Source organism: Coturnix japonica, chromosome 3 (assembly GCF_054131305.1).
Source record: "Coturnix japonica strain WE chromosome 3, WE-NBRP24, whole genome shotgun sequence".
In the NCBI taxonomy this organism is placed as follows: domain Eukaryota; kingdom Metazoa; phylum Chordata; class Aves; order Galliformes; family Phasianidae; genus Coturnix; species Coturnix japonica.
This window is the reverse complement of record NC_140665.1, coordinates 25407224-25544200: the sequence shown is the minus strand read 5'-3', so window position 1 is coordinate 25544200 and position 136977 is coordinate 25407224. Positions and strand designations below refer to the sequence as shown.

At 36.8% G+C, this 136977-nt stretch overlaps 1 protein-coding gene across 1 annotated transcript; it reads left to right on the top strand.

Annotated features, from left to right (window-relative positions):
* Positions 1-52268: 52268 nt before the first annotated feature.
* LRPPRC (leucine rich pentatricopeptide repeat containing) lies at positions 52269-136677 on the top strand. Its single transcript, XM_015857509.3, has 38 exons — positions 52269-52411; positions 60204-60406; positions 63990-64112; positions 64768-64889; positions 64979-65037; positions 65738-65824; positions 66278-66404; positions 66984-67128; positions 67730-67872; positions 68156-68261; positions 68344-68451; positions 73847-73965; positions 74559-74652; positions 77690-77759; positions 80478-80505; positions 82771-82828; positions 83948-84054; positions 84267-84344; positions 84694-84747; positions 85462-85575; positions 86757-86887; positions 88211-88296; positions 89921-90125; positions 97515-97639; positions 98526-98632; positions 111569-111637; positions 111902-111992; positions 113557-113699; positions 113812-113899; positions 117442-117565; positions 121293-121381; positions 125172-125376; positions 127430-127569; positions 127753-127868; positions 130398-130472; positions 131808-131892; positions 134726-134868; positions 136162-136677. Exons 1-38 carry the CDS (start codon positions 52311-52313, stop codon positions 136216-136218), a joined length of 4125 nt encoding a protein of 1374 aa, XP_015712995.2. The 5' UTR covers positions 52269-52310; the 3' UTR covers positions 136219-136677.
* Positions 136678-136977: the final 300 nt, after the last annotated feature.

Below are 136977 nucleotides of genomic sequence, written 5' to 3'. Positions count from 1 at the left end.
CAATAGGATTCTTAAAATTGGATACCAGCAGGATGCTGGCTATAGATACCGAAAACCTCAGTGTCAGTATATTCAGATAGAGAAAGACCTTTGGATACAGGCTTTGCAGTGGTTTATGTTTATCTAAGATAGGCTGATGTTGTCTGAAACACTATAAACCACTTAACTGCAATGTTAGAATGGGCTTGGGAATTTTCATTCCTTGAAAAAATACACTATTTTTTTCCAGTTATTACTGTATCACTATTGTACTATCACAATGTTTTTTTGCAAAGTGAAAGAAGGAAAGCTAGGGTATTTTCAGTGACATCAAGAAGAGTAGGGGTATTCAGTCTGCAGCAACTATGACTTCCAGGTTTATTTACACTATCTATGGCACACTGGAATAGGCTTTAGTCAAAATAGCTGTCTCTGGTAGTGGTGCTGTCCTGGTTCTTACCACTAGTCATTCCAGAGGCCCTTTCCCAATCCAGAAATATAACAAGGGGAAGATGAGGGCCCCTGGAGAAGGAGGGCTTTTAGAAATGAGCTGCTGTCACAACAATTAATCCAGTAATCACTCTCTCTTCTCCTCAAATGTCTGTGACAACTCTTGGACAAAAAGGAGATGAATGGTGTCTGAACTAGTTGGCAATAGTAACCCGTTCTTAGTTCTTACATTTCAGCAGTGCTCATCTCTTTTGCCAGCAAATGGTTGAGATTAGTCAGTAACTGTGGCACTTCTAGAAAGTTGTTGTGTCCTGCAGCAGAGGATGGACCACATCATATGCAGAGGTTCCTGCCCCTAAGAAAGGTGTGTAGTTTCAAAAGTGGGCACCCCTACTACAGAGTTTCTGACAGAAGTTCAGCAGGGTGGAGGCCTTTATGCCTACCTATCTGATACAAATCATGGTCTTAGATAAAGCGTAGGTTGTGACTGGCAGTGCAATAGCAAGAGAAGGAACACTAAGAGGCAGTACATGTGGGGATTGATGAAGAGCAATTTATTGCAATTTCTATTCAGACCTCGTCATACAACCGTGTAGTTCTTGTATCGTGCTCTACTATATATAGTCTTAGTGGCTGTTTGGGGTTGAAGTAATGAAAAGAAAAGGTTACACCCTATTTTCAAGCACATTTAACTCAAAACACAGAGCTAACAACATCTGAATTCTAGTGACAGAATTACAAGAAAGTCCCATGTGAACAATGATGGAGGCAGGAAGGTGTGACTAAATACATAAAGTCTGGGATTTTTGTTTTCCAAAAGAAAAACAAAGGACTCTATACCCAAAGCAGAAGAAAGTCAGTGGAGCAGAAACCACAAGGGACAAAGCGTCCACTCATCCAGCACTTTCAGATTCAGAGGACAGAGCAATTTAGCAAATCCCAGAGATCAGAAGACAGAATCATAGACAAACACATGCAGATTAGGAATCACGCCTGAGTGACTGCGAGAGCAAGAAAAGCAAAACACGCAGCCCTGAAACACTGTCAAAGCTAGATTTTGAGAAATGACAAATTCCCAGAGAAGAGGGAAAGGACACGAGGCTTGGGAGCATGGACTGTTCTTTCAGAGCATTGCAAAGGTGGAGTAAAGTCCAGAGACCTTGATCATTTTCCCTGAAGCATCTGACCATATTCTTTTAAAGGAAGATTCACTCATCTCATCCTCTGTTGCTCAGATATTCATTAGTCATTTGTCAGAAGAGTTTAAAAAGCAATGCACGCAGTAGCCCAAGCAAAATATTTTTTTTTTCTTAGTCTTTGGGTGGGGAGGAAAGAATCCCAGGGTGAGGATGAGACCATCATAAATCCTGGTTTAACAAATATGTGAGCCTGTATGAAAGAGTCCAAGAAAGCAGAGATGTGTTTATGTCACTACAAGAGAGAATCCCACTGGCATTTGTTTTTTCAGTCCCTGCTGCTTGTATTGTAACAACAACAATTATTTTTCAGGCTGCCACGTGCCATCAGATTTTAATGAGAGTGAGAAAAACAATTGGGCCCATCATGTTTCCAATAAAGTCTGCCAGATTCTTTCTATTTATTTCAGAAAAAGTATATTCAGGCTGAAGATATTTGTAGCAGCATTTAAGGAATTGCTTTTCCACCTAGTTTTAATATCATTTAATTACACTGACTTTGGTAGAGTCGTGTGATTTCTCTGTCTTAAGAATTTAAACAATCAGGTCAGTATCTTCTTATTAATTATTAATTGCCCAAGGGCATAGAGGCTTGTCACAGTTGAGGCCAGCATGCACTGCTGCTAATGCCATAGCAAAAAGGCAGTGGTTGTGTATGTAAGTCATTAGGTCCATAGCATCAGCTAATAATCACTGTTTCTGTATACCTGCAGCGCCATAAGACAAACCTCTGTGTTTGGAAAGTACAGCTGCACTTACCCACATTATTTTAAAACTGATTTCAAAGGGTTCTGCAAAACATAATCTGAACACGTATTTTAAAAGGCATAAATACAGATGAAGGCAACCATTGTAGAAGCGTCTCTGTCTCCGTAGTTAAAGCCTACAAAACTAAATGTGAAAAATTTCTCTCAGACTGGAAATCATATCGCTGTGTGTGGTCACAGAAGAAAGCGCAGTAAGTTCTGGTTTGGTGGATGAGTCAGCATGAGTCATCAACAGAAATACCATCCTATGTTATACGAAGCTGCAAGGTACATTTAGAAACATTTCACAGCGACAAAATAATGCCATCCTCCTGCTTTTTGTCATTAATGATAACATTAATGACAGTCCCAACTTTCCTAAAATACCTTACCTAAGTATCCTTACCTCAACATGTGAGGTGAAAATTTGCTTTAAAATCCCTCTTCATTTTTCTGTTTTTATTAAGCAAAGCCAACACAAATACAAAAAGCCTTTAGGAAAACCTCAGGTGGCAAATAAAGTCATTTACATAGCTGCGATGCACTGACCGACAGCTGAGCAACACCTGCTTTTCAGGCAGATTTCTGATTACTTGATTGAAACATGCAGAGTTTATTTTTCTCTCTTCCAATCTTAATTGTTTCCATCACTCAAAATTTCAAGCAGGTAATAAGATACTATGACAAATGAAGATATTTAGCCGATATCACCAACTGTGTAATAAGCAAAACAGTGCCTATTTTGCTCTTGAAAACATTTTCTTTTTAAATCATGGTGTCTTGTTCAAAGACTTCTGAATACAGCGTAGATGAATATTTGGAAGGTTGAAACTATTCCTGTTTTCTCCTCTTCCACTTTTCTTAATTTCCATGGGAAAAGGTTTGTTTTTCTACTCTTTATATTTCATTTTCCTCCAAAACAAATTTTATTCTGTTCCAGCATGTCCTTCTGTACATAATTTCCCAACATATGTACAGCTACACAGGAAACATGTTTTTTCACTACTTCTCATATTAATTGTAGGAACTCTAATATTTTCTTTAGCTCTGCTCAAGATGAAGAAAATTTTGCGTGTAATATGGCTGTACTAGAAGTCTAGAGTACAGAACAGCAGGGCATTCACACAGAGAGTTATTTGGCCAGCTGGACATCTTGCACTCCAGTCTGGAAACCAAATCCAGTGCTGCAGTTAGTCATCCCTCTGGATCCCACTCATCCCAGTGATGCCACACAAATGCAGCCAGATTCACATCAGCTAATCTAGTTACAAAACAGAGGCCCTGGTCCTATCAGATATGTTAAAATCCATGTAAACAGAAATGGCTGAATCTCTTATTTTAAACCACAAACTTTTTTTTTGCTGCTCTTCCAATAACTTAGCAAATGTGTTCTGAATTTGTCCTCTCATTATCTCAAAGGGAGGATGTTTCCTGGATTTACTCCTAACCACTGTGTTCTGGTTCACTAATCAGTTTCTTTCCTAGCTAAGTTGTCTATGTATCATCTACTTAGCACTGCGGACGGCTAATACTGTGATTCATTCAGTGTTGCTTTGTGTAGCAGTCTTAGCAAAAACTTGTGGGTTCATTATTCTTAAATTACATATTATGTTAACTCATACATTAAGTAAAAGAGGACACAGTTGCTTGTGCTGCTACCACTGGTTGTTTTTTGTTTCTTTTTAAAGCATTCATCATACTTGAAACTCGTCTACCAAATCCTGGCCTTTGAGATGAAGAAAAGCCAATTTTGTGAATCCATTTGAATTCATGAGTGAATTATTGTCAATAGAAGAAGCAGCCATAAGCACACCTTGCAAAAGGGCAGAGACTCTGAAGACTTTACAGGAAGCTCTGAGGCAAAGGATTTTATGTCAGAGGCGCTTTTGTGTCAGGTTTGGGTTTCCTGTCTCTAAGTATGACCACAAAGACAAATTCAAAGATCAACCTAGCTAGTTATCTACTCTGTTTTTTCACTGGGCAATCAGAGGTACCAATTTTGCACGTGCAGACTAATATGTCAGCATTCAACCCAAGTCACTGTCAAGTCAAATCAATGTTTTACTCCAACTGTTGTTGTAGGACATTGCTGTATTTTGGACATTTGCTGCTACAAACAATGGAGACTGGAAAACATTTTCTGCAGACAAACTGATTATTGTAGGTATGTATGTACTGAGTACACACTTATATACACATAGGTACCTTTTTAGGACATAGTCTCAGTAGACAGTCTTTTCACAGAAGGTCCATATTCAATATAGTTTTCTTATTTAAACCTTCTACAAAAAAATGTAAAGCAGGGCCTGTTTTTGTAAAGTCATTTTCAAACGTTACTGGAAGCAGCTCTCAGTCTTCTGACGCATTACTCTTTCTTCAGCATTCCCAACAACTAAACTGGGTCAATGAGCAATAAATTAAGCTATAAAAACTGAGGCAAGTTCCCGATCTCCTTATGCTTTCTACCAGACACCGAATCTCACATTTATGTAATTTTTGAGGATTTTATATCCAAATTTGCTAAAAGTAGGGGAAATTCACTCTGGTAACAGACACAGAACAGAGAATTTGACAAAGATGATGTAATATCTGGCTGAAGTAGATGACAAAATAAACAATAATTCTTCAGATACCTTTGTGGGAGGATTCCTCTTCCATCAGAACCTGGAGGAGATGCATGGAATTTCCTTTTGTTGCTTTTCTTTCACCACCAATTATCCCAGAAGAAACCTCAAAATTGATGTGCACAGACTCACTCCTGTAAACGTCAAGTCAAACCTGTGCAGCTGGAGACAGTATGAGTAATTCAGCGAGTGAGTTTACAAATGGAAAAACCACAGATGTTTCCCTTCTCTCACTTAAATGCTTTCAGGTGCACTTAAGAGCGAATTTCTCTGCCACAAGAAAGAGGCACAGTTCTTGCTCTGTATCTTACCTGCTCTGGAAATGAAAGTTCTAATCTCCCTGTGTGCTCTGAATCACAGAATCACAGAATGACCCGGGTTGGAAGGGACCTCAAGGATCATGTAGTTCCAACCCCCCTGCCTGGCAGGGCCACCAAACATACACCTTTACTAGATCAGGTTGCCCAGGGCCCCGTCCAACCTGGCCTTGAACACCTCCAAGGACGGGGCATCCACAACCTCCCTGGGCAGCCTGTTCCAGGGCCTAACCACCCTCCTAGTGAAGAAGTATGGTATTGTGAAGGAGAGCTGCAGCCAGCCTCCACTCACTCTCTTTCAGGCCATTGGAATGGGTGAGATGGACTTCTGTCCAGTTCTTTGGTATCTTCTGAACTTCCTACTTGGTAGAGCTACACAGATATTGAAAGTGTATCCATAAAAACGTTTAGGTCTGTCAGTGCCGTGAGAATTCTGGCTTGACTCTGAATGAGGCAACTCCAGCCTTTGTGACTGGGTGATGGGATGACACTGCAAGACTTCAGGAAGGTTTAATCCAAAGACAGGGCATTAATCTTAAAACTCTATGTAGTCCCTGTGCTACAGCATGTAGTGCTCATTTTTGTCATTTAAGTCATTCCTTAATTTACTTATTCAGAATGATTACTTGTCATTCTGTCTAAGTAACTGTGGATGAATTTAGCCTGTGTTTCTGTATTCTGTGTCACTGTTAGAAAGGGACTAGTAAAGGCTTTTTCTATTCTAGCACCAGGAGGATTTCCAAGATGAAAATGCTGAGTAATCTTGGTCATTTTCCAGCACGCTGCTTCATTTAATGTAATTTAGAGCATCATTTTCATGCCTGCAGCATTTAGGTAATCACGAGCTAAGAGTTGCTGATTGTATCAAACATTTGGCTCTGCCATACAGACCTACTGCTGCACTTTTTGGCTTTGATAAATTGTATGTCAGAATCAGGTACAAGTGTTTGTTTCTAATCAGAAAAAGAAAGGGAATGAAATGATGGAAGCAAGCTCCAGAGCAACAGATTGGACTAAAGTTCTTCATTAATTAATGCTGTGCAAATCATCTGCTTTAGCACATAATGTCAAATGATCCGTTAGCATCCCTTCTTTTTTTTAATTTTTTTTTAATTTTTTTATTTCTTTCATTAAAAAAAAGAATATCTAGAAGCAAAAATGAGCATTGGCAGAATCAAATTAACTCTGTCACTGACAGAGACCCTTTACTATAACAATATTTAAAATTGTTTTAAGCATTCTTGACCAAATACATGATCATACAAATACAAGTGTAGGGCAGATCTGGCTATTTCACAGGTCAATATTTATATATAACTTATCTGATTGCATGCATATATGCATGTAGGTAATTTTGATGTAAAAAATAAACATAGGATTAATTGAAGATGCCTGATGCTGTCTGAGTTAGTTCACATGGATGATTTCCACCCTTAAGCCTGTGACACCGGCCATAGCTTAGCTCAGGCTGATGCAGCTCCAGGTAAAGAGTGCAGAGGGGCAGATCAGGCAAGTCACTGGAGGCTTGGACATGAGACACTGAGGAGGTAGCAGTAGAATTTGCAGGTTATATATGCCGAGGGAAAGAAACTGCATCAAACATGAGCACATAAGAGCAACCGGATGTCCCGGTGCATAGTGCTGAGCCAACATTGTTCTACTCTCTGAACTGATTGATGAGCAGATTTGACATCCAGAAACTCCAGTTGCATCACACAGTGGCCAGTTTCAGAGGGAATAAAATACATTGGGGAAGGGTAATGGGTACTCAGTATGGTTAGGGTAAGGCTAGTTGTGGCTCAAAGCCACATCTAGAGTCTTTTACTCAGTATGGCACAGAATTGCTCTGTGGTATGAGCACCATCCCTCCCTAGATATTACTGATAGTTCTAACCCATTAATGAAAGACTTGTTTGTGCAGCAATTTTTGTACAGAAATTGCGAGGGCACTGGAGAATGGGATAAAAGGATATCTGTGCTGCTTGTAGGCTGAGACAATGAGGTGTGTGGGATGACAGAACTGCCTGCGGGACTGCCCCGTACAGCACTGTGAGAACTGAGCATCCAGCAGGCTTCCCTGAGACGTGCTGGTGCACATGCTTTCCTGCTGATAGCTTTGTTTCGAGGCCAGGACAGAGTGGGCAGCCACTGAAAGGACCTGGGGACAGGGATGCTTAGCCAGAAGACAGTGCATCAAAAACTGATGCATGTAAATACACTTAATTATACAGTGCTTAATTACATACATTTTATCTTAACATGCAGAGCAATGAGTAGGAGTAGCCTGTATATGTTGTCTGCAAACTAGGAAAAAATATCCCCGGCATCCCTGGTAAGTGAATTTTATCTTATACATTTGCTTTTTCTCTTCCTTTTTTGGAAATCCATACTGCTTCTTTTGCAAATTTTGCGTAGCTGTCAATTTGCTGAGTCTATTTTGCTGAACGAAGCCCTCCCAAAAGACTTAAACCTGTGAGCTTTATTTCTCACATCACTGATTCATCGCTTGCTCTCCTCCCCCAAGATTTACAGTACATCAGGACCTGACCGGAGGAGTTGTCTGTCATACTTCCAGTTAATCAATGACCTACTTTATTATTACATTTAAAGCATGGGCTCACAGAGTGCCATTCTGCATTGAATGAAGATCCGATCAATAACTGGCATGAAGGACACTGCAGGGAACAGTGCTGTGGAGCAGAGAACAGTTTTTACTAAATATTATTTCATGACACCTTCCCTTGGTGGTTCAGTCTATTTTAGGTACAATAGGATATCATAATTCCAGTTACCTTTTCAAATACACATGCACAGATGATAGAAACATACTGAGCATTGAACTGCATGGTACAACTCAGTCAGTCTTAAGAAGTTAAATGGAAGTGTCCTGAAAAACTCTCTCTTCTGGACTAACAGACTAACATAACTCTGCTATGAAAATAATTCAATAAGACTGTTACCATCTTTTGGCTCACAGGTCTGCTGGAAAATGGTGTGTGCTGTATCATAAACACTTTGTTTCATTACAAAATTAATCATTTATTACTTCCACGCAGCTCTGCAAGACTGCAATGAGAAATGAATTGGATTCTCCTCTGTTTCATGCATCACCAAGAGAATTACTACTGTTTTTATTACTTGTGCTACATATAACCTACACACACATATATATATGTATACACACACAGCTATGCTTTTGCAGCTTCATTTAGCCAGTAGCTTCAATGGATTTACATTAGCCTAACCAGAAAAAGAAACCATCCATGCGCAGGTGTAGCAGAAGAATAATTCAACAGAACTTCTGTTGTCACTAATAGCTCAAGAGTTGGAAAGATTGCAGTTTGAGTTTGAAATCCAGGCTGAGTTTAGATGGTTGTTAACTGAGTGGTGTCTTCAGTCTGGGCTTGTCTCATGGAGCTGTAAGCAAATATTTGTCTGGATCAGAAGAGTAAGTAGCTACGTTCACGTCTGCATAGAGTCTGTTGTGAGTGGCAGACTGAATCATTCCACCTCAGATCTGATGCATTTTCTGAAGGTGTCTAACTTTCTCCTTGGGTCAACACAGGAAGCCTAGTGAGACCCTGTTCCTAACCGGACAGCTCTGCATACTTTAGCATTAGCTCTTTTCTGCCAGAGCTTTCAGGCAGTCAAAGAATGGTCCTGACATGGAGGTAGGAAGACTTTCAGTCTGTTGAAGGAAAAAAAAAAAAGAGAAATTCCCTCTGATGTTACGCCACTGATGACTTCCCCAGTGCTCCTGAAATAAAAACTATTGCGCTTGAAACGTGTGGGTTTTCCAACAGAGAAAGTGTTTACGGCTGGAACCAGCTTTCAAATGATAGTAAGCACTGCTCAGGGGAATGGAATCTTGCAGAGCTAGAAGAGGTACATGTTAATGAAACTGGGGTGAAACCCACGTTGCTTTCAGGATTTTTGTTCCTGCCTAAAGGAACCCCTAAAGGGAGCAGTTTCAGCACTTGCAATTGATACTCTGCAAAGCAAAACCTCCTTACACTGTCTACCTGACCTGCTGTACTACAGCTTGAAGTAAAACAGCCATCCAAAAGTGCTACAGAAGACAGACATTTCTTGAAGTCAGAGTTGTCTGGGAACAGGTAAAAAGATGAAAAAGAACTGACAGTACCCAGCATCTCCTGCTCTGCCTTCTGATAACTGTGTTTAGACATGACACTGTGTAACTGTATCACGGGTGACATAAAGACTGAGCTCATGCCTTTAAAACAGGGCTTTAATAAGTGTAAGGTAAGGAGCTGCCCTCTCTGCTGGGCTTCATTATATGCAGAGAAGAGCTTCTGTCAAGGCATCAAAATATTCGGAGATTTTTACATTCAGACAAATGCCAATACCTAAAGCTAAGCAGCTCAGTCAACATCCCTGTTTCAGGTTCCTGTTAGCCATGTGGTCTCGGCCTTTTGCCAAATAGTATTTCAGAAAAATGTCTTAGTATATAGGCATATGAATGTAAAAAGCCTCACTTAAAACTAAGTGGTAACAGGAAAACATGGGAGGACGGTGGAGGAGTGGTTAAAGAGGGTTGCTAGGGTGTTGCAAGGATGACTTTGAGATCGTTCCAAAGAATGTCTCCTCTCAAAACTGTAAACACACAGTTGGGCTGAGGAGTCAAAAACAGACAAATGAGATTCTAGTGACACTGCTCTCTGGTGTGCCAGAAGTGAGTGTATCTTAACTGTGTTAGCTCAGAGGGCTCTGGAGATCAGTAAGGCCACGACTGATGATTAGTATGAAATTTAAATGACAAGATTACGCAGAAAGAAAGTCCATTTATTTAGTTGTAAACTGAATAATTAGATACGGAAATTAGTAGCCACATGTCACACAAAGCTATCATTTTGAGAATAACCTTATAGTAAGAGCTGGTCTAAACAGACAAAAATCAAGGAACAAATGAAGAGATTCTATAAGGCAATAAAATGATACTAAAATGACTGTATTACAGTGAAATGATAATCTGCTCCCACACCCCAACTACGTATTTGTTCACACTCTGATATGTTAAGTCTCCAAGAAGAGCCATTTTCCTTCCACTGTTGCATAGATTCAGACTGATGTTGATAGAGAATGGCTTCCAACAGGCTGTGGTATAAAGCATCTCCAATCTCAACCTTCTTTCTCTGCACGTCTTGCTCTTTAAGTTATTCTCACCTCTGTAAGAAATACAGAGCACATGCGTGGAAGTCTGATAGCAGCAATAGGACTTTCTACTTTTTAAACACTCCTTAAGTAAGTGTTGAGTATCCTGACCACTCACTGGACCACTGGAAATTTAAGCTCCCCTGCATCTACTGCAGCTAGCACTAGTGAGCATCATAGGGAACTGATATATGCACTTCATTGTATGCATGCAGAAAAGTGAGGAATGGAACTGCTTTCTGCATTGCTGATGACTCAGGACAGAATTCCTTAGCTCCCTTAGATTTGTATGGCCTGTCATAGGCAAAGGGCCTCCAGGATCAGTCTCTATTAGGGCTCGTGCAGCCTGTAGTAAAGTTACTTGCATGCAAAGAACAGCAAGAGGTAGCCCTGGAGAAACAGGGATAACATGCAGGCAGAATCAGAACGAGGTATTTTTGTACAACTGTTGGCACACTTAGGCTACTTCACAGCACCAGTGCACATCTGGATTAAGGCATCCAGAATCCCAGACCAGAGATGTGATGAAAGCTGTGTCAGAGCATATCAGAAATTTAGGCAAGACACAATCTCTTGTCAGTGCTTGCATGCATGGTTCTGCAAGAACTAAGGGCTGAACATACACCTCAAGGGTTTATCTCCATTTTCTATAGCAATGTTAATCCAAGCGGTTACTTTGATTTACACAGAACTTCTGATTTTCTCTGTCATAATGTTATACAAAAAGATCCACTGGAGATACACCAATAAAAATTACAACAAAGGCCAATTAGGTTATTATTCCTCTGGTTTTATCAGACAAAGAACATTTTAAAAGGTGAATTGCTGACTGAGGCACCACTCCAGCTGGGATGAGGATAATTTGGGGTTGGTAGCTGTAATAGTTTCTAAGTGAAATTCATTTGCAGCCAGTAGTACAGTTCTAACTGATTTTCATCTGCACTTTTAACAAAGCAATTATAAAGCAACATAGTCTCCAGTAGGTGACAGTGTCCGGGACATAAATTAATAACGTAATAGAGTGAGGTACCTAGGGTCCAGATAAAGTGCCTTGGAATTAGAAATGCTGATGGCTTGCCTTGCTGATAACTGGACTGGTACAACCGTGGGCACAGCTGTGTGCCTCAAAGTCCATACAGTGCTTGAAGTCCCTCCAGAACCAGGAAGCCAGCCCTGCAGCATGTCCAAATCTTCCTTGCACCATGCACCTTTATACTAAATGTGGGAAGTAGGACTGCTGCAGTCATTTAACAGTCATTTATCTCACCAAAAAGGACGATGTTATGGTTATAATGATGGGTATCTTTTATTCCTGCTTTTGAAAGGGTTCGTTGACTCAGGATGAGACCTAACATTTGGGCTGAGACTTTCAGTGTCTCAGAAAGTCTGAAAAGTTTGATTACAGCTGTGGTGAAACAGGGAAGGTTTCAAAAAGCCTTGAATGTCACTGAGTGAGAAACAGATAACATTTGCCAGTGGTTGCCATTATTTGCTATGCTCTTTCTCCACATATTCTAGTCAAGTAATGCGTGTGTAGAAAAGTAGCTAGCATTGCTTAAGACAAATGAGTCATCTTTCTTGCACCTCTCAGTCTGGCCCTTCGACTTTGGCTGTCAGCCAGGCATGTTAGCGCTGCTATCATGTAGGCTACTGTAACTCTTGAATCACTTCACTAAATTTAGATCCTTGTCTCAGAATTGCCTCCAAACATTTAAATGGAAATTACAAACATGACTTTGGGGTTTGCTTCTTAAAAACAGATGCAAGTTTTTCATTTGGTTTTCTTACATCTTCAGTAAAAAGGAGTTATTATTCACAGTTACTCATTCAACAACATTAATTCTATGTAGGTAAGAGGAGCTTTCATAAAGTTACGTACATTCAAAAGGATGTCTGAGGGCCTGGGTACAAGAGAAGCTTGGAGAATGTTTGTTTTTAGTAGAAATGCAGTCCATGACAGCACAGCTCAGCACTGTAAAACCAAAACCTGTGTTTTGTAAAACCAAAAGCTGTGGCAGCATTGCCTTTTCGTGGAGAAGGCTGATATACTTATTTAGCAGAATGAAATTAGACCTAACAGATATCAAAGACCTGTTTGGCTTATTTCACTCAGTTGGAAAGGAAGACCTATGGAACTACAGGCCAGTGAGCCTCACATCTGTGCCTGGGAAGAACATGGAGTGGATCCTCCTGGAATAGACATTTAGGCATATTCAAGATGAGGAGACAATGTGAGACACCACAGCTTCACTAATGGCAGATTCATAGTCTTCTTTGTCTGATTTCACACTTTGCCTTTGAACTGACTTTCTGACTAGTTGATGGTATGATTGTGTTTTGATGAACTCTGTGGGCAGTGTGAAATCTATCAAGTTAGTCACTGTGAACTGATATCTGGCAATTACACACCAATTCATTTGGGGTGAGAATGACCCAGTGTCTGACAGAATGGCACAGTGTCCAACTAGCAGTAGGAGAGCTAGAAGCTTGGAAGGCATTACATACTTTCTGATAAGAAAACTTAAGCTCACAGAAAGTCACACAAACACTGGGAAAAGTCCATGACTTTAGAGCGTTTCTCAGAGAAGTCCCCATTTTCTGAGCTAGGCCATGTGCCATCGCTTTTTTTTTGAAGGGATGTTAAAACAAAGATGAGGATAAGTTCAAGGCTGTTGTTCACTATACATTACACATACAGGTATCTGGTTGCTTGTTTATAGGAACAAGCAACTGTAGATTATAGGAACAATCGCTGCTGTAGATTTCCAGGAGTTGAAAAGAAAAACACTGTGCAGAGATGGATAAATGAATAACTGAACAAGATTTATGAGAATATATATGAAAGATTTGGTTGCAAACATCTCTATGTGGAAACAAAGAACCCCGCAGTTCTCTTAGAGACAAGTATGTGAAGTTCCTCCTGCTGTACTGAAGCAAAGAATAGTTCAGTAGGATGGGCAAAAAGCTTGCTAAGCTTATTCCTCAAACTCCATACATCGCTTAGGGTGCTAACAGCTGATTCCCATGGTTAATATTCACTCAGTAACTGTGTCAGCTACATTTGTTTTAGTCTATGTAATAGCAGAGTTTATTCCAGAAATACATACTGGAGCGTTCTTTACATTTTTCTCTGAAGCATCTGATACTGGCCAGGGTCAGATCTCAGAAATCTTACAAAAACTGAGTTATGATTTTCAGCACTCATGAACAGCAATTCTCTTGTTTCATGCCTCAGCTGAGAGCGTGAGGCACTCCATAGAGCAGAACTCCTAAATGGATGCTGCAGAATGTCTGAGAAGCTCAAATCCACATCCATTGGTGTAGCATCTGAGCTATCTGGCTAGTAAGAAAGTCTCGGTGAAATTTTACATTTATGGAAAGAGATATGAAATGGATAACTCAGGATGGAGCACTGAATTTATCAGTGACCAGAAGCTTCAAGCATTTTGCCTGGAAACAACCTGAACTTCAGAGACAATCACAGTCATTGGCTTGCTCTGTTTAACTCTATTAATTCTTTAACTATATGATTTGTAAGTCTCCTTCCTTTCAAGGAGAGGAGATGGTATGTTCAGCTAATATAAGCCTCACCTTCATCTTGAACATCCACACTTCACTGAATAGAGTCATTCCAACCTGAACCTGAATTTTACTTCTCATCTTCTTCAGCATTTAAAAATGCTCAGACACTTGTAAGGAAGACCTTTAATCCTTGCAGTGTCTACGTGTGGATCTGAAATCAAAGCCATAGCTGACATGAACATATAGACTTCACACAGCTTTATCACACTATTACACTTTCAGGGATCAAGTTTTTCATCTCCTTGTGTTATGTGTGGCCCTGACTGCAACATGGAGTTTTCCACACTCCAGAACTAAATTGTCAGCTTTAATAGTAATTTCACCAGCCAAGTCATTGAACTGGCCAATGTCACACATGGTTACATTCCACCATGACATTTGGATTCTGATTGAATTAGATTAGATAAAATGTATTGCCAAAGCAAAACAAATTGCTTTAATTAATACTGCAAGCTGAATGCCAGCTGAAGCATGGTTTTTATTTTTTCTTTCTGTAAGGCCTGTCTCAGTACCATAAAATCCTTGTAGTGCACTTTGAGGGGATCTACCCCGGCAGAAATCCCTATTAAAATATCCTTTATTCAGTCAGTTTAGGGAGGTATTCTGAATGTAATTCTAATACACTACAAAATATTGGACATTAACCTCATCTTTATGACATGTAAAAGGATGAAAGCATCCAAATGAAGACCTTGAAGTCTTTCTTCCAGATTTGGGAAAGATTCCTGATGAGTATAAACTGGAGATGTTGTTTGACAGCCTTTAACCACGTGGACATTAGAAGTCATAGCATGGTATTGCTGGTGATTGGACACAGGCCTGTTGAGCCAATTAAATTGCATTGCTGGTGGAAGCCCAAAACTGTGAGGGTAGAAAGCTGGAATTCCTGCAGTAAGGTGGAAATCAGGCAAAAAATAAAAATAAAAATCTTTATAATACATTAACCCATTAAAAACAGTTACAGACACTAAAGATAAGAGCAAGAGATTAAAAAAAAAATAATTTAAATATGAGTTAATTTTTAATAAAACATTTTCCCACTGAACCTCATTCTTCATTACTCTTAAGCTGGAAAGTAACATATTCCCTATACAATTTTCTTAGTATCAGTTTCCAGGTAGTGGAACAGGATATAATCTATTATTCCCCTCTGCACTGCCATTTGCTGTCCTTTCTTTGAAGACTAGTCACAACATCTGCCCTATGAGTCTGAATTACCCAAGTTTGGAAGGTACTGCTGTGTATACAGCATGGAGTACATGCATACCCTTTACAGAGCACACTGAGAATAAACAACTATCTCGCTTGTAAAATGTGTTGCACAGGCCAGTTATTGTTGGTGAAGAGATCTCACAGTTTTTCTTTTCAGTGGCAGAGTGTTTTAAGGGAAGATTGAAAGGGATGAATGGTGCTTATGATCTGCAGAGTAGCAGCCTGTTCTAAGTAGAGGTGTGATATGAAAAGAAGTTCAAGTCACAAGTGGGAGAAGATGACAAAAGAAGTAGGCAACATGAAATGCATGGAACAAATCACGGTCGACTCATATGACTTTTCAGTCTGCTTGTTTGTTTGTAGGGTTACAGCAAAATCTCTTTGCCGTGTGGACAATAGACTCCTGCATGTACCCTCCTTTCTGACTTTCTGCCATCCTCTAGGGTATAGAATTCCTTCCTTAAACACAGGTCCAATGAACTAGATGGAAATATGTCAGAATGAGAGAAAATAACAGAATTAAGATGTTTGTTAGTTTCCTGATCTGATGGATTAACCATAATGTCCTTGTGTTCCTTTGTCCTTCAACTATATTGATGCCAGTGTTCTCATCTTTGCAGTATCTTGTTGCTACTGAGTAAGAAATTCTGAAAGGACACAGTACTGGCAGGATCCAAGAAGCAGGAAAATGATGATAGTTGCATTTTATGGCCTTTCAGTGGCCACCACAGTCTGGGAAAACAGACAGCTCAGATGCCTTTAAGATATCACACAGTATCAGCAGTTGGGTACTGTAGAGTAGAGGTAGAGTTAGGGGCTTAAGTAACCAAAAAACAAAAAGAGCTTTCAGGAGAGTGCTTAGACTAAACTTTTTACAGCCTGGAAACTTTGACATCTGCAGAATGTAATGCTTAGTTATTCGGCCTCTGTTTACATCTCCTTCAGATCTAGCCATCTGCTACACTTCAGCTGCTGTGTTTTGATGCCAGCCTTCCTGTAAGCAGGCTTGCATTGGTTAGATTCCATCTAGCAGCGTAGCTTCTTCCCTGTGAAAGCCTAGCTTAGTGGTCCCTCTCATTATCCTGCTTGTACATATGAATATTGCTTTCTTATTGCAATCAAAGTGTTATATCATACATTTAATAGCTGTACATATCAATTCCTCTAAGTCACTGGAAATTCTCACTGTATTACTTCTTGTGCCACTGCTGCACAGTGTGAAAGCAGAGATATCCCATGCATGTATGGATATGACAGACTTAGCAATCAGAAGTTCACTTTCTTGCATCTTTCACTGGCATGTATCGTACTCTAAGCAAAAAGAAACAGTTCAATATGTTAAAAATGTGTCATTTTTACAAGTTATCCTTGTGGACAGAACTAAAGTTGAGTGAGACATAAAGATTTACTTCGACCATTCTTTTCTCTGTCTGGCTGCTTCTTGTTCTCATTAAATCTGGGAATAATTTTTGGTAATATTTCTAAAAGCATGGACACAATTCTGAGGAACCATTCACTAAGCTATTAAATCATAACTATGCAACGAATATAAGGAGTGGAAAGGTAGAAAACTAGAAAAAAGTAGACAGGGATAACAAGAGATCAGCAGGAGCGAAACTTGTTATTCATTCTAGATACTAATAATACTCTCGAAGTCATTTTTCTTGCTGAGGTTCGAGTCTCTTCTTGCATCCCATGAAATTATTACTTATTCACAGAGTCAGAAACACTCTATAAAAATTTCCCTAGCCTGCCAGAGCAAAAGGCACAGCAGGCATTGTAAGACTGGAAACATATCTAGCTTTCTTTTCGTGTTTCATCAGCCTTACTCCCTTACCGCCTATAGCTTGTTTCATACCTTTTCAGGCCATTAGACACTGCAGGAGGACTGGTGCCTTTTAAGGCCAGCAACTACCCCTCTTGCAATAGTCATCTTTGGGTCTCAGTCTGAAAAACACTCCCACAAAGTTGGGAGTCGGAAAGTCCATGTCTGTTAATCTCAGTGTATGCATATATGTGCTTTCAGGATTGAGATCCAGTAAGCAGAAGGGTACTGTTTATTTTAGTTCTGCTCATTACATTCAGGGAGTAGCATGACTGTATGGTTTTTCTTTGCTTTGTTTTTGTCATCACAGCAGCTTCCAAGAGTTCAGGATTCAACCACTGGCTCTGTTGAATAAACTGCAAGCTAATATTGACTTCAGCTGGACCTTTTAATTGCAGTGATTCTTACCACTATCAGACAGAAATACTGAATATTTCTGCACAAGGAAGATGACAAAAGGCTTTCTTCAGGTAACTTTCTCTACTGAAAAAAAGGAAAAACCCACAGGAATTAGAATGTGTATTTTCAACATAGTAATTGAGGTTTGGGGCTTTGTTATAAAATAAATACAGTCTGATCTGCGCTTCTCCCCCAGTCCTAGAGAAGCTAGTTAAATGTATGAATAAAACTTTCTGCTGAACACATGATGAACGATTTCCACATCTTCACATGTATTAGATTCTGAAAATATATAAATTTGTATCACACAGAAGAAGAAAAAAGCTCTTTTCACAGCAATTTGGGTCCTGTGGAAAGGCAGCATTGCTGTGGGGAGGCAACAGTTTTGAGGGAGAGGTGATGCATCTTGTCTCAACAACTCTTTGGGCTAAGCATTGACTGAGCTGCATTGGTGTCACATAGCAGGGAGGCTTCACTCAAGCCTACTCATTTCTTAAGACTGCTTGAGAAAAAAGCCTAATCACCTTTCAAAAAACACATGGGTGTAGAATCCAACTACCCTTAAACCACCGAGGAAATATTTAAAAGGTACAAAATGCATTTCAAGTGGGAACTGTTTCTATGACGTTACCCATCTTTCACCATGAGAAAACACCTCCATAGATGCATGTTGTTCAAGCCATTTAATGGGTACACAGATGAGGTTTTGCTATGATTAATCACATACTCAAGGCATAGCATAGTCTTAGCATAGCAAGGGTCTTCAGTCTAGTAATGGGGATAATTTCATTACATCTCCTACAACACTCCCTGCAGTTCTTATTATTCTGTGACTATAAGGTGATTGTTATTACAAGAGATATTATCTCAGTTTCCTTGAGCAGTTTTCCCAAGTGTTATCCCAAACCATGTAGAAATTCAACATAAAATTACCTATAGAAAAAAAAAATGGATTTTTTACAGCATTATTCAAGAGAACAGAACTCTCAAAGAGCACTATTTGGAGGACAATTGCAGAAAATCATAAAAGGAAAGATGAAAAAAGGCATTTGCTTTCCAAGGCATTTCCTCTACTATTTTCTTTGTAAATAACTCACAATATGGAAAGCTGCATGTTTGTACAAAGGTCAAGAAAGCATGTGGGAAGTTTAGGGTGTATTTCTTGCAAAGCTTGAAATGAGAGGAGATACAATAAACATTGCTCCCAAACTTTCACCTCCAGATACTACACGACCTCTGATTTCTGCTCAGTGTTTCTGTGTCAGGTAGCTGTAGTAGGATGGTGCAAAGGCAAGAACTTCCTACTTGAGCTGCACGCAGGGGCTCTTTCTCCCTCTCTCTTCACAGATAACAGAAAATTCTTCCTGTTCTGCCCATGATTTGTATCATTCTTTCAAATTTATATGTTGCACGTCCAGTTCAGTGCAGATCTGGAGTTTCAGCCAGAATGAAAAGAGGCCTGTAAGTATGACACCCATAAATCCGCATAGCAGATTTCAGAGGGATTCATAGTTTCTAAGACAAACTGGAAAGTATAACCCTGCCTATTTTTTAACAAGTGTTCTTTAACTACAAGACTCCATTGGCAGAGCCTGCACAAAAATATTGCCTTTACATGTCTGTGCTGAGACATAAAGAAGGCATTTTGCCAAAATGAAACTGAAAATCATTGGTCAAATTTGCATCGTGTGATCTTAGCTTTAAAATGACCCTGATGCTGTATAAACAAGATTACATAAGGGTTCAGAGGTATGTGAAGCAGTTCAGTAGTGCCATCTTGAGGGAAGCTCCTGGATGTTACATGCAATTCCAGATTTCAGATCATCAGCATTCTCCCATGTTTTGTTAGCTAGAAATAAGTCAGTGAACTACCCAAGAAGAACACAGTGTGGTAGATTCAGAAACACCTTAAAATGTGCCCTTATTTAGCAGAACAGAAGTCAAAGCCAGCATTGACACCCTTCTACTGCTGCAGAAAATTATAGTCTGGGAAATAGAATTGTAATGTTTTGCACTCATGGCTGTTTATCACAAAATCATTTAGCAGTATGGATTAAGCCTTACAAAACATTAACGCTAATTTAGACCATAAATATCTGTGTCACAGGGGAACCAGCAGAGATAAAGAGACGATTCCAGAGTCTCACATAATTCTGTTTATCTCCTGTAATCTTTATCATCATCTGGGATGCAGACTGGGATCCATTTGGGCTAGTTCAATTTTCAGTATAATAGTAACCACACACCAGAAATCAGATTGATTAATTTATGAGGTAGCAAATGGTTAGAATTACAGAAAAGGATGCTTACATTTCCGTTGTGCTCTGCTTTCCATCCATTCCCATCTTCCCTATCACTTGGTCTGGAAGTGTCGTGCGCCATCTGGTAGACTATGATCAGTAAATGTCAGAAGTGGTTTTCATATTTCAGATCTGTCTGCTGGTGACAGCTGGGGGGGGTTAGAGACCATGCAGATTTTTTTTATCTTCACTTTAGTACCAGGAACGGCTCTCTATTCCATAAGCATTTCCTGACCAGAGGCAGAGATGACAACAAGTGATGGTTTCTATATTGAGTTTCTTGGTTTCTACTCTTCTCTTTTTGTGGTGAGAACAGATTTACAGCCCTTCAACCAACAACAACAACAAAAAGCACAATCTTTAATGGCTTAGATGTTGATAACTTGTTACTTGGCATGCATAACCACCAGTGCTGATGCATGATGTATTGATTACCTACGAAAGGACAGACAGCTGTGAACTTCAGTGCTTCTGTAAATATCAACATCACAGTAGTGAAAATGCATGTGGTGTGTGATCCTACAGTCACTCACAATTCCTCTGGGCCCTGTAGCTGCAACTAAACATATGAACTCATGTCACCTATTTACAAGATCCAAATACAGCCACTCCTTGCTGAATATAGCAGGATCAGTGCGTTTTGCTTCTCTAGGAAACTGTCAAGTAGCGCAACTGCCTTTGGAAGCAAAAAGAAACAGAAATTTATAAGGAAGGAAGACATCTTTCATTTCAAGGAAGAAATGATGAGAAGGGGAGAAACAAACCTCCCCTTGGATTTAATTGCAGAGAGCCTCAGAGCACTTGCAGACTGAGATCCTGATACACTAGTGTGATATTCATTTCACAAAAGTGGGTCATTGAATAAAGTAAGTGGCATCTTACTGTAGTAGTAAGATACTTTGCTCAGTCTTATTTTTACTATGACATTTCTCAGAGTTTGCAGAGGTGTCAGTCCAAGTATGACACAGTGAGCAGTTATGTTCTACCCACAATCTGACATTAATGATGAATATTCATGAAAAAAAAAACCTCAAAAAAACAGAAAGCAGTGGTTTACAAGCTTCCTTGAATCAGTCTCTGAATAAGTTCTGAAGAAGAGCACTTCTGCATACATCTTTTTGAAATATAATTTGTTTGATGGATGTATACAAAATGTTTTTGATTAAATGGAAACTGTACACCAACTATGCTCAGGGATCGGTATGTACCTTCCTTTATTTGGAACTCTTCTCCTGTCTCACATCCTTTCCACTCTTCAACCTGAGCTGGATTCTTGGGAATAAACATCATTGGTAGCCACTGAACTGTAGCCACTAATGAAGGCGAAGGTTTGCCCTCTGTTATCGTTATACCTTACTATTAATCATTCCAGTATTTGAGTTAAATTTTCAAATTGATAATACAATAACAGCATGAAAGTGAAACTTAAGCAAAAGAAATAGATGTGCCAGTGCTTATTAGAAAAGCAAACTTCTTCCATTGAGAGACATTTTCCCATTTTTTGTGTGTACTAATAAATCTTTCTTATCAGTTGCTTCTCTGGGAAACATGAAGGGATTGTTTCAGTGGATAACATTCAGGACTACATTACTAACTCCTTAGTGTTGTGATGTTTGGTACATATGTTTCAAATTGTTATGAACTAAAGAGTTAATAAATTCCCACTAGGACTGAGGTTATATTTGTTCTCCTGTGGAACTTAAATTATTTTCATCATATACCCTCATGTACTTCTCCATCAACACAGCATGCAGACAAACAATTATCAACATTGCAGTGTAGCCTTACTCTTTCACATGGTTCTTATTGTAATTAAAAGCTCTAGTTCAAACTACTATGGAATTAATGTCCACAAGCATAAGCATGAAAGATGGAAATACATATTAAGGTTCTATTCTGCATTTCTCTGTAGCCTCAGAAGACTGAAAATACTGTTCAGAAGATCTTCTGTGATGCTGTCCCATCACTTAAAGGAGGGAAATATACTGATGGGGTTAGCATGGCAAGTAGATATGATTTGTTACACATTTTTGAGGATGAATTCTAGATTACAGCAGGATTTCTAGCCCTCCTTACACCTCCAGCCCAGGAATTAAAGGCTTTTCAGGGATGTGCAGTTCACAGCAGAGCTGTCCTTCTGCACTATGCATGGGGCTAAGACACTCATTTTCCAGCTATGCCATAAAAACATAAACTGCCTTCGTTGTTGCTTATTCTTGCCTTCTTTATTCATATGAGCAAAGCAAAACAACCTAAAAGCCATGAGTGAATAGTAACTGTAAGCACAGATTCTGTTTCTTTTAGCTTCCTCTCTTCTTCTTAATCAGGTCCAGTTCCATAGCTCAGACAATAACAAAAACCTGAAGTTAGATCTACAGTAGTCAAGAAAGTGTCACAGAGCAGCAGTTGCTCATCTCCAGCAGAGCTGTGGAAAGCATTTGCACCAAAGTCTCTTAAGGACTTCTCCCATTTATATTTTTACACTTCCACATGGCTATGTCTGAATTGGGTTAATTCATCACCATGTGTTTCAATCTGCATGCAAAAGTGATCCATGACTGGAAAAATTGTGAGAAATTGCAATTTTGTTTTCATCAATTCCATAGAAATTACCAAAACAACCCACAAAGCTTGGGCAATGGAGGTGACAATAGAAATACTTCTATGAGAAATACACAAAATGAAGGAGAGGTTCCTCAGTTAAGAGTCTTCATATATATCCTTTGCAGCTTTTCCTGTTATGTTATCCCATGAGTTGATAGAGAACTACTTCTTTGGCCTTAAATTCCTTTCTCTTCTGTTTCCAGATCACTGGTTTGTGATTTGGCAGTTTCATTTAACTGCAGCTCTTAACCTCCCCATCCAAGTTAGTAACTGAAATCATTTTTGTAAGCTGTAGAACACAAAGCCCTCCTGGCTATAAGGAGCTCTCTTCTTTGCTTCTCTTGCTATCTGTTTTTAATTTTAACTAGAGGAATGTGCCAATGTATTTTCTTTACATACACCATTGCCTGAAAATTGAGAACCATCCAATTTATAACATTAAATTATCCCTCGCACTGCACTGTTTCTTGAAAGCAAACTCCGTCACAGGTTTACTATTACAAGAAACAGCAGGTGTGTTATTACATCAGCAAAGTATCTGAACAAGAAGGAAGCTTGCACTGATTTTGTCTGAGAAAGCTGTTCAGTAGTAGGGTATTAATTCAGGAAATGTCCTGGTGGATTTGCCCTTTTGAATGTGTGGTTTTCACTCTCCTTTGTCTACAGAATTTCTGTGAAACTTTGAACGCTTCCAATGACTGAGAATCAATTGCAGTATCTCTTCTCAACCCGACAAAGTCTTTTCACAACAGAGAAATGTAGTGGCTAAATACAATTTATAATTTTGAAAGTAAAATAATAACAATAATCATCATCATCATCCAAGTTTTTCTTCTATTTTAACACGCAGGATGTACTTTCTCCCAGAAAGAAAGGAAATTCAGGTTGCCCTTTCATTTCACACACATGCTACAATCAGTCATTCTTGTCTACAGACCAGGAAATCCATATATATGGTGATGTTCTGTATTTTGTGGATACACCATGATAATGTTCCCCTGCAGCCAAGAGGCTATTTCCCCTAGAAAACTTCCAGAAAACTTGCTACATTGATACTGTGTTTTTTGGCCATTCAGGGAAGGCTCTGAATAGTGTGAGAATAAAGAGAAAGCACAGTAACAAGAAAATACTTCATACTTCAAGTATCTGCCCTATGTGGCTAATACCTGATTTTTCTTTACATCTGACTTTATCTGCAAAGCAAAAGTTCCGCAGCACCCTTTACCAAATGGCAACATGAAACCACGTGCCATAATTCACTGCAGGGAAGGTTTTAAAAGGCAGTGTGTGACTCTGAACAACAAAATTACACACATGTTTAAGTGAAGATTTAATTAGACTTGATGTTGTAACTGTCTCCTTGAAATGCTGTATTTGATTTGTGATAGCATTTCAACATCGGCTATTTCTGACTCCACATACATTAAAACCTTATTCATTCTTGACTGGTTGCAAACAATAATTCAATAAAAATCAGCTTTAACCCCTTGCATGACAGCCTAAGAAAATAAGACTGATCTTGTCTAACTTCCTACTAGTCTATAATAAGATAAAATGACACAAGTTTCTCCTATAATTTTTGTTAGTAGTCACCAATTTATATTCAACAAAAGCCATTATTGATATTTGATACCAATGAGTCCCAAATTTGCTAGCTAAAAGAAGTCTGATGACACATTAGGCCTATTCTTTTTCTTACGTGAGACCCATAATTAATAGGGCCAAGTCATTCTCTATACATAATTAATTCTCATATAATTCCACAATAATTACTTCTTTAGATAAGAGGATGCAAATGAAAAGGGCTAACAGCCAAACACACTATATTCTGCATCCAGCAGAAGTTCTGTATCACTGTTCTACTGCCACAGACCTTTATCAGAGTCACATTAGTACACATTTACTTCTTCTTTCTCCAGCTCCACTGCAAGTCACAGGAGAAACAACAGTTCGAGAGAAGGAAGAGATGAAAAATGTTTAAAGAACCAGGATGAGCAAAAGCCAAGATTATTGAAGAGTTTCTGAAAGCATATTGCAATGTGCAGTTTCTGTGTCACTCTCCTGCAGTGATAACATCTCAACACAATCTGTTGATATTTGCCCTTGGGAACAGAGAAACTCCTTCTGGTAAGCTCTACACAACACCAGGCAAAGCACCATTAGAAAAATCAATAATATATGTAGGAAAAACTTGTCTCACATGTCTGACTATGAGAGCCCCTAGCTCCAGAGCACACCTCATCACGAGACAGCCATCAACCAGGAGATGCTCTCCCTTTTGAGGCCAGCCCTTAAATGAGCCCAGGGAGGGGTGGCACTGGGACTTCTTGTCACATGGGAAGCTTGGGTGATTTGCTTGCACCTGTGCTTCCTGGGCAAGCCACCCCCTTCACCAGGTGCTCAATCATAAGTTTAGGTCCAGACACAACATTTCCCCTACATTTGGTATATTTAAGCAAGATGACTAAACCAGCTCAATACACCAGTGTTACTGAAATGTGTAAGCCCATCCCTTCTTCCTCTTCTCTGAAGGAAGTTGTGCTATGTTTTTGACTCTCCACTATGCTGATTTAGTCAATCGAAGTCACAAAAAGTAACAGTGCACACACAGATTGCCATGCCAGTAAGGCAAGTTAGCTCCCTACAGGAGCAAAGGAGTGCCAGACCTTGCCATAGGCATAGCAGGCATGATAAGAAAGGAACTAGGGCTTCTCCTGTCAGCAGTGACCTGTCTGCAGAACCTATCTTATTCAAATCTGCCTGGGAAGAGCCTGACAACCCTCTTTCCTAGCCCAGGAGAAGAAAAGAGTGTAGAGAGGATACAAGGCACACACTTTCTTGTCCCACCTATCTTCAAAAGCAGAAGGTGGCACTTTGTTCACATGCCCTTGCAAGGCAGGGAGCTGTGCAATTAGGCAGCTGCCTTTTACCCAAAACAGCTTCAAGTCAAAATTCTAAAAACCACAAGGTGGTTTGTATAAGCTGCTCCTGCAGTGGGAGAGAGGTACGCTCTGCCTGCTATCGTAGTCATCTGGAATGGACACCTAGTAAGTGTAAATTGCTTTCGCTGCAGTGCCTGCAATGAAATCACAGCATATGAAAACTGAGGATTTGACCCCACCTTAGCCAGGATTCCTGAAGAAACAATGCTGATGTAATTACGCAGTATTTGTTCCTGTCTGGTTATCTGTATCTCTCATTAGATTTTTAACTACTTCTGACAGTGTTCAGGCAAGGAAAAGAGGAACTGGGAATGTTAAACTCAGGAAACTTGCAGCTAGCAAGTAAAACAGTGTGTGACTACTAACCAGAAGAAGAGCAGAAGAATGAACTATTTCTGGGTGTCACTGAGTCCCTGTAAATGCTCAGCCTCAAAACACAAGTGCAAGAAAGGAAAATTTATTGGTTCTGCTGATCCCACAGAACCAATACCTATATAAAATTTCACACTGGCTGACTATAAAATGATTACTTCAATGTAAGCCAGCCTTCGAGCTCTATAAAGGCTTCATTCTCTGCTCACAGAAAGACAGATAACCAAAGAAAGAAGTTGTGCTATAGTTCACCTTTGCAGACAGGTTCCTTCTTTTTTCCATAAAATATATGAATGAAACGCATGACAAATAAAACACAAAAGATTTACCTCAATTGCATCTCTATAGAGTCTGTAGGATTTGTCCAAAATGACAGGAAAGGACAAGCATAATTCACAGTTTTTGTGGTAATGCTGTCTGATGCTTAGCACTTGTAGATATTTGCTAGCAGAATGATGGTTTTATCATCCTCTTGGTCAGTGCAGAGCTTTGCAGTTTTACTCATTTCCTTTAGGAAACTATTTAAAAATCACTGTTCAGGTATGGGAACAAAATGGTAAAAGTTAAGCCGACCCATTAGGTGATGAGATTCAGCTACATGATAGACCAGGGCAGTTCTCTATGAGAAATCCATCTAGATAAGTTTTAGCAGTCTTAGGCTATTGGACCAGCGCTTTCCCTTTCATTCTAATTTTTTCAGACCATATGTTGTGTGCTTCATTTCATTAATTCAGCCATATTTTTCCTCTTCCTTTTAAATAAGGATTGCAGCACTCACATGTCAGGCCGAAGAAGACATTACTCTAGCAGTAACATCTAACATCTGTTTTTGGCAGGCACTATGGGCAGTTGGCAGCAGCTTTGCAGTTCCCTCCTTATGTAAATGTTCGTGTGCTGGTGGCTGTCTAAGCTAACATTGCTAGAAGACAAAGGAAGGAAAAGTCTTTTTCCTTTCACTTGATTCTTACTGCTAGAAAGTAAAGTGTCTTGCATGTTGAGCAGACAGCCTCATTTTCACTGTATATGGGCCAGATCTGGCTTCAGGGGAACCAAAGAGAGCCCTGTGCAAACAGGAATATTCACTAAAGAATTTATCAAAAAGTAAAGATTTTTAGTGTCTTATTTATGCACAGATTTATTTACCAGAAGGAAAGAATGCTAAGGAACACTGCCTGAAGCAGAGGCAGGGAAGAAATTCTGTTGTGCACCCTCCAGTCCACATAGCAGATGCATTAAATCTTTCCAAGACTGGAATACATTACTAAAAGGCGGCTTCACTGGATGCAGAGTGATTGTTCAGATCTTATTTAATATGAAAGACAGCAAATATAGAGCCCCGCTTACTGTGAAAATCAGGGCTTTGATGGGCATCACATACAAAGCACAGCATTTACAATCTTCCCTCTTATATGTTTGTCACTTGATATACAGAACAAAACTGGGATACCTGGGGAGATTCTACCCTGTGTTGTAAGAGAAGACAAATCAGATGTCCCTCTTACCTCTACCATAGAGCTCTGAAGTCTTGCCCAGCCCGCAAGACTTCAGCACTTTTTGCTCCTACTAGGATATAATTTCTTAGAATCATAAAATCAGCAAGGTTGGAAAAGACCTGGTCTAATTCTAAGATGCAGCTGCTGAGTATTCTCAGTTCCTTCAGACTGCACTGGCAAACTGGGAATGCCCAGCCACTTGTAGGACTGGGCATCATAATTATTCACAACAATTAGTTCATCTCTCCATTAAATTCTGTAGATTTCCCTGTTTTCCTTGGGGACATTTAAATGCTGTAGCCATTTGTGCATTTGAGAAGCCTAGACATTTCAGTGGGAACTTTTCCTGAGCATTTACACTGATCTTTCTATCTCAATATCATCTTAAACTATATACTGAACAATGGTGGGAACATGCTGTGCATACTGCTGCGAGAACAGAGAAAAGAATGAGCAGAAGGCCAGTAGGAAGCTGAATGATGTGTGAAAACGAGAATATGACTAAGTGACTTACCATTCAAATCGTCTTTTGCCAAATGTGTGTAATCAATTCCAGCGCAGTAGGGATGGTTTACATTACAAAGGCTCTAATCATGGATTTGCCCAATATCATCTTTCCCAAGAAGTAGCCTCAGATGCCTGAAAAGGGAAGACATGAATTTAGTAACAAAGACTTGAGATTGGACCACTTTCCCTTTATAAAATGATTTGTATTCCAGATTTTAGATGTCCCTGCCGTAGTGATTTTATTCCCAGGGAGCAAATGACTTCTCAGTACTTGCAAAACTATGCCTTCAAATTTGACTACAGACAGTATTTTGCAACAACCGAGATAACTGTACTAAAACAATCTTATATCTTATTGCATTTCAGTTTTGTATAGAATGCAAGAATGTAACATTCACAGTGCATCTCACAAGAAGATAAAACAATATTTTGAAATCACCAGAAAAATGGTCTTCTGCTTTCCTAATTAATTCATGTCCTCTGAAAGCACAGAAGACAATCATTTTGGATTTTTAATAAGAAAGAAAAACCCCTGATTCAGGGTTGCACCACAAATAATTAACCAAACATTTCTGGACTTTATATCTAGTTCAGTGGAGACAGAATATCAGGGAGATCCCCACTAGGACTAAATAACTAAATAAAACCTATTTAATCAGTGTTAACTTAGCATTAACCTCAATTAATTTATAATTTTATAACAATTATTCTCCCTTGCACGGAACTTTGTGCTCCCTCAGAAATCACCTTTTCTGTTTCAACAGAAAATGGACTTCACATCCAGAAATCACAAACTTGCTCTAAATCTCTAAAAGAGGAAGATTCTAAGGTAAATTCTTAGAAAGTGTATTTGAATTCCCATCTTCAAATGAAGTACAGGAGAAAAAAATCTTCAGAGACTTCTGGTCTGTCCCAGCTCTGTTACAAATTTGTTCCAAGCTGGGATGACTCCTATACGGACCTTCTACTAATCATATACATGGGCTGCTCTGAAAGTAATACCCTCCAAAAGTATTATGTTGGCCCACAATGTCACAATTGGATGTTGGTGGCACAGTAGAGGTTGAACCTTCCCACCGAATCCCATTGCATGTTGTTGCCGTGTGACAGATGGCAGCAGAAAGGCAGTCTGACACAATGGTGTCTGATATGGAAGTGCTCAAGGAGCAAAGTTGTGTCATTGAATGCCTCCATGTGGAAAAAAGTGGCGTCCATTGACATCACTGATGCATGCAGAACATTTAGGGAGACCAAACAGTGGAGGTGAGCAGAGTGAGGCAGTGGGTGCTGCGTTTCAGCAGTGCTGACAAAAACAGTTCTGTACCTTAGATGGTGCAGCTTTTTACAAGCATGTCATGCAGACTCTTGTTCATCGCTTGTGAAAGGGCACTGCTAATGGTGGTGACTGTGATGAGAAATACAGTTTAGTAGCTGAGAATACTCTTTATCAAATAGTGTTACTGTGGACTTTGTATCTGTTGCAGTTTCCATGGAAATAAATAGGAGGCATTGGTTTTGGAGAAACATTTACAACTTATAAATTAATCTATAGAAGTGAGAGCTGTTTACAAAGTAGCTAGTTTTCCGAAGAGTTAGCATATAGAGGCTCTTAGCACTGAAAACCTACAAGTATTTGCTAACAATCTAGAGCAATTCCATTAACATTAATGGAATATCTCCCCATTCATCATGCTACGAAATAGTATCAAAACTATGCCTAATTTCTGAAGTTACTTTCAGATTTTACTGAACTCAATGCAAAGAGAAAAATCTGTAATTACAGCTCCCTTAAATGAGTTCCATATAATTACATCACAACCTTAATGGAACGTGTCTCAGTAACTGTCAAGATTAGTGAAAAACATGGACAAAAAAGAAAACTAAGCTTCCTTACATAAGTCTTGTATTGCCATTTTTTCTATTGTCGTATGTAGCTGCTTGCTTTTGCTACACTACAAAAGAAACCTCTTTAGACAGCTTTCTGCAGACTACTTCTTTTATCTGTAAAGGCTTTCAGTGACTTGTTCACATATCTTTTTAGTTTTTCTCAAAGCAAAATAATCTTATATAGCTCCAGTGAATCCAACAGTGAAAAGCACTAAAGCCAGACTACACTGGGTCATATTGCAGCTTACTGAGAAACACAGGGTTACTGAGAAACAAAAAGGAGATAACTGGAGGTAGCACAAGGGCACAGGATGGCTCTTGCTGCAGTCCTGCCTCAAGGTAACTTCTCATGAGTACCCACTTTCCATTCCAGTAATCCATCTTTGTATAATATTGTTTATGGTCATCAAGTAATGCTGGCAGCCCTCATCCCATTACTATTTTAGCTCCAAGGTAAGGCTTATTTTTCTTATCTATGAGGAGGATATTAAGGAGTGGAATACAGACACACAGTTCTCCATAGGTTTATTGTATTCAGCCTACTGCCCTGTCAATCATGCCATTCTTGTTTTGTTATCACTTTTCTTAGTTCAGTGCCATAACCTCAGGCTGTGATCTCATCAGATCTCAAAAACTGAACAGGGTCAGATCAGGTCAGTATTCAGATGGGAAACTTCCAAGGAAACTCAGAGGATTGCAGGAAAGAGGACTTTTCCTCCCATGCCATATTTTTCAGTTTCATTAGCATCCAGCAGGACTTAATCAGCACCAGTACTGAAGTTAGCAAGTTACGATAAGAAGTTTCAAGACTATTTCAGAGTTGGTTGACATCTTGAGTAATATCCGGCTTGAGTACACTCAGTCTAAAACAGCAACAATTTCATTTTTCACTGACCCTTCAAGTCCATGACTGCTTTCATTACTTCTCTGCAGATCTTCCTGCAGATTCATTGATAATTCTCATGGAGAGCTCCTGGCTCTGACCCAGTACCACCCCTCCTCCTTCTCTAGATCCACTGTAAATTTTAATACCACACACACTTCAGAATCATCTTCCAGTTTCCCTAGCAATGATTACTTGCATCTTAAGACACTGGTATTTCTCTGCATTTACTGCACATTCTCTTACTCCAGTATTATATTTTGGTTTTCATTTTATGTCATTAAGTGGCATTCTGTTACTCTGAACTACTAAAAGCTTTCTGTCCCATTTCTGAGTTGGCTAAATTTAGTTTACACCAAAAAAAAAAAATTCCACAGAACTGACTTTTAAACTACATCGAGACTCTTCTGAGTGGAAGTAAATTACTTTAGTTATTAGTTTAATTGTAGATCTTTTTATCATTAGCAGCTTTTTAATCAGGTGCATGTTTTATTAGGTTACGGCACCATCCCATGACAATGCATAGTCAGTAAAACCATCACGAGAGAAGAAATAAAGGAATGAATGACGTAATGTACCTCAGTTTTTATGCCACTCATTGTCTTTAATGACATTCTGAATATTAAGTTCTACTTTCCCTGATCTCAGCTGTGACTTTTCCACCTCACCAACACTAATTCTTTACTTACTGTCATGTAAAATGTTTTGTTTTCTAAATGGGTACTGTAAGAGAAGCACCTCATGGCTTTCTGAGGAAACCTGTGCAGCTCACTGTATCCTTTAATATAGTAGATAAGTCAGTTAGACCATTAGTCATTTATTTAAAAGTTAAAACCATTGCCAGCAATTCAGAAAGCACATATCGCCTTCCTGCATGTGGTCTAGTACTGTTTTCCACACAGGAGCAACAGGAGTATACATCTAACTAAATAAGAATGATAGAACCTGTGCCTCTGATGTCATGACCTGGTGCTAGTAATAAATATGACTCTCACTATACATTTTCAAAGGATAAATAGATACAAGAACTTAATTTTTATCACTGAAATGTTGCTTTGGTTACAGTTATTAGTTAAGAGAGAATGTGGTCTTGTAACCAGCAATGGAAACTGAGAATTTGAATACCCAGATATTTTTATATTGACTTTGCTACAGCTTTCATCATTATCTTGAACAACTCACTGTTTCAGGCAGTTTTTAGATAGATAGTTCGAAATTGGACAGCAGAAGTTAAAAGATTTGCCAAGGACTGTAAACAATAATTAAAAAGAAGCAGAAGTGCATTGACTTCTTTTAAAGTCTGTTCTTTGCTTAACTTAGTTTCTATCTCTTAAGCACACAGTAAAACCATGTTAAAAACTCACATTAATTTAGAATTCTTTGGAGTTATAAATATGGGATTCTATCATTTGAAAACAATGGGGAAATAACTGACAGCTTACAAAAAGCTTTGTAAAATGTTTGCATAGACATTATGCAACAAATGCCTTAAAGAAACTGCATGTGATATGCTTTCTCAATTCAATTTTTTTTCTGCACATAAATTCAGCTAGGAAGTTTATTGCTTGTTCACAAAACTTTTGACCCAAGAATGGAACTTTATACAATACTAGAAACAGAAATAGAAGTGAAAAGCAAGAGAAAAATTGGCCCATTGGGATTTACATTCAATCTGCATTAGTTTAAAGTCACCAGTTTTTATCCATTGCTAACCACTGACTGTTAAAATATGTGACAGATTCTGATAGCTTCCACAGTGCAAACACTCTGCCTTCTTTTTTTGAAGAAGCACTTTTAGATAAGGGCATGCGGCAGATTACTGTTTCTACTATTCCTTCCTCGCCATTATGCATCTCAGCATGCAGTCCTCCTGCCTTGCAGAATTTCACAAGATCCTCTATGTGATGCAAAATTTTCACTTTACATGGACTAAACTACCCTCGTGACAATTCTCAAGGGACAAACTCTCATCAACTGACAACACTTAAATGTGAGAAACAGAATGGAGAAAACTAATACAGCTCCCATCTTATTTTCACAGCTGGACTCTTACGAATTTTTGACCCCAGCATGTTAGGCATTAACAGGACTGATTTTTGATTCAGCATTTAAGCTTCACTTTGACTTTTTATTCCCATGGCCAGATGATTACTATCTATCTCTGATCACACTGTGGAATTTTACCAGTCACAAATCCCTGTAATGTGTAACCTCTATACTGCCTTGATTTATGTCAGTCTGATCTAGCAACAAATGGACTCATCTGTTTCATTCTGACAAAGTTGATTTAAGATGACGTGTTGAATTTTGTACTTTCTGACGCTGCATTCCCTTTAGTAGATTTCTGACTTTGTGTCAGCTATTCTGGGCTACCTACCCTGAGTTTCTAACCATCTGGAAGACATTTCAATGCTTTAAAAAATTAGAACACTGAACTACTACAATCAATAGATTTGTTATTAATGTGAATGGTACAACAAAGTTCTTTTTCACTTTCTAAGATTTGAATGACTTGATTTCCTTTTCACTTTGGTTGACATAAATCATCAATATCGCCCCCCCCCCGTGGCACAAGTGGTAGAAGTGCCGCTCTGCTACACAGAGGCTCGAATCCCGGGGGTTGGACTCGATGATCTCTAAGGTCCCTTCCAACCCGCACGAGACTATGATACTATGATACTATGATGATTAGAATTATTTATATTCCATTGACAGAGAGGTAGAAATTTAGAAAGAATTGATGACTAATTACTTTAAAAGAATTAGAGTGAATATTGGCATTGAGTGCCACCAAAGTGCAAAAAATAGCTTTGCTGTCTGTCCAAAGCCTGCATTTGTCAGCAGTGGAATTTCAGCCTTATACAAAAAAGCTGTGTTTCATGCCCTGATTCTACTCCTTCATAAAGAAGGGATACCCAAGCCAAGTCTCTCACAAAGGAGCTCATACGCTGATAATAATCTCAGCTGAGCTGAGAAGGCTCATGAAAATAGAGCAGAGGCCAGGACTTAGACAGCAACGATGCAGCATGAGGACTGTGTAGAAATGGGTGAAGCACTAATACCACAGAGACACATGTATTTTCATATAAAAGTGTGGCAAAGAACAGCTAAAAATACCTTAGTGAGACAAGCACTCCATGAAAACTTCTATTCCTGGTAGCTCGCTAAGATGCATTTTTCAGCTAAGTGGCAGAGTGAAGTACAGAGAAAGCCAGCTGTTTGTGCTCTGTGTTGATGGCATCAAACGCAACATTTCCAAGAACACTGAAGGACTATGTGTACAGAAGATAAACAAACCAGTTTTTGAATAGGATTTCATAATAACATCATCCAGAACACATTGCAAGAGATCATCAGTGGTCATACAAAGAGACCAGAGCTTGAGCTCTGAGACCTCACCTCATAAATGGACATTCAGCCCTTAGGACCAGGTTAGAGCTAGTTGAAGTAATCTGCCTGACACTCATCTCATGAGGGCACTGCATACTTAGCTCAATTAATTGTGACTTTAAACTCAATAATGTGCCAAGCTAGATCCTGACATGCACACAAGCTAAGTGCGCCGCTTTGCCTTGGGGGTATTGAAATCACAGATTTTTCATTCAGTCATCAAATCAAGAAATGCCTTCAAGTAAAATTCTTGTTTTAATCAAAATGACATGAAATGATTTAATCACCCACTATGAAAATAATAGATTGTAGAGATGGAATAGAGAACAAAAATGCTGAAAATAGTCCTGTATCCCCTGTCTCTTTTTATCGATGAATTATCACTTACTTAAAATGTAACTCTTCTTAGTACTCTATTTTCAATTCTATCTCTGCTCTAATTTTATTATTATACTGGGGATACTTTCTTGTATGAAACCCATGCTGAAGGGTTTCTTGGAAAATTTTCAAATTCTGTAGAAAGTAGCAGGCTTGGAAGGATCATAGGATAAAACACTCAGAATTACTCTGCTAGGTTGGCATGGCTGTAGTCTGTAATGTCACCTCCTTCCTTATTTCAAGACAGAGGGAATGAAAGATCAAAATCTACAGTCACTTATGCAACCCAAAGTCATGCAGAACTGGCTGTGATCCTGAGGCTAAGCATGCCATCTAGTGTTGGACACTGTTTGTCGAAAGGGATGGATTAATTAATCTCAACAATGTTTACAATATTCATAATATCCGCTTCATCACATAGCAATCCCACACATATATTAAAAGCAAGGATAACCACTGGTAATAATTTTACACCTCCATTGTGTTTAGGCGGTATGTGTGAACAGCTTGTGAACAACTTGTGTATGGAAACTGCTAATCAACATCCAGTAACAAGCACACACAAGGAATAATGAGAATTTGTAGTAAAACTGAAGTGTACCCAACTTGGCGTGACAGGAACTTAAATATACAGTGGATTTTGTGTTGATCCCTTATTTTAGGAAATCATCTTCTATTGTCTTCTTGAAGCGCTATTAAAATGAAGGCTGGTGTGAATGCAGGCCCTGAATTAGAAAGCAAATTACAGAGAGAAAAAAGAAGGTAATTCAGACATTTGTTTAGTGTAATAAAACAGCCCTGCTAAGTGATTTTATGTTACGTGTTATCCTCTGTAATGCAGACTTGTGCCCAAAGAAGTCATTCAGATTGCTATCCTGTGGTGCTGTACACCCACCACTTTCCTCATGTCAGATCTAGTGATCCCACAGCATCAGATGTTGCCGGGTCAGTGAGTTGATCCAATTGAAAACTAACTGGGGAAAAAAAAGTTTCCTACCAGATTGCCACCAAAAAGGACACCCTGCAGCCCTGCTATATCACTGTATCAGAGGCTGCGGCACAAAGAGCAGCACATAATCCAAGGAATATCACCCCTTTTAGCAGCAGCCCACAGTTCAACCAGTATAAAAACAAATAAAACCATGCTGAAGAACATAACTACTACAGAACAAACTATTCACACATTTGTATCAGATATTTCTCTGCAAGATGCAAAACATGTGAAGGAAAGGGAGTAAAATCTATTTGGACACGCAAATATCAAATTAAAAGATAAAATACATTTCTTCTCAATATTTTTTTTCCCATTTCTTTGAGTATTTCTTGGCCCTAAAAATGCACAGAACATGGCTGTGCAACCTTTTGGTTTGTTTGGGCCATGCTAAGTGAAGAGGAATTGTCTTGGGCCCCATATAAAATATATAATGCTGTTAGCGTATAGAAGCAACATTTTTTTTTTTTTTTTGGTAATATTTTCTTATTAAAACATAAAAAAGAGCAACACAAACATAAAACTAGTAGCATATTTAACCTTGCTTTTGCAAAGCTAATGCTTGTTTCAATGGAAGGGGTAGCAATTCTTAGCGAGTTTTCATGGTGCTCATCAGAGATTTTTGTACTTCATCCTTGAAAATTGATTTATTTTTGCAATCTTGAAACCTACTCCCAAATTCCTCCATCAGGATAGAAAGCACAGCTGCATATTTTTCAGTGTTCATAGGACTGCATATATATATATATATATATATATATAGCCAGTGCACAAACATACTGTTTGCCATAACTTGAGCCTTCCATAAGTTATGTTTTATTTTGAATGCTTTTATGGATTGAAATAGCACAGATAAGTTGATTTTCACATTGAAGATGCGTATTTAACTCATTTAAAAGAGTGTTCAGACCTACAAATCTGTGCAAGACATTTTTAATCTTCATATTCTGGTACAAATTTTCCTTTTGATTCCATAAATGACTTGATTTTGTTTTGCAAAACACAAAATCATTTAGCATTTTACTCCATCTAAGCCATCTTACTTTAGAATAGTGCATGGTACCCTTATAATCAGCATCCATGCTTCTAAGGAATTCCTGGAATTGGCAATGATTCAGTCTCTTGGACTTTATGAAATGCATAGCATTGATGATGATTTGCATGACATTTTCCATTTTTAAAGCTTGTGGGAATACATTTTCTGATGTACAATGCAGTGATATTTCATCAAGCATGAACTGCTGGCAGCAATTGTACCATCTTCAATTAATCTTATTAGTCCCCTCTTTTTTTACCAACCATTACCAGTGAGCCATGGGTAAGCTATACCAGATAAGTCGACCACAATTAAAAAAGCCAAAACTTTAATGTAATTTCTACTACTTCAAATAATTAAGATATTTAGTTGCTTATTTTAACAGCATCAAAGAAGCCATTCCTATCAGTGACACTGTATTTGTTGTCAGTACCTTTAATCAAAATGGCAAGTCGAGCCTTATCTGCAGCATCACTATTTCATCTGTTGTCTAAGTATAAGTATGTATAAGCTCTGATTTTTCTGCAAACAGGTGTGCTACCACACAACTAGCTTTTAAAATAGTCTGAGTGGTAACTTGAAATAATAATAATAATTGGTTGGGATGACAGACCTTTATTTCCACTTGTACTGTGTAGTCCTTCCAAAACATCCCTTGAAATGCATTGAATTTGGCAGAATGCTTTTGCATATAATGACTTTTCAAGCTGCAACCTTTGAAAACTGACACACTTTCTTTACAAATTAAAGCATAGTGCCATATTATCTGTCTTGACAAAAATAATCTTCATCTGCCCATTTTTTTTGCTCAACATTCTCCTTTCATCCACTCATTTGCACTGAATACTACTACAGGTATAACAGCTAAAAACTGGTCAGAGTAGTTTCCAAAATAATGCATCTGTCAGCAAAAATCCAAGCCTAAATGAGCAGCTTCTTCCCCTTACTTGCAAAAAAAGGGCTCAATATAATCAGCTACACCTTTTCAAAAGAAAATATTTGGACTCTTGTTTTTACAGACTTTAATCCAACCTCAGAATGGTAGTGATTTCAGTGGAGGTAAGCTCTTAAATAAGACTAGGGCATTTAACAGCCTTTGAATATATGTGTTAGCTTTTGTGAAGGAACTTGACAGTCTGAAGACTACAAGCCTGCTTTCAAGTGAAAAATAGAACAAAGGCACCTTTATTTATTTGTTTATTTAAAGTACTCTGCCTTCTTGCCCTAACATTTTGTTACAGGAATCACCTTGAACTTTATAAGCTACTTCCCATGCAATTTGGCTCTTCACCTCCACTAAAAGGACTAGTACAAGTGCTTAAATTTTATCAAAGGACATTGGCTATGATGTCCATCAAGCAGAAAAGAGACTAGCGAACAATTCTCTAAACACTAACAGTCACTACCAACTGATAATCAGATCCTGCTCAGTAATAGCTCTGTTGGAGTAAATGGAGTTCTGTGAGCAGAACATTTGATCTGAGGTCTGATTTCATCAACGATTCTGGAGTAGTCCAGATCAGCCTGCTGAGACACTCAATCCACCTGCAAAAAACATGCTCTTACCCTGAAGAGACTTAGAGAACTCGCTTAACATTTCAATCTTCTTTTTAAAATACACGTTCAAAATCTATATGTTAAAATGTGTCATTTTGATAGTAATATATTGAGAATTGAATTGCCATTTTTCTTTAGGCATCCTTTATGCCTGTCCTTATAGAAACACAAGACACCTCTCCCCACCAACATCCTGAAGCACCCTGCATCTCCCTCATTATATGATAAAATACTTCACGTCCTCTCCATTACTTTCATGCTTAATGGCATTGCAATGAAAGAAATGACACCTTACAGAATTAGGACCCAGACTAGCATCCCTTGGAGGCTGAGTTTCAGATCATTATTTCTGCTGACACTATGCAGCTGTTGCAGAGATTTTTTTTTTCTTCTTATTTTTTTGCCACAGAAGTCTTTAGCGGGAAGAGGAAGGCACGGCTTGTTGGATCGCTGATGTAACAGCAGCTGACAGGTGGGTTTCAGGGAACTCTCTGGGGCCATGGCCTCTTTAGTGGTTTTACCACTCTAAACTCAATTACAGTGGAGTTTCACGCTCCACAGCAAACTCCAGTCCTTTTTTGATAAAAACTCTACAAAGTAAATAAGTCATGATGATGATATGGGTCTACCATTTAATATTCATTGAAGTACATATGTTTGAAAATTGGAAGCAGAGTTTAATCCATTTTCATATTTATATCAACATGAAGCTTTAAAAAGGATATCTTTCCTTTTCTCTATGAATCCTGACAATTTCTGGTCTGACAAGATATGTAAAGATGTAAAAAACTCTCTGAATATAAGACAAGCAGAGATTTAAAATATAAACCTCAAAGAATGTATCTTGAATCTATTTGCTTCTGTTTGATTTTCTGTTTGATTGAAGTGATGCAAAATACTTCAAAGGATCCACTATATACTTTAATTGCAAACTACAGTGTTGGTGTATCATAACAGGTGAGTAGATCTTATAAGGGAATTAAACATTTGTGACTGAATTCTACCCTCATTTAGACCTGTTAGAAGTAACTTTTCTTCTCTGATATATTTGCAGTTATAGCAGGCAGCAGAATTTGTCTGTGTTGAGTTGTGACAGTTAAATCAAAACATAAAAAATAAGTAGTCTATATGGGAGCTACAAATAAACTGACAAAATAAACAGAACATCAGTTTCCACTTCAGAATTCCTAATTCAGAAAAAACCCTACTACATCCTCATGTAGCACTAAGTTTAATGGTTATAACATCAAACAGTTTTTCCTGCCCCTTTTCATCTATTTTCCAGAAAAATTAAAAGGTGGGTATAGCAAAATGTTCTACCTTGACATTTTATTTCAGAAGGCTAAAAGAAAAATGAGCCTGGTGAAAAAAGAGTTAACATAATGATGTCGTCCTTTATTTGACTGAATGTTTAAGCATGGTGCTACGGCTGATGGCACCTTGTTTAATAATGCAGTACATTGCTTCCTAAGGGGACAGGGCTTGATTTGAAAACTGAATATGGTGCACTCTAAATTCTCTTCCCTGAGGAAGGCTGACTAACTGATAAGTGCCATGAGCTAGCGCAGGGACTGATTCTGTCAAATCAAGCTCAAATGGAAGGCACAATGTAGACTCTTCTCAAGTCTTAGTGAAGTAATTTGAGCAGACATTTGTGACATTAGACAGTGCATCAAGTATGGAATGCTGTAAAAGTTCACTGTCTTACTACAAGGTGGTCTTTAGATGACAGGATAAAGAAATCAGTGCAAATTTGTTAATGTAACAACTTGGAAAAGCATGCTAAAAATGTCACTCTATTGGGATATGTGATAAAATGTATAGGGAAGTGACTGTCAGTTGGGTTTCCTTTAATCCTTTTTTAGAACTCCTGTAAAAGGCATAAAAATAGAGAAACGTAATAAACACAACATTTTTATTAGTTGCTAACAATGACTTAGATTTTTGCTTTCCCTGAACTAAGAACATTCCAATAGACAGCTGAAGTCCTCAAATATCTTGTCTGAACTGGGACTGAAGAACACATTTCTTTAAAGTCAAGAAGAAAATCATACAGGCAGAGAATCAGGCACAGGCTAACTTTCAATAAAAATAAAATTAAAAAGAAAAAAATAAAGAAAAACAAAGACTGGAAAATAATAGAAACACCTGAGTAAACAGAATGGAAAATGGGAGAAATGGGAGAAAATATGAATTTATCCCTGGTCAATCATGCTTGTCTAATCTCCTGTTTTTCTTCAAGCAAATAATTGGTTTCTGATTCCCCAAAATCGAGAAAAATATCTGTCAGATTTTCACTGGAAGTCAGGCAATCTGCTGTCTGGGAAAGCTGAAGATGAAATCAGTAAAGAAAAACAAGTTTGATAAGAAAATGATGAAAGAAGGTTTAACAGCAAAGAGTCTAAAATCAGTATTTCTAGTTGGACGGAGTTTAGTAGCAGATGTCTTCCATGCGAACTTTGAAAACAAACTCTGTTAAAAGTTCTGTGACTTCAGCAGAGAAGTGAAATTGTGCTGAAGACAATGGTAGATAATGCTCAGAAGAAAGATATGGCAATACAGAAAGAATAAGTGCATCTTGGAGAAAGACATGACAACTGGAATAAACTGGTAAGAAATTGTTTGGAACTCCAAATGCAAGATTACATGTATAGGAACCAACAATAAAATCTTTGTTTCAAGTTAGAAATCCATCAGCTGGGTAAAGCACAAAATTCTGGAGTAATAGATGACCAGAGTGAGGAGTGGCAGTGTCAACCTGACGCAAGCAGGAGAAAGGCGAATGTTACCAAGTTGGTACTGAATGAGGAGATCAGAGAGCTTCTGATATAATTACTCAACACAGCTGGTGAGACATTACATGAAATTCAGTCTCATACTCCAAACTCTAATTTTAATACTTTTAGCTACATCTGATGAAAAAAAAGAGCAACAACAACAGCAACAACCAAAAAACTCCCAGCTTTTCATGCCTGTTTTGCAAAGCTACCAACTCCTTTAGGTGTCACTGGGAATTAAAAAGTGGTATTTTCCAATTGAAGGAGTTTAAAAATACTGCAGAGTCAGTCTCTTAAAATATGTCTTCCTTTAGCTGGACTCGTGTCCTGAAAATTTTCTCAATGCTATTTGAATCGGGGCAAAATGCAATTGCTTCAGAAATGGAAATCCTACTAATGAGATTAATTTTAATTCTCCCACCAAGCAATATAAGCTCTGTGATACTACTTTCATGTGTAGTATGCTCTAATGTACAATTTACAGTCTAAGAAGTGTCCTCAGCCCAAAGTACCAGCAATATGCGTGTAAATGTATTAGTGATCTTGTATTCAGGAACCACTGGGAGAAATTTCACAGGCTTTCAGCATCAGTAGAACTTCACAATCAGTGATATCAATGGCATTAAATAAGTAATTTGAAAGAGGGATCCTCTGCCACCTCAAACTGCATAGATGGAATAAAGATGCAAGCATTTCCACTGTGGGTGACACTGAGAAGTTTTGTAACAAACTCATCCTCAAGTTTCAATTCCTGGAATTACAAACCTTTACTGTGCAAAAATGTTTGCTTTTCACCACCCTGGGGACCACTTTCAATCCATGCAGGAGTCAGAAAACCATACAACCTCATACAAATGGGATATAAGTAGGATATATCTACACTAAACCCAACCTTTCCATTTACAGAACATACTATCTTATTCCATGTGAATACAAATATACTGACAGGAGATGAGAGTGAGGGAGGGATGATCTATTAGCTGAGTCTAATTATCAAAGGTCTAACTCAGAGTACCAACAGATCTGATGGTCATCAACTGTAAGGTGCAACACAATGCTTTTATTGACACAGATAATGAGTCATTTTGGTTTTTAAAACCTTTTGTCCATTTCAGCTAAGGGAATGGATTTTCTAAAATCAGATCTGGAAAACTTGGGTTGAATGTATCATTGTAACATAAAATGTCATCGTATGTTTCAGAAATTCATCCTAAAGTTTCATTCACGTATAATTGTACATCACTGCAGACTAAGTGTCACAATATTTAACGCAGTACATTATACAAAAATCACATCCTGATAATGTCCACAACATCCCTTTCCAGCCAACCTGATGTGGTTTTGCTTGATATCCTAAACATACTCACAGATTGTCACTCATCTTGCAGAGTAGAAATGAGTAGAGAGGTGACAACAGCATCATAAAGCTTTTTCCTCACACTTCCACCAGTGTGATAGTGTAGAGCGCCAAGAGAAAACAGAAGAATCCCAAGTCAACGCCATCGGCTATCCTTGAAGCATTTTGATTTTATAACTTTACATCTCAGCCTTCCTATTTTAAAAAAAATACTGATAATATTCACACTGAATGTATACGTTATTGATCTATTACACAAGCACAGGCCCACTGTTACCACATCCTCCTCTTATCTGCCAAATACTTTCAAAGCATGCGTTTGCATTCAGCCTCTCTCTTCAGGTTTAGATATTTAAAGTACTGTTAACTAGCACCTGCATTCTGCCTTTTATGGGCCCTTGCACCAGACATCCACTGCTCATCATTTGCAGATTCCTCAAAGGCACAGTAGCAGATCCAGCTGTCCCACGGCAAACTCCCTGCTCCTAAGGCCACACTCTTAAGCTCTCCCTGCCACTACTTTCCCTTGCCAGGAGGCCATACTGCTTGTGCTGGTCAACAACTCTTTTCAATTCAGAAATGACAACAGTCTTCTGCAAAGAAAACTGACGACATCTTACTGTCTGTGTTGATGCTGTGAAGTTACCCAAAGCAAGACCAGTAGTAATGAGTATCTACCTACAGTCAGTTCTGCTTTTTGGGCACAATTCTGAGCTCCTGCTAACCCACATTTAACAAAAGCAATAAAAAAAAGACCTCCAGAGCCCCTAAGTGTACAGGTTGCTCTTCTTTTCTGAAGACTGGTTTCCGACACTGGCAGCAAAAGTAGCCAGCAAGCAGAGACTGTCTCTGCTTGGAGCTGGTAAGCAGATACGAGCAGGTATCTTATTTGAGAAGGAGAAACCTTATTTGAGGGAGAAACCGAAAGGGAACCTGAAGAAAACTAAGAAATAACAGATTTCTTATTCTCTAGTCCTGCATATTTTTGCATCGCAGAGAGTCAATGACATCTGTGAAATCTTATGAAGTAGCCTCAGGTGCTATTGACTTGGCACCCTCCTGCTTAGTTTTCTCTAAGACTGAATGAAAGGCTTAAAAACAGCAACATTTGCCAAAATGTTTGTGTTTTTAGCTTTGCTCAGCCATCTTAACACTTGTACCTCTTTTCTTCCTCTGTCCTATCCTAGGATTAGATTACTTTTTTCCCTTGTTGTAGGAGCTGGAAAGAATACAGCAGAGCACTCTGAAAGAGGAGTATTTATGACATTCCCACCAGTGAAAACAAGCAGCAATTGACCAAACATGCTGTACATCTACAGTCAGCTGTAACACACTGGGTGAAGGGGTCAGCCCTTGATCTCTCTCTGCTGCCTTGCTGCATTTCCCACATGTATTAACTTTGTTGACAGATTCCATCCTTCACATCAGCTAGGACTGTCATCTCATCCCTCAGGCTACTCTCTGCACTACTTCAATCAATTCTTTGTTTTAGTTTTATTTCTGAATGCCACATTATCACTGTGACCAGGCTTTTTGTACATGTAATTCAGTCTTCCTATAAACCTAAGTCATAACACCTCAATTTAAAAAAGAAAATAAATACAAAAAAACTAGACAGTGTAAACAAGATGAAACCATCCAAACTCCTCCAGCTTTACTTTTGATCGTAGCATATCTACGTTATATTTCTTTCTTCCCAATTTTCACCCCTATCCAGTTGCTCTGAATGATTTTCAACCTCGACGCCAAATATCACAAGAAGGTCAGGTAGCAACTGGTTTCAGCCAAAGTCTACAGCGATTCTTACTGGCACTGCAAAGCTTACTTTAATTCACAAGGGGCTTAAGAAGCACTGAGTTGGCAGAGATTGTTGTGGCAGAAGCAACTGGAAAATGTCCTGAGATTGAAACACAGACATATTAACATCACCCTTGTGAACGCTAATGACTTGCACTTTAAAATGCCAGAGGCTCATACTGCCAGCTAAAACAAAGAAAAAACACATTTTTAGTCTCCAAAGACTTTAGATCTTTCCAAACTCTGAGGGCAAATTCAGCCATAATGTATTTTTGCAGTAGAGCAGGGCAGCTCATGCATGCCACTGGGGGAATCATTGCCTGGAGTTGCTGTAGGCAGTGTAGTCGGTATAGCTAAATAAAACAGCAGCTGAAAGCCTTTGAGAGGTTAAACCAGTAATGAAGCATTCTATAATGCAATGCAATCAAACCTAAACAGTTTGAAGGCATATCTTACTGACGATCACAATCCTTGTCTTTCTCATTGAAATGCATTTGAGGAAGAAAACCACCGAACAAGAGGATTTCTTCAAGAACTTTACGATTTAAATTGACGTGTAATTATAAAAATACTTTAATATTTTGATGAAGTAACAGTGTCCTACATAGACATTTCCAGATGGAGAATTCTTTTAAGAGCTTAGCAGTAATGGCAGATTGGAAACTTTCTGAAACTGTAAATGTTTAAAGAGCTCCCTTCAAAGAGGCAGGAAGGTAACAAGAAAGGAAGAACAACAGATGCTGAGGATGGAAAAGGCCAGGAAAAGACTTACAAGAAAATATTTTCTACATATATGGCACATGTTTAGTATATCACTGAAACTTTTAGAGAGAAAGTAACGACAAAGATAGTCCATGAAACTTCAAGTAGACTCGGAAAAACTGTTATTTCCTTCTTTTTTCAGCTCTTTTTAATATGCAAAAGAAAAAAAAAAGTTCTACATTTTGTTTTCATTAAAAATGCAAGCCATGTGTACTTATCTTCATAGATTCCATGGATGGCTAAACAACTGGCAGAGTAAGATTTGTGTGCTATATGGATTGCATTAAACCTGAGTAACTGAGAAAGTAATTTATACCTCGCCTAACTGAAAATACATTTTCATCTTGAGCTAACTCATGTTTTAAGAGTTTTCTTAGGGATTTAATCCCATCTCCAAATATGAAATAATGCCTTTGTTAAATTTGATGATAAAACTAAAGGACTAAAATAAAAAGGACTTTCAGTTCCAAATTACATTTTAAAAAAATGAAGAAAAACTTAACATAGTGGTTTTTGTATCAAATATTCATAGTATATGAAAAATATCTGAGTGAAAACTACTCAATAAACTTTTAGGTGTATGCCCTGCAAACACATAGGCGCATCTCTCTCCTCACATATATCTCAGTCAAGGTAAGCCTTAGGTACAGTTACACTTGTGGCTGGACCTGTCAAATGGCTGGCCAAGAAGATGAAAGGAAAACAGGAAATGTTTAAGGTTATAAGCAGAAGTTAAAACAGAAGCAAAACTCAAACAACTTCCTACCAAAACTGGAATACGAAGTGTGGTCAGGAATACAAAAAAAGTAACAGATGCACAAGATTGAAAACAGACAAAAGGAAATAATTCTGATTTATTTTTTTTGCCTATCTGGTAAAAAATACAGGTATAAAAACTTCCTACTGAAGTCCTAATACATCCTAAATAATTCTCTATTTAAATTCAGACTTGAAAGAGTTGGAAATGGTCTTCTAAGTAAAGAGCTGATATTCCATTTGTTTTTGTAAAATTATTTTCTATACATTTGAGATTTATTTTATTATGCATTGATCTCTTCAGTAAAACAAACAAACAAACAAGCAGAGAAGATGGATAGTCATAATCAAATAATGAGTGTTACCTGTCAATGAAACCGAATGAAAGCACTCACTCTTACTATGGCTGTAATTCTTGTTGGTATTAAAGTAGGGGTGAAAAAAGCTATTCAAGGCTCAAACACAACCAGGCAGAAAAATTCACAGTAGTACTGAATGGGAGCAAGTGATGCAATACAAGCAAACACAAACAGTACTGAACTGACTCATATAGATTTTGTACACCTCAAAATGGTATTGATGAAGTTCTACAATGAACAGAAGAAATTCTGGGCAACAACTGTGAAGATTTCTTTGTGTGTTTAACATCTCTTCAGAACAGAGAATGTGAATTAGAAGCACAATATCTATGACAGACTAAATATCTGCGAAGTTCTACTTATTCTGTAGGAAGTATGTTTTTACCCTCAGTTTAAGCTAAATATATTTAGAAGAATTCTTATTCTGATATTACAGACACCCGGGGCACTACCAGTCAACAACCAGCTTCTCCTCTCCATTTCCTTTCCTGCTCCCTTGCTAAGAGAAGGGAGAATGTTCTACTTGGCCCTGACTGTGGTTAGAGAACCAGAAACCAGAGAAACCTATCAGCAGGATTAACAATAATTATAGTGTTGCTCTACTAGAATTCATTCATGGATAAAGACTAATGTCTCACAAGATCACATTTTAAATACTGACTTTAATACATAATTGTAGTCCCATAAGCACTTTAAAGGGACAAAATAGCATCATTGCTAAAACAAGGTATTAGCCATCACTAGTCTCTTAGTTTCTCATTTCTGCACAGGCTCACTCCTTTTCATCACCTTGTGTTTCCAAAAATGTGTGGCTGTGCAGAGTACAGGACTGAGGGTTGATCTGGATTAAAACTAATGCAAATCGATATGACTGTTTAGTTACCTAAGCAGCTATGTAAACGTGTGCTAGCACAAGAGGATGGTGTGGATGAGGACTCAGAGGCAATGTACAGGTAGAGGAAAACATTTTCAATACATCCTTCTTCCTACTTACTTCAGAAAGTTTCTCAGCTCTTAACAATAAACTGATTACCTCACAGACACCAAACTATTCACACAATAACCTCACAGTTTGCTACAGAGCCCCTTGTCCCAAATAGATCAGCAGCTTCTCACTGTCTGAAGATCATGCTAAGCTTCTTTATCAAAATTCCTTTAGCCTTTCACATATTCCACTGGCTGAAGTGCTTCCCTTGCCTTTCCATAATGATTTTCTGAGCCTACAAAGTAGTATTGGCCAGTAGTATGTTCTTCAGGTACTGGCCACTGAGAAGTCCTATGCAAGTGAAGATTATACAGTGCCTAATCCTTACACAGGATTCAAGGCAACATAAGATGATCTTTTAATCAAAGCCACAAACATAGCCCACTGGGTATCCAGAGATACATCTGGTCTCTTGGATTGAAGAGAAATTTTCCAGAGACCTGGAGCCAGAGGCTCCTTCGCATAAAGAAGTGAAGAAAGAATCCTTCAGTCTCAGTTTACCCTTCAAGTTTACAAACTTAGCCATATCACTTAAGAACTGGTTATTTTGGTTTTTCCCTGCTACCATTTATTTTGTTTTGTTCAAATATTATAAATATGTGGGAAGAAATTCTTACTACAGAAGATACAGTTATGCTCTTCCCTCTGAAAAGAAGCAACTTCCATCACTACAGCCCAAAGTAGAGCAACAATCCAGAAACAAAACAGATTCAGAACAAGTTCTTCCCTCAATTTTATTTAAAATCAGATTCAGAGAAGCAAGAAATTCTTGTTCAAGTCACTGATATAATAAAATAATCAAGGAGTGTTTCATTTCTTCACTGGAACATACATTCACCAACAGTAAGCAGAGGATTTTGCTAAGTGAACCTATATTTCTAGTAATTCTTTCCACACAGCTAAAATACCACCTCTTTTGCATGTTTTTGGTTAGCTGCACAAGTTTAAAGCAATACAAGGTTACTTTTACACCACAAGAAATGATTTATTAGACAAAGTACGGAAAACTAAAAGGGATTTCTTTTTCCCTCCTTTTTTCTTTGCAGAGATCACTTGTGATGCACATCAGATGCCCCAATATATTTGAATGCTATTTCAGCTTGATTTATCCAGACACATCTACCCTATGGGAAATACTAGCACTTGTCCAGTCTTAACACATTTCAGTAATGGGAAAATATCAGCAACACGACTCCTGTTGCTGAAACAGGTTATTTTCCCCAGATAAATGATACCAACACCAATCATCGTAATTGAAGAAAAGAGAGAAAAAGAAAGAGAGAAAGAAAGAAAAAGGAAAGAAAAATATCTGCTTGGTACATTCTGCAACATTAAATGAAAAACATGGGAAAGGCCACCACTTATTCCTACTTGTGGTAAATGCATTTGCTTTTTTAAAACTCAGCCACTGAAAGCAAGGAAATAAAATTATCTCAAAGCATATCAGCTGCAAAAAGAATTAAGAACTTCTTTTTCCATCAGGGGCTGATCTGTTTTAAGGGATTCTCGTTCTCTGCCTTTCCAAACACTTGTTTCCATCTCTCATGATAATTCTGTCTTCTCAGCAACTTGAGTTTGTGGCCTTAGTCTGAGAGAAGAGAAACAAGCCTAAAGATGGGAGCTCTTAACATGAGATCTACTTTGATTATTGCTCGTAAAGGTAACAACTGAGCTTATATTTTAGATGGCCATAGAAACAAAGCCTTTTTTTGAATCACTCTGGATCACTCCATATCTGTTTCTAAGCAAAACATAAAACATGCATTAAAATCTGAAGATGATTTATCCCTTACTGGATCTACAAGCAACTGAAATAGTTGTACCATTCCTAAAACATCTTACCACTTACCACTCCAGAACCCAAAATAGCCAAATCCTGGGACATGATATTCATTCATTGTAGTATGCCATGTCCACAGTTCAACATGTAAAAGAAAGGCAACAACAGAAGAAACGTAACGTGATGCATGTGCATCTGTATCTTAATTCTTACTTTATTTAAAAGCAAAAGATAAATGCTGAAGAACATCTAATTAAAGATATGACTGTTTTCATTTTTCAGTAACATTATAATATGCAAATCCCTCAACTATGATTCACTACAGCTCTAAATATACCTTCTGAAAAAACCAGATACCTCAACTTCTCTTTTTATGCAGCTTATAGAAAAATTTCAGATGTGACCCAGTTATGTCACAACCATTTTCAAACTGTGATCCTTGAAAACTAACTGTATAAAAAAATTACCCTCTTACTCATCAGATCTACTCCCCGTAGATAGCTAGGATAAGATCTGCTGACTTGGTTACAAAGATAAAGGCTCTACTACTTATTAAATTTTCTACTAACCTTGCAAAACTAACACGGCTGAGGAGATGAGTGAGCTAAATTCTTTTTCATCTTCAGAGAAAATAATTATTTTACAACGCAGTACAACTCCAGAAGTCCTAAGAACACCATTGGAGATTAAGGGTGTGATCAAATAAAAGCAAAATGAAAAAGAAAATGAAAACAAACCTTTTTTTTTTTTTTTTTTTTTTTTAACATTTTTTAACAGGCACATTGAATAAGCAGTGAGTTTTGCTCCTTTGTTAGAAATTAATTCAATACAGGCCATTAGAATGGAATTGGTTTAAACAGCAGCCAAACATGCTTCACATACACATCAATAGAACCCTCAAGCAGCAATTTGCCACTAAAGACTTCATATTATCCACCCTTCTCCATGCCATGGCTTTGTCTTCTTATTTGCCATTTTAACATGAAACCTAGACATTAGCCTACATTTCTTAACACCTGGTTCTTTGATTTTTTTCCTTACTTCCTAGTTCCTGTTTGGATACCTTATCTTGTTTCCATCATTACAACAGACTCAGAGCAAAGCAAAACATCATGCCATATTTCTGTATTACCAGTACTAAGCATTCAGGCTTCCATAAATCATGGAAGTAGCTTAAATGTAAGCAAACGTACAGCATGTATGAAGTGAGGTTTTTTTTGTTGGGGCAGAGAGAGGAAACAGCTGACACTTGAGAGACCAACAACAGGCATTCCAGTAACAAAACTTCATCTCAAGCAAGCTGATCTCAATATCTCTTCTTAGACTGAAATTGAAATGAGGCATTGAAAGTGTACAAAAACCTCAGCAATTATGAAATTAAACTTAGATTTCCCTAATATTGCTATCCAAATGTTGATAACCGCAATGCACATAGATGTCTCAACATCTACTGGGTTCTGTGGCCTACCTTTCCCCAAAATCTCCCCAATCTCTATATGGAAAACCTTACTGGTGGCCTATTTCCCAATACACTGCAATCATCACACAAACGTTGGAAACTACATGGCCTCTCTCTGTTGAGCAACACAGCCCATGCACCGCATTGAATTGTGAACTTGGTGGGAGGATGGATGTTCCTATCTCGCTAATTTTGGCTGAACAGAGCTGACTTTAAGGCAGGTCAAGTTAATCTAGGATGTAAAGGAACTGGTAAAGTTAGGTTACTAACTAAAGTACTACTGAAGAAGGTTAGCAGCAGGAACCTCACATCTACCATCACCATCATGGCAGATTCACCTGCTCCATCAGACAGCTCAGACCAGGAGAGGGCACCTCTGAGTCTCTCAAGGGAAAAATACACATAACCCTACCTCACAGACTGCAGAAACTGGTCCATTTTTCTCTTCCAGGGGTTGGCTTCTCAGAATCCTCTTCATGTGATAAAAGCAATCATCAATGATCCTTGTTATCTTTGTACCCTCTGACATGCAGTAGCCTCATCCAAACTGCTTAACGGCAACAGTCCTAGGCCAGCATTACTTCTCCTCTCTTCACATTGCAGTTATACAAACAGCAATTTAGAGCTGCTGTGAGTACTTTTACGTTTCTTCTGACATCTTAGAGGCATTTTGACAGAACTTGAATCGTTCACCACAGAAAGTTTTAGTTACATTTAGAATCAGCCACCATTCTACAGCCTTTGGCAGGGTTTGGCCAAAACCCTCGCTTTTAAATCCTCCTACTCTCCCAGATCAGCATGGCCATCTCCTGAAACATCATTAGATACAGAAATTCAATAGCAAATACAGCTCCGGTGTCCATAAACATACCCTGGCACTGTTTCATCATTATCCCTGGGGACAATATTCTTGCATTATCAATGATGAGAATAAAGCCCCTGGAAAGAATAAATCAAGACAAAAATCTGGGAAAGTGTTGGCTGTTGAGGAGGGAAGGACAGCAGAAAAGGATTCTGCCATGCTGTAAAAGTTACGACTGAATTTACTTTCTCTTTTTTGAATCCTCATTGACATGATGTAGACTCTCACACCCATTAAGTGAACTTCAGCTAACATGAAATCTTACGTCTGATACTCCAAGTACAACACGTTTTGAAATCGATTCTTTGACCTTCCCATAAATAGCACAAGCGCGCTTTTAAGACGTAGTGATACCAGCCCCTCTGCACCTGGGTGAGGAGGCAAGTCCTACCATGCAAAGCCTGATAGCAAACAGCTGATTGTAATTGACTTGATAAAATCAATCTGTTTTGATGAATAATCTGTCCCCTGGAGTAACTATTTGCAATCCACAGCAAAAATAATTGCATGGCTTGTTCTTCTATTTTTCTCTCGTTCTCTCTTTTTTTTTCTTTCTTTCTTTTTTTTTTCATGAAAACAAGCACTTCTAAGAACTCAACCCATTCAGTGCTTTATAATTAAGTTTTACAAAGCAGCTTTAATGCACGCATTAAGATGAAGCATGGCTGCTGACGACACCTTAGAGGTGCAAACAAGCTCAGGCAGTGAGTTTTACACCCTCTCTGCCCCTCGCACCAACATTCTTTTTCCCCCAAAACGAAGGAAAGCGTGGAGACAACAACATTTCAAAGGCTTTTATTTTGCTTTTTGCTTCAAACGCAGCAGCAGCAGGGTTTAAAGGCAGGTTCCGTTCATCACGGCTGTGAGAACCTTGTTTCATATTTACCCGCCACCCGCTGCGCCTCAGCCCCTGAAGCAGCAGCGCCGCCCACGGCGCATGCGCGCACGAACAACCCCGCGCGCGCCGCCGCAGGGGTGACCCCGGCAGCCAACATGGCGGCTCCTCTGCCCACGTGACTTCCTCCTGCCGGAGGGGCCGGGCGCTCTCCCACCGCACGCAGGGCCCCGTGTAGTAATAGTAATACAAATAGTAATAGTCTCGTGTGGTTGGAAGGGACCTTAGAGATCATCGAGTCCAGCCCCCGGGATTCGAGCCTCTGTGCTGCAGAGCGGCACTTCTACCACTTGCGCCACAGGGGGGATTCGAACCCCGGGCCCTGGTGTTGTAAGGCGGCATTCCTACCACTGCGCCACCGGGGCACACACCCGAAGCGCAACGAGGTGCCGTCCTCAAGGCGACCCTTCTCCCCCCCTCCAACAGTCGCAATTTCAACTCGGGGTTTGCCGCCTCTCGGCCCAACCCAGCGCAGGGTCGGCGGAACGTGACAAACCGAGGGGGGGATGAAGCGGAAAATCCCGCTGGTGCCTCATCGGGCCATTCCAACAGCGGGGCGGACCCCCCTCTCCCTGCGTTGAATGGTTTCTCCCGCTTCCCGTCGGTAGCAGAGCGCCGGATTCTGGTCGCGTTCTTTGCGCATGCGCGGCTTAGCAGCCTCACGTGCTCCTGGTTGGGGATGGCGGCTCTGCTGAGTTCCGCGGGGAGACTGCGGGCCCTGAGCGGGCGGCTGCGGACACTGCGGACACTGCTGCGACCAACAGCACCCGCCGCCGCCAGGTGAGGGAACGACCGACCCGGCGCTGCGCGATGCCGGCGGTGTGACGAGACATGGGGGCAAAGGGCGGGCGGCTGAGGGCAGGGAGAGAGAGCGGGACAGGGATGGCCCCGCGGCTCCTCTCAGCTCACGGCGCGGCCTACCGCCCGTACATCGCCGCTCTGTGGGGGTGTACGGACCCGGCAAAGCGTCACATCCCGGGTTTATTTACAAACACTGATTTTTGGATCTGTGAGAAACAGGTTCACCTCGGAGCTGTGTGTGGGCTGTCCCTGCGGGCGGACAAGGCCAGGTTGAACGGGCTCTGGGCACCCTGAGCTGGGAGCTGACCGTGGGGCTGAGTGGGCCCTGAGGCCTCTTCTAACCCAGTTTGGTAATTCCACGATACTGACAAGAACAGCGTTTTGCATGCCGATTTTTAGGCGGCCTAATGGCTGTTGTAACCATCCTTAACTACTTTCTGCACTTTCTGCAGCTGTTACATTTACAGGTTTAGCACTGTTTACCATGCTTCACATCACAAATGTACTGCTCCAACCATGTAAATGCATCTGCAGGCTTTCCTTTAGTTAGAGGTTACTTCAATGTCAACAGGTTCTCAAAGTGTGTCAGTGGCAGTGAGCTCTGTTCATGGCTTCCAAGCTCCGTGTGGTTGTATTCTTGGTTTCCAGTCTTCTGGAAATAGAAGGGAGTGGTTGGTGATGCCCAATGACTCGTTGCAATTATAACTGTAGTTATTATAAATCATCTTTAAATTTGTAACAAAAAATAGAAGTTTAAATCAATTTTCTCCATGGATGTGAATGAATGATTTCTGAATTTCCCTTTGTAGTCCATTCAGAGGTCAGTTAGTGTCCTGACACCTATGGAGTGAAGGGGTATAAGCAGGTTGGAGCAGCGAGGTTTACTTGTTGTCACTGGAGATGCCTTCAGCAGCTCACTTTGCAGCACCAATGTGGATAAGAGCATGGTGTTTGAAAGAAGGTCAGTGTGTAGGTCTGGTCAGTGAGTGTGAGCTCAATGGTAGCTTTTCACTAAATGTGCAAATCATGCAGCAGACGATTTGTTTTGGAATTAAATCTGAGAGTGGAATGGCTTCTAATATGCGCAGTGAGTTTTTTGGGTAGACATAACAACTGTACAAGGAGCTCCTCCTGCCTTGTCTTGTTGGTGTCTTCCTACTGCTCTGGTGATCCCTCTTAGTCAATTCTACTTAGCACCAGCTGGATATTTTTGCTGCTCTATATGGATAACTGTTCAGCATTGGACTGGTGAGCTTCACAGCTGCAAAGAAGGGAATAGAAAAGTAGAGGAAGGACTAGGGAACAGGGGAGGCACATGCTAAGGAATGGGCAGCAGTACCACTGGGTTACTGAGTGGCAAATCATGTGTATAAACTTTTCCAGTAGTGCTAATTCAACTCATTTTTGCTTTTCTCATCTGGAAGCTATTATTCTAGATAGCTTGTTGCAAGAAGTAATGTTCAGGGACATCCAGGTACCACTTTTCATGTATTATACTCCTATATATCCAGTAATATGTAGAGTCATTCTAGTGCACAAATGGTGCTTTAGGACCAAATTTTAAAGTAAAAGTAGCATTTACTAGCTGAGATTACACGAACATCTCATGAGAATAATCTCTTTTTTTTTTCCCCTTAAGTAACTATTCATTCTTATTGTGGTTCTTTTTCCTACCTAACCCTTAACTTCTGGAAATTGAAGACTTTTAAAGAACTAGGTCGATTTGGACACATGGACATCAATCATTTAGACTTCTCTACTTGTTGTTTAGGTCTCAGGTTGTTACCTTAGATGTGAAACGCAACTCTCTATGGTAGATTCCATGAAGTATTGGTGAAACCCTGGTTTTGAGGCATAGGGTAACTGTTATGAGTGAATAAATAGCAGGGAGTAATCCAGTATTTACCAAGGAAACTGAGTAAATGACAGACTGTTTGCTGTATCACTGAGCATAATTTTAAGTTAATTCAGAAGTGGGTTTGAGGCTTCTATTACAGTAATGATTATAGATAAGTTGTGGATCTGTTCATTTCTTTAGAGACCTGAAAGAGCAACTACTCACATTCCAGCAGTTTTTGGTCATTCTACTCAGAATTTTCCAGGGATGTACAAACTGCTCCCCCCGGTGCAGAGTACGTGAGCAGTGGCTGGGCTACTTGTTAGGCCCTTGTGCTTCTTTAAGACTTGTTGGTTCTGTTATTATTTACCTGCTTAGAACTGATATAATATGAACTAAATAGTGGCAGCTTGTAATGCAAACAAGGCTTGAGATTTTGTGTCACTACTTTAAAGTGCATCTTCTTCTGTAGGAGGATGCAGAAGATAGAAAAGAATCTAAAATCTCAGACTCATACCTTCTATTCTGGGAATAGTGAAGGTAAGATGAAGCATAACCTTCTGTGACCATTGGGTTTGGCCTAAACATGTTGTCCTGAGAATGCGGTAGCCAGAGAACAAACTCTGCTGTTAATCTGCAGCCTTTAGTGACAAACAAAATGATGGACTGAGTAGCAAAAGTACGGACCTTATCCTTGTGTATTGGAAATCACAGCCTGAACCTCTGATTAATCAGCTGAGGCAAGTGTTGGGTCAGCTGTGGGAGCACAGGTGAGAGTAATGTAGCTGTGCTCCCGGAAGGGGTGGAACTTGACTCCACCTCCTCTAGACCTCATTTAAGGGCTGACCACCACTAAGGCAGCTTCTCTTGGATATCGCTCCCCAGTGGAGACTGTTTCAGCTTTCCGGTCAAGGCATCGATATTGGTGAGTTTTCCTTTGCTAATAACCTTTGACTATCTACCATCGTCTTTGTTAACATCTTTATATTAACCACCCTTACACCTTGTTTGCTAGTTAACATGCAAGATTGTACCCGTGCAAATCTCACAGAAATGCCTGTTGTGAGATCTGAGTCACAGCAGAGAGTGACTGACAGATTCTGATCTGTACCAAACCCTGTAAAATGAATATCTGTCAGCTATCCTTCCATAATTTCAAATTGTTTGGGAGGATGTAAATTTAGACATTCCACAGAACTGGGTGATTGCAAATAACTTCTGTCCTGTTTGCTGGATAAGCAGTAGATAGGTTGTTATTACTGCTCAGGTAGTCTTCATGCAGTGACTGAGGGTTCCTGTTGCTCAGCTGCTTACTGCCACACCATGGCTTGGTCTGTGGAATAGATTCCAGGCCTACTCCTTAGTGCTGTTACTGGGCTGATTTCATTTGCTAGACTGCAAGGAAACGTAACGTGGAAAATGGAAAAGAGGGACTGGAACTACTGCTGTCAGTGGTGACTGCAATGTTGGGTCAATACAGCTTCCTTGCTCAACTGCATTTTGATATGTAAAGTTTCTAGAGTATTTGTCCTGAAGTGGATGCCCTATTTCTCCACAAAGACAATGAAAACTATTAGGCTCTGGAGGCCTGGATCATAATATAGCAGAATAAAATCTTTCTGTGCAAGTGTCTCAAAGGATCTTTGGCCTTACTGTCACATCAGTTTAGGTTTCTCATCTGTGAGGCTAGGTGTCAGTGCTCATGACTGTGGGGAACAGAGCAACTGCTAATCTCCCTAAAGAGCAGACTGTTGTGTAGTGAAAACTTTGTGCTTCTTGCAAGACCTGTTATCTTTTTGTCCAATTCAGAAGAGTTGATAAGAGCACTATACGTCCTTGCAAGGGCTGCTGACTTCATGTTGTAGTGAGTTTGTGTAGAATTGGATCACATTGGTGAGATGGGAGAGCAAACACCCTTTTAAAGAATCCTAGGAGCTTCAACTACTTTACAACACTGGTCCGAATCTTTCTGAGTGCGTAAACATACCATGACAAGCAGAACAGTTCTCTATCTTATGTCTTATCTGTGTTGCTTCTACTAGGAGCTGAAGAATTAAATCTTTTTTTAGGTGCATGTTTATTTCTCAGTCCTGTTGGGATGTTTTATGACCAGTTGTATACCTTTTTCTTTTCCTTTTTCCCCTTGGAATTCTGAAATCTATCACTTTCTTTGGTCTACACTGACATTCTTTTCTTGCTGATTTCAAACCATTTAATCAAGTAGTCAAGATGACTTAGAAGACTGAGGGTGTTTTGTAAGTGTTGGGCACCGTTATTGGTGTGCTGTCATCTGCAAGTTCAATGCTCACTTTCTTCTGTCATTCAGATTGTTAATGACACTTGTTAATGGACGTGGGTCATAGTAGTCAATTTCCAGGTGGGCGAAGAGTATACAGTATTTTAGAATTCATAACTTATATTCTCAATATCGCAACAAACTTTGATCACATTAAAAAAGACATCAACGCAATTTAAAAACAATTAATGGCACCTTATTTTTTCTGATGAAAACTACATGATATCTCCCTATTTTGGTTATGTGAAAGTCGGATGACTTGGTATCAGAAGCCCGCATGCCAGTTTCTTTTGTAGTTATCAGTCATGCTTTGATTTTTGCCATACCTCGTCTTCCAGGAGTTTTTAAAGGTAATTTCAAAGGACTGGGGAGAAGTTCAACGAGGTCCATTGAAGCATCTTTAATGTAGTGAAAGCTTCTAAAAATGGCTTGGACAATTCTTCCTGCACATCTCACCTGTCTCGTTATTAGAATTTGCTTCTTTAGTTGTGGTAAAGTAGTTAAAAACTGGCATTGTATGATCATATTTAACATAGTTTGAAACCTAAATTCCTGCATTATTGTGTGATTCTAATGTTTAACCTGACCTTTTTGTTGTTTTTATCCTTGTTTTTTTGGTGTTTTTTTTTCTTTCTCTGCTTAAGCATGTGTGTTAAAAATTGCAGAATAGCACGGGGTTGTTAAATATTCCTGATATGTGGATAACTGCTTCATTTAACATTAGCTGCTTTCTCTGTTTGATAAAGAGGTTGTGCTATTGGTCTCTATTTTCCTGTATTATATTCACTTAATTATCACACATCAAACCTGATATTGGTTCCCATAGTTTTCTGAAGTTTTAAGTTTTTGGAAATCACAGAATCACAGAATTGTAGGGGTTGGAAGGAACCTCTAGAGATCGAGTCCAACCCCCCTGCCAAAGCAGGCTCCCTACACCACGTCACACAGGTTGGTGTCCAGTTGGGTCTTGAATATCTCCAGAGAAGGAGACTCCACCACCTCCCTGGGCAGCCTGTTCCAGTGCTCCGTCACCCTCACCATAAAGAAGTTCTTCTGCACATTCATGGGAAAGTGCCTTTTCTGCTTTATTCAGTCCTTCATCTTTAAAACAGGGGATTCCTGGCATTTTAGTTTTTGTTATTTTCACCTAAGTATTCTGCTCATAGGCAGTTTGTATTAGAAAGACCCAAATTCAGATCCTATGAGAGGGGAAGAGCTAAATAAAACGCCCACTTAAAAACTGATAGATGTAGATATCAGCTTATGGTTACATGTGTGCTGTGTGGCAAAATATTTCATTGGACAATTTACTGTAGCATGTAATGATATGATAGTAGATTTTCATCGAAAAAAAGGCACTTAAGTTTTAAGTGGAAAAAACAGGAGTTTTGCCTGGTTGTGCTTCAGTTGGTAATGGGAATCAAGGTGTAAATTTCTGCCTTACAAAGACACTGACTCCTGTGTTGCTTCCAAAGAATTGAAAGTATTCTGGAAAGGTTTCAGGTTGCTTTTTTAATAGGTATGTGACAGCGGAATGTACAATTCATGTTATGGAGAAACAGATGAAGAATGTCAGTCGTTTGTTTCATTCATATAGTTGTCGCGTGGGTAGCTTGTAGCTCTATATTTGTGTTGTTAAAGGGTATATGTTAGAGTTGTCTCATTTGGTTATTACACCTGGAAGAACTGAAGATTTTGTCTTTCTGTTATTCCTACCTTGTATTACTGAATTGTAATTTAATCAGTTGAATGATTTCTGGTTTAGGGCAGGTACTCTCTGTGTGGATACGTGATGTGATCAAACAAGAGGAAGAAAATAGAAAAAGATGCTCTGGGAAATCCTGATTTTATTTTTTTTCTTTCTCTTTCTTTTTTTTTAGTGAGATGGCCACTTATCCACCACAAACCATGTTTCACTTCCTACTTTTTCTTCAGAATTGCTCTCATTTCAGCCACATACTCCTGATCCATTTCTTTTTTTTTTTTCTGGTGGGTTTTGTACATCATGAGCATTTTCCACAACTTTCTGGAAACCTACACCAACTTAGTGAGCTCAGTTGGCTCACAGGGATCTGGGGAGCATGAGAGCCAGCCCAAGGGAAGTAGTGTGGATTTGCATCTTGGAGTGGTAGAATTCACACTGAAGGAGGGTTCTCCTTTTTGGCAGAGCTCTTTTTCTTCTCCACTTCTTTCTTGCTTCATCTTCTTCAGGCTGGACATTAGGAAGTATTACTTCTCGGAAAGGGTAGTCAGGCATTGGAATGCACTGCCCAGGGAGGTGGTGCAGTCACCGACCATGGGAGTGTTTGAGAAACGCTTGGATGTTGTGTTGATGAATATGATTTAGCCAGGAAGTATTGGTAATGGTTGGACTAGATGATCTTCTAGGTCTTTTCCAACCTTGATAATTCTGTGATTCTGTGATTTTTCCCATATCATTTGCTGGCCTCTGGGAATTTTTCAAGAGGGAAGTCACAGGTCTGGCCATGTAAAATTAACCTTCTTGAAAAAGGTAGAAAGATGATACTTCCCAAAATTAGGCCCTCCTCAGTTAATGTCAGGATATCACAGCCAGAGAAAAAGTGAGTTGCTCGCCAGATCCCAGCAGATGAGACACCACCAGGCACCTTAAACAAACTAACAAACAAAACCCAAGTGGTCTAGAAGAATCCTTACAGAAATGTAGTGAAGAGCTCTGTGCTCAAGGGGGAGAGATGAAGGAGGGCAATTTCAGAAGCTGCCGAATCTTTTTTGGCATCCAGAAAGCCTCACTTGCTTTGCATTGATTCTGGGGAAAAATAGGTTTGTAGAAAATTTCCTTAAGTACTTGCATGTAACAACAACATGCTGTCTATAGGCTAACCATAACCATCTAGTGTAACACCAATGCCATTTTATAGTTACCATGTTACATACGCTTGTTTTTTAAATAATTTCATTGAAATGGTGACCTCTTACTGTTTTGCTAGAAGTAATTCTTGGTTAAATCTGAAGCTGTTGTGCTTCATTTTGAGAAAACAAATAGATGTTGAATCAAATCCAGTGTTTGTTTGCCTTGTGTTGCAGGATGACAACTTTATGTTCATTAAGTTCTGAGGGATGGGGAATTATGCCATTATTCATGAAGCTTTTGGTACACTGTTGTCTAAAACATCGGTTCCTGCATTAGTTGTTGTGTATTTTAATTGAAAACAAATACGTGATTTGTTACCTTGATTCACCATGTTTTGGAAGAGCTGCTTGTGGTTGTTCCTGAAGTAGTTTTTCAAAAGCACATGAAAGCATGTGGAGATCCCATTGTGGGACAGGAAGTTTTTATAGCACTTGGATGATTTTTGAAAGATTTTGGTTTTGTGGAGGAATGGTACTTGAAGTCGGATCCAGCTGAAGCTCTCAGCTTAATAATTGACACCTTGAGCAAATACACATTGCTGTATTGTTTTAAAAAGGCTTATGATATGCATTGAAATCAGTCACCTGCATTTGTTTGTTCACCTTAATATGGAGTGTTTTTCAGTCTTTTCATCATCAAGAAGAACGTTATCTTCTTAACATTCAGTAACGATTGTATTGGCAAATTAACTCTCAGAAGTGTAATTTCTATTTTCTTTTTTTCCCTTTTATTTTTATTTAAGCAGAAATATCATTCACCAAGCAAGGTTCCTTACAGTTGTACCTCAGCGTGAAGGAAGTATTAAAGAAGAACCAGTCTCAGAAATCCAAACCAGACGGGCATTGCAGTTTGACTGGGCATTAAATAAACTGGATAACTCTGTCAGAAAAACTGGCCGTATCCCTAAAAGCCTTCTACTAAAAGTCTTCCAGGAAACATGCAGAGATGGTAAGCTGCTTCCCATTAAAACAAAATTAAAGCTAATGCTGCAACATTGTAAGTCATCAAACCAAGGAAATTTCTTGAATTGAGTTCTGATTTATGTTTTTTCTTCTGGATGCCGTTTAACCTACTGCATGTATTGATGAATGGACTTGGAATGTTTTAGAGGTGTTACCCTGCTTTGAATGCATGCATCAATTCTTCAGGGTTTTCTGTCTTCGGCAATTTATACTACTTGTAAAATTTCATTGTGCTTTTAAGAAATGTTAACATATTACTCTGCTTGTTACAAAGTTTTATCTGGGGATGTTACATCTTACTAATGTAACTATATTGGGAACTATGAATGGAAATCATATCTGCGTTCTTTATACAGTGTACTTTTAAAACATCTGCAGTAAACCGTGCTGTCCTTGAGAGGTCTTTTATTTTAAAATGAGGTGGTATAGGGAGATGTGGAGACAACGTGCATTGTCTTGATTTCATTTTATACTTTGCTGTGTATTGCCCTGGATAGTTACTGGCTCATGTAACTTGGATAGTAGTCTCAAAAAGTTTCGTAGCTTACTGCTTAAATGCTGAGTCTTCAATTCACTCCCTCTTTCTGTCATTTTTGTCCTTCTGCTTCTGATACCCATTCTGATGCTGACCGCTTTTTCTTTTCTTTTACATATAAATCTGTGTGGGTTGAAAAGGATTTTATACCTCTCATCTTGTATGTGGATCACAATTCTTAATGGTCATTGAGTGTTTAGATGGTTTTTAGGGAGTCATGTTAGCAAAGAGATCAATTGCTCGCAGTGCTTCAGTTATTTAAGTATATTTTAAATTAATGCTGAGTTTTGGAACTCAGAAAAACAAGTTTAAAACATTTATGAAGGTTGAATTAAGTTGCTATTAAAAGAAATGATAAATATCTTTATTTGAACAGTTTGGTCTTTTTTTTTTTTTCTTTTTCAAATAACAGCATTGAAAACAAGTGTAGCAAATATAAAAATTTCTTTTTCTTTCATTGCATGTGTTTGTAATGAGGAAGGGAAGAAGATTACAATGCAAAAAAATACCCAGGCATGATACTTGATATTGATATCTTGTCCTGCAAATTTCTGCACTCACGGTGTTGGTTTTTTTCCTGTTTCTTTTGCTTTTCAAGTACTTAGTCACTAGAGTAAAGTATAAATAAAACACCAGGATCATGAAAATGGAGGCATCTTGACATTTTACTGCACTAACAGATAGTTAGGCACTGATATAAGAGTAAGCCAAGTATGATTCATTTCTCATGAGTTGGTGATATCTTTAAAAGTTCAAATCCCCATTTGCCATTTACTCCTGCCCTCTCAATATTTTACCTATTTCTATTTCTTTCTCACTGTCATTTTTTCCCCATTGCTTCTGTGTTTCTTCCCAGATGAGCTTACTCTGTATAATGTTTTTGCTGTAGATTGCTCTCTTGAAACCTAGTTTACACTAGTGGTGTGGTACTGTACTTCTGCTGGTTGTTTTCTGTATTAGAAGTTATAATTCTGGACTGCCTATTTCTCTCTACTTTTGAGGGTTTTTTTAGCATTATTTCATAGCTCTACAGCTTGTTTCTATTCTGTAGAAACAGAGAAGCTGTAGAAGATCTGTATTATTGAAAATTGCACTTACAGTGATAAGCAGCAGTTGGAGATACCTTTACCTGCCTCTTTACTGGGCTGTACGCAGGTTGGGAGTTTTGGCATGAGGATATGGAAGTCGTTAACAAAGCACTGTGGAATTGTAGACCATAAGTCATTTGGAAGTTGAAACCACTCAAGTCTGTTTCTGTTTGGCTTAGAAAATTTCAATGAAACCTGTGTGAATGATCTTTCCTTGTCAGATGAAAATACCCCTAATAAAGCACATCTCACTTTTCTTAGTGATTGGAAAGGGTTGAACGAATGATTTTTATTTTTATTTTTTTTTTTTTTTTTGCTCTGATTTTTGCTGAGTTTTATTTGTTACCTTTTACAGTATGTTGCTTTATAAAGGAACACTTATTTTTATTAGAACTTATCCAGTTTACTGGATAACCTGTGAAGGATAATTCAGCTTTAACGTTATTTACCTCAGTAGTAGAAGTTATAGAAATATCTGTATTTATGGTTAGGTTTTTGACATCCTTGGGGTTGGATGCGGAAGTTGGAGCATGTGAGCATTCTCAGTTTCCTTCATTATTCTGCAGATGTAAATGATCCCATTTGTTGAGCATGGACAGAAGTGAAAATGGATGCTAAAGGAAATTGAAAATTAGATTTATGCTTCTGAATGCCAGTATTAAAATAGTAAGGAATTGTTACTGAACTATTTTAGACATTTGCCAGGAAGTTATGTCTTCGTTAGGATCAAATAATCAATGAATCTTGGAGTAGAATTATGAAGTACTGTACCACCTGAGTGTAGTATTTTGTGCTGGGCTTATTTTATTATTATTATTTTAACTTCTGCTTAGCAGATGTCCTTATTGTAGAAAGTGGCATGTTTTGTCATTAATCCTCTTCAGTGCATAATGGTGTCATTGCTTAAACATTTCAGTATCCTGTTTAGTGAGTGTTAAATTCTGAAGATTCTATTGCATTTTATTTTATTAGATATGATATGCTTAAATATTTCAATGGATCAGTATCTTTTTACATTTGTTTTCTTAATTATTTATGATGAAATATGTGGCTGTGTACCACTTGAACACAAAAGTTTTTTCCATCTCTTTTCCACTGACATTCCTGTCTGTCAAATGTTTGTGCTGAAAAAAGCATTCCAGTATACAACTGTTGCTGTTTACCAGCAACTTCTCTTGTCAGCTTTAAACTTCAGTCATCGCACTGTCCCACTAAAAACCGGAGGTTAAGAGTAGTTTCAGAAACAGCATAGCAACAGAAAAAGAGTTTGATTGAAAGAGAAGGCAAGCTGAGTTGAATTATAGGCTTCTTGTTTGTTTTTTTTTATTTTTCCTAAATAAGATGAAAGCTTATTTACAGTTCTACATTGATACCAGTGAAAAATTCAAAACCCTCTGCCAGGTGGATGAGTTTCAGTGGTGTCCTGTGATCTTCATGCTACTTTGTATTAGGTCCTGACAAGGCATCCTCTCTTGTAAAGCTTGATAAGATGTGACTTGCATATAGATTCATGCACAGTCTGGTACTTCTGAAGAGGGTGACACTGATTTATCAGCTGTGTGAACTCTTGTTCTGGGAGACTAAAACCACCTTTCCTACCTAGAGCTATAAAATGATTTTCAAAAATGGGTATTTTTTAAAACATTATATAGAAGTATGAGGGCTTAGCTCTTAAAAATATGCATGATTGTTACCTTAAAATCTTAAATTTAGACAATAATATTCTATAAATGTATTTAAAATTGCTTCAATGTTATCTTTCAAATGAATTCCCAAAGAGTAGAGCTTAAAAATGCCTATACTCTTTTAAAGTTATAATTCCCAGCAGCTTTTACATCTGACAGAGTTGCAGCATGACTGCTTCTGTGTTATTTGAGTGACTATTTCTGGTTTACTTGAATCCATTAATAATTCTTATTAATGTGTTTTGTTTTGTTTTTCTGTAGGCTGTCCAGGAAGTAACCAGACCTTGCTTTTGTTGCGTAGCTGTGGTGCTCTATTACCGGAGGTGTTGTCATCTGAAAGAACAGAGCTGGCCCATATGATATGGGACAAGATGAAAGAACTGGGTAGGCAGATTTTGTTAAAATGTCCTTCTGGAGTAGTTGTACACTTCTATTGCTTTTTTTTTTTTTTTTTTTTTTTTTTTTTTGTAATTAAAAAACTGTTTGCATTTTAATAGTGTTTAAGAGTTAGGTTATAATGGCTAAAATTCATTAGCAAATAAGCAGTAGGTTTTACTATTCAGGTGAGAGTCTTATTCCCTATTCTGGGAGTTATAGTGACATCTAGGGGTGTTAAAAGTATCTAAGATTTCTTTTTCTGGTGCTTAAACTTGATTTTTTTTTTTTATTATTGTAAGAAGGTATTGTATTTTCTTTTAGATATTAGCTTGATTTATCTGCTGGACTAAGTATTCGTAGTTCTGCCACATACTTTATCAGATAATTTTTAAGTTATTCATTTATGTCTGTATGTTGCATAGGTTAACTGGCTGTGGAACAGCTTGCACATCAGCAACAATGTACTTGTGCTGTTGTTATGTTTCAGGCTTCTATAAACAAACATATGCTGTTAAATATGTGTTACTGCAAAGGTGGGTAATGGGAAGTGGCCTGACTAAAAGTTATAATAAAGTTGATAAGAAACTATTTGTGTGAACTGTAAAATCATGTTGACAATTAGGGAGCATATGTTAACACTGTGGTTGAAATATTTCCTTAGGTGCTGTCTATGACACGAGCCACTATAATGCTTTGCTGAAAGTTTACCTTCAAAATGAGCATAAATTTTCTCCAACTGAGTTCTTAGCCAGAATGGAGGAAGCTAATGTGCAGCCCAATCGAGTAGGTATTCTTCAATGGTGTTTTTTCCTCAATAACGGTATCCATCTGTTGGATAGAAATTGTTAAATTCCCCTTCTTGTTTTTTGTAGGTTACATACCAAAGGTTGATTGCTGCTTATTGCAATGAGGGTGACATTGAAGGAGCGAGGTATTCTTTTGCATTTATGTTGAAAAGAGTTTCTAAGAAATCTGTTTATCATATTCTCTGCCATTAATATTAAAACTCATTTCAGTGTAATTCTTATAAATTGAGCAAAGCAAAGAGTATTAAGTATAATTTATTCGAGCACTGAATAGCAATTTTTTAGAGACAGCTGGAGCCTACGCAAACAAAATAAAACTGTGATACACCTGTGTTGGAATTAAATTGTATTTGCGTTGTTCAGAAAATAACTTGTTTTGTCGTTTCTGTAGCAGGTATGAAAAAGTATGAGGCATGAATGCTTACTGCCTGTGTAAGAAAATGGCCCCATTTGAGAATGAAATGGCAAAAGGAGGGAGTAGAAGTAATTCTTTTGTTACACAGGGCTTACTTCATGTCTGTCTAACTCTTGCTACATTAGCTTTCAAGTTGCAGCAGTGTGATTGCTAGGCATGCCAAAGAAAAGAAAGATAGTAAGAAACCCAGCCCCACCCTTTTGCCTGTGCATATTTCAAAGTGGCAAGTACATTTCATGTGAAAAAAGGAAAATAACTGAGTTTATGTTTGTATTATGCAGCAACCTAAGATATAATTTGTTCTTTTCTGATGATATAGATCTTGTCCAGCAGTGCAGTAATAGCTCAGTAGTTTCTTTTCAAATTAAAAATAAGAAAAAGCCAACCATTTGCTGTCTTGTCTTTTGCAGTAAGATTCTTGGATTTATGAAGAGCAAAGATCTCCCAATCACTGAAGCAGTATTCAGTAGCCTTGTGAAAGGTCATGCAAGAGCAGGGTAATGTTAATATGTCAATACTCCTTATTTTTTGCTTTTGCATAGAGTGACACCATAAAGAAAATGTATGTGCCGCAAAATAGCATAAGAGTTTTGCATAATGTAAAGTATCGTCTCGTGATGCATTTTTGAAGCAAACAGGGCTTATTTTGCAAGGTAGCAATCTTTCTTGCCTGAAAATGTTGCACTTCAAAACAAATTACTGTTCTTGTGTACTGTGTGAAAATTGGTTGCATTTAAACTTTCGAACTCTTTTAATTGTTTAAGTTAAAATTCGAAGTAATAGAAAAATAAAAAGATTTGTATTTTGACCTTTTAGAGTGTTAGTTAAAATAGGTTTCTTTGTGCTTGTTGCAACCTTTGTTCCCAATAATTAATAACTAAATGATGGAATGTGGAAGTGACAGTCAGTAGCATTATGCCACTGAGGGTCTTTCTTTTCAATTCTTCTAGTGATATCAAGAGTGCAGAAAATATCCTTTCTGTGATGAGAATGGCTGGTGTTGAGCCTGGTCCAGACACCTATTTATCGCTGCTGAATGTGTATGCTGAAAAGGGCGATGTTGATAACATCAAGAAGGTATTGCAAATTTAAAGAAATTTGTTTGATCTTTTGTTTTGTTTAATATTGCAGTGTTTTCTCTCTATACAGGAGGAATAATGCTGAATTTTATAACTAATTTCCTCATAGCAAAAAATACTTATTTTTATTTTTTGCATCTGAATAGCTGGGTTAACTGAAAGCAGTTTCTTACTTCATGAACAATATACATCTAGCGATAGTTGCTTTTCACACTATGAGAAGATGTGAAGAATGTTGCTTACCAGTGAGTGATTTAATAATTCAGGGATCTTACAACATCTGTCTCTTGAATGTGATATGTAAACCTCGATGATCCTGGTGTTTTAATGTATGACTAGATACTGGAGAAAAAATGTTATATCCCTTTTACCTGTCCATTTTTACTTTCCAAATGTATTTGACTTCCGGGAACTTTAGTATTCTCTGCCTTTTGTGTACTTAAACCTGTTTATTTAAAAATGAACAAAACAAACAAACAAAAGACTGCCAACAGATTTTTGTAAATATCAATCTTTTAATATATTCTCTTTCAGGTCAGAGTGCGCTCTGATAAATTGTTTTTTTTCTTTTTTCCAGACTCTAGATGAGGTTGATAAAACTGAGGGATACCTTATGGATAGAGTTTTGATGCAGGTGATTTTTAGCCTTGCCAAAGCTGGATATCCTCAGTACATAGAAGACATTAAAGAACGCATAAGATTTGAAAAGGAGTTGATTCCAGGTATATCCTTGGGTACTCCGTGGTATCAAATATAGTTGTGGTTTTTTTGTTCTTTTTTGTGTGGCTTTGAGCATATATAGAAAATAGGATTCTTGCCATTAGTCTATGGATTTGCTATGCTACTTTTAATTACAGTTTTTGGAATGTGTAATGTAAACCAATTTTAGTGTTTCACATACAAAAATGAATATGTTTTTTATCTTGTAAAATTCCTTAAGACTTTGTAAAATGGTAAGTGGTGGAGCCCTGTTATTAATAACTGTTAATTACACTTAATACCTTTTTTAAATTTTATTCTTGACAAGTTTAGAATTGTGTTTCTCTTATGTAATATCCTGCCATGCTACAGCGGTGATGCTTTGCTAATTTTTGGTATGATCCGTTTAGTGGGAAACATGAATTTCATGATTGTACAAATAATTCTGTGAAGAGTAGTCTGTATTACTTCCATAAAGAGTAATTTGATTAATAATATTAAGTACTACGTCAATGATACATGCATGTTTTCTTCCCTAGCTTTCACTACTTTCATTATTTAAGTGAGAAAATAGGTACGTGCTTTAATTTTGTTTTTTCTTGTTTTCTGTTTTTCATTTGCTAGATATGATGAACCTGTGTTTGACTCTGATAACTCATGGCTTTGAAGACATAAGTTTTCACATTTTGAAGACTTACAATCATTCATCACCTGAAAATGTGGACCAGGGAAGCTTCTTCTTGCAGCACTGTGTAAATAGGAATATGGTATGCAGAATAATAATACTTTTTTCATAGTGCGCTTAAAACACCATATTTATTTTGTTTAATGTAACTGCAGAGATGGACAAGAGTAGATTTTTTTTTTACCCATTCTTAAAGAATCAATAAAGGTTCTAGTGCTTTGTGCCCATTTAAACAGTGAGTTGAAATTCACTAAAGGAGCATATTTGGCATGCGTAATATGCACTGCCTTAACATTAGAAGACTTTGATGTTCTTAAAAATTTAGAAACATTGAAAAATTCATTAATTCTTGAAATTCTTTACAGCCCATGAGCAAGTTGAAGCAGTTTTGTAATGAGTTAAAAGAAGCAAAAATGCACTCGGCACCATTGGTATTTATTTTGCGTTGTGCTTTGGAGACCAACAGATCAGGTATAGTCCTTATTTATTTTGTGTGTTTGTGTGTGTTCTTAAGTACTTCGTCACTGCTTAATTATCCTGTGAATATCTTTAGACCTGGCTATCGATGTGATGAAGGCCATGAAGGAGGAAGGCTTGCCAATCAGACCTCACTATTCCTGGCCACTGCTAGTTGGGTTCCAGAAGGAGAAGAATCTTAAAGGTTAGTATCTTTGCTCATCTTGCTTTATTGTATACCTGAGGCACAAATCTTTACTAAAGCACCACATGAAGATTTACCAGGCTTTCAAAAGTGAGCGAAGACCTTGCTGCATTTCTTAGTTAGCGGTGAATGTTTTTCCTTTGGAAAAGCTTTTTAAAACTCACCTTTCTTTGTTAATCATGATACAGTTTTTCAAATTTACATAGCTTACCTTTGCATAGGAAGATATGTGGAAGAGTTTCTTTTTAACTCTTTACATTCTTCCTGACTTCCAGTGGTTCTTCTCACTCCTTATTACATTTGAGAGCTTACTTTTGAAGAAACCGAAATCTGAGAGAGCATTTACAAGTAAGGTTAAGTTATAATAGCGCTCTTGGACTTCAAATCCAATTCTTTTTTTAAAAATGACTTATTATCTACTTGATAAGCCACATGTGAGTTTAGTTATAATAATAAAAACTGCAGGAAAACTTACATTGCTGAATGTGAGAGCCTGACCTGACAGCATTCTGATTGAAGGACAGAAATGCTCAATCTTCAGGATTCTTAAGTAGATTTGAGCATTTAGCATACTTTCCCCTGTTACACATGGGGATGTCTACAGGATATGAATAAGAATTGAACAAATATTAAATTTTAGAGTACAGTATCTAATTCTTTGGTTTGCGTTATTGGTAATTCAGAAAGAATGGTATTGTAAAAAGATGCTTTTAACAGAAGTACTTCCCCCATGGGGAAACAAAAAACTGTCTTTTTCATCTTATCTCACAGTATAATGTGCTTTAGAATGAGATGCAGAGTTGTTAGTGTGACACTGGGTGACAAACAAAATGCACAAACAAAAAAAAAGTGCTTTTAGCAGACTCTTCATATCGCAATTTTATCTTAAATATACAGTCACATTCCAGTTTGGAAGAAATGCTGAAACAAGTATTCCCTAATTGTTTCTGGCTATAAAAATGTCTCAAGTCTCTTTCAAAAAGCCTTTGTGAAAACAATATTCAGGTTTTTATTAACTCTTTGGGTTCTGATGTGCTAGACAACTTCCCAAGTTTAGCTTATTCCTGGTTTCAAGTGTTTGAAAGTTCAGTAGTATTTTATGTCTGTAAGTGATTTAGTTCGGTCCTTTGTGATTTAATTGGGAGTACAGAGTTGCCAAAGATAAATAAGATGAAATTGTGTCATAGTTCAGTAGATGCAGGTGATGCCTGAATGAAAAAGGCTGGCTGTTACTGCCAAGACTTCACTTTGGCTAGGAAGATGCAAGAGATGCTGGAAGTGGTAGGTTCAGACATAGCTCCCAAAGCTGAAGCTGTATCAGTGCATTCAGAGAAACTCCAGCTTCAGATTTCTTTTGGTTTCCACAAGTTCATAGATTTCCTTTATTTTTGACTCCTACTGCAGAAGTCAGTTGTGCTTCGGCTAGGGGTTCCTACTGGTAGTCATGGGAGCGAATTAAGAAAAGCATAGTTGGAGAACAGATATTTTACCCTAACTCACTTTCTTTAACATATCCTACAAAGCCATTCTTTTTCTGTCTCCAAAGAATTTGGATATATATACTTCTGCATGACTATATAAATCATATCATGGATGTGCAAACCCATTTTTGCAACCTCATACTTAGTGCCTGAGCTTGAATTGTGAGGCATAGAAGTTACTATTCTGTGCATACATAGTTATAGCGAGAAGGTATCTAAGCATTTTTTTTCTGCAGTGAAGAATTAGTGGAATTATACTTAGTACAGTGAAACAAATTGTCTTCCCACGTGCAAGCTCGCATTGATTTTTGAAATTTAATAGTAATTAAAAAGAAGATAGAATAGATGAGAATCACTGTCTCAAAATATAACCAGTACAATTAAGGGATAGGGGAGATGGGAGTACCCTGAAATTTTTGTAGAAATAACGGAGAAAACAATAATGCTTCAGTGAGAATCTGAAGGTGACAACAGACAGTAAGTGAGCAGAGTGGTGCTTTGTAGAAGCTGAATAAATAAAACAACAGGTCTGTGCAAACAAAGATATAGGCACGGTATCACATCTCATACTAAAAAGGAACTAATAATTCCTTTCTCTGCAAAGTAGTAATGCCTGGCCTGATGGGTATCGTTTTGTATCACAATATAGGTAATTTTTTGAAAATGAAAAATAAGTTCTAGGGGGAAAAAGAACTGCTAAAAATCTAATAGGAAGTAGACAACAGACCTAAATCTTTAAAGCACGCATGACATAAGCAACAACTTGTCTAGAACTTCAGGAAATATTGCCTGAATCAGTATACGTAGTATGACCCAAGCAATTATATAACCAGTAGCAACATTTAATTGCACATTTATCTAATGTTTATTGTAACAAAAGCTGACATGGGATATCAAAGAAGATTCCCTAACTTTTCTGTTATGGAATTGAAGCTGAAAGAAATAAGAGTGAAATAATGGCTAAGAGGAATGAAGATAAATAGGGCAATTGTTTAAATATACCTCAGAGAACTTAATCAGTCTGAACTAGCAGCCAGTGCTTTTGAGTCATTTTACACAGGCAGACAATTTCAGATTGGATATGCTTGCTTTAAGGTATATCTTTTATATTAAGTGCTAACTTCTGTAACGTTTATCTAAATAAATACTGTTAGGCTTAGGAATGAAAATATTTAAAAGGGTTTAAAAGAGCTGTAGATCTGAAAAGGTAATTGGCGTTGAGATTCATCTTGTATATGAGCTGAAATGCCTATTTAAGTTAAGCATGTTTGACTTGGCTAATAACTGAACATGTTATTTCACTCCTTCATTTATTATGGAGTCAATTTAGTTATTTTTTATTTTCAATTTTTATTATGCCTCTTGTATTAAAAGATGGATGAAGAGGTGAATAAGTGTGAGTCCACACTGACAGATGAGTAATGAGTAGTTTCCCGAAGTAATTCTTGAGGTTGTGTTTTGAAGGCACATCTCTCCAGCCACAAAATTCTGACTGCATCTCAGATTAATAGCAGAAGGTTGGAAAGGACCTACAAGATCACCTAGTCCAACCGACCTCCCATTACCGTAGCTACAGCAAACCACTAAACCATATCTCGTAGCTCGTCATCCAGACAATGTTTTTTTGTTTGGAGAATTACTTTAAGCTCAGTTTTGCTGCACTTTACCATGTGGAACTGTGCTTAAGTGCCTTAGAAATTCCCTGTTCTGGTGGGACCATGTTAGTAAGGAGGAGCACTTCTTTTACAAAACTTGAGAAATGGAAGATAGACTGAAATGTGAGTCTCTCCCTTTTCTTGAGGAGCAGCAACTTGCTGTGCTCTATCACAGATACTGTGGCTATCTTATGATAGATGTATTTTGCATTTGTGTTTGAATATACTTATTTGAACCTGGAAAGATGCTTTTGTACCTCTGCTGGGGTGTTCCAGTGCTATTTCCAGCAATTGATAAAAGTTAGATTGTATTTTGTTCCCTGCAACTTAACTTAGGTATTTAACTTTTATTTTTCAGCTCTTTCAGTATGATGTCTTAAAAAACTCCTTTTGATCAAGTGGAGTAGTGGCTGGAGGAATTTACTGTGAGGTCCTGTTGGTCAGTGGAACTACTGTGCATCTAGGCAAAAAGGACTTAAAGTTTCATGTGTTATTTGCTGTGAATAAAAATTCTAAAACTTCATGTCTGCACAATTTGTATCTAAGATGCAGACTTTTTAAATGAACTGTTCTGTGGTTCAGAGACTAATCTTTGGCAGAAGGAAAATGAGCTCTAGTAATGCACAGAGTCTGACCGAAAGACTATTTGGTTGTGGCTTTTTGTTTTTCTTATTGTTCAGTATGGTTTTTAGTCACACCTTAATTTGGCTATGTGCAGTACTTCAGTAGTTTGCTGATGTACCTCCTTAATTTTCATCCCAGTCTTCTGCTCGCTTCCTAACCTTCACACGTGCTGTTACCGGCTCAGGAGTTGTGCCAGGTCATTCAGTGTTTTTGTGAGAAATGGCTACTTGGGAATGGTTATGCTTAACGAGCCCCTTTATTTAGTACTTTGATCAAGGTATGAAATTTGAACTTGGATCTCCTGAGTTTTACCATACTTCATTCAACTGAAGAGGGTTTAATATATTTGCTGAGAAGGTGAAAATATTAAGTAGAGTTAGGTAGAAAGTAGCTGTCAAGATTTCAAAGGTATCAGGAAAGATTTGCTGCAATTAATTCTTTATTCATATTTTCACATATTCTGGGCCAAAATCAGAGTTTTGTTTAAGGCAAACTCGAACAGATGATGCGACTTTAATCTAGTGTGACTTGCCTGCATGTATTTGCAAGTGCTCAAAGGGAATTCACATTTGATTATTTGCACCATAGTGCACTGCATAAAATATTCATGGAAGTGTCACTTTTCCATAGGTGGCACTCCAGGGCAAAGACAGGGACTTTGGGAAACTTTACATTTTTAAAGTAATAAGTATGAAATGCAAGTTGAAAAAAACATATGCTGTTTGGAACTGGTGTCCTGCAGCAACTGACAAATCATTTTTAGACCAGCAGAAATGATAATACCTGTATTGGTTTTGACAGAGGTTCCGAGTTTGCTTACTAGGGTTATTGCAAGAAGTTTCCGCACACTAGAAGAGTGTGAACAATTAAAAAGCATGAATTATACTCTAAAACTCTATGATGTTATTGTTGAGCTCTGTTAAGATTTGGTTTCCATTGTCTTCAAAAGCTCATGTACAGCAATAATGTGTGAATTGATCTGGATCATGTAGAAGTTGTAACGCAGCTTCACCGGGGCTTTGGAGACTCCAATCTTTTTCTGAATTTCCATTTTGAAGCTGATGCATTGATGCAGGCAGTAGTTAACCCATTTGATGATGAAAATGTTATTTGTGTTAAACAGGTCTTTGAAAGCTTTAAATAAAAATGTAAGAATGGATCTTGCCTTACTAAGTGGGATTGGGTTCTGGGAACAAAGCTAAGAATTTATTACACGCTGATGAATGCGCTTCTGTCTTGAAATCACCTGATTCTTCGCATTGAATTTCAGAATGTTTTTTATGCCTACTAATATAGGCATATATAACTTTAGAAGATGATTTGCAATATAAATGATAGTAACAGTCATTTTAACTACGCTGGAAAATAACTTTTTGTATTAGCAGTGTGTTAGCTAGCAAAGTGTTTCTTGGTTTTGACTGTGCAGCGTGCAACAGGAAGTCTAGCAGATCAATTTCAAGTTTCACAATTAAGATCTTCATTAACGCTTCAAATAAAAATGCAGTATTTTCCCTTTTTCAAGAAAAAAAATTGAGGAGACAAGTCTGGTTTTTGAAATGCAACATTTATTTTTAAATGTTTCTCCAGGTACTCATTTTTCCGCAGTGCTTAGCTTTACCCATTCTGTTTTGATAGGTGTCTTTGAGGTCCTCAAAGTGATGCATGAGTTGGGGGTGGAACTCAATGCAGAAACGTACACAGACTATGTTTTTAAAAATTTTGCTGATATCGAAACTGCCTGTGCCCAGATGAAGGTGAGTTTGCGTTTAGAATTCATGAAGGCGATTATTGCATGGTATGTTTCTCTATATGTTTTCTGTACCTGTACTGCTCTAAATGTGAACTTGTGTGATCAAGCCTGTTTAGTATATTGAGTTTACTTTTGAAGCGGTCATTACTCTGTTTGTTTGCCCTTCTTTTTTATTTTGCTGTTTCAGAGCTAACCTAAATATCATCCTTGGGTTTTGTTAACTTTCTGTTTCTAGAAGTCAGAGACTAAAAACATGTGTTGCTTTTCTTCTGGGGATTAAAACTATGTCCGTGTCAGTAATAATTATTTCCGATGCAGTCCTTTTCTTATTTGATTCAAATTACGGACATGAGAGTTCCTCTCCCACTCTTTTTGCAATTGCTCACTCTCTTTTCCAATTGATTTTGATACAGAAACTGAATAAATTTTGAGTAGCGACTCATCCAGTTAGCCATGTAGACATCTGTAGGGCATGTTTTAGGTTATCAACAGATATCAGTGCAAGAATGCCAATAGTTTTTGGGAAGGAAGCATTTAAAAATATATATATATCAGACAGTATTCTTAGTGTTGGTTTTGTTGGTTATTTTTCTCCAGGAAAATAACTGCCTCTTTGAAACTGATGGACTCTTTATAGCTCGAATTAGACATGAAGCAGGACATGGAAGACTGAAAAATGTTGTTTCTCTATGTAAGTATATTTCATGTCATGTGTTACTACATACTCAGTGCTGATAGATTATATGCTAAGGGGTTAAAGGCTATAAAAATATGTGGGATGTCTGAGCAAAGGTTTCATTACACGAGGTTCTCTGTGACAAGATGTCAAACTCGAAACTTCAAATTCTGAACAACATATCATGGTTAAATCATCTTCTAGTATTGAGGTTGGCCATAACATTGCATATATCATATTTAGCAAAGCTGTGATTGTGATAGGATGTATAGCACTTAAAAAAGCAATTTGCCTTACACAACAACTGTTCAAAGTCTTGGCACAGAAACTGGTCATGTTTTCTGTATGTGGCAAAAATTTCTTGGGATGGCAGTCTAACTGTGTTTTCAAAGTACTACAGAATAATTTATGAACAAACTAGCTTTAAAAAGCTGAATGGCACTGATGTTAATATGAGGGTACTCTGCTTGTTTGTTTGTCAATGGAAGTTGTGTATGAATTTGATGGGGTAATTAGGTCATGGAGTTGTAGTAGCGTGACTTAATCACTTAAGAGTACTCTTCAGAGACTGTTCTGATGGTCACTGGCTGCTAACATTAATATATTTCATTGATTAAATGCATGCAATGGGATGATTTGCACGGTTAAATAGTAATGCATGTATCTCTTCAGAATTAAAAACATATCTTTTATTTGTCTGTTATACTGAGTTCATAATAAAACTTCTGATCTTGGACTAAATCTGATGGGGGAAAAAAAAATCCCTCAAACAACAGTTATTTTTGTATAACACTAAGGGAGAAGCTAAGGAGACTCCTGATGTAATAGTCCCCGACTTCTCTAACTAATGAAGGAAGAACTAAGCTGTGACTCTGGGAGGTTGTGTTGAGGCTTGAAAAATAGCATTAACCATAAACTTATAGTAAAACAGGATAATCCTGGTGTTTATTTAAAGATGAAAAAAGAATCACAGCAAGAAGCTGAATTTGACATTAAAACTTCAAGAGTGTCCCTGTGAAAGCTCTAATCAGTTTTTCTATTAGTATCTAAGTGAGTAAGAATAACAAGGAGTGCCTGTTAGTCAGTGATTTGTTCTAGTAATGAACATTTATCAGTTAGTGGATCTTTCAAGGTTCACCTTACGTTTTGCTATTACTTTTGTTAGTTATTAGTACAGCAGAAATGTTAACTATGAAAAATGTAGGGGCAACTATTTATTAGGATCATACAGTAACGCTACATAGGCTGCATTTTGTTTTATTGTCATGGCATTACTCTCACATAGTGTATTGCTTAGCTGTTGTCTGGGTGTTGAATTTAAATTTAATGGTATTTCTTTTGATAAAGACTATCGTTAATCATTCATGGAATCATGCAAAATTTCTTTTGAACTTGAGCCTTAAAGTAAGATATTCCTATAATAGTTTACCAAGTTGAAATGATGCTAGTAAACCTAATTAGCACCTATAAAAAGATAAGGCAAAGTTATTAAACAACTGACTTTTTTTTGAATTGGCTTCTTTTGCAGTATTAAGAAGGGGGGAAAATAGATGCAGTATGGAAAACAGTTGAAGATTGTCTCATCAGTGCAGTCAGGGGAGGCAGAGTCTATGTACCAGTGCTGGTTGCTATCTAGGTGTATTGATTCAGCTTCTTCTACCTTATAATGTATAGATTTCTCCTACCGACAAGATGAAAACTGTGAAGCATCAGCTGAAGAATCTGGGCGCGTAAGGCAGCGTACATGAGAGCTGCTTTTCCCCTCTATCATGCCATTCCATTCCACTTCATTGTCAGCCCCTTGATTTTCTCAGACTTGTTTGTTGCTAAGGAAACCAGGTTGCCGATTGTCAGCAGCAGCTGAGCATACCAAAATGCTTTTTCTGCTCCTCATTTTATGAGCAAAAAGTTTCACTGGATGAGGATTTGTACGGAGAGTTGCTTGAAAGCAGCTTCACCTGAGAATTTAAAATCAACAGAGTTAAGCATATAAACTTAATTTTCTGAATGCCCACACTTAGGCTAAGGAGTATTTTTGTGTGTTTTTCCTGCATTTTATTTCTCAGGTTCTCAAAGAGCTGGTGTTTTTATTGCAACCCTTGCTGAAGGGGCCCAGTGTGTTCAGGGTTTTAGAGGGTTTAATGCTATTGTAGCAGTGAAGGCGAGAGAGGTGGCTTTGTACAGTGCCTGCGTATTGCTGTTGTCCTTCTTTTCTGTACCGTAATGCTGGAATGAGAGACAGAAGTTGTAGAAGAACATCATAGACTGATTTGGAATATCTAGGGAAGGAAAGATATAAAGTTGAACGCATAGACCTAAAAGTCTCTGAGAAGCCATTTATTGTTAAAAAAAAATTCATTTTCCTTTGCGTACATCCAATATTGCAACAATTCTGAATGTTAATATTAACAGCTTAGGGTTATTCAAAGATGTTTTTTCCTCTTTTTCACCCCTTGCATTTAACTTAATTCAGTGGATAATGCACTAGATTGATAAAACTACTTTTTCTTTCTTGTCAAGCAATTTACACTGGCATAAGCACATTAAGTATTGTGGTCTTAAAAGAAAAAAAAATTAATGCCTATTTTAAGTCAGGTTTTCAGTCTAAAACAACTCAGAAAACCATTTGCCTGTGGTGTATTTTTTTTTTCCTCAGTATGAATTTCTCCAGTTTTCCTGATTAGAGTTATATGGTTTTTATTTTGCTTTTTCGAATGGGGAATTTTGTTTTTCTTTTTACTTTTGTGCAGTGAAAATGCTTTTTCCTCTTTTCAGTTTGCATGAAGAATGTATATGCTAACACATTTTCGACAATTAAGAATCGAACAATCTCTCTCTTGGAATATTTAAACCCTTTAGGAAGGAAGCAGATTGAAAGCTGATAAAAGCCAGGACCTTTTCCAGTACCATAGCATTTGAAATTTGGATTTTGTTTGTTACCATTTACTAATTAACAAAATAGTTTTGACTTCTTGTTTACATGACTAACTGATTGGTTGGAGTTCAGGGCTTTTTCAGAATGTCTGTTCAGAAATACTGCTTTTATTTACAGTGTCTTCAGCAAGCACACCTCCTATAGATTTTCGTCAGTTTAGGAACAGCCTCATTTTGGGATTTAAAAGGTAAGGTTGTATGAATACCCTTTTTATTCTCTCTACCTAAGTGTCCTCGCTTTTGCCTTGTTGAGCACAAGTCTCTGCAGTCTTTGCCCCCTTTCTTCCCCCTGCTCCATTTTTGAGAATTTTTAAGTAGGTTTTCAGCTGTAGCAGATCTGAGCAATATTTCTTTCTTTCTACTCTTCCTGGTTTCCTTGCCTCTAATGTATCTGAACATACTACTCTTCCTATTTATTTTATAGTATTTGACAGTATTCAGACTTATAAGGGTGTTGAACACTTGAAATTTTACCTTTGTGAAGTTTTATGTTGATAAATCGATGTGCTCACATGACTCCCCCACAGATTATCACTGTTAACCCTTAAACATCTGCTTAATGAGAACTGAATAGTAATAGAAGCCAGGCATACATCTGATAGCTGAAGCCACACTGACATGACTTTGTATTCAGAGCTATTTAGCCTCAATTTGTAAGGAAGATATTGTACTACTTGCGGGGTTGTCTTTATTTATACATTCTTCTGTAGACCTAACAGGCACTTCTGTCATTCTTTTTGCTCCAGTCAAACATTAAAGACTGTGAATAAAAGTGGATTTTTTTCATTTCCACACCACAGAAATCACATTAATATTACTGCAAGAGTCTGAGGACTGTTTTTAAAGAATAAGTGATTTCCTGAACTTTTCTTAATGGCTATACAACCTAAATACAGTCACATTTCAAATTAGCAAAGCGTACCAGATGAGTACAGCCAAAATAATTATCTAGTAAATAGCAAGTTTTGTCCAGCTGATCATGTTCTACCAAGGGAAAAGAAAAAAAGCAAACCAATGTTAAGATTGAGTAGAACTATATGACCTTGACTTTGAAAGGATAAGTACAGTATTGTTGTAGATCCAGTTGGACTTGCTGTTCTTTGTAGTTGTCAGTCTTAGAATAATATGTTTCAGTTAAACTTTTATTTTAATTAATACAAATTTTGTGTCTGCAACTATAGAGAAATAATCAATTCAAGTAGGATTTGACCAAAAAAGGAAGGCAATGTTTGCCGTAGTTCACCAAGAGTAGCATGAAAATCCCTTCCTACAGGAGAATTGTGCAGGTGATCAGGGTGTGATTTAGAGCAAATTGAAAATAATATCAATGCGTACTAGGAAAATAACCTTCTGAAAAATCATACCTACCTAGCAAAATAGTTACACTCCCAGTTGATAAAACAGTCAGTCCAGTTGTGAGCCCAGATGACCAATTTGGTTTTGAAAGTGTTTTCAGTTCTGTAATATTTCTCACCTTTATTGTTACCTGGCTTCAAGAGCTGTATTATAAGGTTGGCTGTGCCTGAATTTTACCTATTTCTGAAAGCATGCCAAGTCATTTTTCCTTCTCCATTTTAAACTTAATGGTTTCAACAGTCTAAAAATGAAGCTTAAGCGTATGATAGGATAAAAGAAGAGAATATTGAGTATCATGATATATATTTTAAAAAGCCAAGCACAGCAAAATTTCGTGTCTAGATGCTGGTCTCAAATGTTGAAATGAACAGTTTCAAACTGGTGTACAGAAGTCCAGAACACAGACACATTAGGGATGCATAAACAATTTCTGTAGCAGACTAGTTTATGGATTTCTGTTGAAGCTGCTCTTTTCCAGTTATTGCTTCAAAGTATTCCCATTCTATCTACCTGATGTCCCATTACTATTTCAGAGTCGAGTACTTTGGGAAATTGATGCGTTTGATATCTGCCGTTCATTGTCATGCTGTCAGTGGTAGAATGAGTTCACCCAAGAAAGCTTAACTAACCTCACAATAGCTTCTTTTTTTTCTTTTTCTTTTTTTCCCTATATGTGGACCCGCATTTCTCTCATTTTCAAATACAAGTGGCTTTAACACAAAGAATAAATGATTTGTGAACTTCTAAGTAAAATAAAATTGTGAACTTCTGTAAATGCTTTGAAGTTTTTTGCAGCTGTTGAGACTGAAATTTCATTTTCTTCTTAAAAAAATTGTAGGAAGAATAAATGAAGGTGTTAAGCTTTTGATTTTTGTTTTGCCACCCTTGTCTAGATTAACGCTGCTGCTTTATAGTTGTTGAAAAGTTGTAGTATTTAGGTAGAATTCCTATTAATTGTAGAGAATCAGAATGTGTTAGGCTTTTCATATTTCAGTGAAACAGTTAACATTTGGTTTTTGGTATGATGTGCCCATAACTGCTCTACATTGAGTTCTGATCTCTTCTATAAAGGGAGAAAGGAGGAATCTTTGTTTTTACATTTAGTACATTAAATGTACGTGTTTATAAAAATCCAACTTTAATGCATGGGAGTCCAGACTTTAATTCCACATATTGAGTGTTTGCTGTGTGAAGCTTATTTGCTTGAAATGTCAACAGAATGAAGTATAAAAATAAAAAGTGCAGTTAACACATTCTAAAAGACTGGTCTTGAGATAAAGCTGAAACACATTCTTAGTTATTGGGACTGCTGTATTATTTTGTGTTGTTCAGTAGAAGCCGAGTTCAGTTGTAGTACATTAAGAAAAAAATATATACAATCCTTCTGTACAAAACTGACTTAAACATGATGTGGCTATTAATAATATTTATACTTTGCCTTAATTACTGAGATCCTTAATGTTAGTTCAGTTTGTGGATTTAAGAAAAAAAATACAAGAATAAAATCATTTCGAAGGTTTTAATTTGTTATCCTTTGCTGCCCTCTTCAGCTCGAATGATGTACAGCTTTGGAGCAAGGTAAGTGGAGATAGTAGCGCTGTAAATAAAATCAGGTTCCATGTATGTCAGTGATGAACTAATTTAAATTTAAATTCTGAGCCTGGTAATTGGCAATAGTGAGCAAGACATTTGTCAGTGGCAGATTGTACAGCTGTATGAAATAGAGATTTAATACGTGCCAAGAGCAACTCTGGAAAATCAAATATGTAGCTTTACTCTGATTTGTAGATGAATGCTATTACAACTAAAGATAGTATATATATTTATAGCTTCTGAAACAAAGCTGGCCATGGTTGACTTACCTGACAATAAACTCCTTTTTCTGCCTGCTTGGGACTTTCTTCCCCCCACCAATATTAATAAAATAATAAGCTATTATTAGAATTCTGATGTTTTTGTCATTTTACTTAACGTATTGAAAGCAAACACAGGTAAAGGGCATCACTCAAAGTCAAATGAAAATGGACTGATCGTGCCTTCCCTGGCATGAGCACGTTAGAAAGATGCTCCTCAGTATAAGTTTTGCAGGGACTTAAAAGTGAGGAAGTGTTGACTGATACCGACTAGTTTATGGTTACCAAATTTACGAAGGCAAGCACTACTTCCTATGTTTTTCTTAATTGTACCTGCTGACTAATATATGTCAGTACTTGGCTTGCAGTGTATTTCAGATTCTGTGAAGAAATCATGCAATGAAATGGAATTAGAAATTTGGGAGGTTTTGCTGTTTAAAGATTTAGATAAATCAGCTGCAGCTGTGAGGTGCAGGATTTTAAATTTTCCCATCATTTTCTGTCAGAGGATGGCCAGAGAACATCTTTGTCTGCATTTATTCTTCCTTTTTGTGTGTGTGTGGTGGGGGGGGGAAAGGGAAGGGAATCTGTTTTATTGCTCCTGTAGCAGAACTAAACTTGAAGGATAGTCAGAGGGCTGAAATAAAGGTGGTCTGCATATTGTCATGTCTACAGTTATGCCATTCTCCACAATGGAGGAGGGGTACATTTTGTCATCTTTCTAAAATAAGAAATGCTAACTTGGGGAATTATTTGTTACTTGGCATTAAAAATAACACCATGTATTTTTTGTTTTCTGCAATCTGTTCCTTTCTGTGTTGTATGGAATTTGGTTCAGAATGAGAAATGTGTTAGGACTTTCACAGTTTTTATTATAGTTGGAGGGTGTTCTGTGCCTTGGTTCCTCATAGGAGAATAAAGGGAAAAGGACAAAAGAACATGGTAGTTCAACCATCTGGGTTGTTGAAAGAATGACAAGTGATAGATTACATTACACTTGGTGTTTTCTTACTTTATTTATTCATTTTCACTAACAATTAAAAGGGAGGGTTCCTTTTTGTTTTGTCATTGTCTAAACACAGCTCTCTGACACTGAGAATACACCTCCCTCCTAATTCTTTCAGATTTCATCCTACAAGTGTGACAGATATAGTAGAATTCTTGGAAGTAGTTAAAAACTTGGATTTTAAGTAAAGTTGATATAATTTTCTTAGGAACAGTCAAATGGTTTTTAAAAAGATGTTGTTTAAGTTAAAGTAAAGTATTTGTGAGTAGGACTGGGGGGGAGGGGGGGATGTGGACTAAGTGCTTCTTTTCCTCTGAAGTAAAATTTACATATCTCTTCAATTTGTACAAGACTAATGGAACATGTGCTAAATTTAGACAAAGTATAAAGAATGCAATTAATTCTTATGGATGCATGCTCTGTTATTCAAAACTGCATTTATTTAGGATAACTATACTAGTTATCTTAAATCTAAGAGAGCATGCTAAATCACGTTCCTCTATTTTCTTCATGTATTTTCTTCGTTCACGATTTAAAAAATAATAATGAAGCTTTACAGACCAATTTCAGCCTTTCAGTAAATTGAAACATAATTGTTCAAATCTCCATGAGTGGCATCGGTTAATACTTGCTTTAAGTCGTATCTTATTGATCCTTAACTTTCTGTAGAATGATACATAAACATGCTACAGAATGACTTCCTGCTGCATCTCAGAACATATTTCGCTCTGCAGTATATATTTTTAAGGAAAAACTACTATTTAAAAAAAAAAACAAACAACAAAACAACACACACAAAGAAAACAAAACAAAAAAAATCCCTTCCTTATATATATATATTTTTTTTTTACAGAATTACTGTATTGTGGTAAAGAGTAATACTTAACAGAGAAATGCTTTATTATTTTGAGAATTGAATTTCAGGTACTATTTGTTCTTGCTTGTTTCTCTTGGCTGCAATGTACGATTATTCTGTCTTACTAGATAACAGAACTGTTGTACAAGGATGAACGATATTGCCTGACGCCTCCAGGACCAACTGGTAGAGTTTCAATTTCTATGATTGTAACTTATCCACAAATCCGTTCTTCTGTGTAATGATGGGTTTGAGGGATTACAACAGTAAACACTGATTGCTTCTTTTTGAAAGTGAAATTTGAAAACATGTTGGGTAAAATCCTGTTTCTAATAATCAGAGCATATTTTTGAAATCCATTCGATCTTTTCTTTTTTAGTATTATGAACAAACTTGCTGATAACTATTTTATTTTTCTAAGTTTTTACCAAAATACAGATTTAGAATGAGCAGAGTAGCAATGCTTAAATTCTTTGAATGACAACACAAGCAGTTTTTCCATCTAATTCTGCCTTTAGTGGCTTTTGCAAATTTGTCAAGCACAATGGTACTTAATACCCCAAGTCTTATGCTTTGGAGTAAATATACTTTTTTTTTTTTCCCCTGTATAATCTGGATTTAAAAAGCAAAAATTCTCCTGCTAGGGGAGGTTTACAGGGAGGGAAAGCTGACCTTTTGAGAAGACAGTAGTAATACTGTTCTGATTTTCAAGTCTAGAACTCAGTATATTTTCCATTTACCTATATAAGAATCTCAGCAACAGTTCTTGCTAAAAATCTGTTAATTTTCATTGGTTAATAGACATCCCCTTCAATATTAGTTATGTGATGGTTAAAATACCTCATATGCCTTCCTATCAGTATTACAATACTTAATGTAGCTCGGTAATAGAATATAATGGGGAAAATGTTCATACTAAATATGCAAAGTGGTAGAAATCAGTTTTCTCTTTTGAGCAGTGACAAAATATTTGTGGCAACTATTTGGGGTAGTGGGCAGGAAAGGGGGGGAAGGCCTTGGGCAGCACCACTTCTGTCACACAGTAGTGGAAAAAATAGATTGAAGTAAGATTCTGTACTGAAAAGCTGTCACTGGGTCTGAAAATAATTAATATTCCTTTCACTCACCAGTTAGATATGTGCTCCCAAACCACATAATCTCTATGCCTCAGTGATCATTGTTGCCATTTCAGAGCCTCTCATCAGGGTGACATCTCACACCAAAATGATTTCTTATAAATTAATCTTGATAACATGACAGTCTCGGTAATTTTAGTGGAATGCTTTCTCTTGTTTTTTTCCACAGAAGCTGTTGGCTATTTTCTTTATCACTTGATTGACAGCATGAGTGACTCAGAGGTACAGGCCAAGGAGGAGCGTTTGAGACAATACTTCCATCAGCTGAAGAAGATGGTACCATTTCATTTTTTGCTACATAATGCCTGTCCTGCCTGACATGTATCTATTAGATTTGAAATTGCTGCTTTTAAGTACAACCAGACCACTTCTCAATGACATGCAAGAGCTGGAGACTTGAATTACGTCTAAGATAATTTCTGTTAGACAAATTTCATTTTGGTTGTGTTTCAAAACTCATATAATTTTTTCCCCACCTCTTGGTACAGAATATAGTTATCCCTGCAACCTACTGCAGCGGCATTTGCAGACTGCTGGACTCCTCTCAAGTTCCTGAATTAATTAAGGTCTGTGCTTCTGTGGCAATTCCTTTAAAACTAACAAAAACGGGGAACGTGTACTCTGTGCATACATACTCTCCTTTGCAATATAAATGTGCTTATGCAGTGATTTATATTTAAGCCTTTTCGCCTTGCCATGATTTTTCAATAGCTATTGAAATTATTGTCATTCTCATGTATGAAATAGTTAGGGGGATCTGTTTAATGTGTTTTTCATGTCAGTGTAATAATTCTGCATAATGCAGATTTAATTTGTAATTATGTACCTACAACTTTTTTTGTATGATATGCTTACTTATAGACTGAACTTCTTGTTTTGAATTAGTGATCTATTTACTGTCTTAATACTTTTTAGGATGCAAGATCACTATGTCCTAAAAAATCCACATCTGCAGAAGACATTACAGATGTAAGTAAATTCACCAGTGGCTATACTTGTTTTTACAAGAATAATACTAATGTTTGGATATGGGTTTTGGATGAGCTGTAATTGCTAGCCATCAGGTCATGGGAGTATATTAACATTTCTGAAATATACCACTTGATGTTCAGAGGTTACTTTACAGAGTAGGAATAAAGGCTGTCCAGATTTTTCACATAGACCTGATGTTTGACCTTGGAGTTGGCTGAAGTTTCATGCCTCAGTTTCCCTTTCATTTTTGTTTTTTTAAAGTTCTAGCTACTTAACATAGATGTTGTGAAGCTTAATTCATGCTTGTAAATTACAGTGATCCACTTGAGTGGCAGGAACTAAGTAAATCCATACTGCGTGTAATGGTGCAGTGTCAAGTTTTACATCTCTGATCTGAACAGAATAGAGATAGGAAAAGAAACAGGGTTATGTTTCCTACTTCCCTGAGCACTAGTGAGAGTATGAAAGAAGTAGTAGTGCTGACCTTTGTTGATATACTACTTAATGTTCTTTTTAAAAAATATATTCTGACTCAAATATTTAATTAGTATGTACTCTTTAAACAGATAAAAGCATCTTAAATCATTAGAAATTTTCACATACTATAGAAGAAGAGGATTATTTTGTCTGTCTTTCATTAAAGTGATCCGACAAGTTGTTCAGGGAAGGGTGTTTTTGAAATTGACATTTTTTTCTGTTACCTTCATTTAGAGTGCTAAATCTGACGTGTCTGCTTTGGAGAAGAAACTAGAAAAGCGAAAAGCTGAAAACCAGCCTATTACAGATGTCTTGAAACAACTCATATATGCTCTTTGTGAAGAAGAGGTATCTTAAGCAATGCAGAGATAATTGGAAGCACATAGCTATATTTTTAAAGGGACATAAATGACTCTATTATGGAAAGACAATGGTTAAGCAAAGACAAGTGCGGTACTTGAGGTTTCATGGTTTGATGCTTATAAATCAAACATAAGTGCAAAAAGCAATTAAATCAAAAGGTTAACTAATTTCAGCAACACCTTGAATGGCATGTTTTGGGGTTGCTGAAGTTTGTTTACAATAATCTGCAAAGTGAATGATAGTAACAGCTGTGATAGGTTTATCATACATGCCAAATGTCCTTTCAAGCCATGGCTCCGGTCTCTTATATCTAGATTGTCAAGCAACTGATACATGCACTAGTCATTTGCAATTCAAATATTACTAGGTTGTTAATGCAGGGATTGAAATTCCATTTTCCTGCAGGAGGAAAGCTCTTCTGAGATAAAGGGTCTCTTGCCTTCATTCGGCAGGCGTCCAGCTGTAGTTTACATTCATTTAGCATGTGCCTGTAATTTGTGAGGTATCACCACACTTTTAGTTAGTTGCTTGTTCTGTGTGATCCTGCCTATAAGGCTGTACCTGTAAGAACAGTAACAGTTGTGCAGATGATAACCCAGTATTCTCTTCTAAGAATGTAGTTTAGAAAGAGTGATTCTCAGTTGTCTGCCTCTACAATTCTGCATATGAAGGAAGACTAGAAGCAGATACCATTGTAAGTTCAAAATGGTCAAACATATGAATAGAAATGTATATATAAAAAAAAAAGGTATCCATGACATAGTTAAATAAAATCTTATCCTTTAGGAAATAGTTTTATTTATTTTTTTGGGCATATACTAGGTGAAAATCTGTTGTTAAGAATTCCAAATTTCAGAACTTGGCTACATTTATAGTGTCTGTGTGGGCTTAAAAAAAAAAAAAAAAGTCGAAAGAAAAAGAAGCTTGAAGCAAGAAAGTTACTTTGAAATATCCTCTGAAGTTAACCTATAGGCTGTTGTAGATGCCAACTTCTGCAAAATTATGTTTAAGATTTTCTAAACCATTTAAGCTCTGTGTTTTAAAATGTGGTCTTTTACTATTAAAAGTACTAGAGCAGTCGCATAACTGCACACCGAACATATAAGATTCATAATGTCATATTGACTTTTCCTCTAGTTCACATCTTTGCTTTGTTCCTTTTTTAGAATATGCAAAAAGCCCTTGAAGTGAAAGCCAAATACGAACCGGACATGGTTGTCGGTGGCTATGCAGCCTTAATAAATTTGTGCTGTCGACACGATAATGTAGAAGAGGCAATGAACCTGAAAGAAAAAGTGTAAGTACACCGGCACTGAAACATGTCACAGAGATTTATGCTGATACACAGACCTTGTTGAATTAAGTAGGTTGAATATTAACCCCCTCATCCATTTTTAATTAGTTTTCCCCACCAATGTATGTGCATTTAAAACAGGGCTGTGGGTTTTTGTAACAAAAAATATGTTTTCTGTAATTGAACATAAGAAACAGCTACTTTGTATGGACAATAATTTTCTTTTTTATAAATGAAAACAAAGAAACAACAAAGGCAAGTTAGCATCTGTTTTGTTTTCATTTTAAACACACACAGCATTTTTAGAATATGCTGTACCCATATTATAGCAGTGCTTCTGAGTGGCATTGTATTTTAATATTGACAATAAACATTCTACTTCAAATTTTTTACTTTCAGATCTTAATGTATTGGTGATAAAAAAAAAAAATAGTTCCTGGCTAAAATATGCTGTGACTAAGAGCATATTCTTACAGATAGTCCTTTTACTTGCCTCCTTTCCTTTTTGCCCTTGAAAGCCTCCCTTCAGTCTGAAGCTGTGGGGAGCAAACCAAGTTGTGTTACTTTCATATTTTGATATGTACTCACAAAGTACTTGCTTTTGTTCTACTGTATTTTAAGAGACAGGTGCTCAACAAACCTTGCTTCGCTTTGAAACTATGTGAAATAATTGAGCAGCTGTGAATATCAAGGAATTCACTGGTCAGCATACCCCATCATATTGATTTCAGGCATACTAGCACTTGCACACAATTCCCATGGTGAGCTTGTGTGAAGTAAAATCAACTCTTCTACTGAAGCTTCAGTGCAGTAGCATGTTTTTACTCATCTGCCCCGAGTGCAGCATAAAACTGCTGAGAGGCAACTTTTTGAATTGGTGCGAAAAGGAACAACAAAAGAGAAATTCATTTAATAAGTTCCAGGAAAGAGAAAATAAATACGTAACAGTAACTTAAAAATACTAGATTTTCATGTGTTGATCAAGGTTGAATAGCTTCATGTTCTTTTCCTTATTGGAAAGAATATATGAGGACTGTATTTTTCTTTTCAAGCTTCTGGGAAACTGTTATTTTCTACAAAAACTATCAAGTAATAAAACAGTTTGTCTCTTTAAAACATTTCTTTAGAATTTGGGGGTTTGTTGATGGAAAACTGTAGAAAACATTTTTTCATCTTTTGAGGTACATCAGACATTTCATTTAACACTTATAACTTTTAGCTCCTGGTGATTTCCTTTTACCGCATGTTTTTTTAAAATAAATCTTTAAGTTTTATTCGTAAAATCTAAACGTCTACTGATACAGTTTTTAATATTTTAATTTCTAGCTTCCCTCGGAGCTCACCTGTTGCTCTTGACTCTGGAAAATACATAGCCCTGGTAGAAGTCTTAGCAAAGCATGGTAGACTAGAAGGTAATCCTTTTTGCTTTTATTCTGTATTTCTGCTATATAATAAAGGTATCTTGCTTCAGGAATAAAAACGTGAGTTGATATTAATGGTATATCATGTCCTGAAAAGTGCTTGAACATTTTGCATACAAATTTGCATGTGAATTCAACCAGAGATGCTTGGACAGTGCAGGCCATTAGTTTTAATGGATTGGCAAGCTTGTCATTTACATTTGCACAGCTCAGTGCTTTTTGCATTTCTGCAGCTAGTTTTTATTAGCATTGCTGTTTGGATTGAGTTTGAAGATCATGACTTATGGCACAAATTGCGTATGTGCCTAGACTAATGGCTTTGTTTTTGCTTAAGAAGGTCTGAAGGCTGAACATAAAACCTATAAACATAACCTTCCCGTAAGAGCCAAGTACTGCAAAAAAATCATTTAACTTTTTATAAAGTGTATATATATTTTTTCCTGTTACTATTCTTATATGTGTTTGTTATTGCTTTTTAGAATCAATCTGTCAAACGGCCTGGAAATTTTGGCTTCTAATGAGTGTTCTGCCAGCTGCCTAATTCTGGATTTCTAGATGTTCACATTAAGCTGTTAGCTCTTTAATTTTAAGTAATTTAGTCTTAATATCATTCTACAATTTACCTTATTTGGTTGATCTTTAAACAAACGCTAGAATATCATCGACTTGAAAGTGTGATTCTGTATATTGGGTTCTGTGATTTTTGTAGAAGACCTGGCAGAATAAAAGCATAATCCAGGCTTATAAAAGCATAATGTTTTGAATCCAAAATGCTATACAACAATATTAAAAATTGAATGTAATACTTTTTCTTGTAAAATCCTTTTCTGATATTTGTCTTAATGTTAGAAAAATAATAAACAAAGCTGATGTTTTCCATATAATAACAAATCAGATCATGGCTACCTCTACTTTAAAGCAGCTTGAAAAGATCAGCTCGCTTTTAAGAGCGTAAGTGTCCCTCAGAAAACAGAGCAATTCATAAATGTAGCCAAATGCAAAGTGGTCAAAACATTCTCTCTATGCAATAATTAATAACGTTATAAAAATGCACTTATTCCGTATACCAAAATGTTTGTTTCTGCCTTACTAATGAAGCTTAATGAACCTAATGTTTTAACATGCAGTCTGTTAGAAAGCTTTCATTGGCTCTCCTTGGCTAATTAGTATCGACACAGCAAACAGGCCCTATCGGTATCAGACCATTAGTCTGGCTGTATATACAGTGTAAACATATCTTTATTATCTGGCCTCGTGACAAGCCATCTGCTGAAGAAACAATGGAGTGATTTAGCAGATGTTAGCACTGAACGATAAAAGCATCCATTTAGTAGAATCTTGCAGCTATAGGGCAGACTATACAGGGTTATGTGGTGCAGAGTGGGCACACAGTTCCTATCTATAATTTGTAGTCAAAGTTGCAGCAAAATGATAAAACCATGCTATTGTGGATTTATAATTGTAGTCTCGTTTAGAAATGCAAGTAGTAATTAACTTGAAATCGGCATTATACGCCAGAATTTACATTCCTGCTGGGTTTGAAATGCTGTTTTAATAGCAGTTTGTTTTCCCTACATGAAATTACCTAAGGGTCTTTTGTGATGTTTCATTGTAGATGCTATTAACGTTCTAACAGAGATGAAAGAGAAGGACGTTCCAATCTCGGATAGAGCGGTTGCATCTTTTTTCCGCCTTCTTAATGCTGCTGCCATCCGAGGTGAAGTTGAAACAGTGAATCGGTTACATGAGACCATTGTGAACCTCGGGTTGGCAGAAACTGCTGCCCTTTATTCCCCTCTGATTACAGTTCACCTTGAAAAGTAAGCTATGTTTGGGCTGTAGATGAATTAAGTAATGATACTTCTGTTAAAATGACCTTTGCATGCTATAAATAGTAGCATTCATGTTGGAAAGCGCTGATGTCTGCAAACATTCACATGCTTATAATGCTTTAAGTTATCTTGGAGTAGTAATGAATGGTTTCCTAAGTTAGGTAAGTTGGTTTTCATCAGTTGTATATCACATTGTGATACCGACAGGGGAACAGCAGCTATGTTTAATGGACACCAAAAGTGAGGTGGCTGTTTATTGAAGTACACTTGCAAATAAGTTGGTTTTAAAGTCTGTTTGACAAGGTAGCCATACAGAGTATGATGGGTATGATTGATCTTGAGGTTAAGTAGTATGCCTTTTTACATCAAAACCATTATTGCACTGCACCATACAGTAGATCTCAGGTGAATTGAGGAGCCCTTTTTGGGCATGGAAATATTTCAAAATCACATAATCTGTGAATATCAGATAATTTTACATTGCAGCTTGTGGGGTGATGAATTTAACATTGAGGGAAAGTACTGTCTGGTTCATCTATGCTATTTTTTTTTCTTTATATGCGTCTAATACCATTTAATATAGAAAAGGAAGCTCATGCACTTGTAAAGGCAGGAAGTAGAGGTTCATGCACTGATTCTGGTAGAAAGTATCTGTAAATTAATGTGTCATGTTCTATGCTTAACTTTTTCGTTGAGGTGCTGGATTTTTGAATTAATGTATATAAGAACTATATGACAAGTGCTTACTGAAATTGAGCTAAGAATCACTTTTAACTTTCCCTATTGTATGCACAATCCTTTTTTTCCTTAGTATGTCATTTATGTTGTCATGCAATTTTAATGTCTTCCAACTACAGTGACTGATAAGCTTCTTGCAGTGTATTTCATGTATATCAAATGTTATAGACTTACTATTAAATACAGTAACATACCTGCAAAATAAGTGAATACTTCATAGTATTATGCATGTGAGTCAGCCTCAAAGATGCATATTAACAAGAACATTAATATACAGGGATTTTTAGACCTTGTAAATATTCTGGGCATGCAAAAATATATTTTCTGCATTCAGACTTCTCATCAAAAAGGTATAATTCCTGTTGGTAAATATATATATTTTTGAAAATAGCATTTTAGTGGATTGGTCAACTGAAGTATGCAGGGTGTAGTCAGCAACAATGCCTTGATTATATCGCGTGATGAGGCAGATGTTTGTGAAAGTAATTTAACTGCAGTCATATGTAACTAATGTGTTGGAAAAATATCTGATATGCTTTATAGTGTGCAGTAAGTGTGGTTGCTTTTACGTAATTGCTTTATGTACATTGACATGTAGGGTTGTACGTGGTAGTACTGGGTTCTCTTCACTTGAGATAGTGTATGGTGATGCGATGTGATTGTGTGTAGATGAGACAGTGAAGATGTTTTAGCTTGCTTCCTCTTTTGCATTATAAACGGTTTGCAAAACTTCAAAAAAAATGACTTTTTAATATCTTTTGCTTGTTTGTTCTATTATTGTTTTTAACGAATTGATTTTTGAGACTAGGCTTTTCAAGAAGAAAATAATTCTATGCTGTGGAACTGTAGGGCTACAGAGTCATTGGTATAACTCTATAACACCTGTATAACTCTTAATATATGCCTTATATATAGATACAGTACAAAGAAGCTCATTTTCTCTTCTTTTTGCCCTCCTAGAAGTGGAGAGACAAAACAGAAAAGTTTTTTTCTACACAGTTATCTTGGGAATTTTAATTGCGTTTTACAGATTTTTGTGTTGGAAGTACTAAGAGTTTTTCAAAGTTCTGATTGACTGAAGTAAGCGTTAGTCATTTCTTTCAGCGATAGTGCTTCCTATTTGCCATCCTACAGCTCTAGTATCATACTGAAATGTTGTCATTTAGCTGCAGGTTGTCAGCATGCCTCTGAAATTAGCTGTGGAATGTTTTTTCATGTTGCACAGTATTGGTTGCACTAGTGTTTTGTGTTCTTAATTTAATTCAAACTTTTTAATTGCTTGTAAAGGAATCTGTGATTTCCTTTTGAAGATTTTGACAATTGTAGGATTAAATATTTACAGGTACCCCTCTTCTCTGTACATAGCCATAATTTTTCTAAAATTCTTGGTAAATTACAGTGCATGGTGAAAATAAGAATTTACAGCAGAGCACAGAAAAGGAAAAAACAATCATTGTTGGTTACTGTCTGCTCTTGTGCTGTACAGTACTTTGCTAGTACCTATTTCCCAGAGAAGAAATAGATGCAATAATTACTGGTAATTTCTTTCTTCCAGTAAAGATGTGCAAGCCAACTTTGGCACAAGCAAAAATAAGAGTATTTAACCTCATGAGAAACTTGATGCGGTTCCCATCTTAATTTTATTAGTGCTCCCTTTTGTAAAATATTACCTCTGGGGAAAGAAACAAAGCAGAACATTTGAGCTATTAAATTTATGCATATTGTAGACGGGATCAACAAAAATATTCTCTGGTTGTAAGAGACTGAGCACAAGTTGTTAATAGCTGTGTTTTTAAACATCAAAAGACTACAGCTCGATTTTGTGTCTTTAAAAATGATCAATGTATTGTAATGCAACACTGTCCATCCATTAAAGCATTGTGTGCTGGTTTGTGATTAGTTTCACATAAGAAACAAAGTAAATATGGCTTCATGTAGCAGTTAGTGTGAATACTGTGTCTTGACAATTTCTCTTTTGTTTTCACAGAGTTAAATTCGCCTGTGATTCTGTTAGGGAAAATTCTGTAGCACGTATAAATTAATGTACTTTTAAATTCACTTTAAAAATAGACATTTTCTAAAATTAGGAGGTATTTTTAGAGAAAAGCCATCTCTAGTAGGGACAGTTTCTCTAATTTGTAGCAGCTTTATTTCAAATATTTGCATTAAAACTCTTTACATCTCGCAATGAAATTAAGGATGTTTGGCTCTCTTACTCCATTATTGCAATTAGGAATTTAGCATCATCAGTACCAAGGGACAAAAGTGTCTCATTTGCCCTATGGGGACAGGGCAGTGATAAGATGATTTTTCGTCAAGGATCATTGGGTCGTAATTAAGTTACATTCATGGCTATTGCTTTTTGAAGGATGATTGGTAAATGACAGGCTTCATGTGCTTTGTGCGGACAGTGTTCACTAGGGTTTTTTCTCCCTCTGTCAGAAAATCCTGTTGAGTCTGATAATGTAAATGTGGCATTTTATTCTGAACAAAAGAGCAGGGAAATGAGCTATCTTGTCTAATCATTCAGTTGTTTAACACCGACTTCCAGTTTAGACTCAATTGGCTGGAAAGCACTTGACATGTGAAGTTAGTGCTGTTCGGAACGCATGTTTGAGTAAATTTTAAAGTAAGTGACAGCTAAATTGTACCTAGGGAAATTACAAAGCCTTCAACACAGTTAATTTTTTGGGGAGGATTAGTTGTAATTGCAACACCAGTCTCCTTGAAGATTCCTTAGTATAGCAAATGAACAGAAAAACATTTAGCTCTTTCAAGAGCCCGTTCTCTTTTAACGGAATAATTTCTGCAAAGCTGATTGTACCTTGCTGAATTGACTTCTCTCTACACTAACATCTGCTTCAGATTTGTAGAGAGGGATTTGTTTTACCAGTCTACCCTCCGCCCCCACCCCAGAGTCCCTTTTTTCTTTCTACCTCTCTGGCGGTTTCAGGTTTGAGAGCTTTTCAATCAGTAAACCCCTTAGGTAAATTGCCACTTCAGTAAAGCTTTATGCATAATGTTGCAGCACTTCATTCCAATTAAAATCAATATTTGGAGTCTTATTTTTATCAGGCAGACTCTCTGGTTGGGAAAGTTGTTTATTGCAAGTAAAAGGGTTTAGCTTCAATGCTTCAGTCTTGAAGCAGGAGGGGAGTGGCGTGTTGAAATTGAAGGTGGGGGGGGTGTTATATCTATGCGTGATGTTAACAGCCAGTCTTGCTTTAGCAAGTGTACTGCAAACATGGAGACATCTGAATCATTTGGTCTCCTAAGATAGGTTTGTGTAAGTAAAACTGCCCATGCAGTTTTGGAGGTTTGTGCTCATCGCATCTTGGACTTAATAGGCATTTTAAACAGAAAACAAATGAATCAAAAAACTTGGGTCGTCCTAACTCAAGCTCCTATTTAGTTGAAAAATAGAGGCAAACTGGGACATTAATTAGTTTATGTAAGAGGAAAGCATAATACAGTCATGACTGTGGTTCCTCCTGTCACTTGGAAATAATAGTATGTATCAGTTTTTAAATGTGATTCGGCGAGAGGGAGAAATACACAAAATCTGAAGTGTAATACATATTAGCCTTTAATAGAATACTACTTGTAAGTAACTGAGAGAAACCTGTAGAATCTGGCCACCTGAAAATGGTGCATGGATTATGTGTTCATGTTTTAAACAATAGTTTTGTGCAGACTGCCACTGAAAGTCAGGTTTGTCAATGTGGCAGTGAGTACATGGACATGGGTATTTCTTCTGTGACTTGATTCACAAAAATTAAACAGTAATAGTGGACTGGCCTTTTAGTTTAGTGCTGTAGTAAGTACTTCTCTGGCAAGATAAAACGGTATTTGGCGTACATAAGGTTCTACAGAAAGACTACTAAGTATTTTCAAATGCACAGCTATCTGTTTGCTTTAAAAGCTGATGCCCAAGCATCATTTTCTTGAAATGCAGACATTCTTCTCCTTGTGCAGCTTTTTATTTATTTATTTATTTATTAAGTTAGTGAGTCGAAACAAGAAACACAGTAAAATCTCACCTATACTTGGAATTTGAAACCTCTACTAGGTTAGTTTTCATTGTGTTTTTCTAACAGGACTGTCTTCCAAAAGCTGTTGTTAGGATGTACTTGGGATTAATTGCAGTTTGTGACAGTTGTAAGATACTGCAAGTTGTTGATTAAATCACGCTAATTCAAGTACAAGCATAAGATGGGTAGATTTTTTATCCTTGCCATAGTAGTACTAAGAATTTCTTTTCAGAGCCTGAACTTCTGTACGTTTGTTTTATATTTGTCCTGTTCATTCATTTTACTTATTTACTACTGGAATGCAATGGAACAATTGTCAGATTTTGATAGATTAAAACCAAATGTCTGGTATATAAGTGTATAAAATATTGACCTCCTTTAGTGCAGACATATTTGAGAACCTACGTGCAGTAAGTACCAGTAACAAGTACAGTATTTCCATTTTTGTAATCTCAGTCCTTTGCTGACATTTTTTCTCTTCGTATACAGTATTAATGCTTCCAGAAATACACACTTAAAGACTAGAAAACTCTTAATGCTCCCGTTTGAATGACATTCCAATTATTCATTCATTTATTGATAGCTTTGACCTAAAAACAGTCACTTTAATCCTTTAGGAATGCAGCCGAGGCAATACTATGGCTGCTTGAGCATCAATCTGAAAAGCGAGATTTATCACTGGAAACTTTCATTTGAATGTATCAGTGTTGTTGTGCCGTACAAAGTGAGTGGTTTGCTGCAAAACTGTGGGGTTTTTTTTGTTTTTGTTTTTTTAAGTTGTTAACTGAACTTGCATCTAAAGTAGGAGAAAAATACTGATTATATAAAGCTTTATATCTGTCTGTGGTAACTACCATAGTATTTCTCTTTTATGACAGTAATCTAGCCTGCAACAGCTACTTGCAGTTTTGAAATTAACCTGTAATTTAGTCTTCACCCCAAATGACAAAAATTCAAATGACTTCATGGGGTGCCAGAAGATGCACTGTAAACAGGGCTCAGTAAGGGGGATAAAGGTAGAAATCTGTCATCTCGAGTTCATTTTCAGAACGCCAGTATTGCTGAACAAAATGAATTCTTCTGTGTTTTAGTCTTTAAGAAAGATATTAAAATATTAGTCTAGATAAAGGTAGTAGGTTGTAGTAGTCTAGAAAGTTCATTGTTTGAGAAAGCAAAATGTGTGCTGCACAAGAAATGCACAGGGAGGAGACATCTGAATTTCTTTTTTTTTTTATTTAAAGAATATCTTAATCTCTTAAGGTTCAATTGATAATAAAGTTGCTTCAAGAATGCAAAATCTTCATCTCAAGTCAATTATTATAGCCTTCAACTGCTACTATCGAGTGATTCTTTTCTTTTTAACCTCACTTACTTTATCACTCTGAATTTGACAGTCAGTTTTGACTGTTTACTTCGTATATTTTGTGTGTGTTTTCTTAGTTTCATTTGTTTCAGTTTAAACTTTTTATTTGAGAGAGTAACTACACATTGTTTCATCACTGTTTTGGTGGCTGTTCTCATCCTTGATTGGTTTGTAATTTTTTCCAGCAGTGGTCTGCAGAAGTTGATTTCATTCTTTTAAATGGACTATGCTAAAAGCTACATTTGTTGATTATTCTTAAATTCCAGATCTGATTGGTTTAATATCTGATTTAATACTGCATACATAGTGGGGAAAAATGTGGCTGATGGACTAAGGTAACTAAAATGGAAATACTGTACTTGTTATGAATATTAACAGTATGAAGACTTGTCAACAAGTCTGCATTTAATGAAGTCAGTATCTTATGCACTAATTTACTAGATCTGTGATTTTGTTATGGATAGGTCAGCATAACATACAATTTGATATCTTAATTTATGGTTAAAATCAGTGCAAAAAGAAAAATACACTTTCCTCATTGAAAATAAGCATTGGATTATAACTTTTATATGGAATGGAAAAGTGGTGACCTGCAGCTGTGTTGAAATAAAACGAATGGGAATCAGTCTGGTGATTTATAACTGGTTTATAAAAGTGTAAAACAAGTGTAAAGCAATCTAAACAGTTTTGTTCAACTTGGCTGACTCTATAAAGTTTTATACTGAAATAAATATTTTGTGGAAAAATTTTAAGGAGTTTGTAAATTATCTGTAAGTGTCTGAACAAAGACACTTGGAGGTAATATATACACTGTGTTGTGCATTAATAAGAAAAACAGAGTTCACGTAAACTGAAATTGCTGTGGAATTGGTGTTTTGTCACAATAGCTCGTGGCAGCACTTGAGAATTGTATTTCAAAAACTAAATGCATGTAATGATGATGCAAAGTATTCACACCTTGGGTTAATTAGTCGTGAACAGTGATTGTGCACTCAAAAATTACACAGCTGCGAGGTTTTGAGTATAAAACTGTATATCTATTTTCATTTATTTGGCTATCATGTGTACATTATACTTGTTCGTATTAAAACTTTGCCAGTTACTTAAAAATAACTGTGCCATAAGAATAACTATGACTCGCATATGATTTCTCCTTGAAATTTTCCAAGACTGAAGTGCATGCACTGCTAAGTTTCGCTATTGAAATGTCTACTTGTTTATTCTTGTTTTGTTTCTTTCCATGAGGGATGACATGCCTGCTGTTCTGGAAGCTTTAATGGACTGTTATAAGAAGCATGGTAAAATTCTTCAGCTTCATAACATCTACTGTAGACTGATAGAAAAAGGAGATACTGAACTCCTGCGAAAAGGTTGGTTGCATGTTGTCTTGTATCATCTAGTATGTGTGGCAGAGCACTGGAATTGGTAGTTCAGGGAGGTTGTGAATTCTCCTTCTCTGGAGCTATTCAAGACCTGCCTGGATGCCTACCTATGCAGCCTGCTCTAGGGGGGCCTGCTTTGCTGGGAGGCTGGACTCAGTGATCCCTGGAGGTCCCTTCCAGCCCCTACAGTTCTGTGATTTGGTTATATGGAGTTTCTGGAAGGTTTTTCTTTTTTCCCATGATCTGTATAGTATTTCTTTCAACAGAAAGAACAAAATAATGTGTGCTTATGTTACTTGAAAGCATTTAAATAATGTCTGCATTCTTCAGATTGAAGAACTGTTAATTTTAAGTGCAGAAGAAACCTCATGTTTGGGTAGTGTAGCAGCAAGGTCTTAAAGATAAGTGCTAATACTTGTTAGAGCTACACATGTTTATTTATATATGTATATGTAGCAACTTTTTATGTTTAAAAAAACATATATTTTGAAAAAAAGGCCAATAGATAAAAAACATTTTTCCACATGTTTGTTTCTCAAACACTTGTGTACTTAAGAAGTCTTAAATTTACACTTGGCACAGAATAGGAATGTCATGTCTGCCTGTTTTGTTGTATATAATTCAGAATGTAGTGCAGCTAAGCAGAAAAATGGTATAAACAAAAAAACCAGTACAAACATGCTCAACCATAAAGCTGCAATGAATTGTCTAGTATCCTGTAATCATTTCATACGTGTCAAAATGTATTTTCATTTGTGCATACATATACATGTATGGAGTTTTGTAATGCTTCGAAAATGTTAGTTTTAAGAATATGTGATGTGCATATTAAAGTATTTCAATTGTTTTATTAATTTAATCTTTTTTCGTTCAGTTTCAGATTTTATAAGCAGTGAATATGGTGACATGATGGCTCTTTATGATCTCTTCTTTGCCTTCTTGCAAACAGGAAAATACAAAGAGGCCAGGAAGGTTATTGAGGTAGCGTTTTAACTCTGTTACTCTATTCGTGCAGCCATCCAGACTCTTAATTAGAAACATTTAAAGTTTTTAACCTTTAATTAGACTTGTTCTGATTCATGTTAATAGAATTCAATCCCAATAATGAAAAAAAGGAAAAAGCCTCGACCAGCTTTATTTTGTGTAATTACAGTTCAGAAGAGAAACAGTCTTGTTATACATTAGAATTGTTTCCTCACTTTTTCAAATTTGCTGTTATATATCAAAATGATATTTGCATATTAAATATCGGATTGCGAAACAATTAAATTAAACAGGCATTCCTGGGTGTAAAGTTGCTAATCCTCTTTTCGAAGGAATTCTTTGTTCTTAAAAGCACTGAAATTTAATTTGCTGCAGACCATGCTCAGATTTATTTGTAATGCTTGTCTACAAGTTAATCAGCCAAACAAGTGCTGTCTGCTACTGTTTGGCATTTAATTTAGCATTTCTTCTTTCTCGTTCTCTCTCTTTTTCAGGATAGTAAGCAGCTTATAGGAAGTGGTAGGTGACAAACTTGGTCTATTTAGGATTAGTATATTTTATCTAGACTTGATTGAAATTGTGCTTACTGAAATTGATAAGTCAAAGGGGCAGCTGCAGAATCTGCCCAGATTGTGATTATTTTGCTTCCTAACAGTCATATGTTTTTAAAATGCTGCATAAGTTTTCAAGTTAATGTGTGGGAGAAGGGATCTTACAGGAAAAAAATATATACTTAGTCCTTATCATTTTTGTAATGTACATAAACAACTCTGTAACCTCACTTTCTTTCTCCCTAAGTCACAGTATGCTTTTTTATAGTTATTAAAACATTTCAAATACCACTTGAATTATTTTCCAGTAGAAAACTTGCATTTACAAAAGCTGTGTGCTTGTCTGTGGTGGTGCTGAGCACAATGTTGAAACATCAGTATTTCTGCTTAGAGATGATTTTTTGAGCTCACTCTAATAGTACAGAATAATGGAAATATCCGTATCGAACAGAAGGTGACGCTGAGCAGTTCAGTTGTTATGATAATGATTAGAGCACAAGGAGGTACAAATTTGGTGATCTCCAAACTGGAAGTAAGAATTTCTTGGATCCTGGCATTTAATTTGTTAACACTTCTGTTAGTGGCTGCAATTCAGCAGTTATGCATAGGACTGTAAGCAAATTATCAAATAGTTTATACATTAAATTGTTTTTTGCTGTTTGTGCCAGTTTATCTCTGGAAATATTTAGTATTTGGTGTTTGACCATATGGCATTAGTAACCACAGACAGACATAAACATTCATTTTAACATCTGTTATCTGGAGAGAAAATAGAATTTATCCCGTGTTTTTATGCTTGTTAGAGTAGGATTTCTTATTCTTATTTGAGCTTTGTATGCTTTCTGTAGAAAAAATGTTTTATAATTTTCTGAATCTTGAGGGCTGCATCAAAAGTAATGTCTTCTATTTTATTATATTGACCAGTAATGTCAGAGGCAAATGGTGGTGGTACGGTAGTAAAGGTAGAACCTTCCCATCAATATTTCATTCAGTTTAGTTGCCGTGTAACATTCAGTAAAGATGATCAAATTTGGGGCTGCTTTGCTTTTTAGAATTTGTTGAATATTGGACGTGGGTTGTCTGTCAGGAAATTCTTCTACTGTGTTTTGCTGATTGTGGTGATCAGTTGGATTTAGTAGTAGCATTTCTTAGAGAAGTATCTGTAGAGTTAATAAAGGGTATCTAAAAGGGCATAGGAATTAAGCTAGGAAAGAAAATTGTGTGAATTAAGCTTCATAAAGAATGTGGTCTTTTGAGTGGGATGCATCAGTAACTGCATTTAAGTTGTATCTCCTGCTTGCTTTTGCTTCTTAAAATCAGAAGTCCACCGAATGCTCGTGTGTCACCTGCGGCTTTGAAAAATTTGCAACTCAAACCCTCAAGATAAGAAAATAACTCTTAAATCTAAATCTTTGATTAAAATGGAACTGAATGATAGTAGTGGGAAAGGCAAGAGAAGATTTGAGTGAGATTATAAAATAAATGGGTCATGAAGTTGTGTATGTACTTAATCTCTCATGGTGAATGTGTTGTGTGTGCATGTATATAAGCTCATGTTGTGGGATGTTGTCATAACGAGAAAGCTCTGGGGGTACATCTGCTTGTTGGAAGGGCAGAAAGACTGCTTTAAGAGCATGATAGATTAATAGAAAAGAGATAAGGCAAAAAACATGTGCCTAATACTAGAACAAGTGAATTGAAATACATGGCAGCTTGATGTCACAAGTCCATCTTGCAACAATGCAAGGCAGAAGAGAAACTGAAATAGATAAGGCTTGAGGGGGAGATGTAGCTTGTTTCTAAGACTTCATAGTTTGATAAGCTAACACTTGGAAATGTTGCTAGGCTGTCTTGTTAAGATCTTGAAATCTGTTCTCATTTGTTTTGTGGCACATAACTAGAAAGACTCAGAGACAGGACTTCTAAATGAGGTGTTGTTAGGCTCTCTGTAAAAGGAAGGACTGCTTTTTCTTTTTTCTTTCTATGCCTGGCAATGCTTGAAGTTATGCTGGTGAAAATGTTGGTAGATGTTCTGAGTCTAAGGCAGAAAAAGAAGTTCTACAGTCCATGTACTGTAGTACATCAAAGCAGGATATAGTCTTCAGTTTTTAATTGTATCTCTAATAAGTCAGATTTTGTTATAAGCACTTCAAATGTAATGATACCACAGCACAGCAGTCATGGGTTCCCCTCTCTTTTACCCCCTTGACATGAAGTCACTTACTAGCTTGGTTTCACATGGAGTGACGCAGTATGACTTTTATGTCAACAGTGATAGGTCTAGTTTTGCAGGACTTTTTTTCCTTACTTCTAAAGGCAGTTTAATTGCCTTTTTGCCCACTTAAAAACAAGAGAATTATGTGAACTTTTTTTTCTATACTCTAAACGCATGAAAACTGAAGGCTAAAGGAAACAGTGGAATCACATTAAATAGGATTCAGGCTTGTCTTCTAAAATGTTGCCTTATTTTGGTAACATTTAATCAAATTTTCTCATGAAGGGTGTTTATTTGTAGTTCTTTATGTATGTTCCTCCATTGCTCCAAGTACTAGAGCTGAGAGTATAAAAAAATTACTTGACCTAGTATTCTTTTCAGTGACCCTTCCACTTACCAAAACCTAGTCCTCCCAGATCCCTCCAGTCCATATCTGCTTACCTGTTGCTAGAAGTGGAAACTCTGAATTCTACTACGTGTATTTCATTGTGAACTGTTTAGTCTTGCAGCTTTATTTAACTGATTTAGCCAATGACTGAGGGTTAGACTGATCTGAAGGTCATCCTGGAGAGAGGTGGAATAAGAAAGTGAGCGTTACACCTCCTTTGAGGAATCTTTCCTTCCCCTCTATCAGTTCTGTTACTTTCCTTGAATACTACATGGTGATTTTAGGATTTAATTACCTTTGCAGTTACAATATAGCTGTTTTGTGTCACTTTGATTCAGTTTTAATTGTTCAATTATCTGGGAAGTTTGCATGGAGTTGTAGGGGTTTACCTGCGTGGTGATTGAACTTGTACTTTTTTCCTAGTATTATTCATACTAGATATTAATATCAAAGTGTTCTTTTAACCTGTTTGTTAAGCCATGCTGTGGTCTACATGTTTGACTCTCTATGGTAGAGTTGCAAGATTTCAGTCCTGCTGCAGAGCTTCCAAGATGTCATTCTTTAAATCTGCTTTGCAAAAGTCTCAACTATGTTTTCATGAGGTAAAAACAAATGCTTCACACTTATTGCTGAAGTATGGAAGGTTTTAAGCAAATGAGGGGAACCATTTATTGCTGAAGTTAGACAACCTCAGTCAGAACTACAGGTTAACTTTGTTTTATTGCTCAACGGTTACAAGAAGTGAAATAACTGCCATAGATTTATGTACCATTTCTGTCTTCAAAACAAACAAAGACAAAACCAGAAGTAATAAAAACCAGCAACAACCAAACACAAATTATTATCAGAATCCCAGAGGAGGAATTCAAAACAATTAAGTAAATGGAAAATATTAATGAGTATTGATCTTACGTTATTAATGACTTTGCATTGCTTGAAAAGGAAAAGTTGATCAATCCCTACTTAGTCTACAAGTAATTTTTAGTGTGTTGCGATGATTGAAATGCTTAAAGCAGTTTCCTCTGAACTTGCACACTTCACAAAACCATAAATAGATAGAATTTGGAATGGCAGTATGTTGCAAATGTAAACTGAACCATCTGTAAGGTTTACTTGAGAATGTTATGTGCAGTATTGCTAACGGTGTCTATGTAAGGTATGCTAATATTGTAAAATACTGTAAAAGAATGCACCTGAAGCTTCAGGCAGTATTCTTTACAGAAATTCCCTTTCCTTGTGTCTTGTATGATTCTGTTTTCTTTAAGATGAACAAAAATGTTTTATGAAGCAGTTTTGTAGACCACACTTAAAAAGAAAAGGAAGTAAAAATTCTTCTCTTTCTTCTGGGCTTATAAAAGTCCATGGGAAAAGTTTGTTGCTGCTGTTTTCCAGGCAGGTCCTACTTCTGCAGTATACTTCAGAAATGTTCTTTTCACTACAGGAAGAACCTGGAAACCTGATTTCTCCTTTTCTAGATTTTCCTGTGAATATACATATTAGCATTTGCCACTGTAATGATAAAATCATTACATCTTTGGGCAGCGATGTAGTGGTGTTTTAAGAAAAGCATTTTAGAAAGGATATCAGATCAGTACCATTTTTAGTTAGATGGATGCTTATGGACTCAAATGGAGCTTATCGATTCTTCTCTTAAAAACTAGGAGTTGACAGCCTTTTTTTCTTGCCAGATACTTGAAGTCTTCCTAGATTAAATCACACGAGCTAGTAAATTAAAGTTGTTCCTCTAATAAAACAGTAAAAGCTCTTGTTTCTGCTCTGTAGTTTTACAGCAAATGAAAGCTAAGAGAGGATTACTGTATTTAGGATTGGGAAAAATCACAGAACCGTATGGCAGAGTTTTTAGTACAAAACCAACCTATACTGGTTCACTAGCACAAGAGGAACATCCTTTGAAAATGTCCGTGTATGGTGCATGGCTTCAGAGTTTTTATTAAATATTGTGTGGAGTTTTCCCTCACTTTCTGCCCTTATATTAAATAAGTATTGCATATATTTAATAGACATATTAACCCAATCTCTGACATATCAAGATCTTTTTGTGGAGAACTGAAGGACAAACTAGTTGTGAAATATTTCTAATGAAATGTGTTTCCAGCATCAATAAATGCAAGAAAAAACATTTGTTGCTGGAATTCAAGACTTGACAAAAGAACTATTTCAGGTGAGTTTAGTGTACAGGAATATATCTATCAACAGATGTCAAGTTAATTCATGAGGTAAATAGATTTAAACAAAGATTTGTGACATTCGCTGTCAGCAGACCTCGAGATACCAGTTGCCATTGGATTTAATCTGCCATAAAAACAATGATAATATTTCTACTTGATATTGAGAGATTACAACCTTCTTTCATCCAGATTGCTTTTAATAAGAATCTGCATCATAAAATGGAGCCTTGCTGATTTTATTCTGGAAATAGACTATTGGGAGAAGATGCTTTCTTCATTTGTGCCAGCAGGATTTAGGTTTTTTAATGTGTGGTATAGTGATAGTTACATCTAGTGTCAGAAAGGACCCACAGACACATTTTTTTGGTCTGCTTCAGAAAAGAAAAGAGGTAGTTAGAACAGAATTTAACTGGTTTTGGAAGTGTAATGCAAATTGTATTGGAATGGTAGTTAGAGATAGAGATACAGTGGTCTGAGATAGAGTAGTTTGTAGGGATGTAATAGCTTTTATTAGAGTAACTGTATACAGCTGGGAGGGAGGGGAATGGATGAAGAGCTTTTAGGCATGCAAGCCCTATAATTAGAAGAAAAGATTATTTTTTTTTTCTTATTATTGAGTCCTATTAGTCTAATAAATGCATTACTTCTCCTTATGAAACTGGACTTTGATACAGCTATTACTGAAGCTGGATTTTGTTTGTGCCCATGAATGCACATATGAAATAATAAAAAAAAAATTCTGCCTAGTTCAGAGGCTGTTACTCAAAAGATCTGAAATATTGTTTGTTTTTTGAAGAAAGTAAATGAGTGTGTTTTGAATAAGTAAATTTAATTCATTGCTCCCCGTGGAAAAACAAAGGAGTTGCCTACTGAATTAATTCCTTCCAGAAAGGGAGAAGGTAATGTGTTTAGAATGCAGGATCATGACAAGAGCTGTGAATCCTTTCTTAGCTTCAGGGACTTTGTGCTAGAGAGGAAATATTACCAAGTCTGTAATGCTTTTCAGGTTCATCAGACAACATAAAGCCACATCATGGTGCAAAGAAAGCAAATTTTGGCTCTGTTCTATTTGGAGGACAGCTAAGAGGATGTTGGGTGGTTGGTTTTGTTAGGGTTTTTTTTGGGTATGGATTTTGCATGTTTTTTGTCATCTTTCAGCATGATTATTGCTTTGAGGTCTTACTATCTGAAGAATTTTTATAGTAGAATTTTACTATACAATTTCTCTCAGAAATTATTATGGTAGAAGTGGGATATTCCAGTAATACTTTGAGATTGGTCTCTTTCATCATGAGTAATGCTGAAATTGTAAAGCTTTTTCCAATTTTTTCCTATGGTATTTTTGGAAAAATCAGTTTGCCTTTATTTTTTCTCAATGTACTTAGCATATATTCTCTTTCGAGAGGAGCAGATCATGACTACTATTTAGTCAACAGTCAAAATGGTTTCCAATCAAAGCAGTTTTTATTCCAATTTGAGTTATTTTTGTGGAGGTTTTGCTGTGTCAGCCTCCCTGGGCTGCCTTTCTTCCCCCTCTTCAGTCCACTCTACAAATGTTCTTATGAGTTTAGAAAAACTATTCTAGGTATGTGGCTTATTACACTTCTTTTAAATGTTTAGAAAGAGGAGGAGACTGGAAGTTTTTAGTTGTTTCGTATTTCGTTTGTCTTTTTAGCTTCTGCTTTTTACAGTAGTCTGGAGTAGACTAGTTGCTAACTTAGATGATAGTAGAATAGGCAGGAAGGGAAATAAGAAAAAAAAAAGAGCTTAAATTATAATTGTTCTCAATAGAGAAGCTAGGGAATGTAAATATATATGCATAGGCTTAATTATATTCCATGTTCCATACAGTTAACCTTGCTTAAAAATATGCACAGGTGTTGGGATATTTTGAATCAGCATCTCATTGTGTTATTCTATTATATATTTGTATTATAACTTAAGAATACAGTGTTATATATTAGAATGTATTTATTCACATTGGTTTTTTTCTCAGTAAAATTGCTTATAAAGAACAAAAACAAATCTTTCTTTTAGAACAATTTGAATAGCTCTCAAGATTTTATTTTGTTTGGAAATAAACGTGTAAATGATTTATCTTTGTGCCATCACCAAAGAAATCATTTATAAAATAAGGAAGAGTTAAACTTTTTTCCAAGAGAAAATCGAACTTGTGGGGAAATGTATTACTTCAGTTGCCTCTCGTAGATGTTGCTCTAATATTATCCTGATGGTAAAATGGCTTAAGGAAAAGCTGGGCTAGAGAGGAGTAATGTATGTTAGTATATAGCTGATATGAATGCAGTGGGAAAGATGCTTTTTGATGCACAGGTTATTTTTAGACCCCTCAGTTTTTAAAGCTGTTCCATTTATATACTTCAGGACTATGGATAAAAGTTTGTGTTCAGAACCAACAGTCAACTAAATTTTCTTTTTCGATATACATTTGTAATAAGTATATTTCTTTTAAAACCAATTGCTGTTGGAAGGTGAAGGAGTGTTCATTAAGTGAAAAGTGTAAGAAAATGTAAAAACTTTAAGAGAAGTCTAAGATTTCTTTAACCATTTCATTTACCAACCAGATCTAGATGGCTCTGAAATGTACAAAAGCTTGTATCTATATGTGCCCCTGGCTTTCTGATTAGGCAGCGCTTAGCAAAAGTGAGCAATTTTGCTACGAGTTTTAGCACAGGGGAAGACTCAAACATAGCATGCAGTGTTTACAGTATAAAAAACTTCAAGCAAGCTACAAAAATATCCTAGTTTACATTGAAGCTGCATGGAATTTGTGAGATTTCACAGAGATCTTTATGGAATCGGCTGTAAATTAAGGATTTCCCATCAACTGTTCTGTTTTCACCAATGCTTATGTTGGAGAGAGCTGTTAAAAATGACATACATCAGTTCTCATAGCTGTCTGTTGGAGGCTGTCTTTTCAAAGAAGTGGCACGCTTTCTTGTGAGACATTGCTTTGGCATCTAAATCTCAGTAACTGGTTCCGGTACTGGTAGCATAAGTCTGTTAGGTCTGTTGATGTAACTCATCATGAAAGATTCTTCTTCCTTAGCAGCCTTAGCTGTCTCTTATTATTACTGGCTTTTTCAGCTGCAAAGAGAAGGATGTATGGATCTACTTGTCTAAAAAATACCATCAAAAAGTGCAGCACAGCTAGGGTTTATACAACGAGGCTGTTTCTTTCCAATATTCTTGGGAATGATTGGGTTAGTGATTGCTGTAGATCTGTTTCTCTAAGAAAAACCTGAGGAAGAAAATTCAGGCATTTTAGAATAAAGTGTAGAACAGTGAAAAAGGGCAGAGTTAAGCAGAGATAAACTTGAATCTTTAAAGTCAGTGTAATTTACGGTGAAGTTATATTGCACAAGTTTACTGGGAGGTTTATAGGCTATATAATGCTTATTTTGCTGATCACCACATTGTAGTAGTCTTTGAAAGGGAAGTATTGAAAGGTTAAAAACAAGTGAGTGATCCATCTCTTCTGTGTCAATTGTGTGCCAAATAAAAATTATTCTTGATGGCTTTCAAGTAGATACGTATTCAGCTGTAACAAACGTATTCTGGGACACTCTCAGGACTACCTTTTTGTAGTTTTGTGATTAAAGAGAAAAAGGTTGTTTAGGGGAAGTGGAGAAAAGGGAACTTATATGTTCCCTACATCTTCTGTTAGTTACTTAGCTTTTTTTTTTTAAGGTCAAAAAAAATCAGCCATATGAGAGTGTTGTACTATTATCTGAAGTAGTTACAGAACACCAGAGTAAACGTAACTTGAATTCTATCATTATCCAAAAATCTGGATAAACATTGAATAGACTTCTCACTAACAGGACAGTATTTCACCAGAGAATCTGTTTTCTTTCAGCTGTAATAACTAGAAGGTAGATCAAATAAAAATGGTAGCACAGAAAATAATTTCTGGTGATCAGCCTCCTTCAAGCCCCTGTCTGAAGTGACTGCTTCTAGAGAGCAACTCAGATATATCAGTGGCTTAGGACTATTGGATTTGTGTGGGTTGTTTTTTTTTTTTGCATGCTTCTTGGCAAGAGTACTGAAGATGCTGCATGCTTTTTATCCATCTGGTTAGTTTGCATTTCTGAGTGTGTGAAGGCATAGAATCAGTGAATAAAATAGTGTAGGATTGTATGTAGAGCATTAAAAAGATAGAAACAGGTCAACAGAAATATGGAAATGTTTCCGTAGGAGATGAGACTAAAACATTCTTAAACTGGAAAAGAAGCAGCAGAACAGGAGATTATTACATATATCACTCAATCATTTGTGAAACGAAAGAAGGTAAAAGTTAATCCCACTGTGCATTGTTTTCCAATACAAAATATGAGGGGTTTCACACGAAGCTCATAAAAGCTAAACTGAAAAACAGGTATGTGGTATTTTGTATGTTTTCTGCAGACAGAAGTTCAGGCAGTCCTTTGTCAAAAGATTTTACAAGTAATTCATCTTGTGTTTTAGAGGCAGCCAGAAAAGTTTGTGGAAGAGAGATCATTTACTAGAAGGTAGTGAACTGAACTTGAGTTAGCTGAGGAATGCTGAGGGAAAAGTACTGCCAGTTTTTCTGTCACCTTATAGTCTCCCATAGGTACTATTAGAGAGGGGATGAAAAGGCATGGTGATCCTTCTATCTGGTACTGTACAGCTGTCTCATATTCCAAGATTATAAATATTTATAAATATATAAAGAAAATTTGGAGGTTTTCTGGCTTTTATGCTGGATGAATTTCTTGAGACCCTCAATAGCTTTTCTTATAAAAAGCCAAAATATAATCAGAAAACTAATGCTTAGATATCTATCTTTTCTACAGACAGTCAAGATTAGAATTTTAAAGGGAAACTGGAAGGAGTAATTAAAGTACTACATGGTACTTTTTTTTTTAACTTTTTTTTTTAATTATTATTCCTTGCTCTATTTTTATTCTGCGTCTTAGTCTGCTCTACTGTAGAAAGTCTGCTTCATGCTAAATGCAATGCTTAAAATTCCCTAAGATGGTAAGGGATAAGCTACAAATATGGACTATCAGGCAAGCCCTGGAGATTTAGTTAATCTGACCTAGATGTTCTTTTGATGATTGAGACCTGCAGTATGTGAAAACACTTCTCAATTTCAAAATGAAAAACGAGGATATCTGTTGTATAACTCAGCTGTCCTTGTAGTGACAGACGCATCAATCATTTCTGAACAGGAAAGGATTTACTATAAAAAGTTTGTAGCTTTGGAGCTGTTGAGTTCATTGGAATTCAGATCAGCAATGATATTGAAAGTTGTAAGTGAATTCAGTATTTGAATTTTACCATGTTCTAAAGAGGATTAGCTACAAATGCAAGCCACATACTTTTTTTCATTTTCAAGAGCTTGTTGTGTAAGATGTTAATTCTTGACTTAATTTTCAGCATATTTTTTGTGAAACTGCTTTCTGGATCTTTAAAAAAACAGCAACCAAAACAAGAACAAGAAGTCACCTCCTACTAGGGTTCTGCAAACATAAATATCTGTGGTAAAATCTAATTTGAAAAATCAGCAGGTGCCTACAAATACAGCAAAGTTTAATTTATACCACTTTTGAATATCCAATTAGCCATTATTTTCCTATAACCTGTTGGGTCAAGTACAGTTAAATATATAGACAAGATTGTCCATTTTGAGTAACTGGGACTGGGAGTTAGCTTCCTATTTAAAACATAAGAAACCATCCAAAACCCCACTGTTTAAAATGATAGACCATTAACTGGTTTGGATAGTTGGCAGGATTATATGCCCTAACATACATTCTGCAGCATACTCCATTTCATATTTTAGCCTTGAGAAAAGAAGGCTGAGAGGGGACTTGATCCAGGTTTATAAATACCTGAGGTGTGGGGGCCATAGTGGTGATGCTGGTCTCTTTTTAGTAGTGCGTGGGGATAGGACTAGGGGTAATGGGATGAAACTACAGCATAGGAAGCTCCGCACGAATGTGCGGAAGAACTTCTTTACAGTGAGGGTGACGGTGCACTGGAACAGGCTGCCCAGGGAGGTGGTGGAGTCTCCTTCTCTGGAGATATTCAAGACCTGCCTGGACGCCTTCCTGTGTGACATGGTGTAGGGAGCCTGCTTTGGCAGGGGGTTTGGACTCGGTGGTCTCTAGAGGTCCCTTCCAACCCCTACAATCCTGTGATTCTGTGATATTTCTTCAGCAAATTTTAAGGTCTTTAAGTGAAGTTCAACATGCTTCTTCAGTGGGTGCTGAGTTATTTCAGGAAGTTGTAATGGTAATAATTGTGCTGTTGGAGAAGACAAGGGGAAGGAGATTATTTGTCTGCGTTAAAAAAAAAAAAGAGGGAAGGTTAATTGACTTTTTCAGCAGTAATTGTTTCCACTGTTTTGGATCCAAGACTCTATTTGTCACAGCTCTTTGTTCAAGCTGCTTCTTACCTTTTATGCGAAATTGCATTTGAATTTTGGAAATCACGCTTCACATTTCAGCAGCAGAGACTTCTTATAACATTAGCAGCTATAACCCATCAAGAGAAAAAACACATGTTTCTAGATAGAAAAGAAAGATGTTTCCCTGACGTCACTTTGGGTTGTATTCATTCAAATCTGGTCACTTGAAATGGAAGCAGTCATCTCTTGCTGTAAGCAATCCTTGTGCTGAAACAAGAGGCTATAATGAAAGTAAATTCAGATAGTCTTGAAACAGTGTCAAAGGTAAAAATGATGAATGTTTGGATGCAAGTTTTCTTGCAGCATTTTTTCTTGACACAGTGCACATAAGTAATGGGATGCCTGCAACATGCTTCGTAAAGAATTTTGAATTTTGCTATGTTTATCTAAGAATTTTGCAATTGACAGTGGAGGAAATGATATGTTTGTTTAGATGATGTGGAGATGAGAAGGAGCAGCATGGTTGTCTGTTCTAAGTGGAGTTCAGAAGGATCTGGACGTTCTTTGAGCATGTATTTTGTGGCTGATAACCCAATCAAAACAATGAAGAAGTGAACAAACAGGCTCTTTTAACCTGGGAAAATGAACACCAAAAAGAATTGTGGCTTATTAACTATTAAACATAATTCTTCTGTGGACATAGAGTAAGCCTTTGCTCTGTTCTGGGGTAGGAATTACAGTTAGTATACCTACTGTCTTCATTTGCAGCTAGTACAGTACACTGTACCCTCATGTTTTTGAGCGTAGCAAAAGAAGTTTGGAAACATTTGGTGCAAATTTTTACCATAAGTAGTGTAAATAATTACGGTGGATAACAGCAATAATACTCTTACTGTGGTGATAGAATTTACATAATACTTCAGTTCATCTGAAGTATATTATGAAGCAGTACTTTTTGCCTGTGCAGATGCAGCATTGTTCAACCAAAAGTGAAAATGTCTTGAATAAAATGACTCCAGTTTTTAAACTTGACATAAATGCAGCTTAACTTGATTATTTGTGAGCTTGTAGTCTCTTGCAGGTTTAAAAAGAATATATAAACTTATTAACAGTACATGTATTATGTTTTCTTTAGCTTAGAATGTTCTGTGTGAAGTAATGTGTTTTCTTTTTCTTGTGGAAAAATGATTTTGCAGACACCTGGTTTGAGAGCCCACTCAGGAAGATTGCAGTGGTTTGCAAAGAGGTGTATATCAGGTAATCAGGTATGTGGCTTGTTTCTTTTCTTCTTTAGGACTGTCATTATATTTAATTAATAATTATTTTGAAATATTTTGTTAGATTTTTGGGGGGCTGGTAGGACATGTGACAGACTGAAGAGTCGAACTTAATGCTCTGTGTAAACTGTTGTGTACTTAGGCAGAAATATCTTAGATGAATGCACACAGAATGTACACATACACAGCAAGTACACATACACAGAAAAATAGTTGTCTACGTTGTAATGATGTTCCCCTTTCTTTTTAAAGATGGAGACTCTGGAGAACTTGGTAGAATTAACTCAGAATGTATTTGAATGTGATAGAGATGAGATGTACTACTACCTGCTTCAGCTTTGTGGTAAGTTATCATGTAACCTTTTTTGTGTTCCAGTGTGTTTGCTGTTGTGTTTGGATATGGGAAATGTCTGATGAAAACATTTTGTGTTTTTGAGATTGAATGTTGTACACAAAATATTTGGGACATTTTAAAATAGTGCGTCAGGGATTTCTATGTTTCTCAGAAAAATTAAACCTTGTATTGTGTCTGTATATTGAGCAACTTGATATCTTGGGCAGTGGGAAAGCTTGCATTTGAGCTTGATATGATTTTAGACTGCTCTTCATGTATTTTTTGGATTACTAGAACTAGCAATGTTATTATGCTGAACAAAGCAATATTAGACCTCCATAACCACAAGCAGAGGAGACGAGTATTTCCCCACAAAAAATGGACAGAGAGTTTTTATCTTTTTAGGTTTTTTTGTGTGTTTTGTTTGGTTTGGTTTTTTTTCCTCAACAGCCTCAGAAAGCTTAAAAACCAAACTGTAGTATTAGCTAGTTCTGGCTTTGCACATACTGGTTCACCCTTGAAAATCGAGTTGGCCTGAAAAGCAATCTTGTCTCAACAGGAGGGAGTCTTCCTATTTCTCCACCATCATCCTGTTCACCTCTGGCAGTGACTAAGTATGACAGTGTGCCTGCTAGGAAGAGAATCTAAGAAGATAGAATTTATCAAAGTCTGTCACACAAAATCTTCACTCTTCTTTGAAAAGACAAAACCAATTCCATCTACTCAAAGAAGTGGAAAACATTTGTGGGTTTCTGTCACCATGAAAGACAAAAACCATGCACATTCCTGCTTTCAGCCATTTTAAACTATTTATCAAGGCTGCCCTTTGCACAAGTACAGTAGAGAGAAGTCATTGTGCACCTTAGCCACAATTTAAGATCTATAAGTCAGTCACATGTGCTATCTAGTTCAAGATGTAGGATAAGAGGAAGGAAAGAGGTTTGACCTCATCCTTTCTCAAAGTTAGGACAAGTTTGAAGTAAAGTCAGATCATGGCCTTGTCACATAAGGTGTTTTGTTCCTCCAGAGTTGGAAATTGAGGAATAACCTGTTCCAAGGTTTGATGTTCTACAACTTTTAAATGTTAGCTTTCATACAATGTCGCACACTTCTGAGGCCTGTCAGTTAGGTAGCTGCACACAGTAATTAAACTCACCCTTGTCATTAGCATACTCCTCTTCATATAGTAATAAACCCACGTTTTTCAACTACCTGTTTTACTTAATGTCCTCAGGCCCCATATCTGTCTATTGATGGCTGAATTTGCTGCAGTTGGCAGAAGCAAGCATGTGTAAAGGTGTCAGATATTCTCCTCTGTTTACTGCCATAATAGCCTGGACTTAAAATACTGTCAGGGTAATTTAGTCCTTAAAATCAATCATTTGTTTTATTTGTTGTTTTTTGTTTGTTTCCATCATGTATGGAGTAATAATAGTTTGGAATTTTTCAGATTTATTGTACGAAGCAGAAATATATAAGTGAAGTATAATGAAGTATTTTCCGTAAATGTGACTTCAGATATGTATGTATGCTTTAACTTTGCTTTTATCTGAAGACTTGAATCTTGTTTCAGATAACAACTCTGACTGGAGAAAAGCTGAAGCTGTGTGGACTAAAATTCAAGAAGAAAATGTTGTTCCTCGTGAGAAAACACTAAGATTACTGGCTGATATATTTGAGAAAAATGGTCAAGTTGTCCCATTTGAGGTCCCTAAGGTAATTCTAGTGCAACTTTGCTAGCTAACAATACTGCTGAATATGTATCTTTCAATTGATACGTGTGAAGAAACAGGATTATAGTAATTTAAATAACCTTTCTGTTTTAAAGGCTAGACAAGATGAAATGAGAAGTCCAGGATTTTCTAATTTTGAAGAAAGAAAAATAAGGATGCTTTGCAAGAATAACAATGCAAGAGGTAAGATGAATCCACTGTTTCTGTCGCCTTAGTTCTAAGATTTAGGTTTTGATAAAATACTGAGCAATGGTTGTTTGCTTACTGTTTTGCTAGTATGTTTGAAAAGTTACCTAACAGTGTGACTTGGTAACGTTCTGCTTCAAAGCCTGAAGGGAGAGAAGCAAATGCAAAAATATTTAAAGTGTCATTTGAATTATTGACTCTAAATGCACGCTTGAAAGTCAGTCTGCGGTAAAGTTTTGAATTTTAAAAAGATATAAGTCTTACTAGCCTGTCATTTATAATATTCAGTTTAACACATTTTCTAGACTTCTGATTGTAGTTATTAAACATAGGAAGCTAAATTCATGCACAGGGTCAATGATGAAAATACCGTTTTGGTATTTCAGCTGTTTCTGTAGTTTCCAGTAAATCTACTTCTTGAATGCAAGTTTTATGTTGTAAGACATCCTTCTCTCTACAGTTCTCAAGTGAAATAGCAGGGACGTGTTCATGGGAAGGCAGTTATCCAATAGAAGAAGTGGTCCAAACATTTTGGATTTGTTCCTGCCAGTGTAGTCTTGAAAGGAGAACAGATATCTAAAATAGATTTTGGAGCTATGTCTGATCACTTAAGACATAGATTTGATGAAGAAAAGAATTAGTGTCATCTAATTTAATCTCATCTATGCTATGGAGATTATCGTTGCTCTAAAGAGGTGATTCTTCTGCTGTATTGAGCATTGGTGCAGCCTTGCTTTGAATACTGCTTGCATCTCATACTTCCGTCTCATCTCAAAAACACGGTCACAGAATGAGAATTAGCATAACTGGACCTTTGAAGGGAGAGTCCATTTCTAGCATTAGCCAAGATGCGGGGTAACAGTATTCTGGAAGTCTTTGCATATACTATGATAGAAAACTTAGTCTCACTTGAAAAGAGATCGGAAAACAGAATGAAATAGACTAAAATAATATATTTTGCTGAATTATGAATATTTATAAATACCAGAAGTCTGGTTTTCTTCTTCTCTGGGTGTTATCAATGTATTTTACAAGTTGGACCCACTGATTTTTAAGCTATGAGTTTGAAAGAAAAATCTGTTAATCATTCATGCAGCTACCTTCAGTTGTCAGTAAAATGATCCTCCTATATTGAATCCCAAGCGTGCTGGTTACGAGTGTGCGTTCTGCATATTCTGTATGTAGGGGTACGATCTTGTATATTATGGTAGACATAACATTAATATTTTAAGGAAAGTCTGTTCTCTGAAGTGCTTTATTTTTTCAAAATCAGATTTTGTTCTTATCCTCATTCTGCAGTATGAGAACTTGACTCTAGGGAATAACGTTACAATATCCCGAACAATTACAGTTGCTGAAACAGATTCGCTTGTCTTGAAAGCTGAAATTTTCTTCTTAAATTGTCGCTTTTTAGACAAACTTTTTTACTTAAGATAAGTGGTATAACATAATATGATTAAACCAAGAAACTTCTGTCTTGATTGCAAATATACTTCAGCAATTGTAGATGGTACCTGAAGAAGTAATGAGTTGATTGGACATAAGTCTCAGTATGCCTAGGTGTAGCTGAAAAATGCTACTTGCAAGATTGTAATGCAAAGTTGAGAAAATCTAATATGAATAGGATAATCATTCTGAGGTTGAAAATGACATATAAAACACAACATTCAGGAAAAAGGAAAACGAAAGAATTCCGGTTCTTTTAAACTGATTATTAGAAAAAGATTTACAGATATTTCCATGAAGCAGACATTATACTTTGTGGACTAGGGTCATTGATAGTAATATGTGCTTGATATCATGTCCACTGGTGGGTGATGAACCCCATCCACATAGAGGAGAATATTCAGACATGGAATGAAGTCGTTGCTCTGTCTAAAGGCATTTGGAGTCTCCAAGCATAAAGAGGTGTTGTTTTTTTTTTATAATCAAAAAGCAGAATTTAGGTAGACTTTTGCAAGTGGAAAGAAGAAACATTACCATTCACCTACCTTTTTCTTAACAAAAGGAGCTAGTCTGCAGTTATCTCAAATAACAGAAAGCCACTGGATTTAGGTGAGAACGCTCCTTTACAAATGCTGGTATTAAGTATCTGAGCAGGCAAGAGAATTCAGCATGTTGCAATAGGCCAAGCTTTAACCTCAGACTGATAAGTGAGCATGGGGGAGGAATCTCGGGCCTTTTCTATGTCATCTTGTTGTTGTTTTACTGGTCTTTTGGTTGACAATGCAGTCGCTTTTGTAATGTCAGACATCAATCATATTATCTCTCCATCTCTCTTGTGTCTCTCTCCATATCTTTCATACCCATGGGTCTCACGTACATGGAAGTGGACTTAGTTTTTACTGTGATATTCTTATCCATTATCTGCTCATCTATATTTAATATAGCTCAAAGTGTCCAATGTAGGTTTGGGATGGCAGTATTAGCTCTATTATGAACTCGGTGTAAGAGTTTGCATGTTGTTATTAATATTTAATTTTATACATGGTTACTTCTGTGCCTGCATTTCGGGAAGTTTTTATTTATGCTTATTGGTTGAAAAAGTTTAAGTAGAACAGCTTAATGCCAAGCACTTAAGCTTTGGGAATGGCGGTTTCAAATTCCACAACACACTGTACTAAGTGCCATTAATGTGATGCTTCTAGTGCCAATAAGATTCATATGAGCAATCTTCATCTTTCCTTTTAAAGAATAAAGGAATATAATTTGCTACATAGTTGTGATGAAATTTGTAGTGATTGTCTATTTCTAAAAAAGTTGCTTAAAAGGTAATTGTGGATTAGATTTGAATTACCAAAGAGATTTATATTTTTAAGTTTTATTATAGGAAAAATGCAGTCAGTTTTAGATGTAACAGCTCACTTGTTCTTTGCACTGCTTTCTAGTGCATGTTATAGCCTAGGCAGTAGTCTTAGCTGCGTGTTTATAGCTGCATAATCGTGTTTCAGAAAAATAAATGACTGAAAATGTGCTTATCATTTTTTTTTCCCCCTTTTTGGTAACATCTTTTCATACACTGACAGTTATTGTGAATGCATGAAATAAAACTGTTAATCAGTCAAACAAACGCAGCGTAGTTTACTTGTTAAATATCTGTATATTTGTAAATTGTATGTTTTGTATAAATCTTGTCGTAGCCAAATAATTTATCTCCCCATATTGGAATCACCTCCTATATTATTTGTTAAACGCTGTTGTGATCATGCACCAGATACTGTAACTGTATACCCCAGAATTAGGTGTTGCTTTAAAAATCCTGAGTCTCCCCCTTCTAGCTGACTGTGTTGGTATATAAGCAACAGCCATATATAGTAAACCAGCAGTAGCAAACTTTTTATTCTGTGGAGGTACATGTTAGCTGATTGGTATATACAAGCATTTTTGAACGAACTGTTATGAGCAGCTTTGCTTTCAAAGATGTAAGAAATTGAATGGATTTCAGAGGGACCTTTTCAGTGAAAAAAATTACTTCTTTCTATGAGCAGTTCCATAGTAATACAATACTTCATTTGGGCTTTATGTTTTTTCTTTCTTAGAGGCCTACGATGCTTTCCTGAAAAGCCAAGAGAAGAGCAGCTATCAGTATCGTACTTATGACACCCTCATAAAAGCTTTGTTATCTCTGGATTGTATTGAAGAAGCCATGAACGTGAAGCACATGTAAGACTTTTCTGTGTTTGGGGGATTTAAATTTTTAGTTTTTGCTGATTAGGGTTTCTGGAGGTTTTGTCGGTGCTTCTTTTTTTTTTAGTCTTTAAATAATTTTGGGTTTGTTTTCAGCAAAATCCATATTTTTCAATGGGAAAACAGGTCATGACTGCTAGCTAGGAGTTATGTAATTCATTACCACATGAGGCGTTAGGGCGCTATGTATTAAACGTACTAGAGAGACAGCATGTTTTGCTGATAGCACGTTTCAGCCAACAGTATCAGCAAATGCACTTGGCATCAGAACTGAAAGTCTCCCCTTCTGGCAGTCTGCCTTTTCCCCTTTATAGCAAGATCCAAACAGACAAGATTCCATCACTGAACTGCCCCTGAGCCTTCTCCTCAATCCCCATCCCTGCTGGTGCCCTTCCCTATCCAAACTCTCTGGCAGCTGGCTGCCTGCCAAATGCAAAGTGGTACATTTGACTGTTTTGCCAGTGGCTAAGAGATGACCATAAACCTTAGATCCAACTCTTACACTTCTGAAATAAATCCAACCTGCTGTCGTGCATTATTAGATTCATCAGAATCAAATTAACCTTTAGTGAGTTGCAAGGCACACCACTTGCTTTCATTATAGCTTGTAATGTGTCTTCAGATTATAGAATTCAAAATAAGTTTTGTTATCATAGTAGATTTAAGAAGAATAGAAATATGGCAATTTAATTTCCTTTGGTTTCTTCAGCTAAAACAGGAACAGTGTTTCTCATCTAGCATATTCTGACAGAATACAGTGAATTAGAATGTGCCTGTAGGAATAATTCACGTGATATATGGGACAGTATAAAAATCTTAACAATTTCTAGAGTCAACTCAGTTTATGATTTCCAGGAACAATATAGTGTAAAAAGCTGTTGGTTATTTTCATGTTTTCTTTAAAATTGTCCAGACCAATGAACTGTCATTGTAAGTTTTGCATCCAGAAGCACAGTCAACAGTTCTTCAACTCGGTATCTGTAACAGAGCTTTATAGGAAGGAATGTTTGTGCTTTCTGAATATGTGGTTTATATAAAGGAAGAACTCAAACTGTTTATTTAATAGTGTTCCCTAAAAGGAGAATAACTGGTAAGAATTTTATTTTTTATTTTTAAAATTGAAGAAGATGATAGGACGTGTTTGGAAGTAAAAGGAATGTTGTTCAGGTAGTCTGTTAAACATTTTGAAAAACTTTTATATGTTAAAAGATACCTTGAATGATTCTTCTGGAAAGCAGTTTGAACCTTTGATTGAATATGTATGCATGTGCTGCTTCTCTTCTCCATGGCTCAAATGTGTTTGTAAGGAAGGTGCATAAAGTATTGTTGTATTGTAAGCATTAATTTGGAGATTGGAAGAACAGAAAGGATGTAGTGTTTTGTTCCTGATATTGACAATTCTGAGTTCTTGATTTAGATAATAAGATATTTAGGCAATCCTTAAAAGGTTGCAAACTGCAGAAAATAAAGATGTTAAAGACTGAAGAAGTTTGAAGTGTATTTTTAGGGATGAAGCTTCTGAATCTCAAGATGTTTAGGAAAAAGGAAAACGTGATTTACTAAGCAATTCTGGTCAAATCCAACCACAGTAATAACCACTGTGCTTTTCAGAGCTCTCATTTTCAATCTCGTAGCATAGAAATGCCAAATAATGACATTCTAAAAAGCCCGTAACAGCTCACTGTTACATCGAGACAGAAAATGCTTACTATTAGCGGTGTTTACAGTGTTTATTTGTGTATCCCTTTTTGTAATAATAAAGTCATGCTTTTATCAAGCATTTTGAAACGTCTGTTAGTTTTTAAATTATTCACTGAAATAGAGGAAGTGATTTTGTGTGCTCACGTGGTTTGGAATAGCAAATGTGTATGTTTCGCACACATTTCTGCACGCTTGGCAATTTTACCAACCTTATATTACAAAGAGATTATTCCTACAAAGCCTAAATGTGTGCAGTGGCCTGAAACTTGTGCAACTCCCAATATTTTCATAAGATACACAAAAGCCATCTTCATTTGTATAAGCGCACATATTTCTCTTGTTACTCTGCTCGTAGCCAACCTTTAAATTTAAATAACGTGTAGAGAGCTTTAAATGTGTATTAGCATAGACAACAGAATAAGTAATTCATGTTTTTTAAAGGTTAGATTATTTTCAAACTTCCTTGCTGTTACCAGCGCTGAGAAACTTTAATGAGAAAGTGGTGATGTGGTAGAAGGAAATTGGATTCTTGCTCTGCATTTGGAAACAAATAAAGCACACGCTTGTACACAGAAATCAACCCAGGAGGTTACTGATCTGTTGGTCAGTACGAGCCTGGTTGCTTTGGCATTCTGGCACTGTTTGGAGGAATGTTTACTGCATTTACTCAAAGTTTTAAGTAGAAATTTAGGAGTATGGGAGTGATGGATTACTTCTGTAATAGTAGCTAACATCTATTTAATCACACTAAAGATTGGAAGATTGGAGAAAGTAAATCCTTTGTTATGTGTAATTTACAGTCTCATGCATGAATTGTTGACTTAAGGGCTTTGACAGATGGGACAAAGGCAAAAAAAAAAAAAAATAAAGGCGGAACTGAGCAGTGGGTGCTTAGGCAGGGATTAAGAGGATTGGTTGGGAGAGTAAGAAAATCCTGAGTCCAGTGACTGCGTTTGTGAGCCTGGGAGGCTGAAAGTGACTGAGAGGATAGTCATATTGTGTACTATGTGAAGGATTTTCTTGGGATTGAGGAGAATAATTTAGCAATGACCCTGCTTACCTCCCAATCCGCTCAGCCTATAAGTTCAAGTAGGTAGGCTGCTCAGTTGTTTGCCACTGGATGATCAGTGAGGTTTATCTTGATTGCTGATATGGTAAATGGCGATGCCCCCCTTTTCTGTGTAGAGATTTAGTAATCTAGAAATTAACATTTGTAAAGTTATCCTCATAGATTAAAAGTGTGGCTATACGTCACTGAGGAACAGGGAGGGAGGTTTTGTAATATAAGATGAATGTGAAGACTGATTAGTATCTCGTGACTAATTTCCAGACTGATAGAAAAGCTTTGGCATTGTTATTAAAGATTCTCTTTACTGCAGGTATGTGAACTGCAGTGTTATAGGAGATAAAGAATCGATAAACCAAATGCAATTTTACCACGGCTAAGGCAGCAAATGTAGTATGTTCACTTTAAAAATCCGTATACATCTAGATGACAGAAATTTGAAAATTAATCAACCAAATGATATGGTGTTAGTTCATAATATGCTTTAGTTTATGTTTAAAATATACAGCGCTGAAAATAAATGTTTCATTTTTATTGCTGAAAGAATAGTTTTACATTTTATAATTATGGTGACTATTGAAAAAAGAAGAAAAAGTATCCAGCTTCGGATACAACAGAACAATGCAGGGCATGCAGTTATTTTAGTCATCTAATATGTCAGCATTCAAGAATCTGAACCGATTGTTTAAAAAAAATCTTGTACTTTGTTTCTTTTGTTGCTCACTTCCAACTTTGTCATCTGTCAGAATGCAAAAAAAAATTATCCTTCTATAACCATTGACAGGATAACACAAAAGCTGTCTCCAGGTCGATATTTTGCAGCAATATTTTTAACATACGAACAGTAGTTTTTATAATTTCACCTTGGTGCTCAACCATTTATTATCGTATCAGAAGCATGTCAGTAATTCCTTTCTAAATGTCTGCTTCTTTTAGTGCTGAGACCCACATCAAGGGCTTCACACTGAACAGTGCTGCCAGCAGCCTCCTCATCATATCGCAAGTTAGGCGGGATTATTTGAAAGGTATGTCACAATGCTTGACCTTTACGTCACATTAATGCCTCTGCAGATTTTTCTTGTAACGCCCTTCGAATACTTGGATAAAGGAGTCCATTTAGCAAATTACCTGCTTATCAAGAGCCTTTTGTGGTAGCTGAGAGACGTAAATTACTGTACATGCATTTATAATACAGCTTGAATATGAATGTACTTGTCATTTGACCACTTAGTCCAGTTTCCATTCCATTTAACACAAGATGGGTTTTCTTAAGATGAATCACGGCTCTTCAGACATGCAAAATTTGTGCTCCAGAACGAGAGAAAGTACAGGCTTTCAAGTGCGTTAAAATTCACAGCACAAGTCATTTTGCTTTGGAAATTAACATACTTTAGAGCATCTGAAACAATTCCCAGCAGTTGTTTCTTGCATATTGTGGTGCTTGTGTGAGATACCGGATGAGTTAAATTGACTGTTAAATGTGCATGATTGTGCACTAAATGATTATAATATTGATTTAAAAACTTAATCAAATACTTTTTAATAGTTCTCAGTACCAACAGTAACAAAATATTAAGATTGACTTTCATTTTAACGTAACAGTTGTGATAGAAGAGGAAATGGTGGCTGAAGAGTAAGTGAGGGTGCACAACAAGATGGTGGGTCAAGTTCAAAGTTGTGTTATTTTACTTCTCAGCACAGGTTTTGCAGCCTAGAGTGTTCTGCTCTACAGCATTACATTTCACATGCTCATTAATTTAGCAGAACTCTTGTGAGAGAGAACTCTGCAACTGTGTAGTTTTACTGTGCTGTTCTTTACTATTCTGCAAGTACAGTACATGTTTTCAACAATTTCTTGTAGCATTACAGGAGCTACATGAAAAAATTTATATTGCACTGATGTTTTTCATACCACAAGGCACACCAGAAAGTGCATTTTTGACTGTGCCATCAGTAAATATTATCATCTTCCTTTTAGCATTCCTGCATAGTCCATATGCATGTAATGTTTGGTATATTAGAATACTTCAGGATGAGCATTTAGATATTTTTTTGCGGTCTTTCCTGCAGCTGATAACTTCTCTTATTTCAGATTCCTTCCCATTTCAGCCTGATGTCACTGACTGGTGTCATCAACTGAAGTATTTGTGGTGAACAATTGCATTACTTACTGCATTGGCAAGTCTTACTTTTGCAGCTTTCAAATCCTTCACCTAAATCCTATGCTTGATTTTGTTATGTAGGTCACTCTGAAAGTAATGTCTCCTATTTATTTCCATGGAACCAACAACAGATACAGAGGACACAATAACACTATTTGATAAAGCAAAATCTCAGCTACAAAGTGCTCTCTTTCAGTGGGAAAAAGCACAGCTAATGGCAGTGACTACCAGTACTAAACATGAGCCTTCATGCCATGCTTGTAAAAACCTCCACCAGTGGAGGTGACTCACTGTAGCTGCTTCTGAAACGTACCACCCACTGTCTCTCTGTGTGCATGTCCACTGTTCGGTCTCCATAAACTTTCAGCAAGTGTTGAAGAATGTCACTGTGTGCTGCTTTCAATGACACGTGCTTGTTTTGTTTGCATTTCCATTGCAGTTACCATTTTGTCATGCTGTCCCCTGCTGTTATCTATCGCGTGGCAACAAAATGTCATGGAATATTGATGGGAATGTTCAACCTCTTCTTCTGTAACACCAACATCTTCTTCTGAGTTTTAGGGCCAATGTATTAAGAGAAGGGAGGCATTGCTTTTGAAGCAGTCCTTCTATAATTTTCAGCTTTTGTCTCTCTCTGGTGTAACACCAAGGTTTGCCAGTTCAGATCCTAAATATTACACTTTGAGATCTGCTCTTCTTCAGGAATCACTGATATTGAGTACTGAGTATCTCTACTGAGGCAATCTTCCTTTAACTGCTTTCTTTTTAGCTAGAATCCTAGATTTTTGCCACCTCAAACCTCTCACTTCTTATACTCCAGAAATGTTACCTTTTATGCAATGGAAAGCTTTTCAAGAAGTCTTTTGAATTGCTTGAACTTGCATTATTTTATTTTCTTTTACTTTGTGCTTTGAACAAGCATTTTTTGGTAATGTATTGGAATATTTAGAGATTATCCTTGTTTATATTTTAAAGATTACTTTTTTAAGTGAATCTTTGAAAATGCAAGCTCCTAAAAGTTTTGGCCATATTGATCATATCACATGATTACCCAACAATTTTAGAGCAAAGTCTTTTTGAAATCTTAATATAGAGAGTTCAGTTTCACCTGCGTCTTGTGATGGCAGACACACCTACCACTTGAGCTTTCACTTCTGCAAAACTTGCGCACTTTATCACTTCCTCAGAGAGTTCACCATCTTTCTTTACTATATAGTGTGCTACAGTTTAATAATAATAATATAAATCACATAGCTCCCTAAGTATCCTCAAAGGAGCTTTTATATCTTCTAGCAAGAATTTGGGTTATTTGAAAAATCAAAATTTGAGCTATATCGTCTGGAATTTGTGAAACTTAGAGGAAAAATTTTTTTAAAGCTAGATGGTAGACTTTCACAAACAGAGTTAGCTTCTTTTAAGTACTGAAAATTAAATTAAAGGGATTACATTATGAGTTCAGATTAGTAGTGAGTGCTTTTGCTTAAGGAAAAAAAGTAGTAGTACATACGTGCAACTTCTGAGTCTTTCTCCATCCTTGTTCTTGAGAAGGCTGATCATGCTACAAGCTGAAAGGTTGTCCACACTTAGAGGCAGAAGACAACATGAACATTATATGTGTGGTGTGTTAAGTTTGCTTTTAGATTTGAGTAATATAGCCCCTGATGTTCCCCAAACAAGAAAAAGGAAAGAAAAAATGGGTCAGAAGGGAAATGCATTGGGAACAAGGTTAGGCGTACAGGAAGTTTTTTCTTCCTCTCTTATAAAAGGTAATATTTGGTTTCTGCAGTACCTGCATATTGAATTGGAATGTTAATGCTGTGAAGTTCAAGTGGGTGTATGTTATATTAGAAGTGTTATCCCTTGGTATGATAATTATTATCTGTGATTAATCCTGCCTCTGCTGGTAAGGAGTAAGAGATGTTTTACCAGAGGGTCATGTCACTGTGCGTGTTTGCTCATCTATAATGTAAATTGACGTGAATTTTTGTTGGATAAATGAGAGTGACTGCATCTGTGTTGGGCTGTGGGAATTTGTGACAGACAGACAGAAGTCTGATTTGGGGGTTTTTTAACATGGGTGATTGCTATCATCAGTTCTTGAGGTAGCAAGTCCAGTTTTTAGTTTGTGTGGAAGCTTGTATGGAAGCATATCCCATACATTTATTTATAATTGTTCACTTAAAGTTTTGGTGAACTCTTAAAGTACACTTAAGCCATTTCAATAGTGAAGTAATTTTTCAAATAAAATTTTAGTTCTTAAGTATGCAATATTTTTTATTTTCATTAAAGCAAATTCATTATAGCTTGTTTGGAGAAAAGCAAACCACAAACATTCTGACTTCAACGTCATAAGGGAAGACATGACACTGCTGCTTCCCCTGAGCTGAATGTTAAAATGAAATAATTAAATGTTAATCGTACTTTAATGCTTTTTTTTATTGAGTAAATATTAAATTATTGTATCCTACACTGCTGTTGAAAGTTCTTTGTGTAAATGTTATAATTTTCTATCACAGTTTGGGGGCATCGTTTCAGCACAATAATTGCTTTCTATACAAGTTTCTAAGAGGGTAAAATTAACGATATCAGTTGCATAAGTATCTTCTAAACTAAGATATGAATTTATTCTCTTTTATGTCCTCTCATTCATTAGATGCCGTTGCTGCTTTCCAAGGAATGCTTGACAGTGGCTTGTTGCCTTCTAGACCAGCGGTTATTGCTCTTACTCAGGCTTTAGCAATGAATGGAGATCTGAGAAGCTTAAAAGCACTTGAAAACATGGTGGAAAGCATCACAAAATCAATTGGTCTGTCTTCCTCTCTAATTTCTAATGCTATTGCATTGGCTCACACGAAGAAGTAAGTTTTTCCTGGACTTGCCCTGGAAAATCACTTATTTTCATTCTATTTCCGTTCTTATTATCCTAGGTGCTAAAAATCCAGGCTGAGTACTGTGCTGTTCTGTTCTGGTCTTTTTTAACAAATGCATTTGGGATTTGGAAATCATTTAATGTAGTATAGGGATAGCTGTGAGGTGTTTGGGAGATCATAAATTCTTCTCTGTTGTAATTAGCTTTGATACTTCTGTTCAGCACTTCACATGAGGTGCTGTCCTTGGTGTTAGCTCACAATCTCTATGAAATCTGCATATCAAATAGAGTTACTTCATCAATATGTACAAAAAAAAACTTGGAACTTTGCATGTGCAGGTTATGCACAGAAACAAAAACTGTTTCAGTAATTGAAATGATAAAATATGATTGTGTTTACCCTCAAAATGGGAAAGCCCAGATCTAGTTCTGTTGGGTCATTTTACACCTTTTTCAATATTGAAAAATTGAGGAAAAATTATCTCCTGTACTGTTCTAGGCTGCAGTTTCCATCCAGTCAGTTATCACCAGACTTGGATTATTCTTTCATTCAAATGTTTATTTTATTATTACTCTGTCCAGAATTTTTATTGTAGTAGATACGGTGATGCCATACTTAGTTTATCCTTCCCTTAAAACTGCATGAGAGAAGCACTTTCAGATAAAAGTTCATAGCACTCACTTTCTATAAGTAAGCCTACATATCCTCCTATTTTATTTCAAACTGGCTTCATCAGGTAGAGCTCCTTTGTCTAGTAGCTAAATAACTGTGTAGTATGTAAGAGATACCTCATTGCCTTGGGCATACCAGACCAGAGAGTATACTTGCTGAAGTGTCTGGAAAAACAAGATGATTTAAATTGAAGGAGAACTGTGCAAGGTGGTTCCAGTAGTGAGCTCACTGTCTTCAGCCTCTGAAAAACCATAAGGAACTATATCTGTAGATACTTAGATCCAAGAGGCCGTTGGCACACAGAAGGAGTGAATTGATTTTTTTTTTTAATTTTTTTTTTTCCTAAATTAAAACAATCTAGAGAGAAGTTCAGGACTAGTCTCCAAAGCTGCTTTTTTTTTTTTTTTATTTCCATGTCCTGAAAGGCTTGCAAAGTCATGACTTGTTCATAACCAGAATCAGATTGGCTAAAGAAGTAGTTAAGTAACTCACTATATACAGATATAGTTTAAGCAAGCAGCATCAACTTCTCTTCTCCCATACCAAATCTAGTTTAGCTGTATGAAAACACTTAGCAGAGGCACAAATAACAAGCACCTTATATATTGTTACTTTATCTTGCAAGCTGCACCTTGCAAACCACAAAAACCTGCAGAGTTCTTACAAGTACTTTTGCATTTGTAAATCTGATGTCATTTTCAAAGCATTTTTCATAGATTTCAAATGTTCTGTGTTTCTGCTTCACCTAAAAACGTTTACCATGTTCTGATTTCTTCTTAATTAAATTTGTTTTTAGAGTGGACTGATAGAAATGTCGTTAGAAGTACAGCTTTCACTTAAATGAATACTTCTTACATTATTTAATTAGCATTTTCTATACTGTGCTTTAAGATGAAGGCATTTAGGCAAGGCTAATGGCCAGATGGCATTTAGTATCATTTTTTGCATCCAAAAAGGGCATGAATGGGAAGAGTTGCCTAAATAATTAATTGAATAGCATAAAAAAATACGTGCATTGTCTTTATTAATTATTCAGATACTGTTAATGTTTTGATTTTTGTCATCTGACTTTACAGAACGCTTACATAAAGCAGCTAACTAAAACTCTTCTTTATTAAACAAGGGAAGAAAATTACGTAGGTGTTCTTAAAGGTCAAAGGTAATTCAGAAATTTGACTCACAGGATAATTTACCTATTTATTCGTAAATGGCTTCACTTTCACAATATCTGAATGAAGTCACATTTAATCAGCCATTCCTGGGAAGTATAGTATTAATGGAAGAAACAAAAATTTAAATATAATTGCTTCTATAGGCTTAGAAATCTTGATTTCAGAAATCAAGCCAGTTTAATATTTTTTTTTCCCAGCAATGACCTTGATGCTGCGGTGGAATACCTTGAGCCTCTGCTTATCTCTGGTGCACAGAATCCTGATCAACCTGTCAAAAGTATTTCCTTTTTGTTACGAAAGGTGTCTGAGACAGGATTAGAGCCAGCTTTGGAAAAATGTAAGTTAATTGCAGTTGTATTTAAATATTCTGACTAGACAGAGGTGCTACAGAAGAGCTATTACATGTAAAATCTGCTCCGTCAGCATAAATCATGCCACTAAAGTTTACAAAAGTGTCTTTTCAATCAAAGAATTTCCTTATTTCCTTTCTGTTTTCCTAATATTTTCTATCATTTTGTAGTTGGCGTGATGGCAGAACGACTAGCCAATCAGTTTGGAATTTACAGACCTGTCACAGATCTTTTCCTTCAATATGTCAGTGCAGACAGAGTGGATGATGCCAGATCTCTACTACAGGTAATGACATAACAAGAGGTACAGAAATGCATAGCGCTCTTCAAGGGTAAACTGAGAAATTATGAAAAAGAGATGTTATGGAGCATAGGCAAATACTAGCATGCTTTTGAATTACAGCATGAATAACACAGTGAAATGACTCTGAACATGTGATAGTCTAGTACAAGCAGAAGCAGTAGGTGCTGAAGTCAGAAAGCTTTTTGTCTTCTAACAACATGAAGGAAATGAAGGCAGGTATATTGCATGAAATTCTACCCCAAACAAATATTTTTTTAAGTTTTCTGTTAGACAGTGCTAACCATCTCCTTGCTGTTCATCACATAATTTCTTAAATACTGCAAACCTGATACATCTCTTGTGGATACAGTTCCCGAAGTAGAAGTGTTTGCTGTTTGTTGCCTTGATATTATATGTTTTTATAACATTGTATGTATTAGCTGTATTCAAGATTTATTAGGAGCGAATGACTTTCTGTTCACTTGAGTGTCACACATGCATTGAAAGACAAAAGCTTCTGTTCTGGGGGACAATCTCAGCTCAGTTTAGTAGCTGTCAGGGAACGATGACCGTGTTCACTCTGCTTTGGCAGAGCTGGACAAAGCCAAGATGGAGGCAGAATGAGCAGTGGTTGCTGAGCACTGGTGGCTCCAGCCAGTCAGTCTTTTCCTGGCAGTTCAACAGCCACATGGTTCTGTGGCCTACTTGGGGTGCCTTAAACAGGGGCCTGCTACCAGCTCTTGGTCATGAATGCTACTTGCTCACTAGCTGAGTGTTTTAAGCTGTTACAGAACACCTTTGCTTCTTGCAGCAAGTGCTTCATGATTTTCCAGGACCTTTCTTAAAGGAGGAACACATGCTGACAAGTGTGCTCATTGTGGTTTCTGCTGCAGGATAAGATGCGTTATTTGAGTATTGTCCTGGAATATTTATATTTCATTCTTCCTATTGTTTTGTCCAACTGGTCATCTGAGTAGTAATTTTTATTACAGCAATATCCAACTACTGGAATTAGATGCGGAGCCCTGCAGAGTGCTAGAAATAACATTGTTCACTGTATGTCAGAGAAGAGTTTCACAGATTTTTCATGTTACATGAGTGTTGGACTTGAAACCTTCATGAATGACAAAATTTGTAGAGATATTTGGAGTTGAATTAAAAAATCATTGCCTGTTATTCTGGATCAAGTGTTGAGTAATAGGTAACCAGAGGGTAGTAATAATCACTGGCCACTGTTCGTTGTTCTTTTGGACAATGGAAAGTAGACCATGATCTGAATAATGTATTTTTCTTTTAATAATCTAAAATATTAGTAATTAATGCAGAATCCTTGAACAACAACAAAGTTGTTGTACTCCCTGGCAGGAGAGTGCTTTTATGATGAAAATCAAGTGTTTGATATTTCAGTTTGACAAGGGGTTGTGAAGAACCTTTCTGGAAGTAGACTGTTTCTTTACAGTCAGAATTCGTATTTGGTAGAGAGTATTGCAAGTTTTTCCATGAATGTTTTGCCTCTTTATTACTATGAAGCAAATTTTTGTCAGAGCACTGGCAGTACATGGGTGCTAGTGATTTTGTTTCAGGTTCCCTGATGGAATGAAGCATCAGCTTTTCACCTGCACCTTAAAGAGCTTGTTAAACAGCATTGCACATACAGTACACTCATTATGGAATAAAGCAAAACTTCTCATTTGAAGATGTCAAACCTACTCAGTGTACAAATTGTTTTAACGTGTATTTTCACATGCAGGATACCTCTCTTCCGGGGCATTTGGCTACTTATACCTTGCAAATTATAAGTAGAGCTGTGCACTGTAGGAATTTTGAGACTGACACCTCTGAGGAGCATAAACTAAAGCCTTGTCTTGTATATTTTGTTTTACCCTCATTTCTCAAGTAAAACAGATTTTTGATTTATCTGTTCTGTCTCAAACTTTTTTTTTTAAGTTCAGCTTCTCTCTCTCTCCCTCAAACACTGTCTATTGCAGTGAAAGCCTTTTATAAAATAGAGAGATTGAAATCAGTCCTTTGTATGCTTAAGTGTAGGTAATTATACTTTAAAGAGAACTTGCTTTGTACATTTTAATTTTTATAAAGAAACGAGCAGTTATCTCCCTGACACCTTATTAAATGTATAATTAACCTTATGATCCCTAGCTCACTTGTGAATGCTTGGCAGTATAATTGGAGAGGAATAGTGTTTCTCTTTTTCATTCTTTTGCAGTCCTAAACCTCGTTTTTGTGGTACGTTGAAGTATTAGTTTAATTCTTTCCCCTTTTGTTTTAAACAAACTTTATACCTGCGATTTTAAAAGCATCGTTTACCAAAACTGTGCGTGAAATGAATTTGTTTCCTCTGTTCAGTGCTTTTTCTTCTTCTTTTTTTTTTTAATTGTCATTTATTTACTTAGTATCCAGGTAGTATAAAAATATTATTTTAAACATTTACATTTGGAAATGTTCACGTTTTGTCATTTACTTTAATCACTAACCTACTCATGGCAGCTACATTAACTATTTCTTTTTCTTTAGAGGTGTGGTGGATTAGTTGAGGAGAAGAGAGCTTTTGTGAATTTTATGGTGAAATCAGCATCTAAGCCTGGACAGGTATAATATTTTTTTCATGTACATATGTAGCATATACTACATAATCAACTTTGGCTGAAGTATTTTGGGTCTCATACTTCACAGTTGACTGCTTTATGAGGTTTCTCAAGATTGGGGAAAAAAGGTTAATTTGCAGAGCCAGTCACATTTAAAAGAATAGTTTATTTTATGAAGCATAATGAAAAATAGAATGTAATTAATACTTTTCTGTTGTTTCAGTAATTTGTAATTAAGTAATGTGTGTTTTTGGTGTCATACTTTATATACTACATATTTCATGCTTTTATTTTTTTATTGTGCTGTTCAGTTCTGTATTACAACCTGAACACACTTACTTTGTTGTCTGGGTTATACAAATACAAATGCAAGTTAGTGTCTCAGCCCCTCTCTAACGATTAAATGCTTCTGTATTTGCACTGAAAGACTCATTTCATGTTACCCATTACAGTGGTTTATACAAGTATCTAGTTTGAGCATCTGCTTGGATTCCTGGCTTTGTGCTTATTCCTTGTAATTTCACATACGCTATGTGCCTGCCCTACTGCTGTCCCTCTTTTCCATGTACATTCTGCTTCAAAGTATTAGGAAAAAGGGGAACAAAAAAACAATAGACCAGTCACACCTTGATTTCTTTCATAGGAGAGTAGTATCAGGAGACGGTTAATACAAAAACAAGAATAATTTTCAGATGGGAGAAAATGCTTGTTTTTATTTTGTGGAAGTTGCTATTAAAGATACAGTTACAGATTAAAAATTCTATTGTAAAAATGATGGGGAAAGAGATCAGAGATTTTGAAATTTTCTAGCATTTGGCCTGGAATTTGTATAACAAAGAGAAGTTTTTAGTGTGTGATACAGATGTAACTTCTGTGTGTTTGAAATTGGAGTCAGAGGTTGAAGGAGGGAGGCTCCAATTTTAAGCACATTAGTCAGTGATCTGAGTACTTTTAAGCACTGATCATAGCTACCATTGACCTCTAGGTCGACGAAGGCTGCTGAGTGGTTTGGATTTTTTAAATTTGGTTGAAATCCTGACATATTCTCATTAGTACATGAATTGTGAATTGCTTCCTTAAAAAAATAAAAATAAAACCAAGTCATCTTGAAAATAAAGGTTTTGATCCCATAGTTGGTTCATTTTGCTTACTGGGTTTCCTTAGCTAGTTCTTAAGCAGCATATACAATAATTTGGAAAGTAAATACTATATCAATTGAACGGTCAATTCTTTGTAATCATTTGAGTTTTTTTCTTGAAAAGTTCACAAATAATTATTTTATTTTTGGCAGTTTTATTTGTATTTAATGATTGTTTTGTCTCTGCTTTAAATCTCACAGGCAAGGAAGATTGAGACACTTCTAGAGCTGATTCCCAACAACATAGATTTGGAATCTGCATACCGGCACCTCTTAAGATGTTATGGTAATTTAATGGCATTGGGTTTTAATGAAAAACAAATCATGAGGCATTCAGAAATGTCATGGAAACCTTCAGAAGAGGAATGGGATTTGCACTGTTCAAGTTGTAACTTTTATTTGGTTCTGCGGGTGGAGGGATGGGGACTATGAGTTTGTTGTGTCTGTGGTACGGACCTAGCTATTAGACTAACAGACTGAAGCCTCAACTCCTTTACATGGGGAGCTGATTAAAGGAAACTGTTAAAAATAGGCTACATTAGGCTTCGTTGAATGAATAAGAGAAATGCTATAAAAAAAAAGAATGACTCTTAACACAAATCCACCTTTTTTCATGAAAAATCTCTCTCTTTTATGCAGTGTTTCAAAATCTTAAGTGATTAGTTCTATCAGTAGTGTGCAAAGCCATGACCTTGCTGTTGTTAGTGCTTTAATTTAGCCAAAATTAATATTGTAGATTAATTCGTTTGGATTTAGGTAAATAGTTGATTTCCAGTACTAATCTCTTTATCGTTAAAGTCAGAGGGGTACAGCTCTAAGAATCAAGTTGCTTATTTAAATACATATTTTTGCAATGCTTGCTTGTGAGAAATCAGCACAGATAGCCCCTTTGGCAACACTCAGTTGGAAGCTTGCTTGCATGTTCTTTGCTTTGTGGACTCCAGTATAGTCCTCCAGTTTTATTACAAGGAGGAAACACTTCACACTTGCATTGCAAGCAAAATGGTATAATGACGGAAGCACTCTCATTGCAGTCTATCACAAAGGAATTAAATAGCAATATTTAAGAAAAACACTTTAAAAACAAATCCAAAGTATAGTGTTAAAGGCATATGAGATTCACTGTAGTTTAATCACTTTGCAGAAGTTCTCATTTTGTAAAGAGATGGAACTAAGACTTGCTCTAAACATCTAAAACAGTGGTTAGAGTGTATGATTCCACTCCCATATCACATGACACCATGCACATCAGTTACTGTAGCAGGGCTGGGCTGGATGACTCATTTTAGGATACTGTTGCATTATCTATTCCATCTTACAAATGTTTTACAAAGGAAGGTATTATCTTTGGATACTTGGGAGGGAAACGGAGAGTGAAGTGTTTATTGTATTCTTTCCCAACATGTATGTAATGACTTATACATGTTCACTGTATTTAGCTACCTCTTACCTTTATATCCTTCTCTTCTGTCTGTGATATTTTCTGCAGTGGTGGGTTTTGTTAGTTTCATTAGTCAGTTTAAGTGAACATCAGTGAAGCCTTTAGAACAAAAATTTAGGAGGCCACACTTAGTTTGTATTCTGGTCCATAAGGCAAGAAATAAGATCTTTGAAGAAAATCATCTTTATTTAAATACTGAGTTACTGAGCATTAAAACATTAATCCTCAATTAGGGCTGAGTCCAGCTGTTCAGTACCACCTTTTTTTTTTTTTTTTCTAGAAAACAGATAATTCTCCAGTCAGATGTCTTGTTATTTCTAATTAATTGGAAAGAAAGTTGAATGAAAATAAATGGACAAATGAAATATTTGTGAGGTTAGCAAAGATGTGATAGCATGTACATCACAGCTGAGAGAAGACTGGTCATGTAGCACAGATCTACCATTGAACAAATAACGAGGCATTTATTCCTTTCCTCACCTTGAGATGTGATCAACCACTAGGACTAGATTCTTTCTAAAATAAGGAAATAACATTCAAAATACCATTCTCACTTGGGTGGTCCATTAAACACAGTGTAAGTGTGTTTATCAATTTCTTCATAGTTTTATCCTTATCTTTTTAAGCTCTAAGAACTGCTGTTGTTGTAGCCCCTGTTTTTATGAGGACGTCACTCCAAATGTTAACAAAAGCTGAGGCAGCACTCAATACTGCAGATACTTGAGTTTTCCAAGAGAGGGAAAAAAAAAACACCTGGATGCAGTGATGTTCTTGTTGCTCACAAGGTACTAGGAATTGTATGGCTACCAGGACACAGCAGACAACAGTTAAACTGTTGGGGACTGCTCTAATTTCATCCTGATGCTGCTTAAGCAAACATCTGAGCAACAGAAAAGTCTACAGTTAAAGTGTGTGTCAATGGAAAAGGACTGCCGTGTTTCTTCCTTCTTCCACTTCAGAATAAGGAAAATATACTTCACTGCTCTCCAGCTGTTAGAAGTAAGAACTTTAGATAAAGTAAGAATGGATTAATTATTGCCTGTGGCAGTTGATGCCATTTATGTAATATCCTGTAAAATCTTAGTGGTTACCTAAGCACTTAACATTTATAATAACGTTAATGGATCAGCAAAAATTTTCTTCTGCTCATGAAGTGGATTTTTTCTTTTTGTGAGATGAAAACTTGCCCTTTTTTATTTGTTCCTTCAGGTTACAGTTTTTATGTAGCCAGTGTCTGTAGCTGTCACAACATTCTGCCTGTACTTAGGAGAACAGAATTATGTTTAAGAATTCTTAGAAGCTGAACATCAGTTTTATTTTAGCCCTTGTTTGTATTTTGTGTCATTTGCCTCCAAAAGAGGCGTATGGCTTTGTGTCTCACATCTTAGAGTCGTGTCACTGCAAGCAGCTCCTATTCCTTGATTTCAGTCTATCTTGAGGGAGTTTTAAGCTCATCTAGTCTCAAATAAAAGGAAAGGCAGGAACAGTGGCTGTTTTATTCTCTTAATGTGAGAATTACAATAAAATATGGAAAAAAACCCAGAATGTTCATAATATTATATATTAAATTACTTAGAATATGTCTTGGGAAGTAATAGGAATGAGTGACTTCATGGAAAGAGCTCCTCTTTTCATCACTGGGAAAGGTTGGTTTTGATTTATTTCTTTTTCTCTTCAGAATTAGATGAGGACGTTGCTTCTGTAAAGGCTGTGTATGAGAAAACGAAGGAAAAGAATATACAGCTGCCTGAGCTATCTCTGAAATCTCTAGCAGTTTTTCTGAAGAAAGCAGGAGAGCCTGTCCCTTTCACTGAGCCCCCTGTGAGTATTTCCTAATTAAGAAATAGATCTACGGAACTGTGTATTTCGATGTCAATAAAACAAATTGCATGAATAATTACATAGGGATTAAATCTCTGCAGAGACTCCTCAAAGGAGGTAATAATGTATGAAGTATTGAGTGCTGTAGGAGTTGTAGTAATCTTGAGTTGGATTTGACTTGGGGAAATAAAACTCTTGGGGCTTATTATGTTTAAACTACCAGATCCTTATCAGGCATTCATCTACAGGTGTATGTTTATCAAATGTCCTTGGGGCATTTTTGTGCTTGAACTTTAAAGGCTTACAAAATGTGTATTTCATAAACAATTAATGGGTTTTCGTTTTCAATAATTGCTAGCTTTATATCTAATACAAGTTGCTGTATTGGTATGATAGGATTTTAAAACTGGAGGAATTATTTTTGTATTGCAGCTTTACTTCTGGCTGCCTTGCCAAGATGCATGCAACTGTGCAAATACGTCTTGTTTGAGGGTGACAAATGGCATGACACTAAATCTGTCAAGACCGCAAATACTTCTCACATCATTCCTTTGACTAGTAGTCTGCTAGTATCATTTCAAGGAAACAGTCTTAAATAATGACTTATTATATTTTCTCTTTTCAGACTTCTTATTGCCATCTAGCTGATTTTTATAATGTAAGATTAGTGTTTTTCGGTAGTTCTCTGAAGAACTGCTTCTATCTAGTTTGTCCATACTGCTTCATGACAAACGTGACTTGTTTTTTCCATTTTAAAAAGAATCAGGAAATTGGCTCAATATGTTTTAGCCTGTTAACAGCTGCCTTTTTTCTGCATCTTTGACATAGCTTGAAATACAAATTTTTATTTAAAAGCTGGAGTGTCTATTTCTCACATGTAGTTAATGAAAATAACGTTTTTCATAGTCACTGGAATGATTCATCTTCTGATTTTCCTGTGCATTTTTTCTCTAGTACAGCTTTGTGTTTAAAAGCAGCTTGGAATTTATTATTATTATTTTTTGACACAACTGCAGATTGCAGTTAAAAAGTATTTTCATTTTTTAAATGAAATTGATTATATTATTGCATTTTGTAATAGAAGCTTCATTGTGCATTTTTGGCAAGGTTTTCCTTTTCTTTTTATTCTCTCTCCCTGGTATTTCTCTTAATTATACAGACTTCAATACAGATCTAGTTTTTCATGACAGAGAGTAATGGGTTTTGCTTTTGTCAAGGTACATGACTTTGTTCAGAATTAGTAACTTTTCAGTTGAAATAATGTTGAACTTGTTTATTCCACTCTATTTATAGGAGTCATTCAAATTCTATGCGGAAGAATGGAGGAAAAGAAGACTGGAAGCATCATAAACTGTCTTTTATGCTTTAGTTGTTTATGAAATTAAGTATAATATTCAATAAAAACTGAAAAAAGCATGCTGTTCTGTGTAATTTTTAATATAAGTACTGTGTTAAAACAGCACTTTCTATAGCTGTAACCAATAGAAACTCGTTAATAGAAATGTTTTTCTTATGTTAAAATTGCTAATGAAATATGCTGCTTTCTGGGCTACTTCTAATTTGATGTGTCACCTACCATAACTTGAACTGTATTTTGACTACTGTTGACTCACCAAATATATGTATATCAAGAAAGTTTACGGAGGGGTACACAACTGTAATTTCAGTGAACTGTTATCCTTTCTTAATGTTTGCTGGTCAGTATAGTTGGGAGTGAAAGTATAAGGGTAAATAACGTCATCTTCTGGATTCATCTGTATCTGTACAGAAAATAAACACATCTTTTTTTTTTTTTAGTTTTCCCCTGAATGTACCTCTTGTGTTATTATCTCACTGGGTTTGATAGTACAAAGACAAAATACTTACATGTATGCTAGCTTGTGTGTCATAGCTTTATGTCATCTTTAATTCATTCTCATAAATGATAGGTTAATTTTAAGGGTATGTGGTCTGCAGAAGTATGAAAACATGGCTTTTAGACAAAGGACTGTCTGTTATTTGCTGGCTCCAAAGTTACTTACTTGCTGGGAGACTGATAGGCGCAAGTTTATTTGTGTAAATCTGGGAGTAAACCTGACCCTGTGTAAACTTTTACAGTCCAGAGTTCTG

Bases quoted from the DNA above. Each gene is read 5' to 3' on its own strand.
- LRPPRC (XM_015857509.3), top strand. From the start codon at position 52,311: ATGGCGGCTCTGCTGAGTTCCGCGGGGAGACTGCGGGCCCTGAGCGGG. The intron at 60,407-63,989 runs GTAAGCTGCTTC...GTTTTTCTGTAG, and splicing joins CCAGGAAACATGCAGAGATG to GCTGTCCAGGAAGTAACCAG. The intron at 65,825-66,277 runs GTAATGTTAATA...CAATTCTTCTAG, and splicing joins AAAGGTCATGCAAGAGCAGG to TGATATCAAGAGTGCAGAAA.